This window comes from Erinaceus europaeus, chromosome 16 (assembly GCF_950295315.1).
Source record: "Erinaceus europaeus chromosome 16, mEriEur2.1, whole genome shotgun sequence".
Classification (NCBI taxonomy): domain Eukaryota; kingdom Metazoa; phylum Chordata; class Mammalia; order Eulipotyphla; family Erinaceidae; genus Erinaceus; species Erinaceus europaeus.
In genome coordinates, this window is record NC_080177.1 from 77,238,585 (window position 1) to 77,379,862 (window position 141,278).

Consider the following 141,278-nt stretch of genomic DNA (forward strand, 5'->3'; position numbering starts at 1 on the left):
TGTGAGGCAGACCTTGGGTTTGTCCCTCAGTGCTACATTAAAAGCAGAAACAGGGCCAGAGAACTCACTTGGACAGTGCGCTGCTTTGCCATGTGTGGGTTCAAGCCCAGGGCTATGGTCTCGTGTTTTGTTCTTTCCCTGCCTCTATCTGTACTTCAAAAAACAGAAAGGGGAGAGGCAGGGGGGCTGGGCGGTAGCGCAGCAGGTTAAGCGCTCATGGTGCAAAGCGCAAGGACAGGCGTAAGGATCCCAATTCGAGCCCCCAGCTCCCCACCTGTAGGGGGGTCGCTTCACGAGTGGTAAAGCGGGTTGGCAGGTGTCTTTCTCTCCCCCTCTGCGTCTTCCCCCGCCTCTCAATTTTTCTTTGTCCAGGCAGGAGTAGATAGCATAATGGTTATGCAAACAGACTCTCATGCCTGCCCCAGGTTCAATCCCTTGCACCACCATAAGCCAGAGATGAGCAGTGATCTGGTTAAGAAAAAAAAAAAAAATCTCTCTGTCCTATCCTACAACAGCAACAACAACAGGGCAACAATAAGGGCAACAAAATGGTAAAAATGGCCTCCAGGAGCAGTGGATTCTCAGTGCAGGCACTGAGCCCCAGCAGTAACCCTGGAGGCAAAACAAAAAGGGGAAATGTGTTAAGTCCCTATTTCCCTTTGCAACTTAATGCCCTTCACAAAAGGTGCTCATATCACCTTGTCCTAGCTTGCCACACTGGTTATTGAAACAGAAAAGGAACCCCGTAGGGGGAAGGGTGGGGTTTCTGTACAAGTGTAACCAAAAGGCTCTGTTGATCTAACCCTGTGTGTTTTTGTCATATAAGCCACTGCAGGTTTGTGAGCAGCACTGCTTCTGCAACAAAAGCCTAGATTCACCTCTTCTGGCAGGAGAATGGCCGCAGCCTGGGGGGCAGTCTTTTCCATGCTGGTGGCGTCCTGTGTCTGCACCACTGTCTTCCACAGAGAGCAGCAGACTTGGTTTGAGGGTGTCTTCCTGTCTTCCATGTGTCCCATCAATGCCAGTGACAACACATTATATGGAATTATGTTTGATGCAGGGAGTACTGGAACCCGAATCCACATTTACACCTTTGTGCAGAAAGCAGCAGGTGAGTACATCCTCTCCCCTCACCAGAGCCTTCCACTAGCATCCTCTTACAGAAACGAGTTTTCTAAGAATGTGAAATGTAAATTATATAGTCTTAAAGCCACTGTCTTCCTTCAGATAATGCTCAGGACTATACGTGAGTCCATTAAGTGTACTCAGTTCAGTGTGGGGGCGTCTGCGATGTCTATAGTTTATGACCTGTGTTCCCCAAGAAGTATAATTGTAATTTCCTTTCATCTTCTAAACATGGTTACTATTCCATTTACTGCTGCAAATGCTGGGAGAAGGTTCACCCTGTAGGGCAGCAGGTAGGGACGGGGACAAGCTCGCCTGCCTTGCTGTTTATACGCAGCTCAAGGTCCCTGCACCCTGTGGAATGCCCTGACACTGGGGACAGCTCAGGTGCTGTGGTGTCTCTCCCTTTCTTTCTTTTTTTTTTTTTACATTTTTTTAAATATTTTATTTAATTTATTTATTCCCTTTTGTTGCCCTTGTTGTTTTATTGTTGTAGTTATTATTGTTGTTGTCGTTGTTGGATAGGACAGAGAGAAATGGAGAGAGGAGGGGAAGACAGAGAGGAGGAGAGAAAGACAGACACCTGCAGACCTGCTTCACCGCCTGTGAAGCGACTCCCCTGCAGGTGGGGAGCCGGGGTTCGAACCGGGATCCTTAGACCGGTCCTTGTGCTTTGCGCCACCTGCGCTTAACCCACTGCGCTACAGCCCGACTCCCGGTGTCTCTCCCTTTCTTTCTGTCTCTTTTCTTGTTCGTTCTGTTGTTGTTTCCGGGCCTTCACCGTTCTGAGCCAACTTTTCCAGTGGGGAAGAAAGTGAGAGGAGGGAGGCTGAGCGCACTAGGGCCTGGGCTGAAACTTGGCTTATGTGTGCGGCAGGGAGCTGCACTAGCCCAGCCAGCTATCTCGTTGGCCTTTATTTTTCTACCTGAATGAAAACTCAGCATAGTGAAATTGCACCTGTGAGCCGCTCTGACTCGTCATAAAAAGGAAAAGTAGGTGGGGGCAGGCAGTGGTATACCCGGTTGAGAGCACACGCTATCAGAGCCCAGGACCCTGTCTTTCTCTCCCTCTCTGTCTTCCCACCCCTGTCAGTTTCTCTGTCCTATCAAATACAATAGGAAAAAGGAAAAAAAAAAAAAAAAGAATGGCCTCTGGGAGCTGTAGATTCATAGTGCTGGCACCAAGCCCCGGCGATAACCCTGGTGGCAAATAAAAACAGGAGGAGGAATGGAGGAGGCGGTGGCAATAGAGGGACCATAAAAATGAGCCCAGGCCTGAGCCCAGGCCTCCACTGTTCTGGGGGGGCGACTTGGTGTTGTGGTGCCTTTCTCTTTTTCCCTGCCTCTTTCTATCTGAACAGGTCAGCCTTGAGCAGTGAAGCCCTGGTAACGAGAGAGAGAGAGAGAGAGAGAGAGAGAGAGAATTCATTTAGTTACACCCCCCCCCCCAGTGTTCTTTTCCAGATTACAGAGTCTGGGGAGAGGAGGAGCAGCTGGGTGGCCACCAGAGAGATGTCTGAGCACACCTTCAGGGACTGCTTCTGCTCTTCATCCGTTTACCCAGCGCCCCACAGGCTGTTCCCGACAACTCTGGCAGGGCGGGGGGGGGGAGGGGGGAGCAGGTGGCAGGTTAATCTAGTAGGTCATGTGATGCATAGCCCATGGTATCAAAAGGAGCCTAACTTTTGGTAATCAGTCATCTCTCTTCTCTTTTGTTCCATGACAAAATAGGGCAGCTTCCAATTCTAGAAGGGGAAATTTTTGAATCTGTGAAACCAGGACTGTCTGCTTTTGCAGATCAGCCTAAGCAGGTGAGTATCTTACAATTAGACGCTTAAATCTTTAATACGTGGCAGTCTTACTAGTCTACTGTGTTAAAATCTTATGCTGTTAACTAATGATTCTGAGGGCACATGTAAGATCAGTTTTCTGTCCTCAGCTAATCTCTGGTATAACAGTAATTATACACCTAGAATCACCGGGGTTGGTGCAAGAAGAAAAGAAAACAGAGTTATTGCTGGGGCTCGGTGTCTGCATGCCTTGCTTTTATTCTCTCTCCTGTTCTCTCTTTTTAAAAGATTTATTAACATGAGAGAAAGAGAAGGGGAGGGGGGAAGAGGGAACCAGAGCATCACTCTGGCAGTGCAGTTTTGGGGACTGAACTCAGGACCTAGTGCTTTTAGGTCCAAAGCTCCAACCACTATGCCACTTCCATGGCTCCTACTTTTTCGTTCTTTCTGATGGAAGGAGGAAGGGAGAGAGGGAAGGAGATGGACAGAGAAACAAAGTAAAAGAGACGCATGTAGCAGTGTTCCTCTGCTCATGACGCTTCCCCACTGGGAAGGCTTGAGCTGGTTCCTGCTCTAGCAGCTGACCTGCCACCTGGTCCCTCTATTGAATACATTTTTATCCGCATGTAGGAATAACACCACCTTTTAAAATTTATTTATTTATTGGCTAGAGACATCCAGAAATCAAGGGGGAATGGGGATGATAGAGACGGAGAGAGACAGAGAGGCACCTGCAGCAGCCCTGCTTCACCACTTGCAAAGCTTTCCCCCTGCAGGTGGGGACTGGGGGCTCAAACCTGGGTCTTTGACACTGTAACGTGCACTCACCCAGGTGCGCCACCACCCGGCACCCTAATAACACCATCTTTTTAGAGATTGTACTGTAGGTGTTTACTGTTTAAGGTTTTGAATTGAAGCTATTAACTAGTATTAGCCATTGACTAATGTATACAGAAAATAGACATGAAATCCTGCTTATTTAGGTTTCTCCTTTATAGGTTGGAGCTCTCTCGCTACCTCACTGCTTTTACTCCTCTGAGCTTACTGAAAGAATAGGCCAGTGCCAGCAAATAAACCAATTGTTAAATGAGTGGGTTGTCTCTTTCAAAGGGTGCTGAGACCGTTCAAGGACTCTTAGATATAGCCAAAGCCTCAATTCCCCCAAGTCACTGGAAACAGACTCCTGTAGTCCTCAAGGCAACAGCGGGACTTCGCTTACTGCCAGAACAGAAAGCCCATGATCTTCTCTTTGAGGTAAAATTTAAAATCTGCTGCATACTCATTTTTTTTCCTATACAAAAATGTGGGGGCTGGGTGGTCGGGTCGGGGCACACCTGGTTGACCACGTTACAGTATGCAAGGACCCAGGTTTGAGCCCCTGGACCCCACCTGCAGGGGGAAAGCTTCACAAGTGGTGAAGCAGGGCTGCAGGTGTCTCTTTGTCTCTCTTCCTCTCTTATCACCCCCTTCCCTCTCAATTTCTGGTGGTCTCTATCCAATAAATAAATAAAGACAACAAAAATGTGTCATGACTTTTCTGACAACTCAGTATTTTTTCCTATGTGAATCAATTGTAGTTACGTTCCTTGAGTGTTACTGTTATCTTTAATATTTTACACACTGTAGTGACTTGTTCCTCTGTAGGTTCTTAGGGGAAAATAATGACTTCTGCTAAAATTTTATTTCGGGAAAATGAATAGAATTTCTTTTCTCTTTCAATCTGGAGTGCTTCATGGATTTGCATATCATCCTTAGGGCCATATCAGTCTTCTCTTTATTGCCAATTTTAGTCTGTATATTGCCAAAGCCAACAAAAAAGTAATCTACCTGCCTTCCTGCCTCTCTTCTTCCTCTCCTCCCTATTTCCCTCCTTTCTTTCCTTCCCTTCCTCTGCTCCCCTCTCTTCTTTACCTTCCTAGCCAGAGCACTGCTTAGTTCTGCACTGGCTTATGGTGATCTGTGGGACTGAACCCAGAATCTCCAAGCCTAAGGCATGGAAGTCTTTTTCAAAGGGCAGGGGAGATAGCATAATGGTTATACAGAATTCATGCCTGAGGCCCCAGGGTTCCAGGTTCAATCCCTGGCACCACCTTAAGCCAGAGCTCAGCCATGTTCTGGTCTCTATTTCTTTATCTCATTAAAATAAAATATTTTAAAAAGATAATTTTTTAAAAAAGTATTTTTCATAACCAAAAAAAGTCAGAATTTTTTGGGGGGGCTTGCTGGTGGCCCACCTAGTCGTGCACACACACTACAGTGTGCCAGGACCCAGGTTCAAGCTGCCAGTCCCCACCTGCAGAGGTAAAGCTTTACAAGTGGTGACGCAGTGCGGCAGGTGTCTCTCTGTCTCCTCCTTCCCTCTCGAGTTCTGGCTGTCTCTATCAAATAAATAAGGATAACAAAAAAGCCTTTTTATTTTTTATTTTAATTTATTTATAAAAAGGAAACACTGACAAAACCATAGGATAAGAGGGGTACAACTCCACATCCCATCCCCTCCCCTGATAGCTTTCCCATTCTCTATCCCTCTGGGAGTATGGACCCAGGGTCATTGTGGGATGCAGAAGGTAGAAGGTCTGGCTTCTGTAATTGCTTCCCCACTGAACATGGGTGTTGACTGGTCGGTCCATACTCCCAGCCTGCCTCTCTCTTTCCCTAGTGGGGCAGGGCTCTGGGGAAGCGGAGCTCCAGGACACATTGGTGGGGTTGTCTGTCCAGGGAAGTCTGGTTGGCATCATGGTAGCATCTGGAACCTGGTGGCTAAAAAGAGAGTTAACATACAAAGCCAAACAAATTGTTGACCAATCATGAACCTAAAGGCTGGAGTAGTGCAGATGAAGAGTTGGGGGTGGGGGAAGGGTGTCTCAGTTTTGTAGATAGCTAGTAGGCATATTTTAGTTCTGTTTGAAAGGGCCTGTGGCTATACTAGTGTGTGTGTGTGTGTGTTGTTTTTTTTTTTTTCCCTGAGCCTGAAATCTGGTAAGCAGGTGGATCCAAGTTATTGTCTGGGGAGATGATGTCATGGCTGGAAAAAGGACCAGAAATCTGGATCAGAGAAGAGAGTAGCTCCCAAATATGGGAAAGGTGTATAAATTGTTGACTGTAAAAAGTCTTTTTTTATAACCCCACGCTAGAATAGTTCTTAAGTCTTATAAAATACAGTCAAGATTATAAGAGAGGGAGTCAGGTGGTAGCACAGCAGGTTAAGCGCAGGTGGCACAAAGCACAAGGACCGACGCTTAAGGATCCCGGTTCAAACTCCCAGCTCCCCACCTACAGGGGAGTCGCTTCACAGGCGGTGAAGCAGGTCTGCAGGTGTCTGTCTTTCTCTCCCCCTCTCTGTCTTCCCCTCCTCTCTCCATTTCTCTGTCCTATCCAACAAGGATGACAACAATAATAACGACAACATTAAAACAACAAGGGCAACAAATGGGAATATATAATAAATAAATAAATAAATATTTTTAAAAATAGGTTATAAGAGAGCCTGGATAGCTCGGTCAGCAGAGCGTCAAGATTCTAAGATTACTTGGGCTTTAGCTCTACTTTGTGCCCTCTTGTAAGCAGTTATTAAATCACTAATAATTCTTTACAAGATTCAGCTAAGCTAGAGACATCTTTGTTTTCATGCTGGAGGAAATACAGTTTTTGTTTGTTTGTTTTCTTTTCCTCTAGGTAAAAGAGATCTTCAAGAAGTCACCTTTCCTAGTACCAGATGACAGTGTTAGCATCATGGATGGATCCTATGAAGGTGGGGTTGGAGTTGATATATATCCTAGGGGGAAAGGCCCCCCTAGAAAGATCCAGTTAGCAGTCTGGAAGGTAATTCAGTAAAGAGGGCACTGGACCTCCATGCATGAGGTCGATTCCTGGCATCTTGTGTCAGAATAAAGCTCTGATTCCTCTTTTTTTTTTTTTTTAATATATTTTTGTCTTTGTTTATTGGATAGAGACAGCCAGAAATTGAGAAAGAAGGAGGTGATAGAGAGGGAAAGAGACAGAGAGACACCTGCAGCCCTGCTTCACCACTTGTGAAGCTTTCCCCCTGCAGGTGGGGGACTGGGGGCTCGAACCTGGGTCCTTGCGCATTGTAATGTGTGCTCAACCAGATCCACCACTACCTGACTCCCCCAGTTCCTTTTTTGTCACCGATAACTAAATCTTTAAAATAAATGAAAGACCTGGATTAAAGGAATAAAGATAAGGGTACAGAAGAGAAACAAAGTAAGCAAGCGAGAAGGAAAGAGATAATGAAAGGTTAGCAAGGGGGCGGGCGGGGGCGCAGCGCGTTGAGCGCACGTGGCGCAAAGCGCAAGGACCGGCATAAGGATCCCGGGTCCGAGCCCCCGGCTCCCCACCTGCAGGGGAGTCGCTTCACAGGCGGTGCAGCAGGTCTGCAGGTGTCTGTCTTTCTCTCCCCCTCTCTGTCTTCCCCCTCCTCTCTCCATTTCTCTCTGTCCTATCCAACAACAACGACATCAACCCTGGAGACAAAAGAAAAAAAAAAAGATTAAGAAGAGAGAAATCTGTGGTTGAGATTTAAATTTAGAAAGAAAAAGAAAAAGGGAGTCGGGCAGTAGCACAGCGGGTTAAGCGCACATGGCGTGAAGTGCAAGGACTGGCATAAGGATCCTGGTTCAAGCCCCCGGCTCCCCCCCCCCCACCTGCAGAGAGATTGTTTCACAGGCGGTGAAGCAGGTCTGCAGGTGTCTATCTTTCTCTCCCCCTCTCTGTCTTCCCCTCCTCTCTCCATTTCTCTCTGTCCTATCCAACAATGATGACATCAATAACAATAATAACTGCAACAATAAAACAACAAGGGCAACAGAAGGGAATAAATAAAATATTAGAAAGGAAAAGAAAAAGATGTAACAAGGGGAAAGGAGGAAATGCTTTGGCATGTAATCCGTCTCTCTCTCTTCTAGGAATTCTAGCGTGGGTCACTGTGAACTTTCTGACAGGTAAGAAACTTTGAAGTTTATATTAACACCTCAGCTGGGCTTATACATGGTCAGAGAGCAAAACTAGCTTTCTTGTTTTCTCTATTTTCCTTTCTTTTGGGAAGTGAAAAGGAGGGAGACTAGGTGGTGGTGCAACTGGTTAAGTGTATGCATTACGGTGTGCAAGGACCCAAGTTCAAGCCCCTGGTCCCTATCTGCAGAGGGGAACTTCATGGGCAGTGAAGCAGTGCTGTTGGTGTCTGTCTCTTTCTCTGTCTCCCCATTCCCTCTCAATTTCTCAGTTGCTATCCAGTAAAAAAATAAATAGAAAAAAAGTTATCATGTTGGATAAGCCAGAAAGAGAAGGACTAATTACTGAATGTTCTCACTCAAAGGTGGAACTTAAGAAAACAAAGAGACTCTCATGCCTGAGGCTCCAAAGTCCCAGGTTCAATCCCCTGCACCACCATAAGCCAGAGCTGAACAGTGCTCTGGTAAGAAAAAAAAAAAAAAAAAAAAAAAGACAGTAAGGGAAAACACAAAGTGAAACTTGGACTGTTTGTGGTTTATTGCACCAAAGCAAAGGACTCTGGAGAAAGAGGGGAAAAGGACGGGGGGGGGGGGGAGGACTGGGGTCCTGGTGCATGATGGGGGAGAGGGTCTTAGGTTGGAGGAGGGTCTGTTTCCCAGACACCTAGACACCTGTCACAGGAAGATGAGGGAGGGTTTGTGCCCATGTGTCAGTGACTTCACTGAAAACCCTTAACTCCCCAACCAAATATTAAAAAATGAAAAGAAAAAGAAAGTTAATGTTTATCATTTGCCTTTAAGGCTTCAGCTGCAGCACAAGATGTATGTATGTATGTATTTCTGTCATAACCGGGACTTCCCTGCTCTGAGCTGACTTCTTTTTTTAAAAAAAAAAATTTTTTATTTATAAAAAGGAAACATTGACTAAACCATAAGAGAAGAGGGGTACAACTCCACACAGTTCCCACCACCAGAACTCTGTATCCCATCCCCTCCCCTGATAGCTTTCTTATTCTTTAACCCTTTGGGAGTATGGACCCAAGGTCATTGTGGGTTGCAGAAGGTGGAAGGTTTGGCTTCTGTAATAACTCGCACGCTGAAGATGGGCGTTGACTGGTCGATCTATACTTCCAGCTTATCTCTCTCTTTCCCTAGTGGGGAAGGGCTCTGGGGAAGCGGAGCTCCAGGACACATTGGTGGGGTTGTCTGTCCAGGGAAGCCTGGTTGGCATCATGGTAGCATCTGGAACCTGGTGGTTGACAAGAGAGTTAACATACAAAGCCAAACACATTGTTGACCAATCATGAACCTAAAGACTGGAATAGTGCAGATGAAGAGTTGGGGGGGGGGGGTCCTTCATTTTGTAGATAGCTAGTATGAGCTGACTTCTTTTTCCACGGAGGGAGAGAGAGAGGGAAAGAGAGAAAGAGATATAATAGCAGTGAAGTTTCCTCCAATGCAGTGGAGGCTGAACTCAAACCTGGGTTATGTGCATGGCAAAGCAAGTGCCCTAACCTAATGAGCTATCTTGCCAGTCCTGCAGTAAGAATATTTCTAGAGTAGTATCTGCTTTCATCCTATGGGGCCAGGGAGCAGTGGGGAATAGAGTCCCTCCTACATATGGCAAGAGCAAGAGAGACATTACAGCCAGAAGCCTGTTGGATTTTACAGAAAACAGATGTTTAGAGCTGCCTTTTGTTCACAGGACAGTTGCATGGTCATAGCCAGGAGACTGTGGGGACCTTGGACCTGGGGGGGGCCTCCACCCAAATCACGTTCCTACCCCAGTTTGAGGTGAGTCTATTATTTGAAAGTCTGGATAGCAGCCCACTTAGTTTTACCCACATGCCAAGAAAGTGAAATCTCATTTTCAGATCGTAGCTCTACTACACATAAGCTGAGTAGAGTTGATTAATTCCTAAAAGTGAACTCACTTTCCATTGTCCATTCACTGATAAACGTCCCTTTGATTTCTCAGACCATACAAGATTAGCAATGTAATATCGCCTTCATTTCTGACTTTTAGGGGAGGTACAGGTATGGTGATAATAACATCTTCAGAGAATTACAGATCCTGAATAATCTTTTGCTTTTTTCTGATTTGCAGAAAACCCTGGAACAAACCCCTAGGGACTACCTCACGTCCTTTGAGATGTTTAACAGCACATATAAACTCTATACACACAGGTGAGGTGGGGGGAGAACATCAGTATTTCATGTTGTATATTGCTCCAAACATTGCAAATTCAAAGTATTTTCACATCTGTCATTACATTTGACCAGCCTTACATAGTCTTTGCCAATCTCCAGAGGTGTGTTAGCTGAAACTAGGGAATTTATCAAAGCCCCAGAGACCCAAGAAATTTCTCAGTTCTTGGCCTTAAATGTATATATATATATACACATTTAAGGCCAAGAACCAAGAAATATATATATGTGTGTATATATATATATATTATAATGTATATATATATTTAAAACTTAGGACCCAGGAGGTAGCACACTGCATAAGGTGCCGGGCTCTCAAGCATGAGGTCTCAGGTCGGATCCCCCACAACTCTTGTGCCAGAGTGATGCTCTGGTTCTTTCTATATTAATAAACTATATATTTAAAGATTTAAAGAACTGAAAATTCTATAGAGGATATTTGGGGAAGGTTCAACGAAAATTAAGCCAACTCATTTGAGTTGACCTTAAGTTGTTCGAAATGCAGCCTAGAATTTGATCAGTGAGGCTGGGAGCTAAGATAATGAGAGTTGTTTGGTGGGTGGCTCCCACTGTCACTGACTCTGACCTTTAAGTCACAGCTGTCAAAGGTTCTAACTGCATGACTTTGACCTAAATGAGTAGGTCTTAGAGAACAAGGTTCTCTTTTCTCTAGAGGGCTACAGAGAAACCATCAGACTTTTAAAAGGTAATTTTAGGACCAGCACGAAATTAGTCAATCCTGTATTTTACAGTTACTTGGGATTTGGATTGAAAGCTGCAAGACTAGCAACCCTGGGAGCCCTGGAGACAGAAGGTTTGTCTGGGGAACTGTGTCGGGTGGGATATGGTGAGAGTGACACCTCTCTCTCCTTTAGCAGTGACACTGTGAAGGGAAAGATTACGTTGAATTAGGAAGCTTATGTTGTATCACAGACTTAATACAGCATATTTCTACTTTGTGGCTTCATATTTGTGTTATACACATGACTAACCATTTCTTTCTTTTTTTTTTTTTTATCTTTATTTGATAGCCACAAACCAAGAGGGGAGGGGGTGATAGAGAGGGAGATAGATAGAGAGACACCTGCCACACTGCTTCACCACTTGCAAAACTTTCCCCCTGCAGGTGGGGACCAGGGGCTCGAACCTGGGTCCTTGCACACTGTAATTTTTTTTTTAATTTATTTTTTCCCTTTTGTTGCCCTTGCTGTTTTATTGTTGTAGTTATTATTGTTGTTGTTGGATAGGACAGAGAGAAATGGAGAGAGGGAGGGGAAGACAGAGAGGAGGAGAGAAAGACAGACACCTGCAGACCTGCTTCACTGCCTGTGAAGCGACTCCCCTGCAGGTGGGGAGCCGGGGTTCAAACTGGGATCCTTAGGCTGGTCTTTGTGCTTTGCACCACCTGTGCTTAACCCGCTGTGCTACAGCCCGACTCCCGCACACTGTAATTTATGCGCTCAACCACGTGCACCACTACCCAGCCCCACTAACCATTTCTAGAATGAGGTTTACATGGGAAATAGCCTGTTTCTAGGAGGCTGGCATGTCAGCAAAAATTCAAAACTATGGGCCAGGCGGTGTGGTGTACCTGGTTAAGTGCACTCATCATACGTAAGGACCTGGGTTCAAGCCCCTGCTCCTCACCTCCAGTGGAATGCTTCATGAAGCAGGTCTGCAGGTGTCCTATCTTTTTCTCTCCCTTTTTTTTTTCTTTTTCTTTTTTCCTCCTCCAGGGTTATTGCTGGGCTCGGTGCCTGCACCATGAATCCACCGCTCCTGGAGGCCATTTTTCCCCCCTTTTGTTGCCCTTGTTGTAGCTTCGTCGTGGTTATTATTATTGCCCTTGTTGACGCAATTCGTTGTTGGATAGGACAGAGAGAAATGGAGAGAGGAGGGGAAGACAGAGGGGGAGAGAAAGACAGACACCTGCAGACCTGCTTCACCGCCTGTGAAGCGACTCCCCTGCAGGTGGGGAGCCGGGGGCTCGAACCGGGATCCTTACGCCGGTCCCTGCGCTTTGCGCCACGTGCGCTTAACCCGCTGCGCCACCGCCCGGCCCCCCCTCTCCCTTTCTGTCTCCCCTCCCTTCGTTATTTTCTCTGCCTCCCTAAATAAAATGGGGGGGGGGAGATGGCTGCCAGAAGTGGGGGTTCATAATGTTGGCACTGAGCCCCAGTGACAACCCTGGGGGCAATAAATAAACAGGAAGGAAGGAAGGGAGGGAGGAGCAAAACAAGACTCAGTGTGAATTTAGCGGGAGCTTGCTCAAACCCTTAGCTTTGGGTGGGAGACAGCAAGTATATGGATCCACTCAGATTCTAGTACAGTAGCTGAGCAATACCACCTCTTCACAGGCGAGACTCCGAGCTCAGCTTTGGGGGTCAGGTAGAACTGGGCTCAGTGCCAGTTTTGTGATTTGGGGCAATCTTCCTGCACTCTTTTATTCACCTAAAAATGAGCGTTTGCATGGAACATATTTTGTACTATCCCTGGATCACATTAAGCTATAATTGTGATGATGGTTGTATAGTATTTCTGAGTTTACAAAACATCTTCAAGTGTATTTATTCTTTCTATTCATCTTGAATTTCATTTTTCTCATGTCAGATTCAGTCTTACGCACCCACACTTCCATTGAGCCACCTCCCTGGCCCAAACTCTGTGTGTGTGTGTGGGGGGGGGGGACACGAAGTGAGAGTATCCAAGCAAAGCACTGTCACACCACCCTCGGAGTCACACTTACTTTGTCTGTGTTGCTCTCGGTGGTGCCAAGGCTCATGCTCTGCCACTGAGCCACCTCCCTGGCCCCACACACACTTTATTAACAGGGACCAGTGAGGGACGGAGAACGGTATTTTCCCATTTTTAATCCATCTTAGGTTTTGGATTTCTTTGCAATGTGATAGTCATTCCCCTTGCCACATGTGCATTTACACAAACAACCTGCCTGTATTCTTGGGATTCACCAGCTCTGCAAAGCCCATCTATTAACTAGAGTTAGGAATCCTGCCAGGACCAAGGAGGTAGTTCAGCAGATTAGAGCCAAGACTCCCATCCCAGATCCAGTCCTGGCTCTGCCATATCCCAGAGCTAAGCTGTGGTCTGATACCTATCTATCTCAGATAAGTAAATCTTTACAGAAGAATTCCCGTCATAAGATAGGGTCGTGTAGCTAATTTTGTAGGATTTTTTAAAATTAATTTATTTAAGAAAGGAGAAATTAACAAAATCATAGGATGGGTGGTACAACTCCACACCATTCCCACCACATCTCCATATCCCATCCCCTCTCCAATAGCTTTCCCATTCTCTATCCCTCTGGGAGCATGGACAGGGTCATTTTGGGATGCAGAAGGTGGAAGGTCTGGCTTCTGTAATTGCTTCCCCACTGAACATGGGCGTTGACTGGTTGATCTATACTCCCAGTCTGCCTCTCTCTTTCCCTAGAAGGGTGAGTCTCTGGGGAAGCTGAGCTCCAGGACGCATTGGTGGGGTCTTCATTTTGTAGGATTTTAAAGCACAGCCATCTCTGTGATTCCTTTCAACCCTACTGGCTGCTTGCTTGCCTTCCTCTTAATCCGTACCTCTGACTCCAGCTCTGGTTTCTTTCAGGAACTGATGGGCATACATTCCGAAGTGCTTGTCTGCCAAGGTGGTTAGAAGCAGAGTGGATATTTGGGGGTGTGAAGTACCAGTATGGTGGCAACCAAGAAGGCAAGTTACTAATTTTTCTACTGGTGGAAATTTCCAGAGCTCAAGGGAAGCTGTCATGTTGCAGTGACTCATTCTAACTATCTTGGTATGCCTCCAGGGAATAGTGTGAAAGTGACAGTAATTAAGTCAGGCATTACTCTGTATCCTACTCTCTGTCTTCGGCTGAGTATTACAGAACTGGTCTAGGGACAGGCAAAGTAGCTCACTTGGATAGTATACTGCTTTGCCATGGGTGTGACCCAGGTCCAAGCCCAGGCCCCACTTGGTTTGAAGGAAGCTTCAGTGTTCTGACTTTCTCTCTCTCTCTCTCTCTGGCCCTCTCTATGAAAAAGAAGAAAGGAAGGAAGGATGGAGAGGGAGGGGCGGGGGCCAGGTGGTAGCGCATAGTACGAAGTGCAAGGACAGGTGCAAAGATCCTGGTTCTAGTCCCTGGCTCCCCACCTACAGGGAAAAGCTTCACAAGTAGTGACACAGTGTTGCAGATATCTCTGTCTCCCCATTCTCTATTCATTTCCTCTCCGTGTTCAATAAATAAATAAAAGATTTGAAAAAATCTGATCTATGACTGGCAAGATAGTCCACCTGGATAGTACACTTGCTTTGTCAGGAACATGGTCTAGCCCTCAATGTACTGAAGTTCCGTGGGGCTTTTCTGTCTGTCTGTCTGTCTGTGTCAGAAAAAAGTCAACCTGGAGTAGTGAAGCTCAATTTAATTGGTCTAATGCATTGTAGTCACTGCCCTCAACAGGGTGAAAATGTTTCCGGTTCAGTTAACTTTTAGCTATTTCAGCTACAGTAAAGGTAAAATTGAGAGGGCGGGGGAGATAGCATAATGGTTATGCAAATAGACTCTCATGCCTGAAGCTCCAAAAGTTCCAGGTTCAATCCCCCACACCACCATAGGCCAGAGCTGAGCAGTGCTCTGGTCTCTCTCTCTCTCGCCCCCTCTCCTCCTTCTCTCTGCGTCTCTCTCAAAAATAAGTATTTTTTTAAAAGGTAAAATTGAGGTATTAGGAAGAATAATTCACCTCAGCTATGATAAAAGTCATAGAATTTAAAATACAAGAAGAAACTTAATTAGGCTGGGAGGTGCTGATAGACTGTGCACCAGACTATGTAGCTATGTAGGAGACCCCAGGCTCTTGTCTGGGCCCCGCATGGGAGCGCCATGGCGCTGGGCCGAGCTCCACAGATGGTGGCGCTGTGCTGTGGTGCTGCTCCCCTTCTCTCTTTCTATCTGAAATAGAATTGAAAAAGTTGATCCAGGAGCAGCAGAGTCACACTTCTGAGGTCCTAGCACTGGGTGAAAAAAACAATACAGAGAGCTGAATTTTTATAGTCAAGGAAGCAGGTGGTCTTTCAGATGCTTCTCATAAACATAGTGAAACACAGTGGTAGGCAGCAACTCACAGTCAGCCTGAGTGCTTTAGTAAACAGAGAGGATGACCACCACGAAGAAACCCCAGGACCCTTCCTCCAGAGTAAGGAGTCTGCAGGTGTGCTTGTGTTTTGCAAGCCCTTTGGTCATCAATCTCAGCAGTTGCTTTCCTTGCTCCTCCTGCTCTTTCTTCATTGGCTGCAGTAACTTACTCAGAGCGTGAGCCCTTCTTCCCCTGATGTTTATCTCACCTGGTGTCTGTGCGCCTTTGCTTCAGCAGGAGAGACGGGCTTTGAGCCCTGCTATGCTGAAGTGCTGAGGGTGGTCCAAGGCAAACTTCACCAGCCAGATGAGGTCCAGAGAAGCTCCTTCTATGCCTTCTCTTACTATTATGATCGAGCTGTTGATACAGACATGATTGGTGAGTCCACTCCAGGTCCCAGGGCAGGGCTGGGAGCCAGGCCAGGTAAAGGGAGGTGCCGGGCTAGTGATACTTTTTCTTTTTTTCTTTAAAGTAATTATTTTAAATATTTACTTACTCCCTTTTGTTGCCCTTTTTTTTTAATTGTTGTAATCATTATTATTATTTATGTTGTCATTGTTTGATAGGACAGAGAGAAATAGAGAGAGGAGGGGAAGACAGGAAGACAGAGAGGGGGAGAGAAAGATAGACACCTGCAGATCTGTTTCACCACTTGTGAAGTGACTCCCCTGCAGGTAGGGAGCTGGGGGCTCGAACCGGGATCCTTACACAGGTCCTTGTGCTTTGTGCCACATGCGCTTAACCCACTTCGCTACCGCCCAACTCCCGCGATACTTTCTTGAGTGTGAGAGAGAGCTCCTCTGGGAGGTCACCTGCTTTGCCATTTGCATTTGCACAACCCAGGTCCGAGCCCTCAGTACACCTGGAGAGTCCTGTGGCACTGGGAGGAGCTTCAGCGTGGGGTGTGTCTCCCTCACTTTGCCTGGAAGAGCTGGAGCAGTGAAGCAATGGCCAAATGATCAAGAAATTAAATGATAACCATAACATAATAATGCTTTGTCAGAGGTGATGCAGGCTAATTGTTCTGAGTGACAGTAGTTATTAAAGTGTAAGAGTGAGGCCAGGTGGTGGCGCACCCGCTTGAGCACACACATTATTAACGTGTTCGAGCCCCAGCCCCACCTGCAGGGGAAAAGCTTCACGAGTGGTGAAGTAGTGCTGCAGTTTTCTCTTCCCCCTCCCCTCCTCTCTCAATATCTATCTGTCTGTATGCAAAACAGAGAAAAAAAGTTAGAAAACCTGTAAAAGAGAGCTAGGGAGATAGCGTAATGGTTATGCGAAAGACTCCTACGCCCGAGGACCCAAAGTTCTAGGCTCAGTACACCCTGTGCCACCATAGGCTAGAGCTGCGCAGTGCTCTAGACTGTCTGTGTGTCTCTAAAATAAAACAAATAGAATACGTATTTTAAAAAATGAATAAGTAGGGACCAGGTGGTGGCACACCTGGCTAAGCGCTCACATTACAGTGTGCAAGGATGCAGGTTCAAACCCCTGGTCCCCACCTGCAGGGGGAAAGCTTTGCAGGTGGTGAAGCAGGGCTGCAGGTGTCGCTCTGTCTCTATCCATCTTCCCCACCCCTCTTAATTTCTTTCTGTCTCTATTCAACAATAAATAAATAAATAATTTTAAAAAATAAATAAGTAAATCCCTAAAAACAAAAACAAAAAAAACATAGTGGCCCACAGGTGGCATAGTGGACAGAGTGCTGCACTTGAAAACATAAGGTTCTGAGTTTGATCCCTGGCGTTGCATATGCCAGAGTAATACCCTGCTCTCTTTCTCCATCTTTTAAAATTATTACTATATTTTATTTATGTATTTATTTATTTCCTCCAGGGTTATTGCTGAAGCTCGGTGCCTGCAGTACGATTCCACTGCTCCTGGAGGCCATTTTTCCCATTTTATTGCCCTTGTTGTTGTCATTATTATTGTTGTCATTGCTGTTGTTTTTGCTGGATAGGACAGAGAAATCGAGAGAGGAGGGGAAGACAGACACCTGCAGACCTGCTTCACCAGTTGTGAAGCGCCCCCCCTCCCCCGCAGGTTGGGGGCCGGTCCTTGCACTTTGCGCCATGTGTGCTTAACCCACTGCGCTACTGCCCAGACTCCCCTCTTTCTCCACCTTTCATTAATAAATAAATGAATCAGGCTGGGTGGTGGTTCACCTGGTTGAGCGCATGTTACAGTGATTAAGCACCCAGGTTCAAGCCCCCAGTCCCCACCTGTGTCTAAATTATTGATAATGATCATTTTTCAAAATGATCAAGAGGGGTAGCCTCAGTAGTGATTGGGAAAGCTTTGCAAGTGGTAAAGCAGTGCTGCAGGTATCTCTCTCTCTCTCTACCTCTTTATCTTCCCTATCCTCTCAATTTCTGGCTATCTCTATCCAATATATAAAGATTTTTTAAAAAATAAGTAAATGAATCTTTAAAAAAAATTAGGATAGGGCTAGGAAAACAGCATAAATGGCTATGCAAATGACTTTTAAGCCTGAGGCTCTGAGTTCCCAGGTTCAAGCCTCAGCATCACTATAAACCAGAGCTGAGAAGGGCCATCTTGGGGGGTGGGGGGAATAGACTACATGTATTATATTTATATTGTATGACTACATCTGTTACATTAATGTTGATTAATTTCTAGTTTTCACTATTATATATCACTAAGATGCGTTTTATTGAAGGTTTTTTGACTATTCTGTTTAATTTCAGATTATGAAAAGGGGGGTGTTTTAAAAGTTGAAGATTTTGAAAGAAAAGCCAGGGAAGGTAAGTAGTCACAGCCATCCTTGAGCCAGTGAGGCAGTGGCCACAAATTCCATGACCTTAACCTAAGCTAAAACGCCCTGCTCAAAGGTGGCCTTCCTGTCTTTTCCAGGAATTAAAATAAATGGCATTAGTGTGTGTGTGTGTGTGTGTGTGTCAGTGTGTAACATATCCTCCATGAAACTTAGACATCTAGACTTTGCTTTTTAAAGTCCATATTTGAAGAAACTCACACCTCAGTTGGCTGCAAATGTGAATTCCATTCTTCACTCCTTCACTTTCAGTGTGTGACAACTTGGAAAACTTCACTTCAGGCAGTCCTTTCCTGTGCATGGATCTCAGTTACATCACAGCCTTGCTGAAGGATGGCTTCGGCTTTGCAGACAACACTGTTTTGCAGGTGAGAGAGAGGGTCCTGGAGTCATGAAACAGTCTTCTTATTTGGGAGTTGGGAAGAAGAGAGCTGTGAACCACAGCAGCTATGTAGGTAGCATGTCAGTAAAACTGGTAGAGAGTTCTGGTTGGAGGAGAGGTGGACAGTTGGAATTCCTTCCCTGTTGGTCTCCCTCTCACCTTTGAAGTATTTCCAAGGAACCGGTAGGATTCTGAAGAAAACTGTTTCAGAAGCACTGATCTCGTTATCACTGAGGAAACCTAGTATAAACTTTTGCCCAAAGTCAACCTAGAAAGTCCTCTCTAGAAGGCCTTGAGTGAGAACAGTTCCTGGATCAGAAGACTCAGAATCGCAGGCACAGGGCTGGCAAAATACCACCAGTAGCTCAAATCTGGGTATTGGACTTGCTCTGCTTTGTGCACAACCCGTTTTGAGCCTGGCCTCCACCTCATTTAAGGAAGAAGCCTGGGTGTTGTGGTATCTTTCCTTCTTTCTGTCTAAAATGTTGGTTCAGAGAAGCGATGCCCAGGGACAGGCATACAGGCAGTAGGCCATGCTGGGAAGGAAGCCGTTTCAGAGAGAGGTAGGGGAAACATCCAAATGCAAGTGACCCTTGGTTTGGCCACATGGGCGATCTCGCGTGTTCTCTGCCTATCATGCTGGCTAGTGTTGGATATAACCACTTTTTTTTTTTTTTTTTTACTCTTAGCCAGAAATTGAGAGATGGGGGAGATAGAGAGACACCTGCAGCCCTGCTTTACCACTCATGAAGCTTTCCCCCTGCAGATGGGGACTGGGGGCTTGAACCCAGGTCCTTATGCACTGTAATATGTGTTCAACCACGTGTGCCACCACCTGGCCCCAATATGACCACTTCTTTTCTCCTTCTCAACAGCTCACAAAGAAAGTGAACAACATAGAGACAGGCTGGGCCTTGGGGGCCACCTTTCACCTGCTGCAGTCTTTGGGCATCTCCCACTGAGGCCAAGCCTTCCTCTGAGGTCTGCACTTGCCAAGCCTTCTGAAGAAGAGAAGACACTCACATTCCGAGCTTGGGTGGGAGCAGCCTAGGCTGAAGCCCAGCTGCTGGCTTCCACAGAAGAATGCACTTTTGTAGAGAGGTCCTGCAATGAATCTACAGATTTGGGTTTTATTAATTTTGTCCATCTAATGTGAACTGTTACCTAATCACTCTGTGGGTACAACTGGCGCCAGAGTCTAAATCTTTGAGATTCCCTGTGTGTCACAGAGAACCAAGAGGAATAGCTTTGGAACTTAACCTTGGAAAGCCCAGGGACAAGCCCCTGGGAACCAAAGAAAATCTTTAACCTTTGAGTGCCTCATTTTTCTAAATTTTTTGTTCTTATATGCTAAATTAAGCTGAGTGAAATCCCATAAACTATCAATACTAGTATTTTCTCTCCCTACACACTACCCTGCCCAGCCCTTATCTCCAACCATCTTACCTAAATGAGAAAAGTTTTATTCATTTATAATTCAGTGAGAAAAAAAAAAAAAAAGATGCCATGTCTGAAACTGTGATCCTCCTTTGTGTTGGCTCTTAGCCTAAGTTTTAATAGGCTAGAGAGTGACTCCTAGCTGTATAGTATAGATGCCAGTCTTAGGAAGGAGACCATCTAGCCTCTAGGGGTCTACTTGGAGGGGGTGGTTGTCTCATGAGTGTCTGTGTGTGTGTGTGCGCCTTTTTTTGTCTTTTTCCCCACCCTTCTCATTTTCAGAGGGCGAGAGAGATGCACCTCGGCACCACTACACCATTCGTGAAGCTTCCCCTGGTGTAGGTGCTTCCATGTGGTGCTGGGGACCCCAGCGCAGGCATGGTAAAGGATACACTTCACTGGCCCCTAGACCACTTTCTTTTAATCACATTTTTGTCAAGCATGATTGTTAACAAATACAACCTTATAGGAGTGTATAGGTATTCAGTGCTGGTGCACCCCCACACACAGACACCCACCCATCCACCAGTATGTCTCTAGAATTTGGCATCCTAGACTTGTTTTTGTCTCTGAGTAACCTATCTCTACCTTAGCTTTTGGTCTGTGATGAGAAACTTGTGCTTGTGCTATTCAAAGATCTGAATTTTGGTCACAGTCCCTTTCAGTTTGTCCTTTTATTCTGTTCACAATAGCAGCTTTTCCTGCCCTCCTGTTCATTTATCTGGCATTCTCTGGGGGGGGGGGGTGTGATTTTTTTTTTTTTGCCTAGTTCCAAGGTTAACAGCACCCTTTTTGATGATACCTAACAACTGTTTTGTTTTGTTTTTTCTCTTTAGAGACAGAGCTTTTTTGCAATGTGGTGGTGACCAGGCTTGAACTTCAGTTCTGCACATAGCAAAACAGTGCACTACCCAATGAGCTATCAGTATTTCCCTGCTCCCCTTGGTTAGCCATTTTAGCCCACATTAGTGCGATAGGTTAATTCTCTTTGAATTTGAGTGCTGGAGCTCTTGATGTCACTTACTTCCCCTAAGATTCATTCTCTTGTTTACTTCCTATGTGACCATCATCTTCTTCACCCAGGCAAGTGCACTTGGAGCGGGAGGTTCCTTGGAGCCTTGCTCCCCTGACCTTCAGCTTCTTTCTAGCCATCTGTAGCTTCCTAAACTAGCTCTCAGAATAGACTTTATCTCTGTTGTCTCACAGAGAGTATTAATTATACCTGGGCCCCACGTGTATTCTTTGGGAAGCTTACTTTTTAAAGTTATTCCATTGGGTCAAAGACTATTATGCATCTCATATGCTCAAGTAATTAGGCAAATTTCTATATACTCACCACCCCCAACAAATTTTAGTTAGCTTCTAGACCCTTAAAACATCTTTGTCAAAAAGCTAGGATATAAGAACCAGTCCTAATATACTAAATGTTGCCCCACATGTTTAGAAAAAGACTTGTTGCCTCCAATAGAAATCAAAGTTATCCCAAGAAAAAAAATCTGTGTTGACTAAAGATTCCTCCAACTTGACAAGTATAGAGGTAAATTTCCCTAGTGATTATCAGATTGTGTCTGAAGCTTTTCTGACAAATAGGGGCCATGTGTTGTTCACCACTCCTTAGGTAATCCCAAATACCTTCAGAACTCTTGAGTATATATGCATCAACTCCAGAAATGTATTTGTATGTAGTCTGACGTCAGAACTTCTGAAGAATTAGCCAATGTATTAATTCTAGGAGAAATTTGAAGAATTTCTACTCTTCAGAAAGAAACTTTCATCTATCTTTGTTGCCCATTTGTGTCCCTATGGGGAATTATATTAAGGGGTTTACAGAGATTCTATTACCAGTTAAGTGTAACTGGAAATGTGTCCATGTATTTCAAATACTTAGGACATCACTTGGGATATGGGGAATGTTGGGTATCATTATCAGATGAAAAATGTCATCTGTGGGTCATGGAGGGCCTTGTAAGGAGTGCCTAAAATTTCTTCCTATCTTGCCTGATTTTGTTTGAAAACTTTGGAGAGCTCATGTTTCCTTTATCTGAGTTGGGTGGTTTTTTTTGAAAGATGACAATTACTTTTTTGGGGGGAGGACTCTGCTAATAATTGTACAGCTTTTCACAGCAGCTACCTTTCTTTATTCTGGGTATGTTTGGGGGGGGACTCTGCTAGTAATCGTACAGCTTTTCACAGCAGCTACCTTTCTTTATTCTGGGTATGTTTGGGGGGGGGGGACTCTGCTAGTAATCGTACAGCTTTTCACAGCAGCTACCTTTCTTTATTCTGGGTATGTTTGGGGGGGGGGACTCTGCTAGTAATCGTACAGCTTTTCACAGCAGCTACCTTTCTTTATTCTGGGTATGTTTGGGGGGGGGGACTCTGCTAGTAATCGTACAGCTTTTCACAGCAGCTACCTTTCTTTATTCTGGGTATGTTTTTTCCTGAGGTTTTAGGAAGGTTTGTGATATTTTTACTTTTTTTTTTTTTTTTATTATACTAATGAATTTTCTGTATTTACTTGAAGTGCTCCCTATGCTAACAAAACTTTGATACCTACAAAAATTATGCCCCTAAGTAGATTATTCTGATTTAAAGGCTATTTCTTCTCATCTTCAAAGCAAAGTAAATCTAACGAGTCCAAAAATCTCTTTATAAGGCATTTCTGGTAGTTTGAAGTGATTTAAGAACTCATATAAAGACACCACCACCCCCTAGTTGGCCATGAGTCTGCTATGAAAAAAAAATCTGCTGCTAATCGTATTTTCCCCTTGATCTGGATCCTTAGGCTTAAAACCTGTGCAATAGTTATTTATTGTTATATTACTGAACAGATGACGGTGTCCCAGAAAGGAGCCATAAGTAAAACCGAAATGTACTGTGAAGAGGAAGAAGTAATAATTACCATTAGTAAGATTTAGTTTTCTTTTGGAAAGTCCAGTCTACCTATAACATAGGTTATAGAACCATTTGTTTAAACTGCATTCTCTAGTGTTAATTCTAAAACAGTGATTATTATAACTAAAATGCATTGAGTCTTTGATTGTTGTCTTTATAAAAAAAAACCTATAATTTTATGACCAGCATTAAAAACCAACTGTCTAAATCTGTTAGAAAAGTTGTTGACAAATGAAAATGAATTAGACAGTACTTGAGTAATTTGTGTTTTAGAAATTAAAAGCTCTTTTCAACCAAATCATAATAGTCTTTCTTTGGTGTCCCCTCCTTGGGTTGACTTACCCCTTACTCAAAGCAAGTTACCACTCATTATTTGGGCTTCAAAGGCACTTTAAGCAGAAGAGAAAAGCGAGACTGGAAAAGTCTAAGGTAAAGTGAATTTATTAAATAAATCTTGAAATACACAATGGTCTTGAGGAAAGTACTCAATTTTCATCAGTAAAATCTCCAAAAGAGAGCTCACTTGCTTGCAAAGGCCATAATCTGTTCCTAGAGAAGAAAGAAAAGTGATGCTTTCTTATGTTGGACTATCAGGAAAGTCAGGATGTGTTTTTCTATGCAAAGTGTGTAATGACTTTTTCCACTAATGCAATAGTAAGGTGTGAGGACAGGTAAAGAAAATACTTAAAAATAAAGTGTCCAAAGAGATTAAAGCACAAGCTTGGGAAAGGTCCCAACTACATACTCTTCCTAGGAATTCCTCCAAAGTGTCTTTAAATAGAAAGTCTCAGGAAAGAAGCTGGACAATCAGTAAACAGAGCTTAAGCATCTTTTATCTCTAAAGGTACTTACTATTCCAAGCCCTTCTTTACATAAAGTCAGTTTAGATGTGGGCTTTATAATCAACTGGGGAAGGTAGATAAAGATAGTAATCTTATAGCCAAGAGAAGTATTTCAGAGAAATTAAAAGCAATTGATAAAGTTACTCCCCAGTGAGCAAGACTTGAGAAGCTACTGGTCAGCTCTTACTTTGAGTGGAGATACCGCATTTGTGGCCTGCAAGCCCCATGTCCGGAGCAGCACAAGTGGAGTCACACTGGTGGAGTAGAGCCTTTTCAGAAGATCTGTAGCAACCAGAAGAGCAGTATTGTGACGCTGTCTGTCTGTCTCATAACCTGTGAGGTGGCTCATAGAACCTAGAGGAAAGAAATGGTGAAATTCCTAGCCTAAGAGTGAAGTTTTCTAGCAAGCCAGTCATGTTTATGTCGACCACATCTGACTGAGGCCCATTCTGTTTGTTTTTTTCGGCTTTTGTTTTTTAAGGTTTATTTATTTGCCACCAGGGTTATTGCTGAGGCTCAGCGCCTACATAAAACTCAGCCAATTCTTTTTCTGATAGAGACAGATTGAGGGGAGGAGAAGAGAAACAGAGATACCTGCAGTCCTGCTCCACTACTTATTCCGCTGCAGGTGAGGACTAGGTGTTTGAACCCAGGTCCTCTTGCATGGTACCATGTGTGTTCTACCAGGTGTGCCAACACATGAACTTAATTACTAATGGGGCACATGGGGGGAGGCAAGAGCCAGAGCATTACCGGGTACACATAGTGCTGGGGATGAAACTCAGGACCTCGTGCTTGAGAGCTCAGTGCTTTATCCGCTGTACCACCCCCTGGCCACCACCTCTAGGACCTTCTCGCAGGTACCTGAATCCTTACCTAAGTCTTTCCCATTGAAGGCTGCAGCACTGAGATGATGAACCAAACTGGAAATATCCCCAAAGCCCATGTTGACACCTTGTCCTGCAAGTGGATGGACTCTGTGGGCCGCATCCCTAAGAACAAAGAGGAATTCAGTCTGGCCTCTGGCAGCAGAGTGAGAAAGGAGTGGGCCTGTTCTGTCACAGCCTTACCCAATGAGTGCCACTCGGGGCCGCACGTACTCAGCAGCATGTCCCAACCCAAGGGGAAACAGCGCTCTGCTCTGGGCATCCACCCTGGCCACACTAGGGGGCAGCTGGCGAGCTGAGATCTTAGTTGGCTTCAGAAGGGCAACAGCATAATGCAGTATGGTGCCAGCCGAGTCGATGAAGTCCGAGTGGTTAACATCACTCCACTACGTAGCAGCAGCCACAAAACACAACATGTTTTTCATTAATGACTAGCAAGGGGTCAGAAGGTCAACAGGGAAATCGGTTTACAACCAAAGTAATGAGTAATGCTACCTTGGGTGCCTAAGTGACGTCCTTTAAACAAATGCAAAACACAATTCGCAACAGGTTAGGACCAAGCCAAAGGGCCTGACCACCTACCAGAGTCTCACCTTTCACTGATCCCCACCCCTAACACTCGTGCACCACCCATAATGCAGTTCACGCAACATCCTCTTGCCCTCAGGAATGTCCTCCCACCTCTGGTTTACCAGAGGAACAGCTTAGAGTAGTCAGAAACTGTCACCTCTTTTTGTGACTCTCCTTCCACTGTGCTAAAACCATCACTGCAGGCTGGCTCCCTCAGCTGACTCCTAGCTCTGTGAAACCAGTGACTGGCTAGCTCCAAGGCCTTCTACATAGAAGACACTTGTGAACGGTTGCTGAATGACTGTGACACAAAGGACTGTGTCACTGACAGATGTCAGACGACCTAGGCAGGACTGTCACTCACTGTTCTTGAAGCTACTTTCAGTTCCTTTTATTCTTGTTGCACCTGCAGTGCAAAGGTGCTTAGAGCTTACGTTCTTCAGTGTACACTGGTGTGAAGTCACCACTGAGAAAACAGGATCGGGGCATTAGCACTTCCTGAGTGTCCTCTTTGATGTCATCCAGATTAGGTGTCATAGTAACAGAGGTGGCTGGCTGGCTACCATAGCTGAGCTGCTTTTCACTGTCTCTCCTACAACACATGACCAGCAACATAAGTTGATACTCACAAAGGCAGAGTTAATGGCATCGACAAACTTTTCCTCGTCCATGCTGACAAGCTCTGCAGCATGTTCATGGGATGTGGACCAAACCAAGGAACTGAAGGTGTCTGAGAGCTGCATCAGAAACAGATCAGTAGTAAAGATGAGGCTGAGATAGCTTGCCAGGTGCAGCACCTGCACCGCCATGCGTCTGAAGCAGGTTCCAGCCCAGGAACCACATGGGAGGTACTATGACCAGGGAGGAAACTGCAGTACTCTGGTATCTCTCCTTCTATGGACAAAAGAGTAGCGCAGAGCAGTGAGACTGCACACAGGGAGGCCTCCGTCTCACCAAATACATATACAAAAGACTAAAACATAGCTTCTTTGGAGTTGCCAAACATACAGAAAGATAAAAAGGGGAATCAAAGCAACCCTGGGCATATTTCCCTGAAATCAGAAATAAGCTGAAAGAAAAAGTCCTAAAAAGAGGAAGGCTAGCAGTCAGAGAAATGGCTCAATGGGCAAAGCATAGGATTTAGTTGCCTAAGGCCTTGGGTTTGATCTGTGACACTGCATAAGCTACAGCAGTGCTCTGGTCTCTCTCGTGAAATGAGTAAATCTTAAAAATAAAGGAGGAAGAGGCCGGGTAGCGGTGGCCCCGGTCGAGCACACACACACTGCAGCGCACAAGGACTCAAGTTTGAGCCTGAGTGCCCACCTGCAGGGGGGAAGCTTCCTAAGTGGTGAAGCAGGGTGGCAGGTGTCCCCTCCACCTTCCCTTCCTTCCCCATCCTTTCAATTGCCCCGTCTCTATCCAAAGTAAATTAAAAAGATAAAGAGGAAGGCTACAATTATTTTTTACTTATTTAGGATAGAGTGAGAAATTGAGGGAAGGGGGAGAGAGAGAGAGACACCTGCAGCATCGCTTCACCGCTCATGAAGCTTCCTCTTCTGTCTACAGCCACACCACCCTGAACACGCCCGATCTCATCTGATCTCGGAAGCTTCCCTGTTGCTGAGGAATTATTCTGATGCAGTCTCCGCCCCCAGGTTTTACTATGCCCCGCAAAATCCTAGCAGTGCCCCCTTCAACCAATCCTGGCCCCACACGTCACCCCTGGTTGTCGCTCAATAAAAAGCCCCCTCACCCCCCCCCTGGGCTCTCACCTCCCCCTCTGTCAGATCTCACCCCCTTCTCTTCCCCCATGGTCACGTAGTGGGGACGGCCATTGCCGGCTGGCTCCACGTGGTCTGAACCAACCCCCCCCCCATCCTATAATAAAGATTTGTGTACCCCTTTGCTCTGGACGTCCACTCTCTTCTCCACGGTGCAGCCCGACACCAGACCGCCACAACAACATCTGGCGCCCAACGTGGGGCCACAGAGGTGGGCGGATGCCACTTACCTGTGTCTGGGCGGTTTCGGGGACCTCAGGCCGGGCCACCCAGCAGGGTGTGGGCACGGAACACGATGGGCGCCAGATATTGTTGTGGCGGTCTGGTGTCGGGCTGCACCGCGGAGAAGAGAGTGGGCGTCTGATCTCAGAAGCTTCCCCTTGTGTGTGTGTGTGTGTGGGGTCCTTGCACACAGTAATAAGTGCACTCAACCAGGTGCGCCAGCACCAGGCTACAATTATTCTCATAAATTTATTCACTAATGAGAGAACCCAAGCATCCCTCTAGCACATTCAAGACTGTATGCTTACAAGTCAGGTGTTCTATCTACTGCACCACCCCCTGGGGCCACAGAGAAGGACATATTTAAACCAGACTAGCCACAAAGATATCTTACCGGGAGCAGAGCAATGGGCCCAGAGGGAAGAAATCTCTGCCAAGCCACATTGTTTTCTGTGGCCTAGAAGAGAAGGATTCTTGTAAGAAGTGCCTTCTGCCGATCAAGCAAAAGTAGGGTCGTAAGTGGTGGGTTCGGGACGTTACCTCTGATAAGTGCAGAGTAGCTACAACAGCAGACTGGTCATAGTTCCAGCTAACATTCTGGATGCCAGCAGCCTGCCGCACACCCGAGTTGTGACCATCTGCGCCAATCTGCACAGAGACAAGAACCTGTAAGTCTGACAGCCTCTCATTAAACGGAGCTCTTCCCAAAGCATGTCTTCGTTTCCTACTTTTCTCTGGTTTTGCCCATTAGCAAGCCCATTTGTGGCAGGGAAGTGTTTATGGTGCCTGCCTCGCTGCTACTACCCAGAGGCATAACCCTTAGCCTCAGCTAATGACCAAAGCCAGACATCTGGCTGTCCTTGTGTGTCAGCATAGGATACACTCGGTCTTTTGTGGCACAGGAGGTGGGGCAGTAATAAAGAATTGGGCCCTGGCACTGCATGCACCAGAGTAACCACCTAGTACTGACTAAGGAAAGTTCCAGAATGGGGCAAGCAGAATAGCCCTCGTGCAAGGTTAGGAGTGGCCGCCACATACAGGAAGGCTGATGAGCTGAGGGGGAAATGACAGGTGCAAGGACACGAGGTGCCACAGGACCCCTAAGAGGGAAAGGCCAGCTGGAGTTTCCGGCACCCTGGCTCCTGTCTGCAGGAGGCCTGCTCCTCCTGACTTTGTGCACTATGATGACTCAGGAAGCCACTTCCTGCACAAGGTTACAAGACCACCGTCAAGTGATCTTACTTGAGGGTACTGCTTTTTCTTTAATATTAAAAAAAATATATTGAGTAGGCAGAAATTGAGAGGGAAGGGGGAGATGAGAGAAAGAGAGACACCTGCAGCATTGCTCACCACCGTGAAGCAGCTCCTCCCCGCCCCTACTGCCACCTTGTGCATTGTCACGTGTGCTCCTATCATGTGCATCGCCACCCGGCCCTCCAGGGTCCTGGTTCTTATAACTAAAAACCCTGCTAACAGTTCAACTATTATCTTACATCTCAAATTGGAGGTCCTAGGATCTAGAATAAGATGTGACTACGCAAGACCCCTGGCAAAACAAGAATCTTCAACTACCAACAATTTGGTCTGGAGGGTGCTGCCATCACCTAGGGTAATATGAACCCACGGGCTGGAGTCTGCCATGGAAAATGAGTAGGGCCAGGTATAGCTGACTGCTTTGCTCCTGTAGAGAACTGTTACACGATCTAGAGAGTTCAGAAGAGAGAAGAGCAAAACATTAGACAGGCAGCACATGCAAGGCAAGAAAAAAAGCCATAAATAAACTTACAGCAAGGCCAAGACTCTCGTTACTTACTATTTATTTATTTATTTATTTATTTATTTATTTATTTATCTTTAGTGGTGCCAGGGAATAAGTCTGAGATCTCTCACTGAGCTACTTCCCAGTCCAATTTTCATTCTCCATTTTCAAAGAGAGAGGGAGAGACTCTAACGTGCCAATCTGCCACCCATGAAGTTCTGTTGGTGATGCCCTTGGTGCTCTCATGTGCTGTAGGGACTGAAGCCGGAGCCTAACTTACCTATCTGGGTAAGGCGTGTGCTCTTATCTGCTGAGCCCAGGACTACCTGACATTTACTCTTAAACAAGAAAAAAAAGATGTAAAGAGTAATTCATGGACCAGCTCACCAGGTAGGGTGCCAGCATTGCTGTGTGTACGGCCCAGGTTCGAGACAGAACCAACTCATGTTTAAAAGCCAAACGCCTTAGCCACTGTGCCACCTCCTGGACTACCTTTTCGTGTGAAACAGTGGCCCAGAGCAGTGAAGCAGTGCATGTGTGAAGCACATCTGTAGGTGTCTTGCTCTCTCCTTCTCCATCGCCCCTTCCCCTACTCAATCTCCCTCTGGTCTCTCAAAAAAAAAAAAAAAAAAAAAGAAAGAATAAAAAAAAAAAAGACCACTGGGACCAGTAGATTAGTAGTGAGAGTACCAAGCCCTAAAGATGTGTGTTTAACCAGGTGCACCACTACCCAGCCCCACCAAGTTATAACCCTGGTAGAAATAAAAGAAAAAGACAAATCAAACAAACAAACAAAAACAACAGTTTCACCTAAAACTATTATATGACTCAGCAATTCCAACCTAAATATCCACCCAGGAGAAACGAAAACATGGTCACACAAAAACATACACATGTGGCCTGGGAGGCAGTGAGTAAGGTGTATAAGGTGTTGGACTTTCAGGCATGAGGTCCTGTGTTTGGTCCCCAGCGTCATGTACTAGAGTGATGTTCTGGTTATTAGAGGGTTTTTTTTTCTCTCTTCCTCTTCTTTCTCTCATAAATATATAAACAACTCTTTTTTTACAACCGCTAGATAGGGAAGACAACCCAAGTTGCCATCGCCTAACAGATGGATAAACAGGGGTATACTCACACACTACAACATTATTTGGCAATAACAAAAAACGGAGTGCTAATACCTGCCACAGTACAGCAAGCCTCAAAAATACGTCTAGTGAGAAATCAGACACAACACAACACGTACCATATGACACTGTCTCGAGAAAATATCCACAATACGCCTCAAAAATACATCTAGTGAGAAATCAGACACAACACAACACACACCATATGACACTCTCGAGAAAATATCCACAACACGCCTCAAAAATACATCTAGTGAGAAATCAGACACAACACAACACATACCATATGACACTGTCTCGAGAAAATATCCACAACACGCCTCAAAAATACATCTAGTGAGAAATCAGACACAACACAACACACACCATATGACACTGTCTCGAGAAAATATCTACAACACGCAGATCCCAAAGGACAAAACACAGCAGTGGTGGCAGGCATTTGGGGCGTGAATGGAGAATGATTATATTTTTATATATTTTATTTTTATTATTATTTTCTTTAACCAGAGCACTGTTCAGCTCTGGCTTATGGTGGTGTGGGGGATTGAACCTGGGATGTTGGAGCCTCAGGCATGAGTCTGTTTGCATAATCATTATGCTATCTACCCTCCACTGGAGAATGATTATAAATGGAAATAAGACTTTCTTTTGAGGTGATTGGGGGTGTTCTAAAGTGATACTGTGATTGTGACACGACTCTAAAAACTCTGGGGGGGAAGGGAAACACTTGTTATATAATAGTATATATTGTTTATACAGATACTTTCCATGGTATGTCAATTATACCTGGGTAAAGCCACCCCAACCCACCAAAAAAAAAAAAAAAAAAAAAAAATCACTGTGATAAAACCATCACAAGATTTAGCTGTAGACATTCAGAATTTGTAAAAGGACCCCCCCACCCCACTTCTTCCATAACAGTAGTCCTAGAATTACTCTAAAGCACTTCACCTCCAGAGTGTGAAGATGGAAGACACGAGCCTCACCTGACACAGCTTCCAGCTGCTTAGTGAGAGCATGCATGATGACATCATTCTCCACGATGTAGCCCATGGCATCTAAATTATCCTTATCGAACATTATCAGGGCCTCTGAGCAAGCATCCCACACCTGGAAACACAAAGGAAGTTTGTGTGACCCAAGGAACAGGAAACATTACTCTAATTAGAGACCTGAATATTGCTTTCCCATGTAACAGAACAAGAAAAAAAAAAATCAAACATTGTCAGGCCTTCCGACAGGAGACAGAAGGTGAGAAGAAAATTCTTTCAGAAACACTTTCTTTCATTCCTTAGACTGAATGTGAATTTTGTGCCTGAGTCTTTCTACATTCACAGAAAAATCTGGAGTGGAGACTCCAATATATTAGCACAAGACAAACCAACATATCTTGCCAAAAGGTATGATAAGAAATCACCTGCATTCGCCGAAAAGCTCTGATTCTCATGTTGCAGATGTGGTCCCAGGCACCAAAGCCTAGAAAAGAAATGATCAAAAGGCCAGTGAGTGGCCTCATGGGAATACACAATTTCTCCTGGGTTCCCATCCCTCCATCTTGTTAAGAGGTTGTTTTCTGGGGGCCGGGTGGTAGCACAGTGGACCAGCAAGGACCAGCAACGACCAGCATAAGGACCCAGTTCCAGTGTCTGGCTCCCCACCTGCAGGGAGGTTGCTTCCCCCTCTCTGTCTTCCCATCCTTTCTCAATGTCTCTCTGCCCTATCCAACAACAACAGCAGCAATGACAACAATAATGACAACAAGGGTAACAACAAGGGCAACAAAATGAGAAAAATGGCCTCCAGGAGCAGTGGATTTGTAGTGCAGGCACTGAGCCCCAGCGATAACCCTGGAGGCGAAGAAAAATAATAATAAATAAAAATAAGGAAAAAAAGAGGTTGCTTTCAGTTTCCTCCAACAGAAGAGCTTTTCGTTTCTATCCTGTCTGGTAGCAGGAGATGAATCACTCTTTCTCCAAGTATAGATTATATAGCATGAAAAAGAAAAAAACTTTCATGATAAAAAGGTCAAATTAGGGGGCCAGGTGGTGGCGCACCTGGTTAAGCGCACACATTACAGTGCACAAGGACCCAAGTTCAAGCCCCTGGTTCCCACCTGCAGGGGAAAGCTTCAGGAGTGGTGAAGCAGGGCTGCAGGTGTCTCTGTCTCTTTCCCTCTCAATTTCTCACTGTCTCTATCCAATAATAAATCATTAATTTTTTAAAACGTCAAATTAGGAAGAGACAGTTAACCAGGTAGAGTGTCTCCATCACCACACAAGGCCCAGGTTTAAGCCCCGGCTCCTCATGGAAAGTGGTATGGCACAAAAGGGCCAGTGCTGTAGTGTCTCTGTATCTGAATGAAAAAGCGACCAGAGCAGTCAAACTATGTATGCATGAGGACTTGGCTCCAAAAGAGAAAAACTTAATGGATACGGCTAGGGAGACAGTATAGAGGTTATGCAAAAGACTTTCATGCTTGAGGCTCCAAGGAGGTCACAGGTTCAATCCCTGGCACCTCCACAAGTCAGACCTTAGTAGTGCTCTTGTAAAAATAAATAAGTAAATAAATGGTATAAGCTAGTTTTTGAAAAGGTCAAATCACATTAAAGTAGGGGAAACAAAAAAGGAAAATACATAATCTTGAGCACCCATGAAATTACAAACTCTATAGATAAAGATTCTTTTTTGTTTTTCAGCTCTTCCTACTATTACATACTGAGAAAATACTTACTGAGCTCTCACTAGGTGCCGAATATCATACTGAACATAAAGTAGGAAATGAAAGCCCTGCCCTTCTGCTGCTGATATGTGTGCTACATGGAGACACTGACAATTAAAAACATAAATGAATAAATAAACAACAAAAATCAAGTGGTAGTAGTAGTAGTAGTAGTAAAAATAAATAAATAAATAAATAACTGTAAAGGTGGGGGGTCGGGCAATAGCGCAGCAGGGTAAGCGCACATGGCGCAAAGCACAAGGACCAGCATGAGGATCCTGGTTCGAGCCCCCGGCTCCCCACCTGCAGGGGAGTCGCTTCACAGGCAGTGAAGCAGGTCTGCAGATGTCTATCTTTCTCTCCCCCTCTGTCTTCCCCTCCTCTCTCCATTTCTCTCTGTCCTATCCAACAATGAATGACATCAACAACAATAATAACCACAACAAGGCTACAACAACAAGGGCAACAAAAGGGGGCAAAAATGGCCTCCAGGAGCAGTAGAGTAGTAAAGGGTTAGAAAATGACAGTATTTAAATTTTAAATGAAGTATTTTTTTTAGTAGGTGGCCTGAGGGAGTAGCCTTTAGCTAACTGGTTCGGTGTGTAGACCTTCATCTCCACTCCTGCACGGAGCACGCAGGTTCCCTGGAGACCTGAGTCTGGGAATGAAGAGGACGTCTCTGCAGGAAGTCAGTGGTGGCAATGAATTCACCTAGTCTCCATTCCACCAATTCAAAATGACCTCATTTCACAGATAAAAATCTCTATGTGGCTCTACATCTCCCAACCTTACCTGTCCTTTGACAGGAAGGTGCTACATACACTTCAGGAGGCCTCGTCCTCAAGTAAGGATCATGCCACCACTAATTTCTCCCCTACTCCACACTCTCTTCAGTGAACCTCTTCCTCACCAGATACTGCAGTGACTCTGCCCTGTGGCACTCACTGGGAAGCCCCGTGACAGGAAGATTAGTTTGATGAAAGAGGATCTTGTACTCACTGCTGAGAAGGGTTGCCGAGCCAGGGGAAATGGAGCTGACCCGGTTGCTGTATGTTTCTGGCAACTTCTCCAATATTTTCTTTGGACCTGCTTCTAGTAGCAGGATTTTCTTGTCACTAAAGTGAATATTATGCCCTGAAAAGGAAAAAAAAAAAAAAGCAATTACTTTCTATCATTTTAGGAAAATCAGAATGTATTCCGCTAGTCATTTCTAAGAGAAGTAACATAATACCATAATACCTAATTTTTTTTTTTTTTACCCCTTAGGGTCCAAATTTCTTACAGAAAAAAAAAAAGTCTTAAGCAGGAACATATACCACAATTTTAGCCAAACACACCACTTTGTACATTAGTGTGGCTTCTCCAGAGAGTTCAACACTGACACAGAACCAAATAGTGATACAACTTATGAGGAATTAGAACGCTGCCCTGCAAAAAGAAGTTTAAAGCCCAGGATATAGAGGATACCAGACTTTTTCAATCTTCAAAGAATTAAACTACTGAAAGTTGCACATCTTGTTCAACAGAAACATGAAAGTTAATTCATCCAGACTTCAAGGTTAAATTAAAGATAAAAACTCTTTTGAAAAGTAGCCTTGTAAAAACCAATCTGCCACCTGGAAACTGGTTCCAGAACTGTGACGAATATTAATGTTCAAGCCTCTTAGATGTAACAACATGGCATCAGCACATAACTCTTACATATTCTCTCAAAAATTGTAAACCATCTCTTGATCACTTGTAATACTGACACAATAAAAATGCTTTGAAAATAGTTCTTATTATTGTATGGTTTAGGTAATAATGACAAGAAAAAAAAAGTCTTTGCATGTTCAGTAAAAAGGCATCATCATCGGCCTAACTATATAATACAGACTATATATATGTACATATATGTGTGTGTGTGTGTATATATATATATGTTACATAATTTCAACCTGAACTTGGTTGAATAGGAAGATGTGTAGACAGGAAGGGTCAACTGTATTAACTTCCCTGATCCCTTCTCCAAATAAAACACAAAGTGAAACTAGGACTGAGTGGAGTGTACTGCACCAAAGCAAAAGTCTCTGGGGAAGTTGGGTAAGAGAAAGGGTGAAGAGGGCCTTGGGGTTTTGGGATATGATGATGCAGAAGGACCTACGATGGGGGTGAGAATGTTCAGCAGATACCTACCCCAGGGACATGAGAGACTATACCCAGGTGTCAACAAGTGTACTTCTTCTTCTAGCGTTTGCCCTTCTTCTGTAGCCAGTCAACAGCGTCAGGTTGAAAGCTGGCAGGAGCTGCTTGTTGCTGGCTTTGAAAGTGACTGGGATCCACGTGGATTCAGTCGGCTAGGAAGGATCGTCAGTTTCCCCAATGAATGGGTACTCACGGGATGCACCACGAGAAGGTCGATCCAATGCTGTAAACCATTAACACCCGGAGGGGGTGTGTGTGTCTTTCGGTTCATATAGCACCTTGGACCTCCTTTCTATCTGCTAAATTGGATGCTGTCATACTTCATGCAAATTTTTGCTGAAGCAAAATTTTAGTATGCCTCATCCTCTTCTTTAATGAAGGAGAATGGGCAATGCTGGCTAGTAGGTTAAGGCTTCTCGTGGAGGCGATCTAAATATTTTAAAATACATTGTGGTGGTTGCAGCATGATGAATACACTAAGGAACAGTACACTTTATGACTTAAAGGGGCAAATTATATCACAAGGTAACTTCTTCTTTCCGTTTTAATGCCGGAGAAAGCAGAACAGTTTACACAACAGACTTTCATGCCAGACAGAGATTCCGAGGTCCCCAATTCAAGCCCTGGCACCACCATATGCCAGAACTGAGCAGTGCTCTGGTCAGAAAGGAAACAAACACATCACCTACACAAATGCGACAAAGCCTGCAAACTGGGTCATTGCCAAGTAACTGCGTCTCCCCACCACGTGAAGGAACGACTTCTAAGGCTCCTCCTACTTTCGACCTTTCCGAGCCCCAAAGGGCCAAACCTGCAGGGCTCCCAGAGAGCTGGTCACGGACTCTGCGCGCAGTCAGTGCGGGGAGCACCACCGTATTCCTAGCTCAGCAACCCAGCTCCCCGTCACTACTGCCCTGGAGACGCGCTTACCCAAGGCACAGGCCATGGCGGCTCCAACCAGGCCTCCGCCCGACACCACCACATCGTACACAGTGTCAGCCGAGGCGCCCGAGCACCTCCGGCTGGAGACCAGCGGGCTTCTGCGGGAAGCCACCGCTGCAGCGCCCCAACCACTCTTAGCCAAACGGGCCGCCATAACGCGAACCTGCGCAGCAGCCCGAGGTCGAGGTAACACTTCCGGAGCAGAGCCCTCCAATCACTGGCTACAACAGTCCTGGAAGCCTAGGATGGGCCAATCGGAACACGACTCTGCCTCCTTGGGCGGGATAGATTGCGGAGTGCCCGCGGAGGACAGTGGTTAATGCAACAGTCTGGAAGCCAATCAGAGGCCAAAGCTAGAAAGGGGCGTGGCCAGAACCGGTCAACACGGGCTTCCAGCGCCTCTGCAGCCGTCATGGCTGTCTGTCTCTTTTAACTGAGAAGATGACCGTGGCGAGACCTACGGGGTCCAGTGGCAGCTCTCCGTACAGTATTCAGGTGAGAAGAGAAAGGAGGGGAGAATTCCGGACTGCATCCTGGAAAGGAAAGCCTAAAATAGGAAAATGTTAGACGTTGCCGTGGAGACAGACAGCAGAGGCGTGTCTCAGAGGGGCGTGTAATTAGAGCCCTTAGTTACGAGGGACCAGGGGGCAGCTCTGGGGACCGACTGAGTTTTACGTCAGATTCTTCTAGAACCATAGCAGCGGTCTTTCTTTCTTTCTTTTTTTTTTTTTCTCACATCTGTCGTACAACCCGCGTCTCCGTTTTTGACGAAGGGAAAAAAAAAAAAAGCACAGAGATTGGAATTTGTCTCAAAAATTCACGAAAATAAAAAGTAGATTGGTGGGGGGGTCGGGTGATAGCGCAGCGGGTTAAGCGCACGTGGCACAAAGCGCAGGGACCGGCATAAGGATCCCGGTTCGAGCCCCCGGCTCCCCACCTGCAGGGGAGTCGCTTCACAGGCGGTGAAGCAGGTCTGCAGGTGTCTGTCTTTCTCTCCCCCTCTCTGTCTTCCCCTCCCCTCTCCATTTCTCTCTGTCCTATCCAACAACGACAACAGCAGTGACAACAACAAGGGCAACGAAATGGGAAAAATGGCCTCCAAGAGCAGTGGATTCGTAGTGCAGACACCGAGCCCCAGCGATAACCCTGGAGGCAAAAAAAAAAAAAAAAAAGTAGATTGGTAGTTGCTTTGGACAGATGGGATGAGAGGTGTGACAAGGGGGATCCATTGAGAGGGTTAGGGGTATAATAAGGAGTGACTGCTAAATTAAAAAAAAGAAAAAGAAAGAAAAGAAAAGCTGAAGTGTAGACAGGGAAAGTCAGATAGGGAGAATTGGCAGTACATAGCTAAAACTCAAGTAGAATAGGTCCCAGAATGTGGTCCAGGTCCAGCATAGGAGTTTTGGAGAGCCTCGGGCAGAAGGCATGGCACAGACAGATCCCCTGTAAAAGCTCACTGAACCAGTGTTAACTCTGCTTCTCTTTCGTGTCCTAAATCCTAGTGTGCTTCATCTACCAAGTTGTGAAATTTCCTTAGACTAAGGAACACATCTTAATTTTCTTTGTTTCTTCCCAGTCGCTAATATGCAGAGACTTATTCAAAGTGAAATTACTAGTTATGTTTCGGCTACCTTTGAAATTATATTTTAATCTATTGTTTCATTCTAGATCTTTCCCCCCAAGTCCTCCTCAGACACCGAGGCAGAAGAGGAACTGTCTGGAGATAGACTGGTGTTGCCCAGGGCTGGCAAACTCCACGACTTCCTCAGCCTGGATGAGGAGACAGATTCTACTTCTGACTCAATTGGAAGCTTTTTCGAGACCCTCCAGGTGCTAAAGCAGAAAGACAGGTGGTGCCTATTGGAATCCCTTGGTCAGTCAGACCTAGACAGTGAGGAGGACCTCTCTGAAGATGATGAGGACCTGGAAAGCTTCTTCAAAGATAAAGGCCGGGGGAAACCACAGGTCCAGTACCCCCAGTCTCCAAGGTAAGGCACTGCAGCTCAGTGGCTGCCTCACTGCACATCTCTGGCCAAATCATGGCATGACTCTGAGCCTAATAGTCCTACTCTAGAGCAAAGACCATTTCTGCGAGTTGTCACTGAGCCAAGTTACGGCTCAGAACCACACATGTGTTCTGATTTTTACCTAGGAGACTTACATCACTTTGGATACTCCTTAGTCGCTTAAAGCGTTGAAATTGAAGAAAGGGGAGGAGTGGGTGGTTGAGATACAGCCGGTTGAGAACACGTGTTAGAATACACAAGGACCTGGGTTCAAACCCCCAGTCCTCACCTGCAGGAGGGAAGCTTCACAGGCCATGAAGCAGTGCTACAGGTGTCTTACTTTCTTTCTCCCTATCTACCCCTACCCTCTCAATTTCTCTCTGTCCTATCAAAGCAAAAAAAGGGAGGAAAGAGTAAGAAAAGAAAAGCATGAAAGAAAGGAATAAATAGCCACTGGGAGTAGTGGGTTTGTTTTTGCAGGCACCAAGGAAATCCCTTCCCAGAACTGATCCAAAAACTGCCACTACACCATATAATCTTTGCTTTTGAGACAGAGTGCAAGGCGCAAAGTATTAGAGTAAGATAGCCCCAAGTTCAAATCTTGCTTCAAACAGTAGCAGTTTTGGGATCAATTCTGGGAAGGGATTTCATACCAGGGCTGCCCCATGGGAATCAGGGAGTCTTTGTGAGAAATGTGTGGCTGTGACATCAGACTAGCTGCAGCCTGCTGAAGGGTGGACTGGGGGACAGCAGGAGGGTGAGCTGGAATGTGCTTTCCTCCTGCCTGTTCTCTCCCCTCCAGGCGTGACTCCACAAGGCGCTGCAGCTCCCTCAACAGCCTTCCCTCCAACAGTCTCAAGATTCAGCCCCAGCCACACTCTGGCTCCAGGTCTCCCTCCCAGCACAGAAGTGTCAGCTCCTGGGCATCCTCCATCACCGTGCCTCAGCCATTCCACATGATGCTGCGCGAGGCCCGGAAGAAGGCCCAGTGGCTGGCCTCCCCTGCCGCCTTTGAGTGTGAGAGGCAGCAGGCCCAGAAGCAGGGGCAGGAGGAGGCTGAGTGCCACCGGCAGTTCCGGGCACAGCCTGTACCTGCCCACGTCTACCTGCCCCTCTACCAGGAGATCATGGAGCACAAGGAGGCCCGCAGGAGGGCAGGAATTCAGAAAAGGAAAGAGCTGCTTCTCTCTTCCTTGAAGCCCTTCAGCTTCTCAGAGAAGGAGGAGCAACGAAAGGAAGCCAATCAGCAGAGGGTGTTGACTGCCACCACCAAGGCCAAGATTCCTAAGCAGAAGACCACCAGAAAGATCCCTAAGTCCATTTTGGAGCCAGCCCTTGGGGATAAACTGCAGGGTAAAGATGCCCTTGTCATCTCACTGCCTTCTTCCTGGGGGTACCTGTAGGTGCTGTGGGGGGTTACGTCCAGGTCAGCCTGACTTGGAAATGAGCTGTTCAGGCAAACCTGCAAAAGGCCATGCTCAGTGCAGGCCATAAGGTAGTGTTGACCTGTGTCTGCAGTGGGCAAGTCTGGTAGGGAGAGAGGAGGGAGAAATCCTCGGCATCCCCAACTCTGTCCGGTTTACTTCTCTTGAAACAAGTGAATGGAATGCCTCTGAGGTAGCACAGAAAAAGCAGAGGTTCAGCTACCATTGGGAAAGCTTCATGAATGGTGAAGCAGTATTGTGGGGCTCTCTCTCTCTCTCTTCTTTTTATTAGAACACTCACTGTTCAACTCTGACTGGTGGTGGTGGTGGTGGTGGTGCGGGGGATGGAACCTGGGACTTTGGAGCTTCAGGCATGAGAGTCTGTTTGCATAACCATCATGCTGTCTCCCTTCCACCCTGGATGTTTCTCTCTTTCTCTCTCTCTAACTCACCCTACCTTCTCAGTTTCTCTGTCTCTATCAAAGAAAAGAGAAAGAAGAAACGGAGGCAGGGAGGGAGGGAGGGAGGAAGGAGAAAAAGGAAAGAAAAAAATGGTCCCTGGAAGTGGTGGAGTTGTTGACCAGGTACCAAGCTCAAGTGATCGCTCTGATATCAATTAAACAAATAAAATAAAAACATTTAAAAAGAGAACCAAAGAAACATCAGGGACCAGCTTAGACCACCTGGCTACCACTAGCCACCTGCTCTTGAGAATGCTCCCACCCTGACTCCCTCTGCTCCATGAAGGGACTCAGGCTCAGTCAGTGATAGGAGCTAGGCCATGAGTACTCGTTTATGGTAAATAAAAAGACCCGGAGTGTGTGAACAAGTGAGGAAGAGAGATGTAGGCAGGTTAATTATAAATGTGATGAGTCATTTGCAAAGATTAAAGGGAGGAAGCCTGAGTTCCTAGCACCTACCTAATCGAGAGACCCAACTCGTGATGCAATGAGGAGTGGAAACAGAGGTTTCCAGAGAAAGTGAGCGCTGAGGAAGACCTTCAAGAATGAGCCATGCTGGGAGTCGGGAGGTAGCGCAGCGGGTTAAGAGCACATGGCGCAAAGCACAAGGACCAACGTAAGGATCCCAGTTCAGGCCCCCGGCTCCCCACCTGCAGGGGAGTCGCTTCACAGGCAGTGAAGCAGGTCTGCAGGTGTCTGTCTTTCTCTCCCCCTCTCTGTCTTCCCCTCCTCTCTCCATTTCTCTCTGTCCTATCCAACAATGATGACATCAGTAACAATAACTTAAACTACAACAAGGGCAACAAAAGGGAAAATAAATATTTTTAAAAATTTTAAAAAATGAGCCATGCTTAATTTGAAGAGGAAGGAAGAGTCTGCCAGCAGAGAGAGAGAGAGAGAGAGAGAGAGAGAGAGAGAGAGAGAGAATGGAGATAAGAGGGAAAAAGCATGCTCAAGGAATTAAAACATAGTAAAAGGTAGGATGTGGGGGAGAGCTTTCTGTAGGAGGGCATGAGGGGCCATGCCACTGAAGATTAGATATGCAGAAAACTTCAGGAAGATCACTGATGGCTACGCAGATAACTAAAGGGGACAGGCAAGATCTGGAGGGTTGATATGACAGGAGGCTATTTCAGAAAGTTTATTGAGGAATTGTGAACCAGAGGCTGGATAGGAGAGACTTTAGAGCTCGAACCTGGGACTTCTGAGCCTCAGATATGAAAGTCTCTTGCAGAACCACTATGCTATCGATAGCCCATGTTTTTCATGGTATAAGTAGTCCTATTGTGACCAATTTAAGGCTTTCACATGGTTTCAGCTGACTCATAAAATTCTGAAAAGTTGACAATTGGCTCCATTCTACTGCTAGATTTGAAAGCAGCAAAGTTCTCCAAATGTCGTTGGAGGAAGCTTGGTCCCTTTTCATTTACCGCCACCCTGACTTTCTCCACAGAAGCTGAGCTCTTGAGGAAAATTCGCATTCAGATGAGAGCCCTAGACACGCTCCAGATGGCCTCCTCCCCCATCACCCCCTCTGGTCACCGGGCTGACCCACAACTCCGTACAGCCACTCGGACCCGGGAGGAGAAGCTCGGCTTTCTGCACACTAACTTTGAATTCCAGCCACGAGTGAACCCGATCGTTCCTGACTACGAGGGCCTCTACAAGGCCTTTCAGAAGAGAGCTGCCAAGCGGAGGGACACCCGAGAGGCGACTCACAACAAGCCCTTCTTGCTGAGAACCGCTAGGCTGCATCACACTCAACGGCCCTGCGATGCCACCACCTCTGGAGGGAAGCAGGTGAGAGCCCAGCAGATGAGGGAGGACTGGCATGCCAGGTCTCAATGGAAGGCCCTTCTTATGCCTTTTATTATTACTATTATTTTTTATAGATGTACTTGAAGCCAGGCAGTGGTGCACCAAGTAGAGTGTACACATTATTGTGGTGAGGCCCTGGGCATATGCAGTACTGGGACTCAGACTTAAGACCTCACACTTGAAAACCTAACAATTCATCTATTTCTACTGCACTCCCCCGCCCAGTATACTATGACATTTTTTATTCCCAATTTATTTTATTTTTAAAATTATTTATTGGATATAGACAGAGAGAAATTGAGAGGGAAAGAAGAGATAGAGGTAGAGAAAGAGAGAAACATACAGCACTGTTTCACTGCTTGTGAAGCTTCCCCTTTCCACAGGTGGGGACCAGGGGCTTCAACCTTGGTCCTCGCTCATGGTAATGTGTGCACTCAACCGGTTTTGCCACTGCCTGGTTTCCAGTCTTTATTTATTTCCAGTCTTTATTTATTTCCAATCTTTATTTATTTCCAGTCTTTATTTTAAAGCCCCCCCCCCACTTTTTTTTTTTTTTTTTTTTTTACCAGAACACTGCATAGCTCTGGTTTATAGTGGTGCTAGGGACTGAACCTGTGATTTCAGAGCTTTGGTGTACTTCCCTATCCCTTAATTTATTTTAAATACTAGCTCAGTTTTAAGTAGGTCTATGAGTCCTTTAAACTCAAGACCACAAGAATGCTTCCTTACCTCTCTAATAGGATTTCCTAGAAATTCTTCCAAGGTGGCCTGGGAAAGAGTGCAGTAGTGCTTCAGACTTGAAAGTATGAGGTTCCTGGAACCACATGTGTCAGAGTTAAATGCACTGGTTCTCTGTCTCTTGTGGTAATAAATAATTTCATTTATTTATCTATTTATTTATTGGTTACCAGGGTTATCACTTAGTGCCTACATGACAAATCTACCCCTCCTAATGGAATTTTTTTTTCTTCTTTCTCTCTTCCTTTCTTTTTTTAATTTGATGGGACAGATAGAAATTGGGGGGATAGAGAATGTGAGAGGAAGAGAGAGAGAAGCCTATAGACCTACTTAACTGCTCATGAAACACCCCCTGAAGATGGGGGGTGTGAAGATGGGTCCTCATGCATGGTAAGGTGTGCACTCAACTAGGTACACCACTGCCTGGATCCATAAATAAATGTTGTTGTTGTTGTTTAATTTTTATTTAAAAAAATTTTCCCCTTTTGTTGCCCTTATTGTTTATCATAATTGTTGTTGTTGTTGTTATTCATGTTGTCGTTGGATAGGACAGAGAAAAATGGAGAGAGGAGGGGAAGACAGAGAGGGGGAGAGAAAGACGGACACCTGCAGACCTGCTTCACTGCCTGTGAAGCGACTCCTCTACAGGTGGGAAGCCAAGAGCTCAAACTGGGATCCTGATACCAGTCCTTGCGCTTTCCACCATGTGCGCTTAACCTGCTGCACCACCACCCGGCTCCCATAAATTTTTTTAAAATCATATTTATTTATCAGATAGAGACAGCCAGAAAATCAAGAGGGAAGGGGTGGGATGAAACAGAGAGGAAGAGAGACAGAGAGACGCCTGCAGCCCTGCTTCACCATTTATGAAGCTTTCCCCCTGCAGGTAGGGACCAGGGGCTAGAATCTAGGCCCTTGCGCGGTGTAACATGTGCTCAACCAGATGTGCCACCACCCAGCTCCAGTAAATACTGTTTTAAAGCCTGAAGAGAGAGAAATACTCGCTGGCTGACATCAACCAATGTCTGTTTCTTCTAGGACTCTCCACAGCCATCTAGCACACACCTGCCGAGGAGTCGCTCTCTGAGTGGCCTTGCTTCACTCTCTGCCAATACCCTGCCTGTGCATATCACAGATGCCACCAGAAAGAGAGGATCTGCAGTCAGGTGAGCAGACAGGCCGCACAAGACCCGGGATGCTCAGATCTTGACCAGATGATGGAAACCACTGTTCCTGGGCCTCCCGCTCCCATTATCAGAGAGAACTAAGGCAATGTGGTAGATTCTCTAGCCAGAACAGGAGGGCACGTGGCCCTCCACACTTAGTGCCGGAGAATACCTAGTAATCCCTGAACAAATACTCATGGGGTACTTACTCTGTGTCAGAGTTAAAGTGGGAGAGACTTTGTGGAACCCACAGTTTAATACCTAGTTTGGAAAACAGAAAACCAATGAAGCAGTTACTGTATGTTGTGAATGGTACAATGGAGGAGTGGAGAGGGCCAGCACTGTGCCGCCTGGAACAATGATCTCTGGTAATAGGTGTCTAATACGAAGAAAGAGGGGTTAGTGGTCCAGGAGGTGGTGCAGTGGATAAAGCATTGGCCTCTCAAGCGTGAGGTCCTGAGTTCAATCCCTGGTGTGAGCACATGCACCAGATTGATATCTCAGGCACTAGAGTCTCTGCGTAACCACTATACTATCTAGCCACACTCTGTAGAATAATATTCAAATAAACTCAAGTGCTGCAAGTTGACCCCAAATTGTCTGTGTATTGAAAGCAGCTCATTTGCAGTCCTCTGTAGAAATGGGCACCTCCCAGTCCACCACACGTAGCACAGTGGTGCAGGGCAAGAGTTTCTGTGTGAGATCCTGGCTTTGATCTGGGCCTTTTCAGAGAAAAACAAGAGCCTTCTCAGCTCTGGCTTATGGTGGTGCTGGGGATTGAACCCGGGACCTTGGAACTTCAGTTTTGAACAAGGTGTTTATCCTCCTTAAGACTCATGCTCCTTTCCTATAAAAGCAGTGCTGAGGCCAGGTAGGCCTCTCGGTGGGTAGAGTGCAAGCCTTGAATGCCTGATGTCCTGGGTCCAATCTCGGGCAACCGCGTATGCCAGAGCAGAGTGGTGATGTGGTCTTCCTCATAAATAAGTGCTCAGGAGAAAGCACAGAAGTTGTGTACTAGACTTTCATGTCTGGGACCCAGAAGCTCCAGGTTTGATCCCTGATACCATCATAACCAGAACTTAACAGCGCTTGGGCCTATTTTTCTCTCATGGGGATATATATAAAACTTTAAGATAAATCAATCTATCTTTTGTTAAAGGGGAGGAGCATAATTCACACTTCACAGGAGAGTTGTGAGAATCAGACAGAAAATTACCAACAAGCACTTACTGTTTGCACTTAATTCAGTAGAGTTAGCTCAGCAAATGGCAATTGAGAATACAATTTTGTTTCCACATAGACAAAAAGCCATTAATAAGGGGATGGGTGGCGGCACCTCCAGTAGAGTGCACAGTAGAGTTACAACAGGCAGAGACCCAGGTCAAGCCCCCATTCCCCACCTGCAGGGGAGAAGCTTCATGAATTCAGGTCTCTCTCTCCTTATTGCCCCCTTCCCTCTCAATTTCTTTCTGTCTCTATCCAAAATAACTAAAACTTTTTTTTAAAGGTTTTTTTTTTTAATTTTTTAAAATTTTATTTATTCCCTTTTGTTGCCCTTGTTGTTTTATTGTTGTAGTTATTATTGTTGTTGTCATCGTTGTTGGATAGGACAGAGAGAAATGGAGAGAGGAGGGGAAGACAGAGAGGAGGAGAGAAAGACAGACACCTGCAGACCTGCTTCACCACCTGTGAAGTGACTCCCCTGCAGGTGGGGAGCCGGGGCTCGAACCGGGATCCTTATGCTGGTCCTTGTGCTTTGCGCCACCTGCGCTTAACCCGCTGCGCTACAGTCCGACTCCCCTAACTAAAACTTTTTAAAAAATATTTTATTTGGGGCCGGGTGGTGCCGCACCTGGTTGAGCGCACATGTTACAGTGCACAAGGACCCAGGTTTGATCCCACAGTCCCCACCTGCAGGAGGAAAGCTTCACAAGTGGTGAAGCAATGCTGCAGGTGTGTCTCTCTGTCTCTCACCCTCTCTATCCTTCCCTTCCCTCTCAATTTCTGACTGTCTCTACCCAATAAATAAATAAAAAAATTTTAAAGATTTTATTTATTTACTACTGAGAAATATAGGAAGAGAGAGAGAGAGAACCAGACATCATTCTGGTACATGTGCTGCCAGGGATTGAACTCAGGACCTCATGCTTGAAAGGCCAATGCTTTATCTACTGTGCCACCTCCCGGACCACAAATAAAACTTTTTTAAAAAGAAAAATCCATGAGTGTTTGGCTATATAAATAGGGGGATTTAAACATATATATATATAATTCATTTTATTTTAATGCTAGAGAGATGTAGAGAGAAAGAGAAAAAACAAGAGCACTGCTCAGCTATGGCTTATGGGGATGATGGGCATTGAACCTGGGGCCTTAGAACTTCAGGCATGAAAGAAAGCCTTTTTCAGAACCATTATGCTGTTTCCCCAGCCCATAGAAGGATATTCTAACTCACATGTTTTTCAGTTCAGTTAATGAACATATGCTAGGTAGAAAATCACCATGTCCACAGTGCCTGGGAAGGTATCATCTGTCATGCATTTAATCCCAGAATCTTCAATGTCTTTTTATTTAAAACTTTTATTATCTTTATTTATTTTTTAAAAATTTTTTATTATTTTTTATTTATTCTTTTTGTTGCCCTTGTTGTTTTTTTTTATTGTTGTAGTTATTATTGATGTCACTGTTGTTGGATAGGACAGATAGAAATGGAGAGAGGAGGGGAAGACAGAGAGGGGGAGAGAAAGACAGACACCTGCAGACCTGCTTCACTGCCTGTGAAGTGACTCCCCTGCAGGTGGGGAGCCGGGGGCTCGAACCGGGATCCTTCCGCTTGTCCTTGTGCTTAGCGCCACCTGCGCTTAACCCGCTGCGCTACCGCCCGACTCCCTATCTTTATTTATTATTGGGTAGAGACAGCCAGATATTGACAGGGTAGGGATGATAGAGAAAAAAAGAGAGATACCTGCAGCACTGCTTCACCACTTGCAAAGCTTTCCTTCTGCAGGTGGGGACTTGGGGCTTAAACCTATGTTCTTAACCACTGTAACATGTGCAATCAACCACCACCTGGCCCTGAATCTTAATTGTATTTAAATGCTAATGTGAGGCCAGCAAAACAGTTCACATGGAATAGTGTGCTGTTTTGCTGTGTGTGACCGGGTTTGAGCCTGAGCCCCCAGCATTGAAGGTAGCTTCAGTGCTGCGGCCTTCCTCTCCACCATCCCTCATCCCCATTCTTACCTAAAAAAAGATAGGAAAAAAATGTTCCTGTGGCAAATTTCCCTACTCCCACTCTAGACTACACCAACCTACTTTGTAAAGAGGATATTAAAATTGCATTTAAGTATAATCCCAAGCTGTCTTCTCTTTTTTTCCCCCTCCTTTTAGAAATTCCATTGAAAAAAAGGATAAAGCAGAGGGTACTGAGTGGTTGGAGATGCACAAAAAGAAGTGTCAAGCTATATCTAAATCTGTGACCTTGCGTGCAAAAGCCATGGATCCCCATAAAAGCTTGGAGGAGGTCTTCAAAGCAAAGTTGAAAGAGAACCGGTCAGTGTCGTCCTCCACTGGTGTGCCTGTCTTGGGGCCCAACAGATAACTTGCTTTGAAAGCAGCAAAATGGAGTTACTAGTATAGGCTCCTATAGTTGCAGCCAATTTATAATGCTAGAAATTTATAGTGTCCATGGGAGTTACTCTGCTTAAATGGAATGAAGGGTATGTTGTATTAGAAAAAGATGGAACAGGGAGTCGGGCGGTAGCGCAGTGGGTTAAGCGCAGGTGGCGCAAAGCACAAGGACCGGCCTAAGGATCCCGGTTCGAACCCCGGCTCCCCACCTGCAGGGGAGTCGCTTCACAGGCGGTGAAGCAGGTCTGCAGGTGTCTGTCTTCCTCTCCTTCTCTCTGTCTTCCCCTCCTCTCTCCATTTCTCTCTGTCCTATCCAACAACAACAACAATAATAATAACTACAACAATAAAACAACAAGGGCAACAAAAGGGAATAAATAAATAAAATAAATATTTTTTAAAAAAAGAAAGAAAAAGATGGAACAGCACCAGGTGGTGGCATACCTGGCCAAGTGCACGTATTACAGTGTGCGTATTACAGTGTTCAAGCCCCTGGTCCCCTCACCTGCAGGGGAAGCTCCACAAGTAGTGAAGCAGGGCTGCCAGTGTCTCTGTGCTTCTCTCCTCCTCTGTCTCCTCTCGATTTCTGTATCCAATAAATAAAAGAAAAAGATGGAATTCATTTTTTAAAATCTTATTAATTCCAGGAACAATGACCGTAAAAGAACAAAAGAATATAAGAAAGAACTAGAGGAAATGAAGAAGAGAATACAAACAAGGCCCTATCTCTTTGAACAAGTGACCAAGGTAAAACTAAATTATCCTTTGTCTCATTTCTAGCTTGGTTGAAAGGCTCTTAGAAGTTATTGATCAGCTCCACCATAAACCAGAGCTGAGAAATGCTGTAGTGAAAAAAAAGAAAATTAGGGGGCCAGGTGGTTGCACATCTAGTTAAGAACACATATTAGGGGCCGAGCAGTAGTGCAGCAGGTTAAGTGCACGTGGCGCAAAGCACAAGGACTGGAGTAAGGATCCCGGTTCGAGCCCCAGCTCCTCACTTCCAGGGGAGTCCTTCACAAGAAGTGAAGCAGGTCTTGCAGGTGTCTGTCTTTCTCTCTCCCTCTGTCTTCCCCTCCTCTCTCGATTTCTCTCTGTCCTATCCAACAACAATGGCAGCAATGACAATAATAACAACAACAACAATAATAAATAGCATGGGCAACAGAAAGAAAAAAAAAATCTCCTCCAGGAGCAGTGGATTTGTAATGCAGGCACTGAGCCCTGGAGGCAAGAAAAAAAAAAACATTACCAAGTTCAAGGACCAAGGTTCGAACTCTGCAGGGGGAAAGCCTCAGGAGTGGTGAAGCAGGTGTTTCTCTGTCTCTCTCCCTCTGTCTCCCCCTCTCAATTATCTGTATCCTATCCAATAAAATTAAAAAAAAAAAAAAAAAAGGGCCTCCAGGAGCAGTGGATTTACAGTGTAGGCACCAAGCCCCAGCATAACCCTGGAGGTCAAATAAACAAACAAATTAAAAGAGCGACTTGCCACTTTGCCTGAAGCCTCTAATCTTGTCTTCAGTTGCTAGTGCTCTTCTGGAGAGTGGACGCCCTGAGCATCCTCAGCCTCCCACACTGCGCACAGTCTCACGTCTCCAAGAGCTAGGCTGCTGCTCACCACGACCCCATAAGCCCCCTTCCAGACTCGGCGGCTTTCAGGCTGGAAGAAAATGCTAATAAGATATTCTTGGGGAAGTTGGACTTAGTTGAACTCTCCTTAAGGAAGCTCTGGAGCTATTTGAACAGCCTTAGCGAGGCTGCTGTCCCAGGCAACTCTGGGATATACTTGGCTTTACAGATCCCCTTCCAGAGTTTCAGACAAAACTTGAGATTCTCTGTAACCAGGTTCCTATTCTGGGCACTATTTCTGTCTTATTATCAATACATTATCTACACATTTCCTGAGTGTACTTTTCCCCACACATGACACACATTTATACACACACTGAATTCTCACGAATATATACAGCAACCTCCATTGTTTAAAATCGGCTGGTACAGCACATGCTTTACAACACAGGAGACCCTGGGTGTAGGCCCCAGCACCCTGTGAGTACAGCACTGCACCCTGCAGGTGGGGAGCCTCAGGCTCTAACCGGGGTCCTTACGCCGGTCCTTGCGCTTTGCACCACGTGCGTTTAACCCTCTGCACTACTGCCCGGCCCCTATTATTGTTATTTTAACCAAAGCCTGATCACCTCTGGTCTGTGGAGGTGCTGGGGAATGAACCTGAGACTTGTGGCACCTCAGGCATAAAGATCTGACATATAAACAACTATGTTATTTCCCTGTCCCATCTTCCTTAATATGTATATATATATTTTTTCAAGAAAGATCACTGTTGGGTTGGATACAGCTTAATGGTTAAGCAAAAGGACTTTGATGCCGCAGGCTCTGAGGTCCCAGGTTTAATCCCTAGCACCACTGTAAACCAGAGCTGAGCAGTACTCTGGCTGCTGCTCTCTCTCTCTCTTCTGTTCCCTTCATCCTTCCCTGTATCTCTTATTAAAATAAATAAAAATATTTTAGGGAGTCGGGAGATAGTGCAATGGGTTAAGCGTAAAGATCCTGGTTTGAGCCCCTGGCTCCCCACCTGCAGGGGAGTCGCTTCACAGGTGGTGAAAGCAGGTCTGCAGGTGTCTGTCTCCCTGTTTGTCTTCCCCTCCTCTCTCCATTTCTCTCTGTCCTATCCAACAATGATGACATCAATAACAACAACAGTAACAACAACAATAGAACAATAAGGGCAACAAAAGGGAATAAATATTAAAAAGTCTTTTAAAAAAGTTATTCTTAGTCTACATGCTGACATCTATATACTCTGACAGGGTTAAGACTGCAGGTTATTTTCTATTATTTTAGAAATCTCATAGAATGAAGCTTTGGTTGTGTGCTTGTTTTGCTACCAGCGTTATTTCTGGGGTTTGGAGCTTGCTTGAGAACATCACTGTTACTGGAGGTCATTTAAGAAAAATTGGATAGGGAGTCAGGCGGTAGCACAGCGGGTTAAACACAGGTGGCGCAAAGCACAAGGACCAGCCTAGGGATCCCAGTTCGAGCCCCCGCTTCCCACCTGCAGGGGAGTCGCTTCACAGGCGGTGAAGCAGGTCTGCAGGTGTCTGTCTTTCTTTCCCCCTCTCTGTCTTCCCCTCCTCTCTCCATTTCTCAGTATCCTATCTAACAGCAACGACATCAGTAACAACAACAGTAATAACTACAACAATAAAACAACAAGGGCAACAAAAAGGGAATAAATAAAGTTTAAAAAAATGGATAGAGGGTGAGAGGCAGAGAGTGATAGAGAAGGACAGTGAAGTCACTTGCAGCCCCATCTTGGTGACTGTGAAGCTTCACCGAGCATGCAGGTGAGAGATGGGGATTGGAACCCACATCCTTGTGCATTCTAATGTGTGCACTCTGCCAGGTGAGCCACCACCTGCCCCCTCCCCTCTATTATTATTTTTTGGTAAACTTTATTTAATTATTATAGAGACAGAAGTACAGAGGGGGAAGAAACTTCTCCAACCCTTATGAAAATTTCCCCCTGCAGGTGGGGACCAGGGGCTTGAACCCAGGGGTCCTCATCCATAGTAACTTACATGCTTTACCAGTTGTGCCACTGCCTGGATCCCACCTGGCCCCTTTTAAAAATATTTATTTATGGGGAGTTGGGCGGTAGTGCAGCGGGTTAAGCGCACGTGGCACGAAGCGCAAAGAACGGCAGAGGGATACCAGTTCGAACCTCTGGCTCCCCACCTGCAGGGGAGTCACCTCACAAACGGTGAAGCAGGTCTGCAGGTGTCTGTCTTTCTCTCCCCCCTCCGTCTTCCCCTCCTCTCTCTGGTTCTCTCTGTCCTATCCAACAACAATGACATCAGTAACAACAACAATAATAACTACAACAATACAACAAGGGCAACAAAAGGGAATAAATAAAAAAAATACTTATTTATTGGCTGACTCTTCCAGTTAGAGATAAAAATAAAAAAAATAGGGACAGAGAGAGAGGAAAAGAAACCACAAGACTAATGCTTCAAATAACGTGGTTGGGGCCAGGCTTCTACCTGGGTCCCACACAGCAAAGCAGCACACCATTCAAGTGAACTCTGTTTTCTGGGTGCTTTAAATTTATTTATTTATTCTTGTTTTCATCTTTTAACAGAACCATTCATTATCAGCTAGTGGATGATTAAGTCAGAGGACAAGAATATGAAAATAATTTCTTCCTTTTAAAAAATTTTTAAAATTTATTTATAAAAAGGAGACTAACAAAAACATAGGATAAGAGGGGTATGTCTCCACACAGTTCCCACCACCACATCTCCATATCTCACCCCCTCCCCTGATAGCTTTCCCATTCTCTAGCCCTCTGGGAGCATGGACCCAGGGTCATTGAGGGTTGCAGAAGGTGGAAGGTCTGGCTTCTGTAATTGCTTCCCCGCTGAACATGGGTGTTGACTGGTCAGTCCATACTCCCAGTCTGCCTCTCTCTTTCCCTAGTGGGGTGGGTCTCTGGGGAAGCAGAGCTCCAGGACACATTGGTGGGGTCATCTGTCCAGGGAAGTCTGGTCGGCATCATGCTGGCATCTGGAACCTGGTGGCTAAAAAGAGAGTTAACATACAAAGCCAATCAAATTGTTGAGCAGCCATGGACATAAGGGCTGGAATAGTGCAGATGAAGTGTTGGGGGGGGGGGTCTTCCATTTTGTAGATAGCTAGTAGGCATATTTTATATTCCAAAGGGCCTGTGGCTATACTAGTTTTTTTTTTTTAAATTTATCTTTTAAAAATTTTATTTATTTTCCCTTTTGTTGCCCTTGTTTTATTGTTGTTGTAGTTATTATTGTTGTTGTTATTGATGTTGTCATTGTTGGATAGGACTGAGAGAAATGAAGAGAGGAGGGGAAACGGGGAGAGAAAGATAGATACCAGCAGACCTGCTTCACCGCCTGTGAAGTGATTCCCCTGCAGGTGGGGAGCTGGGGGCTCAAACCAGGATTCTTATTCTGGTCCTTGTGCTTTGCGCAGTTTTTTTTTTCCCCCTGAGCTTGAAATCTGATATGCAGGTGGATCCAAGTTATTGTCTGGGGAGATGATGTCATGGCTGGAAAAGGGACAGAAAGCTGGATCAGGGAAGAGTAGCTCCCTAATTTGGGGAAGGGGTGTAAATATTGTTGACTGTAAACCCCACCTATTTAATTTGGTCTGGGGCCCATATTCAGCTTAGAAGCCTATGTGACCTCTGCATCCCTGTAAATCTGAGCACATATTCTGTGGTCATGCGTAGGAACATTCCAAGCTGCCCCAATATCAACCCATTTTCCTCATGTGTAGCATAGAGTATGTTGCCCAGCCTCCCTTAGGAGGATGGAACATTCTCTACCATTGTTGATCCAAGTTGAGGCTGTGGTATATATACACAATGGAATACTATGCAGCTATTAAGAACAATGAACCCACCTTCTCTGACCCATCTTGGACAGATCTAGAAGGAATTATGTTAAGTGAGCTAAGTCAGAAAGATAAAGATGAGTATGGGATGATCCCACTCATCAACAGAAGTTGAAAAAGAATAGCAAGGGAACCTAAAAGCAGGATTTGACTATAAATCTGGAGTAAGGCACCAAAGTAAAAACCCTGGGGTGAGGCGGAGGGTGGATATTCAGCTTCCCGGGGCAGCAGGGGTGGGTAGATGGGTGGAATGGGACACAGTCTTTTGGTGGTGGGAATGGTGTTTATGTACACTCCTATTAAAGTGTAGTCATATAAATCACTATTTAATTAATATGAGGGGGAAAATTGATTGTATGTCTCAAACTTTTTAAAGCACAGACTTGAGTCTTTTTAAGCACTGGACTTTTAAGTACAAGATTCCGAGTTTGATCCCTTACATCTCATGTGACAGAGATTTTCTGGTTTGCTTTCTCCTTAACACATGAATAAATAAAAATACTGATTAAACAACTAATTCTCAAGACAGCTGCAGCAGATTAATTTCCTTTCCACAGGACCTTGCCAGGAAGGAAGCAGAACAACGGTATCGAGATACCCTGAAGCAGGCAGGGCTTGATGAAGACTTTGTGAGAGACAAGGGTCTGAGTGCTCGGACTGCACAGCAGAAGCATCAGCTGCCAGTGGGTGATTGTCCCAGGTAATGAGATGCCGCCATTACCCTGCAGACAGTCCTCTGAACTGTCATCTCTAATAATGCTACTGGGAGAACACTTTTGACCAGCCAGTGATGCTTGGAGATCACAATCCTAAATTTATGGAACACTAATCAAGAGGTCACCAAGTAATACACTGGGAAATAGAGTTGTGAATAAAATGTAACCATAGTTTGTTTAGCTTCTAGATTTAATTTAAAATATTTTTCCAGTTCCCAAGGCATCAATCAAAAGTATTTCAATTACTTCTTTTTTAAAAAAATATTTATTTATTCCCTTTTGTTGCCCTTGTTGTTTTTTATTGTTGTTGTTATTGATGTCATTGTTGTTGGATAGGACATAAGAGAAATGGAGAGAGGAGGGGAAGACAGAGATAGGGAGAGAGAGACACCTGCAGACCTGCTTCACTGCTTGTGAAGCAAGTCCCCTGCAGGTGGGAGCCTGGGGGCTCGAACCGGGATCCTTACACAGGTCCTTGGGCTTTGCGCCACATGCGCTTAACCCACTGTGCTACCGCCCGACTCCCTCAATTACTTCTGAAGAAAAAAAGTCAAGCCTATTTTTACTTCCTGTAAAATGGTAAAACTTTTTCTAGCACTCTTTAATTCATGAGCACACTTCCTCCACTGATAAAGTCAAAGGACAAGAAGCACACCTCCATTAACTCGATTCTTTCTTCTTGCCACCAGGGTTATTGCTGTGGCATGGTGCCTACATGACAGATGTTTTTAAATTATTTCTTAATTTCATTTATTTTGAAGACAGAGAACTGAAAAGGAAGTGGGAAGACAGGGAGCGAGACACCTGCAGTAATGCTTCACCACTTACGAAGCTTCTCTGTTGTAGGTAGAGACCTGTGGTTTGAACCCAGGTCCTTGTGGATGGTAATGTCTGAACTCAACTGGGAGTACTGTCAGGTCTCTCTCTCTCTCTTTTTTTTTTTTTTTATATTTTATTCCCTTTTGTTGCCCTTGTTTTTTATTGTTGTCATTATTATTGTCATCATTGTTGGATAAGACAGAGAAAAATGGAGAGAGGAGGGGAAGACAGAGAGAGGGAAAGATAAGACACCTGCAGACCTGCTTCACTGCTTTTGAAGCAACTCCCCTGCAGGTGGGAAGCCAGGGGCTTGAACCAGGATCCTTGAGCTGGTCCTTGCGTTTTGTGCCACCTGCGCTTAACCCGCTGCACTACCGCCTGACTCCTGTCAGGTCTCTTTCATTATGCAACAGAGAGAAACTGAGAGGGGAGGGGAGCTGAGAGGGGCTAAAGAGACACCTGCAGCAATGGTGCACCACCAGATGTACCAGTGGTTTCAGATGGGACCAGGGGTTTGAACCTGAGACCTTGCACATGGTAACATGTACCCTCTACCAGATGTGACACCCCTTGGCCGATGCCCTGGAAATTTTCCATTACATCCATATTAAATAAAATGAAAATGCAGAGATCATCCTTAAGACAAGAGTGCTTTAGTCTGGCAAAATAGCTCACTTGGCTAGTGTCCTGTTGGAGGGGGCTTCAGTGCTATGGTTTCTTTCTTTCTCTCCCTGCCCCTTTCTGACAAAGTCAGTTTGGAGCAGTGAAGCCCCAGTAACAAGACAAAAAAAATTTAATTAATTAAATGTTATAATGCTTTCATTTACTCTACAGCGACCATGAAACTACAGAACAAAGCACCAGAAATCTACAGGAAGATTTAGAAGACTCTTTCGAATGTCCTGCAAGCCCACCAAAAGAACTGGAGGAGTTGCCATGTGAATCAGAAGATAGTCTCAAATCACTGCCTTAATGAGTACACCTAAAATTACTGCTTTTCAGTCATAGTAAGTAGCCGACTTGGGGTTGAGTGAAGTCAGGCCATATAGGTTATCTTTTGCAGGAGGAGGAAAAGGAGCAGGTGAGAGGTATCATTCAAATCAATTAAATTGGAGAGTTCTGGGTGAAGGGGGCAAAGCTATTAAGGATTCTGTGTGGCTCACGTATAAAGCTGTAGGTTCAGGGGAGATGCGACAGCAGTAGCACCCGGGACTTGCATGTGAGAGGACCAAGGTTCAGTCCCTGATACTGTATTATGCCAGGGCTGCAGTGTTCTGGTCTTTCTCTCATGAAAATAACCCTATTTAGTTATTGGACAGAGACAGGAAAAATGAGAGGGAATGGGGAGATGAGATGGGAGATAACTGTAGCCCTGTGTCACCACTCAGAAAGCCCCCCCCCCCAGCACGTGGTGACCAGGGGCTTAAACCTGGGCCTTTGTGCACTGTAATACGTGTGCTCTACCAGGTGTACCACCACCCAGTCCTAAAATTAAATCTTTAATATAAATCCTGCTGGAATTTAGGCCCATTACCAGATAAACTGCTTTTTCAACGTTAAGTCAAATTCTGCAGATTAACAACTAAATTTAAGACTACTTGGGAATATGTGAGCAAAACAAAATAGCCGGGGATGACAAGTTTGCAGCTTCCAGTACAGTTTTCGTTAGCCTCAGCACCATTACCATTTTGGGTCAGAGGAATCATTGTTGATTGCTGGGAGAGGAAGTGATCCTGTGCACTGTAAGATGTTTAAGAGCACCGCTGACTTCTACTCATAGATGACAGTAACACCCCTCTCCCCAGATGTGACAAACCCCAAATGTCTCTAGACATTGCCAAATGTCCTGCAGAGAGGGGGAGGTCCCAGGTTGAAAGCCACTGCTCTAGAAAAAACTGCTACAAGCAAGTAAAAAATTGTCATTTTAAGAATCTAAGTAATTGACACAAGCTCAGCCTGCATAGCACAAGATGATTATGTGTGGCATTAAACTAAGAACTATAATTACTTTATTTAAAATAGCTGTTGGGGCTGGGTGGTGGCACACCTGGCTGAGTGCATGTTGCAGTGCACAAGGACCCATGTTTGAGACCCCTATTCATCCCCACCTGCAAGTGGAAAGCTTCACAAGTGGTGAAACAGTGCTATAGACGTCTCTGTCTCTCCCTCTCTGTCACCCTCTTCCCTCTTGATTTCTAGCTGTCTCTATCCAATAAATAAGTAAATAAAGATAATTAAAAATAAAATAGCAGTTAACTATTTTCTGTGTAGAGTGTACCACTCTGTGTGTTGGCATGAAGTTCATTTTAAATAAATTTAAAACAACTTAGCAGGATTTTCTACTTGTAATTGATCCTTGGAGTACTTCTCATTAGTAACGAGATATTCTCTTGGTTTTATAAGCCTACTCTAACAGAAGCAACATCCTTGTTGTGTTTTTTTCTTTAATCTTTCTAGAAAAATTTAAAAATATGTGCTATCATCACCCTTTTCCCAGACTTAGATGAAGTCTTTTCTGGTGATAAGATGATAATCAGACAACTACCAGTTGAGTCAGCTAGTCAGCTAGAGAAAAAGATGAACTCTAATAGCGTCCCTGCACTGTTCTGCCTGCATGGAATTCTAAGGGTACATCAGTATCCTTATTATCTGAAAGTTGCCTGAACTATTATTTCTTCTCTCTTTCTCTTTCTTTTTAACCAGAGCACTGCTCAGTTCTGGTTTATGGTGGTGTGGGAGATTGAACCTGGGACTATGGAGCCTCAGGCATGAGAGTCTCTTTGCCCAACCATTATGCTGTCTGTCTATCCCAACTCCCTGCCCCCTTCTTCTCTCTTCTTTAAGGAAATAATTTTTGTCTAAAACAAGGAGTCAGAGAAGTGACTGGGCTGTTTTGTTTATTTAAAGGGAAAACAATTGATGCTGAGTCATGTAATTTGGCCTAAAACAAAACAAAACAAAACAAAAACCCCACCCTTTCAACATGCTACTGTATGTTCCATAAACAAAGAAGGCAATGTGACCAAATAAGAGGTGCATAGAAGACAGTGCTTCAGCCGTGGCCAAGTAGGGGTTCAAGTAATTTATTTATTTTGCAGCCCAGCGGCAGAGTCTCTTACTCAGGTTGCTAAAGGGAGGATGTGACAAGGTAATTGACATTGCTCCCTTCTCTAAAGCAACAAGGCATCTTGAAAGCTCAACTTCTTTGTGAAGTTTTACAGTTGGTGGCAGGACTTTGTCCATCCATGTGAAAAGATAGCTGAGTCTGGAATGAAAGCTCTTCCAAGGAAAACCTCCTCTCAATAGTCATACTGAGGAACTTCAGTCAATACATAGTCCAATTTACTTCGGGGGAAGTCCATCCCCAAATGTTGCAGTGGGAAGAGAGGTAGGTACAGTTACCCAGCCTGTATTCACTGCTTTCCTCCTCCTCTGGGTGAGGTGGGAGACTGAAGAGAAGTCTGGCATTCATCTTCTGCGCCGCAAATATGAACAGAGGTGAAAGTGGGTCTTGTCCTTCGGAGGCTCATTTTGGTTCTGGCAGGTCATTAGGGAAAAGCATCCTGGATCCCGCAATATGCACCCTGGGATCAGACAGCCACTCTTCTAGGAGTTAGCACCCATATTCATGTCCTCCTCTCAGTTAAACCTCCTTGGTTTAGTAACTGTAAAAGATTAAAAAAAAAAATGGGAGTAGGCTGCCAAGTAATAGAAAAATAATTCACACTAAATTAATGACTTATATGTAGGGGCTGGGATGCACTTAAGAGGTGAGTCAAAGATATCTAGTGTCTGCTATATCGGGTGAACCACCACCCAGCCCCTAGCTTTCAATGATAGTGGTTCTTGAGCTCAAGAATGTGAATTCAGTGTGACTGTGGAATCCCACTTAATAGACTTTGACAGGAGGTCCAAAAGCCTTGGCGTCCCAGTGATCATCATGGGGGCAAAAGATAAAAGTAGTATACCAGTATATTCCTGGGTCTGAGTCTACAAAGAATTCTGAGAAAGTATGACTGGCTTTCACATTGCATTTTAGATCACTGCCAAGATCAGAGAGTTGGGACTGCTTAAGTCAACATGAAACTCCTTTTAGATTTAGATGATCGTTCTAATTCAACAAGTGAACAATATATTACTAGATGTCCAGCTGTTTCAACCTAGGCATATCAGCCTTCCAAATGAAAAACGATTATTTTGAATGATTTTGTCATTACCTTGTATTGCTCAAGGACCAGTATGTCCCAGGATATTATTTGTACAATTAAAAAAAAAAAAAGAAAGAAAGAAAGAAAGAAAGAAAGAAAGAAAGAAAGAAAGAAAGAAAGAAAAGGAAGGGAGGGAGGAAGGAAGGAAGGAAAAGAAGAGAGAGCTTAAGTTAGTTTTACCTCCTGTGGATTTACAGCAGTCAAGACAGAAACCTCATATGACTGCCTCCCTGACTGCATGGTCACCAAGAGATGTGTCACATCAGGCACTGAAGACAGGGTACGGGGGGATCCTTCTGCAAGCACCTCTGTTAGACAGCAGGAAAACGATTCAATGAAAAGTGAATCCACAGAGGCACATTCTTGCATTATTATCAAGTATCTCATGAACTCTAAAAACTGTTCTCTCAAACACTCCCACATTCCTGATTTTTTTTTCACATTTAATTCCTGCCTGACCATCATTATGACTGAATTTGAAAATTAATATAAATTGGGGATAGAAAGAAAACAGTCTATGTAAAATAAAAGATCACATTTTCAACCTATTAATTTAGAATGAGATGGTTTGAACAGTATTAGTTGGGTTAAAAATTGTGTATAACACAAAAGCTGCTCAGAAGACAAATCAGGAAACTAGGATGAAATTTTAAAGCAGGAGCCTATGATACAAATATTCACAAGGCAAGGTAAACCTGGCTCCGAAGGTCCTACTCAGTGTCCCTTCCTCCCTTGAGGCTTTCTTTCTTCCTTAAAGCAGGCAAGCTTGCGAAGTGCAAGGACCGGCGTAAGGATCCTGGTTTGAGCCTCTGGCTCCCCACCTGCAGGGAGGTTGCTTCATAGGTGGTGAAGCAGGTCTGCAGGTGTCTATCTTTGTCTCCCCCTCTGTCTTTCCCTCCTCTCTCCGTTTCTCTCTGTCCTATCTAACAACGACAACATCACTAACAGCAACAATAATAACTACTATAACAATAAAAAACAAGAGCAACAAAAGAATATTAAAAAAAAATTTTAAATGAAAAGAAAGGCAAGCTAACTTCATACAATTTCTGTGTTCATCCTTTCAGTTATCTACTGGTATCATTCAGGAAACAGAGAAAGTGGAGTGTGGAAAGACTAAGTCTTGTAGATTCTCTATGTATGTTAAACAAATAGGATTACTTATACCCCAAAATAACAGAGTAGGACATAAGTAACTAAAACAGATCTCAGACTTACTAAATGTTTGTCATTGGGATCACTGAAAATCTTCTAGAAATAGTTTTTACACAAACCACTTAGCCCTCAAACTAAGTTTCTTAAAGGGGTTTTCTAGCATATGCTGCTCTTTCAGACTTCATTGTATACTTTAACATTCGCTGATATTTACAGTTGTTTCCCATATAGAAATTCTGACTTGGCAACTAGATCTTAAGGTCCTTGTCTTCTACTTTTATCTTTCCCACGGTGCCAGGCACGCGGTAGGCACTGAATAAATGCATGCTGACCTCACCTGTTAAGTTTTTCAGAGAAGAGGGCCTGGCCTGTGTAACTTGGGTGAAATTTCTATACGAGAGAGGAGCAACTGTGTCCTAGAGAGCCCTTTCTTTTCTCCAGAAGATATGGCTTTTGAAGGTATAGAGAAATTGCTTTATATCTCCTCTGTAAAACCTGGTTATGTTCTGTTTAAATGTTTAAAAGTTAAGTTCTTCCATAACTGCAATAGGAAAGATAGAAATAGTTGGGCTAGGAAGCTAGATTATGGATAACCCTTAATTTTTTTTCTTTTGTTACATCTTTGTAAGGAGAAAAAAATATCTGTATAGAGTCAAATATCCATCCCATAGACAACACAAATATTACTCAATTGTGTCACAGCTACATGTAAGAAATGAATTAATTTTTTAACTTCTACTTTGGAGACAACCCCACCTAGTCCCTAGTGACATTTTCCCCCAAATAAAGGAGAGCTGAAAGTCTTACCATCATCTACTCCTAGGATAGAATTGGTATTTGCTAGATTCAGAGACTCTCCACCAAGGCTGGGCTGGGAATTCATAGACACCAGGTTTTTACTGGTTACTGAAGCTTCTTCCAGCAAACTACTGCCCATTAGTGGCTCAGCTGCACAGGGAATAGGATGTGAGAGACATACAACAATCAAGGCTGTGCCTGGTGCTTATTTTACTTCACTGGAATTTTTTTTTCAGAGCTAGAAGTTAATCTTTATCTCGGATACTATCTCCCATTTCACTTACTTTTGGGAAGTAAAAAATAAGCATAGAAAGGGTTAACCTCACAGATAAATATCCTTGTTTATGATAAACATCTGAGTAATTAGCATATAAAATACGGTGGATGGATTTATAGGAATCTTTATTATAGAATGAAATAATTAAGGAAAGACATGGAAAAGGAATAACAGAAGTTATTAATTTAAGTTAGAGTAAAAAAAAAAAAAAGGGAGTCATGACTAATATTATCTTATAAAATCTTCATTATAGTGGATCAGCAACAAGTTACTATTAGACTCCCTTACTGGAGCTTCTCTCTCTTTTTTTCTCCTTCTTACCCCCCACAATAAGAGCACTGCTTAGCTCTCCTTTGTGGTAATGCTGGTGATTCAACCTAGGATCTCAGCCTGAGGCATACGGGTCTTTTTACAAAACCACTATGCTATCTCCTTAGCTCTTTTTCTTCCCCTGAGTGTCAAGGATTAAACCCTAGGCCTCATACATGCATAATTATGGGAGCTTTTAAAGCAACAAATTCTGGGGAGTCGGGCTATGGTACACTTGGTTAAGCACACACCTTAACATATTTGAGCCTCTGTTCCCCACCCACAGAGGCGAAACTTCACGAGTTGTTAAGCAAGTACTGCAGATGTCTATCTTTCCCTCTGCTCTCAATTTTTCTCTATCCTACCAAATAAAGGGGGTGGGGTGGGGGAATGGCTGCCCCTAGTGGCAATCAAAATAATACAAAACCCAAAACCTACAGATTCTGGAATTTTATTTTCAAATAATCTCAAAGTCTTTTGTTTAGAGGGAGATATGGACAAGTAATAAAAATATATGCTTTAGACACTTGCAGATCTCAAAGCTATACAAGGAAAATAAAATTGGGAAGTTTCCAGATAAACAGGCCCGTTAGCTGGTTTTTTGAACCCAGAAGAGATCTAGCCAGCCCTTCACTACCCCCTCTTCTTACCAGTCTGTTCCTGCTTTTGATTCCCGGCTGCTCCCATCTGCAAATGATGCTTTCTCACATGCACGTTCCTACTTCCACTCTGAGAGAAGGTCTTCCCACAGACTTGACACTGGTGAGGCTTCTCTCCTAAAACAGAATCCACGTCAAGACAGGGAAACCAAGAAGACAAAGTACATTTCTCATAGCAACAGAATGAATCCAACACCTAGATGGTGGTGGAGGGGATGGCTTGAACCCAGTCCTGATGCACTAATGTGTGTGCTTAACTGGGCACACCACCACCCACACCCTCAATGGGTGGCTTTTAAGGTATATACTTGTGTGGAAAAAAAAAAGATTAAAATAACTAACAAATCCAGAACATGAAATACTCCTTATGACTCCACTAACTCTGCTGTGCAACAGGTCTGTGACATTAAAAAAAATTAAGTGTAGATATAGGTAGATACAAAAAGATTCAATGTAATACTGGGGGGGGCTGGGGAAAAAGCTTCATAGCTATGCAAAAACACTTTCCATGCTTGAGGCACCAACATTCCCAGGTTCAGTCCCCAATACCACCAGAAGCCAGAGCTGAGCAGTGCTCTGGTGGGGGGAAAAATGAATAAAGATCAGTGGCTTAGCCGGAAATATTAGGTTCCCTTACGACATATGGCAGTGTCATGAGGAGAAGGGACAGTCTTTTAGATTTTTTTTTTTTTAATTTTTGCAAAGCCAAGGACGTGTGTATGGTTGATTTTTTTCACTTAGAAACAGAAAGAGGAAGAGCTACCACAACACCAGAGCTTTCCCCAGCACCATGGCACTCCTGTGTGGTGCCAGGGCTTGACCCTGGCCATGTGTATGGCAAGGCACACATCCTACATTGTGAATTGTCTTTTGGGACTCTTTTTTATTTATTTTTTGCCTTCAGAGTTATTGCCAGGGCTCAGTGCCTGCACCGGGCAAACGCTAGAAGAAGTGCCTGCACCACAAATCCATTGCTCCTAAAGGCCATTTTTTCCCCTTTTGTTATCCTGGTTGTTTTACCACTGTTGTGGTTATTATCATTATTGTTGATGTCATTTTTGTTGGATAGGACAGAGAGAAATGGAGACAGGAGGGGAAGACAGAGAGGGGGAGAGAAAGACAGACACCTGCAGACCTGCTTCACTGCTTGTGAAGCGACTCCCCTGCAGGTGGGGAGCCAGGAGCTTGAACCGGGATCCTTCCGCCGGTCCTTGCGCTTTGCGCCATGTGCGCTTAACCCACTGTGCCACCACCCAACCCCCTGGACTCTTTTTTATGAATGGCATAGGGGCCAGTACCTGAGTGAACCACCAAATGTTTTCGGAGACTTGAATACTCAGCAAAGGAACGGCCACATCCTTGGGTTTCACAAAGAAAAGGTTTTTCTCCTGGAAGACAGATAATGAGATCAAGACTCAGTCTTCTGATTTGTTGACTCAATTATTATCTTTTCTCACTTAACCTTATTTTGCTTCTATTGACTTAATCTGATTTCTTGAATATGCAATATAATTCCAGCTGGGCTATCTAGCAGGTGTCACCTCTCATGTGCAAGGACTAGGCTCAGCCCTAGGTCCCCATTTGCAGAGGGGAAGCTTGACAAGCAATGAAGTAGTGCTGTGTGTTCCTTCTCTATCTCCCCTTCCCTTACTGGTTTTTCTTGGTCTCTACAGAAATAAAAGGGGGGGGGGATAAAAACCAGGAGTGGTAGATTTGTTATGTTGGTGGAATTAAAAAAAAAAAAAAAAAGGAACTCTGGAAATACTGCTATCTTAGTGATTATGCAGAGAGACTTTCCTGATTGATGCTCTGAGGTCCCAGACTCAGTCTCCAGCACCAGAACCGAGCAGCGCTCTGCTTGGTCGAGGCCTCTCTCTCCTCTCCTCTTCTTCTCTTCTCCCTCTCCCTCTCCCCCTCAGTATTTCCTCTCATTAAAATAAAATAAAAAATATTTTTAAAAAAAGCTGTGCGCTGCTATCAAATATCATAAGGTAACAAGCAACACAAGGATTTAGAGGTTATTTAACTTCAACAATAAGACAAGGTGAACTCTATTACTTTTTTCCTTACTAGTCCATGAGACTGATTTTTTTTGTTCTTTCATTCATGATGCTCTCTTAGTCATAGGGACATGCCTGGCACAAATGTGGCTTGTACTTGGGGTTCACTTTTTAGTTACCCTTTACTCATACTTGCTACTACTTTGGCAATGCAAAAAGGAACAAAGAAGAGATAAAGAAAGTGGGGAAGAAGAGTCGCACCTGGCTAAGCATGTCACAGTGCACAAGGACCCAGGTTCGAGCCCCCAACCCCCACCTGCAGGGAAAGCTTCACGAGTGGTGAAGCAGTGCTGTGCGTGTCTCTCTCCCTATCACCCCCTTCCCTCTCAATTTCTGGCTGTCTCTATCAGATAAATAAAAATAATTAAAATATTTGAAAAAAAAAAAGATACTGATCTGAGTTGAGTGATTAAGCTCTAACAAGAGACCTGCTGAATGCTGGGCCAGTGGACGTGGGATGTGACTCACTCACTTTTATACTAAGAGTCAATAATTTCTTTATTTTGCTCCTTTAATAAAAACACACTTATGGGAGCTGGGCGGTGGCTCAGTGGGTTAAGCGCACGTGACGCAAAGCACAAGGACCAGCATCAGGATCCCGGTTTGAGCCCCTGGCTCCCCACCTGCGGGGGGAGGGGGGTAACTTCACAGGCAGTGACGCAGGTCTGCAGGTGTCTTTCTCTCCCCCTCTCTATCTTCCCCTCCTCTCTCCATTTCTCTCTGTCCAATCCAACAACAACAATAGCAGTAACAACAATAATGACGATTAACAAGAGCAACAAAAGGGAAAAAAAATGAATAAAGTTTAAAAAAATAAATAAAAACACATTTTTGACACAGAGTAATTTCTCCATGCTGTTACTCATGTTTTGAGGTCTTAAAAGAGACCAGTCAGAGCACCACTCTGGTACACACAGTGCCCGGGTCAAAGTATCTAGTTTGCTCTAACAGTTGAGTTACTTCCCCACCCACTGTTCTTACCACAACAGCATTCAGCTCTGGGTTCTGCTGTGCTGCTGGGGCCTCAACCTGCACCTCTGCCGCCTCAGGCTTTCACCAAAGTACTTCTGCATAGCCATGATGCTGTCTTCCCACACCCTCTATTTTTCTATTTTAAGGATTTATTCATTTATTTACTTATTGCCAGGACCTCAGACAAGGAACAGAGGGGTTTATTTTTTAAGAGCGACAGACACCAGGAGGCTGCTCAATCCCGGCACGGGGCACTGGTGGGTACTGACGGGGTCGAGGCATGCCGACCCTGTGCGCAAACGCAGCCACTCAGCTCCCCGGCTCACAAAGCTTGGCTTTTGGACTCCCTTCCCTACCACAGTTTAGTGCCGACTACATGCTTTGTACGGTTTGACTTAATGTAACGTGCTCATTTTGACAGCACATATATTAAAATAATAATAACAATCATATTAATAGTAGGGCTGGTGAACTAGTTCATTTGGACAGTATGTTGCTTTGCCACGCGCACCACCCAGGTTTGAGCCCAGCCGCCTGGGCACTGCAGAAAGCTTCAGTGCTGTCATCTTTTTCACTCTTTTATCTGAAAATAATAATCATAGATGATAAACATAACTCTTCCAAACTGCAGCTGTGTAATTTTCAAAGATAATTCAAAAGATTTATTTTGTACCTACATAATCCTATGATTAGTATCCAAGGTCTTTTTTCTTTCTGATACAGGTAAGCAGCAGAGAGGAGAGAGATTCAGCCCCGCTCCACTGCTTGTGAATCGCCCTACCCTCCACCCTACACACACACACAGGAAGGGACCGGGGGTTGAGCCCAGGTAACGTGTGTTCTACTGGATGATGTACCAGCCACCCCTTCGCCACCTCAGGTCAAAGCCTTTCCCACAATTTAGGTTCCTAGAGGCAGAAGTCAAACTGGGTGTTCTTTACACACAGGTGAAAGCTCAATAAATTTAACTAACTGAAAAGTGTCATGTAGCATGAAAAAAATTTTTTTTTGCCATCTTAGCAACGGTCCTAAACTTTCATTTTGATTTCTACCTGATAAGCCTTCCTGCGAGGAGGAAAGCAAGCACCGAGCCGGACAGATTGCTGGGGGGCAGGGGGTGTTGGGGTCACACACACCTGTGTGGATGCGCAGGTGATTCTTTAGGTTTCCAGCTGTGGTGAACTGCTTTCCACAGCTGGGCTCAGGGCACATAAAGGGCTTCTCCCCATTGTGGGTCCTCATGTGCACCTTCAGCCTCTGGAGCACATAGAAGCTTTTCCCACAACCTTCTGTAGGGCAGATGAAAGAGCGGTCATTTCTACAAAAAAATAAAAGTAAATAAAAATCAAATAAACAATAATGCCTGAAAATACTCTTTGCTAAAGAGAACAGTTATCAAAGTTCCCACAGATTGTCAAAGCAGATGGTATACACACACATGGACACAGCAGTCGCCTGAAGCTGTTGAAACTACAGCTGTTCTGATTCTACATCTCAAATCCTAAACATATATATATGGGGGGGGGGAGAGGGAGAGGGAGAGAGAGAGGTTTTAAAAAATTCGTGTGGAACTAAAAGAAAGTGGAGTGGAGGAGGCAGCATAATGGTCATGCAAAGAGACTCCTGCCTGAGGCTTCAAAGTCCCAGCTTCAGTCCCCTGCACCACCGTAAGCCAGAGCTGAGCAGTGCTCTGGTAATAAAATCACAAATAGCAGAATTCCTGAGGAGAAATGGAGGCATCACAGTTCCTAACCAGTTTATATTAAAACAATAGCAATTAAAACAGTGTGGTATTGGAACAAAAATGGACATATGGACCCATGGAACTGGATAGAGAGCCCAGAACTAAACCCACACATGTATAGGCACATTATACATGATAAAGGGCCCCATACTGCCCAACAGAGGAAAGAAAGTCTCTAACAAATGGTGTTGGAGGGGCCGGGTGGTGGCGCACCTGGATGAGCGCATGTATTACAATGCGCAAGGACCTGGGTTCAAGCCCCCGGTCCCCACTTGCAAGGGGAAAGCTTTACGAGTGGTGAAGCAGGGCTGCAGGTGTCTCTCTGTCTCTCTCCTTCTATCACCCCCTCCCTCTTTATTTCTGGCTGTCTCTATCCAACAAATAAAGAAATAAAAAAATTTTTAAAAAGTGTACCCATGTACCAACAACTATGGTATAAACCATTAACTTCTCAATAAAAAATAAAACATAAAAAAAAAAATGGTGTTGGGTGAATTGGACAGCACATGTAGAAAAATGAAACTAGACCACTACCTAACACCATGCACCAAAATTAACTCAAAATGAATCAAAGGTCTGGATATTAGACCCGAAACTACAAAATACACAGAAGAATACATGGTGAAACATTTCAAGACCTTAACATTAAAGATGTATTTGAAGACTCCATCCCATGAACAAGGGCAACAAAATTAAGAATGAACAAATGGAGCTATATCAAATTGAAAAGCTTCTACACATCAAAAGAAAATTCCATTAAGGGTAAACAGGAAACCCAGCAAATGGGAGAAGACATTTGCACACTACACTTTAGACAAGCAGCTGATATCAAACATCTATAAAGAACGCATCCAGTTTAACAAAAAGAAAAAGAACAGCCTAATAAAAAAGTGGGCAGATATAAGTGGACCTTTCTCTAAAGAAGAGATACACATGGGGAGTCGGGCAATAGCACAGCGGGTTAAGTGCAGGTGGCGTGAAGCCTAAGGACCAGTGTAAGGATCCCGGTTCGAGCCCCCAGCTCCCCACCTGCAGGGGAGTCGCTTCACAGGTGGTGAAGCAGGTCTGCAGGTGATGAAACAGGTCTGCAAGTGTCTAGCTTTCTCTCCCCGTCTTCCCCTCCTCTGTCCATTTCTCTCTGTCCTAACAACAACAATCAATCAATAACAATAACAACTACAACAACAATAAAAAACAAGGACAACAAAAAGGGAAATAAATAAATCTAAAAAAAAATCATAAAAAAAGAAGAGATGCACATGGCCTACAGACATATGCAAAAAATGCTCCAATTCACATCATTAGAGAAATGCAAATTAAAACCACATAGAAACTGCACCCCACACCTGTGAGAATGGGCTCCATCAATTAAACAAGGGAAGGTAAGTGTTAGAGAGGAGGTGAAGAGAAAAGAACTCTGCTACACTGCTGGTGGGCGTGCAAACCGGCGCAGCCACTATGGAGAGCAGTGTGGAGCGTCCTTAAACAAATACAAATGGAGACACCTTATGCTCCAGCAATTCCACTGCTAAGCATAAGAACACTGACTGCAAGGGATATGTGCACCCCCATGTTCATAGTGGCTTTATTCACAATAGCAAAATCTTGGAAACTAAAAAGAAAGATGACATTGTGTCCTTTGGGACAAAGTGGGTGCAACTGGAGATGATGCTTAGTAAAGTCAGGAGATAAAGGACAAGTACAGAGTGGATTTACTCATGTGGAATAAAAAGAAGTGAACATATGAATGTGGAAAAGAAAAAAAAAAAAGCCAACCTGTCTCTAAGACTGGAGAAAACTATAGTGGTTATCTACAGCGGTGGAGATGGGGACACAGACTTTTGGTGACAGGAGTGGTGAGGAGAAAAAAGACTAGTGTAAACGACTAACCCCTCAGTAAAATAAAAGTATATGCATTTTTAAGGGGGGGGTTAAGGGAAGAGAGTATGAGAACTCACGGCTTCCAACATGCATAACACCACTAAGTGGCTTCCCTGGCCTTTAATTTTCTATCTTTCACTTTTTTTTTCTTTGAGAAGGTGGGAAAAGACACGGACAGAGAACAAAGATGCCATGCACTGCACTACCACTCGTGACTTCCCATGTGGGGAAGACCAAAGCGAGGGTGAGCATACTACCAGGAGGGCTATCTCCCGGGGTGCAGACCCAGGTGAGGAAGACCAAAGCGAGAGTGAGCATACTACCAGGAGGGCTATCTCCCGGGGTGTAGACCCAGGTGGGGAAGACCAAAGCGAGGGTGAGCATACTACCAGGAGGGCTATCTCCCGGGGTGTAGACCCAGGTGGGGAAGACCAAAGCGAGGGTGAGCATACTACCAGGAGGGCTATCTCCCGGGGTGCAGACCCAGGTGAGGAAGACCAAAGCGAGGGTGAGCATACTACCAGGAGGGCTATCTCCCGGGGTGCAGACCCAGGTGAGGAAGACCAAAGCGAGGGTGAGCATACGACCAGGAGGGCTATCTCCCGGGGTGCAGACCCAGGTGAGGAAGACCAAAGCGAGAGTGAGCATACGACCAGGAGGGCTATCTCCGGGGTGCAGACCCAGGTGAGGAAGACCAAAGCGAGGGTGAGCATACTACCAGGAGGGCTATCTCCCGGGGTGCAGACCCAGGTGAGGAAGACCAAAGCGAGGGTGAGCATACTACCAGGAGGGCTATCTCCCGGGGTGCAGACCCAGGTGAGGAAGACCAAAGCGAGGGTGAGCATACTACCAGGAGGGCTATCTCCCGGGGTGCAGACCAGGTGAGGAAGACCAAAGCGAGGGTGAGCATACTACCAGGAGGGCTATCTCCCGGGGTGTAGACCCAGGTGAGGAAGACCAAAGCGAGGGTGAGCATACTACCAGGAGGGCTATCTCCCGGGGTGCAGACCCAGGTGAGGAAGACCAAAGCGAGGGTGAGCATACTACCAGGAGGGCTATCTCCCGGGGTGCAGACCAGGTGAGGAAGACCAAAGCGAGGGTGAGTATACTACCAGGAGGGTTATCTCCCGGGGTGTAGACCCAGGTGAGGAAGACCAAAGCGAGGGTGAGCATACTACCAGGAGGGCTATCTCCCGGGGTGCAGACCCAGGTGAGGAAGACCAAAGCGAGGGTGAGCATACTACCAGGAAGGCTATCTCCTGGGGTGCAGACCAGGTGAGGAAGACCAAAGCGAGGGTGAGCATACTACCAGGAGGGCTATCTCCCGGGGTGTAGACCCAGGTGAGGAAGACCAAAGCGAGGGTGAGCATACTACCAGGAGGGCTATCTCCCGGGGTGTAGACCCAGGTGAGGAAGACCAAAGCGAGGGTGAGCATACTACCAGGAGGGCTATCTCCCAGGGTGTAGACTCAGGTGAGGAAGACCAAAGCGAGGGTGAGCATACTACCAGGAGGGCTATCTCCTGGGGTGTAGACCAGGTGAGGAAGACCAAAGCGAGGGTGAGCATACTACCAGGAGGGCTATCTCCCGGGGTGTAGACCAGGTGAGGAAGACCAAAGCGAGGGTGAGCATACTACCAGGAGGGCTATCTCCCGGGGTGTAGACCAGGTGAGGAAGACCAAAGCGAGGGTGAGCATACTACCAGGAGGGCTATCTCCCGGGGTGTAGACTCAGGTGAGGAAGACCAAAGCGAGGGTGAGCATACTACCAGGAGGGCTATCTCCCGGGGTGTAGACCAGGTGAGGAAGACCAAAGCAAGAGTGAGCATACTACCAGGAGGGTTATCTCCTGGCCCAGGAATAATGTTTCATGACAAAACTTCAGAACTCAAAGTTTTGACTCTAAGACATTTGGTATGTTCGACAAAGCATCTGTCGAGCAGCCTGGGTGGTGGTGCAGTGGATAAAACACTGGGACCGTCTGGTGTGTTGCACCAAAGTAAAAGACTCTGTGGTGGGTGTGTGGGGGAGAGTACAGGTCCTGGAACAGGATGACAGAGGACCTAGTGGGGGTTGTATTGTTATGTGGAAAACAGAAATGTTATGCATGTACAAACTATTGTATTCACTGTCAAAGGTAAAACATTAATCTCCCAATAAAGGAAATATAATTAAAAAAAAATTGGGACCCTCAATTTGGGTCCTAAGTTCTATTCTCCAGCATATGTGCAAGAATGATGCTTTGGTTCTCTCATTAATAAACAAATCTTAAACAGAAAATTATCAAGAGTGAGGTATTATATTAAAGAATGAAAATTTTAAGACCTAATAATAAGTGAGCTGGAAACGCTGGTTCCCTTGCAATTTGCCAGGGACGGAGGAGAGGACAAGTCCCTCCACAATGTGGATACTCTTGAGGTCTGAATGCAGAACTTCAGATTTGCTCACCGATGAGTTTTGAGGTGGTACTTGAAGTGAGCTCGCCTCACAAAGGTCCGGTCACATCCTTCAACTGTACACTTGAGCTGCTTTTCCACTTGAGGGAGGGGCCCCGAGTCTTTGGGCTGCCCATCACCAGAGCCAAGGTGGACATTTTCTGCTGTAACAGAGACACATGTGAAATCTACTGAAGGGCTGGCTCCATTCGGACACACTGGTTCAAACAATAAAGTCCCTATATCTTATGCCTCGCTACCATTAATCAATAATCTACTTCATCTGTCTAATTTTTATCCATTTTTAACAATGGATAGTGTTCCTACATCCCACCACCTTATTTCAGAGAACCACCAAATACCACCATGTGGTTTCACAATACCAGGTCCTTTTGGCATATGTAAGAAATGTCCAAAATGGTTTTAAATCTAAAAGCAGAGTTAAGCTTTTTTTTTTTTTTTTTTTTGTATTGCAGGTTTATAGGAAGCAGAGTGGTACTACAGAAGATGAATTAAAATTCTAGGTTTAAGAACATGTATTTTGAGAAACAGCAGCCACTGTGGTCTAGCTGTGGGCCTGCAGTAATCACTTCGTCTGCGGGTAGCCATTATTAGATTCCTATCTTCTGCAGTCAATTTGGCAATTTATTTCAACCTAGAGAATGAGTCATCTTCCAGTTTCCTGTACCACCCCCATCGGTTATAAAATACTTTAGAATGTAAAAAAGAAAAGAAAAAATTAGTGGTTACATTTAAAAAGTAAGAGAAACACAATTCTACTTCTATATGCCTACTTGAAGAAAAGATACGTGCATGCTTATATTCATTGCAGGGCCACTGAAAATGGTCAGTGGCCACATAATGATTCTGCAAAACACTTCTATGCCAGAGGCTCTGAGATTCCAGCTTTAATCCCCACCTCCAACCACAAACAGGGGCTGAGCAGTGCTCTGGTAAAAATAGACTGAGGGGAAAAAATAGATTGAGGTAAATGGTAAGTAAGCCAGGAATGGAATTGGATAGAATGCCTAACAGACGAGTGAACTAAGAAGTTCGCTGTGAGTGTATCTCTCTCTCCTCTCTCTCTCCGTCTCTCTGTCCCTCCCTCCCTCTCTCTCTCTCTCTAAGTCTAATATAACTAGATATCAGAATACTACTCATTTCTGAGAAAAGATGAGATCTTGCCCCTTGCCACAACATGAATGGATCATGCTAAGTGAAATAATCAGAAGGAGGACAAATACTGGATAATCTCACAAATGCGATACAGAGAAGCAAAGCAGGGAACAAACCCTTACTTTTTAACTATAAAACCAAGGTCACCAGGAGTTGGGCGGTAGCGCAATGGGTGAAGCGTAGGTGGCGCAGAGCACAAGAACATAAGGATCCCAGTTCGAGCCCCCGGCTCCCCACCTGTAGGGAAGTCGTTTCACAGGTGGTGAAGCATGCCTGGAGGTGTCTGTCTTTCTCTCCCCCCTCTGTCTTCCCCTCCTCTTTCCATTTCTCTCTGTTCTATCCAACCAACAAAGATGACATCAATAATGACTACAACAATAAGAAAACAAGGTCAACAAAAGGGAAAATAATTATTAAAAAAAAAAAAACAAGGTCACCAAACTTGGGGTAATAAAGTACTCAGCTAATTAAAAATTTATACAAATTTGAGTAAATAGTGGTGGTCTTTTCATTTTCTTCAAGATATAACTGGAATATCAACAGAGAAAACATCATGTTATTCTGTTATACAGAATTTATATTTCATTATTTATACACATACCTTAGGAACAGACAATGTATTTCCAAGCTAAGAATAAGACATATAAATAAGATATAGTTCCATTTATCCATATCCCATAATACACCCTGGAGTATTTTCCTGGAGTATCACCTGGCAGGTGATAAAAGGCAGTTTCTATCCCTTCTATTAGTATTTATTTATTCTAACATATGTATGTATATATGTATGTTAAGGATCACATCCACAATGAAGACACACAATCTATCCCCAAACTACTGCCTAATCTCATTCTATTAATCATATTCTCTTCCTGCCCTATATCCTTGCTTTACTTCGCCAAACGCTAGTCATAAACTAACTGTTCAAGGGTCAGAATAAAACCCAAGAGACCTTCTGCTAGTTCATATTAATAACCTTTTTAAAACATTCAATTAAAAATAAAAACAGGTTTATTTTTAAAGAAAGTAACATCTGCACATAGGTTGAAATAAAAACAGTGTGAAAATGCATAAAATATAAGGGAAATTTCCCACCAACTCCAAAGTTAATTAGTAAGAAGTCTACAGACATCCCACGGGAGTCCAGAGATTTAAACCTGTGACTGCAGTAGCAGTGTGCTTTTAACTGTGTAGAAGGAGAACATTGATAAAATTGCCAGAGTTGTATTGTAGTTCTTACACAATTACTAACATAATGGAATGTTCCATCAATTTTTTTTCTTTTTTTTAGTTTTGTTAAAGCAGTGTTTGTAGAAGCAAGATTAGATTACAATGACCTCAACCAATGACAGTTTTGGCTATGTACAGATCATTTGATAAATTAGTTCCAAAAAGACAAAGAAATTCAAGACCTCTTACCATAGTTACTACAGAACACTGTAACACTTTAGCCTTATAGTTATGTAAGTAGGCCTTTGATTCTGGGAGAAAATCACCAATGAGTAGCATATGTAGCAGTTGTAAAGGGGAAGACAAACATTTTTGGCTTTGAGGGCCAAAGTCTTTGTCACAACTCCTTGACTTTACACAGGAGCAGCTACAGACAATATGTAATTACTAGGAAAATAGGTGTTTCTTTAATTTTTTTTTTTTGTGTGTGTATGTGTGAAATCCTGAGTTTGATCCCCAATACTGCATGCCAGTTATGTTCTGGTTCTCTTTTTAAATCCTCATAGTAGTGTTTTCTTTATTGTTAATTAAAAAAAAAATTTTAAACATTTATTTGCTTATTTTCCCTTTTGTTGCCCTTGTTATTTATTGTTGTAGTTGTAATTGCTGTTGTTGTTGGATAGGACAGAGAGAAATGGAGAGAGGAGGGGAAGACAGAGAGGGGGAGAGAAAGATAGACACCTGTAGACCTGCTTCACTGCCTGTGAAGCGACTCCCCTGCAGGTGGGGAGCTGGGGCTCGAACCCGGATCCTTATGCTGGTCCTTGTGCTTTGTGCCATGTGCGCTTAACCCACTGCGCTACCGCCCAACTCCCTCTTTATTGTTAATTTAAGATATTTGTTTTCTTCCACATGAGGGGGGATTCAATTGAGTCACAGAAGTCAGAAGTCTTTAAAAACTAGCTTACAAATATATTTTATTTATTTATTTTAATGAGAGACAGAGTTAGAGAGAGAAGCAGAGACTAGAGCACTGCTCAGCTATGACTTACGGTATTGTAGAAGATTGAACCTGGGACTTTGGAGCCTTAGATATGAAAATCTTTTTGTATAACCATTATGATATCTCCCCCACCATATACATGTTGGTTTCAATAAAACTTTATTTACAGGGCTGGAAGGTAGTGCACCCAGTAGAGCACATATGTTATAATGTGCACTGACTTAGGTTCAAGCACCTAGCTCCCACCTGTGGGGGGAAAGCTTCACGACTGGTGAAGCAATACTGCAGGTCCCTATCTGTCTATCTACTATCTATCTCTCCATCTCTATCTCCCCCCTCTCAATTTCTCTTGTCTCTATCCAAAATAAATAAATACAATATTAAAAAAAAAACCTGGGGGTTGGGCGGTAGCGCAGTGGGTTAAGTGCACATGGCACAAAGCGCAAGGACTGGCGTAAGGACCCCGGCTGGAGGCCCCAGCTCCCCACCAGCAGGGGAATCGCTTCACAGGTGGTAAAGCAGGTCTGCAGGTGTCTTTCGCTCCCCTTCTCTGTCTTCCCCTCCTCTCTCCATTTTTCTCTGTTCTAGCCAACAACAATGGCATCAATAACAACGATAATAATAACCACAACAACAATAAAACAACCAGGATAACAAAAGGGAAAAATGGCCTCCAGGAGCAGTGGATTCATGGTGCAGGCACCAAGCCCCAGCAATAACCCTGGAGGCAAAAAAAAAAAAAAAAAAACTTTATTTACAAAAGTAGGCAAACATTTTGACATGGTCTTTACTGTTCCGATATATATCTGTAGCATTATGTACAAACTAAATATTTCTACATCTTCATCAATTTAGCTTGAAGTGAAGCTGATGTGAAATAGGTCCTCAGGCAGCCTCTCATTATAATTTCTTTTCTTTTCTTTTATTTTATTTATTTATTCCCTTTTGTTGCCCTTGTTGTTTTATTGTTGTAGTTATTATTATTGTTGTTGTCATTGTTGTTGGATAGGACAGAGAGAAATGGAGAGAGGAGGGGAAGACAGAGAGGAGGAGAGAAAGATAGACACCTGCAGACCTGCTTCACCGCCTGTGAAGCGACTCCCCTGCAGGTGGGAAGCCGGGGTTTGAACCGGGAACCTTATGCCGGTCCTTGTGCTTTGCGCCACCTGCGCTTAACCCGCTGCGCTACATCCCGACTCCCTCATTATAATTTCTTTTTAATTAATTTGATAGAGATAACTTGAGAGGGGAATGGGAGAGAGAGAGGATACCTGCAGCATTGATTCACTACTCATGAAGCTTCTCTTTGCAGATGGGGATTAGTGGCCTGAACCTTGGTCCCTGTGACGGGCAATATTATTATCTTAACCAGGTGTGCCACCACCTGGCACCTGTTACAATACTGATGAGGATGGGCAGGGGGTAGATATAGCATAATGGTTATGCAAACAGACTGTCATGCCTGAGGCTTCGGAGTCCCAGGTTCAATCCCCTGCACCACCATAAACCAGAACTGATCAGTGCTCTGGTAAAAAACAAACAACCAAAAAAAAAAAAACAGTACTGATGAGGGAAAAAAAAAAAAAAAAAAATCACTGATTCCCAGCCAGGCCACTATCTGCACTGCAGAGGGATGTTCTCCCAGATATACATGAGTTTTTATTGGGCACTCTGTTTCCTCCCAGATCCCAAACATGTCAAGTTCACTGTGTGTCTGTTGCCTTGGTGTGTGTATGGGTATGCATTTAAGTGAGCCAACTTAAAAAAAAAAAAAAAGTCAGCATAGAATACTGGAAAAGGGTAGGGGTAGATAGCATAATGGTTATGCAAAGAGGGGCTGAGGCTCTGAAGTCCCAGGCTCAACCCTCCGCACCACCATAAGCTAGAACTGAGCAGGGCTCTGGTTAAAACCAAAACCAAAGACAGAATACTGGAGAACACCACAGGAATCTCACCATTGCTGTTGGTTTTTGCATTCTTTGCAAGCTGTGCGCGAGTAGCAGCTATCAAACTGTCATGAGCCAACTCCTGAACCCGGACGAACCATGGAATGCCACTGTCTGTGCACTCACTGGAGAGGAAATCATTCCCTGAATCTTCTGCCTCATCTTGGACAAACAGTAAGTGCTCAGCTGAAGAGCCCAGACCTGGATGAAACAAGAGGATATATGAAAGTTAGCCATCAAATAATCCTTTCATTGGTCCAAGCTCAGGAACTCTGCACTGAGTCAACTACTTCAGATTTTATCTCTCACCTCAAAACTTCTTTTTTCATACAAGACTGGGCTGTTACCTTTCCACAGCCAGTCTACAAGCTTGTTTTACTTCCTGTTTCCAAGGCAAAGTTGTTTTTCTAACCTCTCGGAAAAGCCTCACCAAGCAAGTATCCTATGTTTGATATCTCCACTCACTCCTGAAATCACTGAAAATCTGAAATCACTCCTCTCTTGGTCAGCTTATAGCCTGCCTTACAACCTTTAAATCTGTACAAAATCAAGTCTCTTCCACTTCAAATTTTAAACAGTTTAAAAATATATATATTTATGGGGGCTGGGCGGTGGCACAGCAGATTAAGCTCACATGGCACCAAGTGCAAGGACCGGTGTGAGGATCCCAGTTTGAGCCCCCACCTCCCCACCTGCGGGGGGGGGGGGGTATCCCTTCACAGGCAGTAAAGCAGGTCTGCAGGTGTCTGTCTTTCTGTTGCCCTGTCTTCCCCTCCTCTCTCGATTTCTATCCAACAGTGATGGCAATGACAACAACAATAATAACAAAGATAAACAAGGGCAACAAAAGGAAAAATAAAGCTTAAAATATATATTTATGGGAGTTGGGCGGTAGCACAGTGGGTTAAGCGCAGGTGGCGCAAAGCACAAGGACCGGCATAAGGATCCCGGTTGGAGCCCCTGGCTCCCCACCTGCAGGGGAGTCGCTTCACAAAAGGTGAAGCAAGTCTGCAGGTGTCTGTCTTTCTCTCCCCCTGTCTTCCCCTCCTCTCTCCATTTCTCTCTGTTCTATCCAACAACGATGACATCAATAACAACAATAATAACTATAACAATAAAAACAAGGGCAACAAAAAGGGAAAACAAATAAATAAATATATATTTTTTAAAATATATATTTAAGAAAGAGAAAGAGACTAGAGCATCACCCTAGCACGTGTGATGCTGGGGACTGAACGCAGGACTTCATGTTCGTTAAGTCCAAAGCTCTTGCTACTGCACCACCTCCAAGGCTTCATTCTCATATGTATTTAAAAAAAAAAAAATACAAAATCCCTAGTACTTCCCTCGCTATCATTTTCTCATTTTTTCTTCTTCTCAAGTTGAGTTTTAAAAATAAGTGTAACATCTAACTTCTAGATCCATCTTCTCATCTGCCATCCACTCTATCAATACTTAGAAAGTAATTCTCTTTCTAAGGTAATCAGTCCTTATGATGCCAGCCCAGCCTCTAAGACACAGCATGATTTAATACCTATCATTCTTTAAAGTGCTGTCCTCTCTTGATTGCCCACACTTAGTTCCTATCCCTCCCTAGCTGATCCTTCCTGTTCCTGTGTTACTCTCTTAACTGGCCTTTTCTACCCTTAGAGTCCCAGAATTACCTTTTCTGTTTATGTTTCAAGTTACTCCTAACTCAAGGAATCTATGTTCAATTTTTCACACATTTCCTGAATGCTTATAATCACCAAAACCACTTATTTCCTAGCAGAACTCCCTGGATAAGTCCATTTGTCTAATATTTTCAAGGACAGCTTCTTAAGAATGCCCCTCTAAAATATCAACATAAAAACAAATTAAAATAAAAATATCAATAGGCATACCTAAAAAGAGTCATCCCCACATAAAAAAATATCAACAGGAATATCTGAAATTAACTATTCAACTGAAACCCTGCTATTCCTACACTATGCTGATAAAGGGCACTATCATAATTTTCCAAATAAAAAATTTCAGTCACCCTAAAATTCATCCTCTCCCCGTATACACTCAACTGACCACCACCCCATGCTAATTTTCTGCAATAATAATAATAATAAAACTTTTTTCCATTTTAAAATGTGGCTGAGTTAAATATACTTCACCCCTCTTTTTTTTTTTTTTTCTTTTTTCTTAGTATTAGCAGAGTTCAGAAAAGGATAAAGAATACCTGCTCTTGTTAGGTTAAGAAGAATAAAAGAAGTGCTATCACTTGGCTGTAGATCTTGCAACAAGCTAGGAGACTCTGGAGTGGACAAAAACTCTGGGGACTTCTGTACAGTCTGAGCCCTTGTCTCCTCTCCTTCTGGTCCCACATTCACCTGGAGACTTCTCAACACAGCCGAGGAAGGGACCTCCTTGGAGGAGTTAGTATGATTTGGAGTTTCATCTAATAAATGGACAAATACCACATTTTCAGGTAACACCAATCTCCAGTGAGTTTATCATTTTGATATGTAGTATCCCTTGGTTTCTAACACCTTTTTAGGACTAGACAGCAGCTCCATCTTACAGATACAGATTTTTACCTCAGAAAGAGAGATGACTACAAGTTCTAATAGGAGTCAATCAACAAATGACTTGGTAATAACTAATAACCAACCATCACATTTAAACATTACAGGTCTTTGCCCTTTAGAGGCTAGAAATCACTATCTTTTAATTTCTGTACCCTGGATAATGAATCTAGGGCTTTGCATGTACACGAGGTCGCTAAAAAGCTGACCTAAACCGAAGTTTTTTTCTTTCCTTTACTTCTCTCTCTTTCTCTCTTCCTCCCTCCCTCCCTTTCCTTCTCACTACCTTTTTCTTTTTGAGAGGAGAGACAGGAGAAATAAGAGACACCATAGCACTGCTCCACTATCCATGGTGACCACGGCTTCCATGTGGAATTGGGGCTCAAACCAGGGCCTCACGCATAATAAGGAGTAAGAAATTCCAAGTACTTCCCTCAATATCATTGTCTCATCTTTTCTTTCGAAGTTTTTTGAATGACTACAGCTTCTAACATCTATATCCATTTCTTCACCTGCCACCCTCTCTTCTACAGTCTCTTCACCAACTACATACTGTTTGCAGCTTAAGTAACTTGTTTCCCCCCCCCCTTAGCATAAAACTAACCCAAATGTTTAATTAAAAACAAAAAAAAAGGAAAAGGAAAAAAAAAAAAAAAAGAAAGGAAGGAAGGAAGAAAAACCTTCCATGTTACCATATGTCCTTTTCTTTCTTGTAGGAGAGACTGAAAATGTGGTTATGGGGAGGGGCCAGGCTGTGGGACACGTAGGTTACGTGTCACCAAGCTCAAGGGCCCCGGTTTAAGCCCCTGGTTCTCACCAGCAGGAGGCAGGGCTCACAAGTGTTGAAGCAGGGGTGCAAGTCTTTATTTCTCTCCCTGTACCTTCTTCCCCTCTCAGTTTCTCTTTGTCCTATCAAATTAATTTTTTTTTTTTTAAATCAAAGACTGCTCAGCTCTGGCTTAATGGTGGTGCCGAGGACTGAACCTGGGACTTCGGAGCCTCAGGCTCAAGAGTCTCTTTGCATAACCATTAGGCTATCTAGCCCCGCCCTAAATAATTTTTTAAAATGTAGCTATGGGCACTGTTATAATCTTATAAAGCACCATCAATTTCTTAATAATGCAAACCTATAAATAAATAAATAAATAAATAAATAAATAACCATAGTGTCCAAAACATTAAGAAAAAAAGTCACAGGGCAGTAAGATAACTCACCCAGTGTGCCAGTTTTTCCTGGTCATGACCAAGCTCTAAGTCTCACTGAAAGGAGTCTTAGTCCTGTGGTAGTTTTCCCTCTCTCCCTCTTTCTGTCTTGTTCTATCTGAAAAAGGTTTGCTTGAAGTCGTGAAGCTGCAGTGAAGATCAAAATATAGTTACTTCCTCAACTAAGCTTGCCTTGAGACCTCGACCACTCGCAGCCTGGATTTCCATACTACCACCACCACCACACCCCATGCAACAGATTCTGCCAAGGTCAACAAGGGTCTCATTGACCCAATTATCAATGGGAAAATTCCTACCTCACTGGGCTTCCTAAGAGCACACAACACACTGATTCTTTCCTTAGATTCTATGCCTGAGCTATATACCAATATTCCCCCTACTACTCTAGCTTCTTCTACAGAAGCAGTCACATTGAATTAACCTTGAATTTCTTTTCACCCTCACTTTCTACAAGTGAACACTGGGTCCTATGGCTGAAATTACTGAAGTGCGTATGACTCCCATGGTGCTTTCTCTTTATGATTCCTAATTTTCAGTTTTCACCTGCCAGTACTAAAATCGTTACCCCATTTCGCCAGTATGATAGAACAGTACACTCTTAGATAGGGTTCATCTATGGAGACTTTTTTCCCTCCCAGGCAAAGAAAACTGTTTTAGAAGAGTTACAGTTCATGCACTGGGTCTTTCTGAGATGTGGGTTTCCCTCTGGGAGCTCTGTTGCTTTGCCCTCAGGTGTTTCACTTCCCTCCCACATTGGTTGCAGGTGGGTAACCAGAAACCAGCCTGGAATGTCCAGAGGTAAATTTTAATTTTACCTGGTAACATTAACCGACTGCATTCTGTGGCCTCAGTCACTGGAAGGAGAGACAAGCAAGTAATGTCTTTAGCTTCTGATTCTCCTAGTCCCTGTCCCAGTGGGATGGACGTGTTCTGAACAAATTGTACCAGGAGCTGGGAAGAGAGAGAAGGGAAAAATTTAAAAACTGCACCCATGTGTCAACAACTATATTGTAAATCATTACGCTTCCCAACTCCCAGAAAATGGTCTACAAAAACAAACAAACAAACAAAAAAAAAACAGGTTGCTAGGAATAGATCTAAACCACTGAATTTACTAAAAGTGATGACAGGATTAAGTCTTGATTGCTTATTATTTTCATCTATATTCACAGAAAAACTAGATTAGCTATAAAGTCATAAACTTATTTTATCAAGCTCTCTAGAGAAAATCTGAATTATACATTTAAATTAATTTCTATCACTGTACACCAAACAGATCTAATAAAAATAAATAAAGCAATCACTAAAAATGCAGTTGCCGAGGTCAATAAAGTGTGTGCTTTGCAAACCTGAGGGCCAAATGGTCACAGTGATGCTCTGAGCTTCTTTCTCATAAACAACTTTTAAAATGCAACTGCTTTTTTAAAGCACATTTTATTGACTTAATTTTTTTATATATTTTTACTTTTTAGGACAGAGAGAAATTGAGTGGGGTAGGGATGATAGAGAGGGAGAGAGACAGACACCTGCAGACCTGCTTCATCACTTGTGAAGTGACTGCCCCATTCAGGCAGGGAAACCGGGGGCTTGAACCAGGATCCTTGCACTTCATACTATGTGCGCTTAACCTGGTGTGCCACCACCCCACCCTCTTAAAGCACATTTTACAATGCACTTTTCTGTGTGCTGACTATAATTCAGCATGACTGAATTGGTATGTTAAAGAATCAAACTGAAGATATTAAGTATTTATCTAAGGTCACCTAACTGGTAGCAACAGTGTCAGCTTCAAACTCAGTCTCATTCCAATTCAATTACCTTTCCATTAAACAGTTAAACTAAAAGCAAACAAAGAACCACAAGTTTTAAATTCCCAAATGACATTTAGAAAGAAAATATTTTCATGACTATATAAAAGTGATAAAAAATGGTTTGTGGTAATAAATACTTACACATTATATACACATATATGTAAATACTACATATATATCCAAAATCAAATTTTGTCATCTTAATTATCTAGATGTACAATATACAATAATTTTACACTAACTAAATAGCTTGTTAGTTCCAAAATATTGACTACATGGACCATTAGAGAAAAAGTTCTCTAATGCCTGAACTAAAGATTAACTTTAAAATATAGCCCATCAAAAAGAAAAACTAGGGGGTTGGGCAGTAGCGCAACAGGTTAAACACATGTGGCGCAAAGCACAAGCAGCAGTGTGAGGATCCCGGTTTGAGCCCCCGGCTCCCCACCTGCAGGGTTGCTTCAAAGTAGGTGAAGCAGGTCTGTAGGCGTCTATCTTTCTTTTCCCCTCTCTGTCTTCCTATCTTCTCTTCATTTCTCTGTCCTATTCAACAACGACAACATCAATAACAACAACAATAATAACTACAACAATAAAACAAGGGCAAAAAAGGGGAAAATAAATAAATATATTTAAAAAAAAAACAAAACTGACCAAACTCACCTCTGGTTTGGATTCTAACTCATCTGATAACATTGATTCAGCTTCCAAATTCTGTAGCTGTTCAGGGGAAAGATCAAATTTTAATTCAGAGTCAATGACTTCTTCCTGCTATGTTCATATTACTCTAGGAAATGCTAAGATTTTCCTGTAAGGTGCTATGCTGGATGGTAACCAAGACAGTCTAAAATAGGGAGAAAAAAAAGAAAGAAAAATTAAGAGGAAAATATAGTTAAGTAAACAAAAGTATTTCTTTACATACACAAAAATCATAAGGAAATAAAAGAATTCAACCCAAAACACATGTTCTGAAACAGAACAATTCCACCAGAGTAAAAAAATAAAATAAAATACAGTTATAATTTGGGGTCAGGTGGTTGTGCACCTGGTTAAGCGCACACATTATAGTGCACAAGGACCCAGGTTGAAGCCCCTGGTCACCACCTGCAGAGAGAAAGCTTCAGCAAGGCTGCAGGTATCTCTGTCTCTTTCCCTCTCTATCTCCCCTCTCAAAAAAATAAAATTTTTTTTTTTTACAAAGTTAAACTTTTGGGGCTGGGGAGATAGTATAACTGTTATGCAAAAAGACCTGAGGCAGCAAAGGTCCCACGTTCAACCCCCCAAATCACCATAAGCCAGAGCTGAGCAGTGCTCTGGTGAAAATATTGGGGCTAGGGAGATACAGCATAATGGTTATACAAAAAGACTTTCATGCCTAAGACACCAAAGGTTTCAGGTTTAATCCCCAGCACCACCATAAGCCAGAGCTGGAAAAGTTAAACTCTGAAAATTTTCTACTTTTAATAATCTATTCTAAGAAAAAGGAATGAAGGAGGCTGGGTCAGTGGCACCTAGTAGAGGGCACATGTTAGTGTACAAGGATTAGAGTTCAAGCCCTTGGTCCCCACCTGCAGTAGGAGAGCTTCCCAGGTACTGATGCAGGTATCTTCCTCTCTTCCTATCTCCTCCACCTCTCTCAAATTCTCTGTCTCTATCCAATAAATAAGTAACTTTTTTTAAATATGAAGAAAATAGCTTGAATATGGAAAAGGCTATATGCTCAAAGCTTTTGTGATACTATTAACAGCAAGCAACATATAAATTCACATGTCTACTCATTAGGCGATTGTTGATTAAACTGTAGTAATGTACAGGGTTATATAGTTGCTAACATTCTTGTGTTAAGATATACATAAGAAAAAGTAAAAGGAAACATATATATGATAGTAGTATATAGCTTATTTTCTCAATTCTTCTATAAAATTGGGGGAGTCGGGCAGTAGCACAGCTGGTTAAGCGTACGTGGCACAAAGTGCAAGAACTGGAGTAAGGATCCCGGTTCAAGTCCTGTTGGTATGCATGAGACCCCTTCTGTTTCATTTGGTTTAAATCCCCCCTGCTTAACACTATTCTATTTACATAACCACTGCATTCTATTTACATAACCGCTGTTAATAAGCACCACCCTCCCTCCAGGGCATTGGTGGTTCAGTGATAGGATTCTCGCCTGCTCCGCCCCCTCCTTGTCACACTCTGATTGTCACCAGTCACTTTTCTCTCCACCCTCTCTATGTCACATCCTGTTTCCACCCTACTTGGCAAGTATACATAAAGACAGCATTGTGAGTTTTAGGGTACCTTGAGTTTAGCTTAGCTCGGTTTAGATTGTGCTGCGTCCTGCATGAATAAAGAGATACTGCCTACAGCTCAGCCATGAGTCCCTGGTCGTCTGTTACTCGCCCGTGAAGCCAGCCCGGCGAAAACAACACCCCACCCGCAGGGGAGTCCCTTCACAGGCGGCGAAGCAGGTCTGCAGGTCTCTGTCTTTCTCTCCCCTTGTCTTCCCCATCTCTCTCCATTTCTCTCTGTCCTAGCCAACAATAATGACATCAATAACAACAACAACAATAAAACAAGGCCAACGAAAGGGAATAAATAAATATTTAAAAAAAAAAGAAACAAAACTCTTTGGTTCTCTTTAAAAATAAAATTAAATAAATAAATTAATTTTTTAAAAATTGGTCAAAAGTTGAATCATGTTTCCCCAAGTAGTGTTCTCAAAGCCTGATGCAGCTTGTTTACCCATTTACTTTAAATTCTTAATTATCCCCCTAAGAATTTTGACTTACAAATCCATTACATTTTGGACATTTGCTGCTAAAACCGGGAACACTATTAAATACAAAATAATCACAGCATAAAATGTACCTACCTAGGATAGTTTTCAATGGGTGTCAAGGCAGAGTAGAAAGTTAAGAGTAGGTATATTGCACCAAAGTAAAAGACTTTGGGGAGGGTGGGTGGGAGAGAGAATACAGGTCCTGAAAAAGGATGACAGAGGACCTAGTAGGGGTTGTATCGTTGTGTGGAAAACTGAGAAATGTTATGCATGTACAAACTATTGTATTTACTGTCAAAGAGAAAACATTAATCACCCAATAAAGGAAAAAAAATTAAAAAAAAAAAAGAAAGTTAAAGAGTACAGCCATGGCGTACGTCTCAGCAGTTTAAAGACTACTAGAATACTATGTCCTCAGGACAGTGGATGGAACTGGCAGTGATTATGCTTAGTCAAGTAAGGAAGTTAGGAACAACTACCAGATTTCACTCATATATGGAATATAGAGAATTGAAAACATATGAACGTGGAAAAAAAAAGGATCTGTGGTCCTGGGAGAACTGGGTGGTTACCACTGGAGGCGGGCAGGACACAGAACTTGATGGTGGCAGTGGCTTTAGAATTGTACTCCTATCCCCTATTATCTTAAAAATCATTAAAATTTCAGAGATAATTTACATGTCATTCAATTCACTCATTTCAAGAGATTAACTGAAATATTTCTGGTATATTCTAAGCGTGCAGCCTTAACCACAATCTATTTTTCAATATTTTCAATACCTCCAGAACCTTAGGCCCACTAACAGTCACTCTCTACTTCTTCCTAAACTCTCTCAACTAGGTCTAGGCAACTACAAATCTCCTTGATCTCTATGGACTTGCCTATTCTGGACATTTCATATGAAAGGAGGTATATCTGTGGTTTTTTTGTGTTCATCTGCTCTCACTAGATGTTTCCAAGCTTCATCCATGCCATAGTGTATTATCAGTAATACATTTCTTCTTTCTGTCAAATATATTCTGTTGTATGGCTATGCATGGTATCTACCCATTTACCAGCTGATGAACACTTGGGCTGCTTCTGGAATATTCATTCTCAAATAGTGTATGAATATCTTGTACAAGTTTTTATGTGAAGTTCTAAAGTCTGAGTCCCCGCAGTGCACATGCCAGAATGGTGGCTCTGGTTCTCTCTCTTTCCATGATAAATCTTTCAATAAACAAATCTTTAAAACCACAATGTTCAGAGGGCAGTGGGACATTGCTCAGACTTCTTTAATGTGGATGGTTGGTAGTCTTTATTACATTTTGTAACTTCAGCTGGTGGGCAGGTGAGATAAGTAAGGACCCTTACTTCTTTTAAACTCAGAAAAAAAATCACTCTTTGAACTCCATAAAAATGAAAGTGGTGGCCCCACACCTATGGACATCTAATCTTTGACAAAGGGGCCCAGACTATTACATGGGGAAAGCAGAGTCTCTTCAACAAATGGTGTTGGAAACAATGGGTTGAAACATGCAGAAGAATGAAACTGAATCACTGTATTTCACCAAATACAAAAGTAAATTCCAAGTGGATCAAGGATTTGGATGTTAGACCACAAACTATCAGATACTTAGAGGAAAATATTGGCAGAACTCTTTTCCGCATAAATTTTAAAGACATTTTCAATGAAACGAATCCAATTACAAAGAAGACTAAGGCAAGTATAAACCTATGGGACTACATCAAATTAAAAAGCTTCTTCACAGCAAAAAAAAACATTACCCAAACCAAGAGACCCCTCACAGAATGGGAGAAGATCTTTACATGCCATACATCAGATAAGAGTTTAATAACCAACATATATAAAGAGCTTACCAGACTCAACAACAAGACAACAAATAACCCCATCCAAAAATGGGGGGAGGACTTGGACAGAATATTCACCACAGAAGATATCCAAAAGGCTGAGAAACACATGAAAAAATACTCCAAGTCTCTGATTGTCAGAGAAATGCAAATAAAGACAACAATGAGATATCACTTCACTCCTGTGAGAATGTCATACATCAGAAAAGGTAACAGCAGCAAATACTGGAGAGGGTGAGGGGTCAAAGGAACCCTCCTGCACTGCTGGTGGGAATGTCAATTGGTCCAACCTCTATGGAGAACAGTCTGGAGAACTCTCAGAAGGCTAGAAATGGACCTACCCTCTGACCCTGCAATTCCCCTCCTGGGGATATAACCTAAGGAACCCAACATATCCATCCAAAAAGATCTGTGTACACATATGTTCTTGGCAGCACAATTTGTAATAGCCAAAACCTGGAAGCAACCCAGGTGTCCAACAACAGATGAGTGGCTGAGCAGGTTGTGGTCTATATACACAATGGAATACTACTCAGCTGTAAAAAATGGTGACTTCACCGTTTTCAGCCGATCTTGGATGGACCTTGAAAAAATCATGTTGAGTGAAATAAGTCAGAAACAGAAGGATGAATATGAGATGATCTCACTCTCAGGCTGAAGTTGAAAAACAAGATTAGAAAAGAAAACACAAGTCGAACCTGAAATGGAATTGGAGTATTACACCAAAGTAAGACTCTGGGGTGGGTGGGTGGGTGGGTAGAATACAGGTCCATGAAAGATGATGAATGACATAGTGGGGGTTGTATTGTTAAATGGGAATCTGGGGAATGTTATGCATGTACAAACTATTGTATTTACTGTTGAATGTAAAGCATTAATTCCCCAATAAAGAAATAAATTATTTAAAAAAAAATGAAAGCGGTGGTGATATTTAACTATTAAACAGCAAGATCAGGTCCATCAAATAAAATTTTCCACAAACCATAAGTAAGGAATCTTGGTTATTGGATAAGGTCTTCACAGCAGAACAAACTAATCTCAGAAACCTGGGAAACCATCTAATTAGTCCAGTTCAGCCCCTCTAGTCTGTCTACCCTTGGCAACAGCTAAATTTTACTGTGTACATGGGTTCCATATGGCTACCAAAGCATATGTCAGAATACCTGGAGAAAATAATCTTGGGATGACATACATACATACTTTCTAGAAATCCACTGACCCTGCCACTGGAATTATTGAATGTTATTACTCAGCCTAGAGACTAAAAACAAAGTGGACAATACAAACCTTTGCAATGCACCAAAGCGAAGAACACAACAAACCCCTCTAAGTTCCGACGGGGCTGACGAAGCAGCTCCTCTGAACAGCGCGCCTACACTGCCGTGGGCATGACATCGAGCCTGGTCCCCATCACACAGGAGGAAGCTTTAGTGCTACGGTGTCTTTCCCACCTTCCTCTCCGTTTCTCTTTATATCTGCAAAAGTCAGCCCAGATTGATAAAGCCCCAATGATGCCCACTCCCTTAAAGTTTTGAAAGATTAATCAAGCCCACTCTGAGAAGTACCACACTTCTGTTTTTAGGAAAATAAATAAATCCAGTGTTGTTAGGAAACTCCTTATAGAAGGGTTCCTTCTGAGGCCTTGAGACACACCCACTGCTGGGCTGTTCTGGACAAGGAGATACTTGATATTCTTAGTTGCAAGCTTAGGCACAAAGGCAGATAGTAACCAATCCATCTATAACCAAAAGGACTTTCCCAGGCACTTTTATCTTGCTCTTCTCCACCCTAATGCTGAACACTAGCCATATTATTAGTCTTCCTGAGTACATGAATCCTGAAAGTAAAGAGATTAAAAACTGCTACAGCAGTTCATTCAATTCACTGTGGTATTCAGAAGCTCCCCCATGGGACAGCTCTGGTCCCAGTACCTTTGATCCTGTGGGCTGCCCAATCATTGCTAAATACCTTTCTCAAGTAACTGTTCCCTAAGCCCCCCAAAAACCGTAACTGGCATCATCTCTCAAAAAAAAAAAAAACACTACTGCTTTTTGCTTCAAACCTTTTATTCACTTTATTTCCAAGATACGTATTTCTTTGACTTCACTGGTCATTCCTCTATTTATCTTTTTTTAATTACTACTTATATTAAAGAAAGCAAGTTTCCCCCAACTCTGGTCGCTTTGGTTTGTTTCCTCCACCTTGGGTATAGAAGCTTTCTTGGTTGATTAACTATAACCCCTTTTTAATTTTTTTTTTTTTTGCTTCCAGGGTTATCGCTGGGGCTCGGTGCCTGTATCACGAATCCACTGCTCCTGGAGGCCCATTTTTTTTCCATTTTGTTGTTGTTGTTTTGTTATTGTTGTTAGATAGGACAGAGAGAAATCGAGAGAGGAGGGGAAGATAGAGAGGGGGAGAGAAAGACAACTGCAGACCTGCTTCACCAATTGTGAAGTGACCCCCCCCCATGCAGATGGGGGGCAGGGGCTCGAACTGGGATTCTTGCACCAGTCTTTGTGCTTTGCCCATGTGTGCTTAACCTGATGCACTACTGCCTGACCCCTTATTTCTGATTGATAGAGTTTTACAGGGTAAGATTACATGATACAATTCTTTTTTTTTCTTTTGCCTCCAGGGTTATCACTGGGGCTCAGTGCCTACACTACAAATCCACAGCTCCTGATGGCCATTTTTTCCATGTTATAGGACAGGACAGAGAGAAATTGAGAGAGGTAGGGAGATAGAAAGGGAGAGAGAAAAGTAGACACCTGCAAACCTGCTTCACCGCTGGGGAAGTGCCCCCCCACGCCGCTGCCTTGCAAGTGGGGAACCCAGGGCTTAAGCCAGGATCCTTGTGCAGGTCCTTGTGCTTTGTACTATGTGCACTTAACCTAGTAAGATGGGTCCCCCCTCCCATCTCCTTAATTCCTCTATTCTGTCTCTAAAAGTTTCTCAGGATAGTATTCATGTCCTTTTCTCTTGTTACATAAGTATGAACTCATGGCTTTCAATTATATGTTCTTCTAAATCTTTACCTTGTAGTGGACACACATATCTCTTACAAGTCTGAACTGCAGACATGTATGTCCACACCTGTTTGGCTCCTCTAACATTTTCACTTGATATTTCAAATTTAACACGGTTAAAATGAATTATTTCCTAAAGCTCTTTCCATTCAGCTCTACCAGCTCTTTCCTCTCCTTCCTTCTCTCTCTCCCCCCCCCTCTTTCTTTCTTCCTTCCTCTCTTTCTTTCTTTTCCTCCATGAGCACTGCTCAGCTTTGGTTTACCGTGGTGCTGGGAGACTGGCCCTAGATTCTTCAGCGCCTCGGGCATGAATATCCCTCTGGCATAACTAGGATGCCATCTCTGCAGCCCAGGAGTCACTTCTGTTACTATCTTTGCCCCCAAAACCCAAACCAGGGGCAAGTCCTATTGATCCCACGAGAGAAGGCGACTCCAACTAGTTCTGCCGCCACTCCATTGCAGATCATCGCCAACTCCTGCTCTAAATTCAGTCACTGCTTCCTAACCGGTCTCCCTATGTCCGCCCTTTCCTCCCTTCATCCTCTTTACAGTGGTCATATCATCTTAAATGGGAATCCTACTATACCCCCTCCCAATGCATCCAGACAAAATCCAAACGTTTTCTTTTGGCATTGAAGAACCTGTCTCATCAACCTTTTCTCCAACAACACTCTCCCATTGTTCTCCCTTGATAAGCTTGATAAGCTCTAACCAGGTGACTCTCCCTCAGTTCTTTACTATGTTAAAGAGACTTGCTCTACCGGAGGAATGTTTTCAGCTGTTTCTTCCATTGGTTAGCTCCTTTTCTTTCTTCAGGGTTCAGTTTAACATTTATAATATTTCCCCATTCTTCCAACTTTTTTTTTCTTTTCTTTCTTTTCTTTTATTGCCACTAGGGTTATGGCTTTGGCTTGGTGTCCAAAGAGAAGGGGGAAACAACAGAAAAAAGGATACCTGCATCACTGCTTCACCTGAAGGTGGGGGTTGACCCAGGGTCCGTGTACATGGGCATGTGGGCTCTACTGGGTGCCACCACCTGGACTCCCAACTTACTTTTTCTTTTTTGCCTCCAGGGTTATTGCTGGGGATTGGTGCCTACACCACGAATCCACTGCTCCTGGAAGCTTTTTTTTTCCCTTCTGTTGCCCTTGTTGTTTTACTGTTGTAGTTTGTTGGTATGCATGAGACCCCTTCTGTTTCATTTGGTTTACATCCCCCCTGCTTAACACTATTTTATTTACATAACCACTGTTAACAAGTTCCACCCTCCCTCCAGGGCATTTGTGGTTCAGTGATAGGATTCTTGCCTAATCTGCCCCCTCTTTGACACACTCTGATTTTCACCAGTCACTTTTCTCTCCACCCTCTCTATGTCACATCCTGTTTCCACCCTACTTGGGAAGTATATATAAAGACAGCATTGTGAGTTTTAGAGTACTTTACCTTTGAGTTTAACTTAGCTCGGCTTAGATTGTGCTGCATCCTGCATGAATAAAGAGATACTGCGTACAACCCAGCCATGAGTCCCTGGTCGTCTGTTACCTGCCCGTGAAGCTAGCCCGGTGAAAACAACCTAACCCGTTGAAAACGACAGTAGTTATTATTGATGTCGTTGTTGGATAGGACAGAGAGAAATGGAGAGAGGAAGGGAAGGCAGAGAGGGGGAGAGAAAGACAGACACCTGCAGACCTGCTTCACCGCTTGTGAAACGACCCCCCTGCAGGTGAGCAGCCAGGTCTCAAACCGGGATCCTTACTCTGGTCCTTGAGCTTTGCGCCATGTGTGCTTAACTCGCTGCACAACCGCCTGCCCCCCCCCCAACTTAATTTTCTATCTCTGCTATCTCCATTATAGAATGTACCATAATTTATAGCGTTTAAAATATGTATATAGGGGCCTGGTGATGCACCCAGTTGAGTGCACACTACAGAACGCCTGGCTCAAGCCTCCAGCACCTACCTATAGGGGAAAGCTTCAAGTGGGGAGGCAGCGCTGCCTGTCTCCTTTCTCTCTCCCCTCCCCTCTCAATTTCTCCCTGTCCTACCAAATGAAAGAACAAAGAGGAAAAAAAAGTTTGTATAGCAGCCCTGGGGACGAGGGAGGAGGCAGTGGATAAAAGCACTGGCCTCTAAAACACGAGGTCCTGAGTTTGACCCCCAGCACTGCATGTGCCAGAGTGATGCTCTGGTCCACCCTTTGCCACCCCCATTAACTAATAAAGCTTTAAACATGAACCGAGTTCATTCATTGTCTAATTATCCCCTACATGTTAAGTTCTACATGCAGGGTAGGAAGAGCCTATGTTATTCACGACTATGTTTCCTAGAACATAATACAGTGCCTAGCAAAGTACCACAGATAATTTCATAAGGAGCCTGGGTCTCCACGAGACTATTCTAATACTGTGAAACCCTAAGACTGCTTTTACAATGAGCTCAAACGGTCTCCATCCAAGCTTCTTTCAAAGCATGTCACAGATACGGAATGCAGATACAGTGTATGAGTGACACCGCAAAGGAGACCCAAATATTTGGTCTCTATTCTTTTTATTTATTTGACAGAGACAACCAGAAATGGAAAGGAAAGAGAGACAGAGATATCTGCAGACCTGCTTCACCTCTTAGGAAGCTCTTCCTCCTGCAGCTAGGGACCGGGGGCTTGAACTCAGGTTCTTGTGCCTTTTAGCATGTGTACTTTACCAGGTGCGCCACCACCTGGCCCCTTGTCTCTATTCTGGACCTTTCCTCTGAACTCCAGATTTTCATTCTAAAGGCTTGCTGTGTGTATCTCCACATGGACATCTATCAGCATCTCAAACTCAACAACGTTCAAAATCCAAAGTATCATACCCCCCCATCAAACCTGTTCCTCCTGTATCATCCATTTCAATTATTGCCCAATCTCCTATCACTCAACTACAAATTCTAGCTCTTTAACAATCTCTCTCATAAGCCATATTTAAGTAGTTCCAGTGGTTCTGATTTCTTCAAAACTATTCCTAATGTAATACCCTATTTAGGTCAATTTACTACTTCATATTAAGAAAGTTTCCTGGGCTGGGGAGATAGCATAGTGGTTATGCAAAAAGATTTTCTTGTCTGAGGCACCAATGGTCCCAGGTTTAATCTCCAACACCACCATAAACCAGAGCTGAGGGTTCGGGAGATAGGGTGATAGTTCTGCCAAAGACTTTTGTGCCGGAGGCTCTGAGGTTCAATCCGTTGTATCACCATAAACCAGAGCTGAGCAGTGCTCTGGCTTTTCTGTTTCCTCCTCTCTGTGTTTCTCACTAAAATAATTAAATAAATAGATAAGTGATAAACTATTAAGAAAAAAAAGAGCTGAGCAGTGCTCTAAAAAAATTAATTTCCTGCCTTGCCCTGTCCTGCCCTTAAATATCCAATCACTCCAGTTATCTTTCCAAACCCAGAATTTTTTTTTTAATTCACTTTATTTATTAGATAGAGACAGCCAGAAATCGAGAGGGAAAGGGGTGATAGAGAGGAAGAGAGACAGAGAGACACCTGCATCGCTGCTTCACCACTCAAGAAGCTTTCCCCCTGCAGCTGGGGGCCAGGGGGCTCCAGCCCAGGTCCTTACCCATTGTAACCTGTGCGCTCAGCCAGGTGCGCCACCACCTGGCCACAACCAGAAATGCTTATGTCACTCCCCTTATACAAAGATTAGCGCTTCTGATTAAGTCAAATCCCTCCGCCTGGCATTTCAAGTAGTCTGTGATATGCTCTCAAATTTCATTCCCTTTACATTCCTCGACGTTTCCCTTACTCCAGCCTACACTGGGCTAGCTGTTAAACCAATAACTAGCTTGTTTCTTCAATAAGAAACACCCCAGTCTTTTAGATTCCAACTCAAATCTCTCTCCTCGGTTAAAAGTCTGATTCTTTCCCTCCAGTCAGAAAGCATCTGTCTGTCCTTTGCTACTGGCAGGACAGAACGTTCACCCTCTACAGCACTCACTTCACCCTGCCTTGGCTGTTAGTAGTAGTCTATATTTATATTTTTCTCACGATTTTTTTTTGAATATGCTCACTCTTCTCCCATTAACTTATACTTCTCCCTTTGCAAAAACTAAGCATTCAATTAAATATTTCACTAAATAAATAAGTGAACCCTTATTTATCCCCATTCACCTACAAAAAGGGGAAATCAAAAGCTACAAATTACCCAAAATTAACCAGCTACTTCGATATAAACATTTATTTATTTTCCAGAGCACAGCTCATTTCTAGCTGCGGGGGGGGGGGGTGTTGGGGAAGGGGAATGAACCTGAGACCTCTGGTGTGAAAGTCTTTCGCATCAACATCGCGCCATTTCCCCCACCCTGATTTGTAAAAACCTGAACTGGAATCTTACTGACGATGAGTTTAGTTGACTTTACTCGAACCCACACTGGAATCTCTCTCTCTCTCTCTCTCTCACACACACACACACACACACACACACACACACACACACACACACGGGGAATATGCAAACTGCCTCCCACTTCGTCTCAAGCTTGCATGCATTCCTGCATGCATTCAGACGCGCTGCGCTGATCCTTGTGTCCAAGGCGAGGCAGAAACACAAAGATCCTGGGTCCGAACTGCAGACTAGATGCCTACCAGAGTCTTCTCGCGAGTCCCACTCTCAAGGGCGAATGGAATCCTTCGGGGAAACTTCCAGCCGTCTGTGGAATGCAGGTTGTCAAACTCCAGGCTACAGCTCGGTGGAGACGTGACAGGGGGCCCGGAGCCCAACCCCTCGGGCCCCAAAGTGAGCGAGGGCGCCGAGGGGCGGCCGCGGGTGTAGACGCCGGCGAGGCCCCCGCCCCGGCCCCCAGCGCAGCGCCCAGAGGCCCCGCGCTCCGCCCGCAGGCCCCCGCCCCGGGGCTCGGGGACTCGGCCTGTCTCAGGAGCGGCTCGCGCCCGGGCCCCCGGCCGGAAGCCCAAGCCGCCGCGTTCCCACCCGCCAGATTCGGGAGGCGGCAGCGCTGTGCTCTCCGCGCGCCATCAAGACCCGAACCACCACCCCGCTCCCGCCGAGGAGCCGGTACTGACTGTGTCCCTTTCGGGGATCCACCCGCTGGAGCTACGTAGTCGGCCCCCGACCCCCAACCCCGACCTGGAGCTCACCTTCCACCCCCGGGCAGCCCAGCAGTCCCGGCGGTCGGTGCCGAATTCCGTCCACACACAGCGTCTTCCGGCTCCCGCCGGAAGCAGCTCGAGCGCGGGACAGGAAGTTTGGCTGCTCCCCCCCGCGCCCCGCACACACCCACTCGCGTTCCTCCTGGCGGCTGCCGGGGGAGGAGGAGGGGCTGTCTCCCGCGTCCCATTCATTCTCTGGGCCTTCGGGTGGTCTCCGAAGCCGGAGAGACGGGGGCCGCGGAGGGTGGACTAAGTTACGATGGAGGCTCCCGGCTCAGCTTCCCCGGAGTCCTTACTGAAGCTTCACTAGCAGCGAGGGCAACGTACCTGCAGGAGCCGGTTGCTAATGGGACGCGAGCTTTAAGAATCGATACCTTGGGGGGGGGGGGGAGTTTCCCTAAAGTATAAACTAGGTTCGCTATAAATCGTCCTTGGGTGTCCAGACTTGGGGGTGGGGGGAGAGTGGGGATAGGATACTTGAATTTTGAGATCCAGGTTGATGTCACCATTTTTAGGGCTTTATAAGTTTGACATTTTAAATGATTAAGAATTGCTGTGTACAGAAGGATGAGGGACTTGACCAAGTGGCAGTGGGAAAGTTCTCTAAGGAAGGCATTTGCAATGTTGAAGACCGGCTTTGATGATAAGCACACAAGTGAGAGAGTAGAGGGTACAAATAGAGGATAGTGATTTCAAAAAAAAACAAACAACTTTATTTATTTGATAGAGACAGCGAGAAACTGAGAGGTGAGGGGAGACAGACACCTGCAGCCCTACTTCACCACTCGTGAAGTCCTCCGCCCTGCAGGTGGGGACTGGGGGCTCAAACCCGGGTCCTTGCGCACTGTAATGTGCACTCAACCAGATGTGCCACAACCCAGCACCCGAGGATAGTGATTTTTCAAAAAGAATGAGAAAAGTTTCTGGAGAAGGTGAAGGTAATTCCTTCAATAAGCAGTTTAAGGTTCCTATGAGATTTTTACATGGAGGTAAAGGTCCTGAGTTCATATTAAAAGGTGTAGATTTGGAAGTTATTAAAATATAAACAAGGGATAAACTCTAGAGATGAAATCATCCAGGGAAAATGTGTAAAACACTAAGACCACTAAACTCAGGAGTAGCCAGATTAAAAACACAATTTGATTAAAAAAATTTTTTTTGATAGAAAAGAGATAAATTGAGAGGGAGAAAGACACCTGCAGCAAGGCTTCACTGCTTGTGAAGTTTTCCTGATGCAGGTGGGGGCCAGGGGTGGAACTCAGGTCCTTGTGCATGGTAATGTATGCATTCTACTGTGTAGGTCACAGGCCCACTGGTTTCAGGATTTAAATTTACTTTTTTAAAAGACATTCTTTTTTTAAATACTATTTTCCCTTTTGTTGCCCTTGTTATTTTTCATTGTTGTTGTAGTTATTATTGTTGTTATTAATGTCATTGTTGCTGGATAGGACAGAGAGAAATGGAGAGGGGAGGGGAAGACAGAGAGGGGGAGAGAAAGACACCTGCAGACCTGTGAAGCTACTCTCCTACAGGTGGGGAGCTGGGGCCTCCAACTAGGATCCTTACGCCAGTCCTTGGGCTTTGCACCATGTGCACTTAACCCGCTGCGCTACCACCCAACTCCCTAAATTTACTTTCTGAGAAAAAAGTCTGGGGGTATGGACCCACCTGCCAATGTCCATGTCCAGTGGAGAAGCAATTACAGAAGCCAGACCTTCTACCTTCTGCATCCCATAAAGAATTTTGGTCCATACTCCCAGAGGGATAATGAATAGGTAAGCTCCCAGTGGACAGTATGAGACACGGAACTCAACTCTGGTGGTGGGAACTGTATGGAATTGTACCCCCTGTTATCTTACATTATTTTAATCATTATTAAATTACTAATTTTTTATTTTACTTTGACAAATATTGGAGTATATTGCAGTGTGTAAACAGGTGACCAGAAACAAATACAAAACTCAGAAAGATACGATCAACTGTATGGTAAAGAATGAATTACATAGTTGGTGTGTTGCACTAAAGTAAAAGACTCTGGGCTGAGTCGGGGGGCAGAGTCCAGGTCCTGGAAAAGGATGACAGAGGACCTAGTGGGGGCTGCATTGTTATGTGGAAAACAGAAATGTTATGCATGTACAAACTACTGTACTGGGAGTCGGGTGCAGCAGGTTAAGCACAGGTGGCGCAAAGCGCAAGGACCGGCATAAGGATCCCAGCTCCCCACCTGCAGGGGAGTCTCTTCACAGGTGGTGAAGCAAGTCTGCAGGTGTCTATCTTTCTCTCCCCCTCTCTGTCTTCCCCTCCTGTCTCCATTTCTCTTTGTCTTATCCAACAATAACAACATTAATAACTACAACAAAAAGGAATAAATATTTTTTAAAAAACTATTGTATTTACTGTTGACTGTAAAACATTAATCCCCCAATAAAGAAATGTTTTTAAAAAGAATAAACTACATTTAATAAAGCAAACTCTTATCTAGAGGTACATTGGTGATCTTGAACATTCATGCTTACAACTATTTGCTAATGTGCAGTCAGTCCTGTCATTTTTAATGAAATATTTTATTTAATTATTGTTTAATGAAAGAGAGATACAGATAGAAAGAGACCCCAGAGCACTAATCAACTTATGATGGTGCTGGGGAGTAAACCTGGGACCGCAGAGCCTTAGGCATGTCAGTCTTAACATTTTCTTCAGCTGTCTTTACTGTCTAAAGCATATTCATCACCTCAAACTACAAGCAATGTTCACATCTCCTTGCCTTTGAAATCTTTACAACCATTTGACAGTGTGTGTCTACTGATATAGAATAAGCATATGCAGAGGGCCGGGAGAAAGCCAATAGGCAAAAGCCAATAGTGCACTTTCCTATGTGGTTCAGTTTGGAGCCTCCTGGCCACTCCATGGGAGGCCCATGCACTGTGGAGCAGTGAAGCAGTGCTTTTGTAGCTCTCCTCTCTGTGTCTCTCACTATCTAAAAAAAGAATGTCCAGTGGTTTCATAGTATCTAACAAAATATATGTAGTATTAGTTTTAGCAAAAGAATGTTGACTTCTATCACTGTAAGTCATGTTCAGTGTAGGAAAGAATTAGGTTGTGCAGTTAAAAAAATATCACCTGTGATCACATTTTAGTTAAAAACTATCTGCATACTGAGGTTTACTAAATGTATCTTGCAAAGTGGAAATATGTATTTCCTTTAATGAAGATTTTTATGGAGATTGCAAAGAGGTGTCTTCTGAAATGCAGACTATTTGCTTTCCAGTGTTACCGCCTGTCATCATAGACTGGAATGCAACTAGAAAGAAAAAAAGAAAGAAGCTTGGTTATCTGAAAAAAAAAAAAGTCACTATCAAACATATTTCTTAGTATGCCAGACATGTACAATTAATTTGAATAATTTCAATACTGTATATAGAATACTGCAATGAAAATAAACTTCAAGTAAAACACTAGCAAAACTATAGTCAATATCATTTATTTATTTATTTATTTACTTACTTATTTAATAGAGACAGAGAAACTGAGAGGGAAGGGGAGATAGAAAGGGAGAGAGACAGAGAGACACCTGCAGCCCTGCTTCATCACTCATGAAGCTTCCCCCTGGGTCCTTGCGCACTGTAATGTATGGGCTTAACCAGGTGCACCACTGTCTGACCCCAATAGTCAATATCTTAAAAAGTTGTTTTTTGAGGCTAGCTGGTAGCTCTCTTTCCATCTCTCTCTCACACACCTCTCGATTTCAGTCTCTAGACAATAAATAAAATTTTAAAAGATCTTTTTATCCAAACTAGAAACATCTCACTGATTTTTAAAAATATTTTATTTATTTATATAGGAGAGGGAGACAGAAAGAAGCAGACATCACTCTGGTACATGTGCTTCAGAGACTGAACTCAGGGCCTCATTAAAAGACCAGGGTTTTATCCATTGTGCCACCTCCTGGACCACCATCTCACTGATTTTTTTAAAAGAATTTTTATTAAATTTATTTATTAGATAGAGAAAGAAATCAAGAGGGAAGGGGGAAATAAAATGACAGACAGACACTTGCAGCCCTGCTTCCCCTTGCAGATGGGGACCAGGGACTAAAGCCCGGGTTCTTGCACATTGTCACGTGTGTTCAAGCAGGTGCACCACCACCCGGCACCATTGTGTCACTGACTTTTCAGCTTGTTCCTATTGTCTTGTTTGTTGGTTGGTAAGCTCTGTCAGAGCCCCACTCAGCACTGGCATATGGTGATGCTGGCCATCAGAGCCTGGAACTTTCTTATGGAATTCCTGTGTGCTACTGCTGCACCATCTCCCCACCTCTCACTAGTTTCTAAGTAATTAGTTATTGTTTACAGCCTGAAGATTAGGCAGGTGAGTAAGGATGAAGATAAAGTGTCAGCAATTTTTTAAATTACTTAAAAATATTACACATTGAAATTGCTTAGTTTAAACAATATTAGAAATCTAGCCATAAATATTTTACTGAGTATGTGAAATATAGATGTTATGCTAGAAAAATAAGAAATATTTATTGCTGATTTTTTTTTTTTTTTTTTTTTTTTTACCAGAGCACTACTCAGCTCTGGCTTATGGTGGTGCAGGGGATTGAACCTGGGACTTCAGAACCTCAGGCATGAAAGTCTCTTTGCATAACCACTATGCTATCTACCCTCACCCTTTCTTTCTTTTTAATATGAATGTCAATCAAACAGACTATTTTTTTCTGTAAAAGGAAAAATAATTTCTTTTATCTTTTTATTTGAAAGAGTGTTGAAATATGTGTGTTAACATAAAACAAAAAAAGAGTCCAAGCCTAAACCTTGAAAATTTGCTTGATTTAATTTTATGATGCCTAGATCCCTTTAATCTAAGAGTTATATGGAGGCTAAATGATTTGTGCAATTCTCACATTTTTTTCACATTGTTATGAATCTAAAGAAACACTTTGTGATCTGAAACAGAATATAATATCTCTTAAATACCACTAACTTTCATAGAGTTTGATTACAATATTTAAAGAAAACTGTAGAGTGGTTTTAAAAGACAGAAATTTAAGTGATACCAAAAGAAAAAAAAAAAAGCAGATGTAGATTTTTTTTTTTTTTAACCAGAGCACTGCTCAGCTCTGATATATGGTGGTGCAGGGGATTGAACCTGGGACTTTGGAGCCTCTGGCTGGAAAGTCTCTTTGCATAACCATTATGCTATCTACCCCTGCCCTGTAGAATTTTTAAAACAGGAAAAAAAAATAAATCAAGCAAAAGGGCTATTTGTTCTGCTACATGTGTATAATACATAATGGATAGATTTATAGCCATCTTACCTCCCATGTTTTCCAATCCATTTATCACAGATTCTTTGATCTATAAGTCAAAAAAGCTATATTTAATATTCTTCTTTAGACTTTAATATTCTCTTTTAAGACTTTATTTTTATTATCTTTATTTATTTATTGAGTAGAGACTATCAGAAATTGAGAAGGGAGTGGGAGATAGAGAGGGAGAGACAGACAGACCTGTAGCCCTCTTTCACCACTCATGAAGCTTGCCCCACACACACACAAGTGGGGACTAGGGGCTTGAACCCAGGTCCTTGCACAATGTAATTGTGGGCTTAACCAAGTGTACCACCACTTGGCCTCTTCTTTTTTAATGCTTTTATTAGTGATTCACAAAATTATAAGGTAACAGTGATACAGTTCCACATCACACGCACCACCTAAGTTCTGTGCCCCACCCTCCCAATAGACCTTAATGTTTCCTTTCTAGTTAATATTTCATTTCTGCAAAAGGCAGCAGATATTCATTTCATATATTCAATAAATAGCACAGGAAAGTTTCTCATGATTTAATGTTAATTAAATGAATAAAAATTTCCCATAGTCTCATATTCAATTGGTAACACCCTCTTTTCAAAATGTTTTAAGAACATCTTAGTCAATGTCCTTGGGTGCCTGATTAATAAACAGCTCCTAGTTTCCTCCCTTCCTTCCTTCCTTCCTTCCTTCCTCTCTCTCTTTCTTTAATACAACACCAGGAAATGGACTGAGGACCTCATGTATGTGCAATATAGCAGAGCAGCCTCCCAAGCTCTATTTTACGTTCACTTTTTTTTTGAAAGAAGGGACCACAGAGAGGAGAGACACCACAATACCATTCCGCTATCCATGGAACTTCCACTGCTATGTTCATGGTCCTCCCATATGGGATTCAAAGCCAGGACCACACACAAGCCAAGTATGTGTTCCACAGGTGAGCACCCAATTCCAATAACTCTAAAATTTTAACCAATAGTCGAGAGATTTATCAGAGGGCAGGAAAGAATTAGGCTGGTGAAGTAAGACTACTAGAATATGTTTATAAGATTTTTTTTAAAGCACATCTTCTAATATATAGTAGCATTCTGTAAGTACCAGTTAATTTAATGAATACTACAATTTAGGGAATAACCCATTAATCTTGTAATCTAAGAAAGATAAGGCTTAATACATTTCTTTTTTAATTTTTCTTTATTTATTAATGGATAGAGACTGAGAGAAATTGAGAGGGTAGGGGGAGATAAGGAGAGAGACAGAGAGACACCTGCAGTACTGCTTCACCACTCATGAAGTTTTCTTCCAGCAGGTGGGAGGGGACCAGGGGCTTGAACTGGGTCCTTGGACTGTAATGTGTACACTTAACCAGATATGGCACTGCCTGGCTCCTGCCATTTCTGTTTTTTTAAACATTTATTTATTCATTTATTTATTTATTTTAATGAGAGATGCAGAACTCTGCTCAGCTCTAGCTTGCGGAGGTGCTGGGAATTAAACTTGGGACCTTGGAGCCGCAGGCAAAGAAAGTCTCTTTGCATAACCATTATGTTAACTTCCCAGCCCGCTTAATACATTTCTATATGAAGGAGATAATAAAAGTTTCTCCACCAGGAGGTTATGTTCACTTGGGAGGTAGTTAATTTATTCTTAGTACACTTTAGTAGGAATTTTTATTATAAATGGTGCTTGCTATACTAAATTCAAATAATACAAAAGTATATCCAGAAGCAGAAAGAATGCTATTGAAGCAAGTTTTACCTTTAGCTTTCCTTCTTTAAACCACTGACTCAGCTGCAGAGTGCTAGATGCAAATTTGTCCTTATAATTCAACACCATAAATCTTTCTCTGTGGTGGGGAAGAAAAGATGATGACAAGAGACTAGAGAGGAAGTGAAAGCATCCAAAATTAAATTATCCAATATTCTAGTATCGGTTAATAATTCAAATCTACTTTTAGAACTTATTTTTATTTTTCATTTAAAATTAGCAATTTAACATTATATTACAGAATTATCAGATTTCAGGAGTTTTTTTTTTAATATTTATTTTATTTATTGATTCCCTTTTGTTGCCCTTGTTGTTTTATTGTTGTAGTTATTATTGTTGTTGTCGTTGCTGGATAGGACAGAGAGAATTGGAGAGAGGGAGGGGAAGACAGAGAGGAGGAGAGAAAGATAGACACCTGCAGACCTGCTTCACTGCCTGTGAAGCGACTCCCCTGCAGGTGGGGAGCCGGGGTTCGAACAGGGATCCTTATGCCGGTCCTTGTGCTTTGCGCCACCTACACTTAGCCTGCTGCACTACAGCCCGACTCCCCTTCAGGAGTATTTTCATACTTACATTTGGTGCATGCAAATCCCCACACTGCTCACCAAAGTCCTGTGCTCTTAAAGCCTTCCAATCTTAGCACTCAATCACTTAGAGTCTAGTAGGCCGTCGCTGCAGCTATACTTACAGGTGTATGGGTAGCAGACTTCTACAATTTTTCTGTGCAACATCTACAACCCTGTTTAATACTAGCACTATGATTTAATTCTGGCTAAAAGACTTTACTTACATTCATGTGACATAGCCAGGGCCAGTCGGAGTCAGTGTCAATTTTGAAATTTGATAAAACCACAAAGAGAGAGCAAATGTATTCTGGCGTGGATTTCTAACATGGTGTGATGTGAGATTTTGAGATAACGGCTATCCTCTTGCTAAGGAGAGGTTACATGGTGGTAATCAAACCAGAAGAAAGCACAACCTTATACATCCTAAATTCAGACATAAGAAAAAGTAAAATTTCCATGTGCTTAAATCAATATGAGTTGTTTCTTAAAAAAATTGTCAATTTGTTTATTTAGTGCCAGAACTTTGTCCATCAGCAATTTCACTGCTCTGGGCTTTTTTTTTCCCCCAAAGCACTGTAAACTCTAGTTTATTATGATGGTGGTGCTGGGGATTGAACCTGGGATGTTTGGTACATCAGGCATGAAAGTCTTTGCATAACCACCATGCTATCCCCCCAGCCCTTATTTTTATGATTATTTATTTATGAGAAAGAGGCAAAAAGAAACAAGAGCATCACTTTGGCATATGCGTTGCCAAAACCGAACTCAGGACCTCATGCCTACAGGCCCAACACTTTATCCGCTGAGTTAAGAGTCTATCACCTGGGAGTCAGGCAGTAGTACAGTGGGTTAAGCACACACAGGGCACAAAGCACAAGGACTGGTGTAAGGATCCCAGTTCGAGCCCCCTGGCTCCCCACCTACAAGGGAGTTGCTTCACTAAGAGTGAAGCAGGTCTACAGGTGTCTATCTTTCTCTCCCCCTATAACAACAACAATAATAACTACACCAATAAAACAACAAGGGCAACAAAAGGGAATAAATAAATATTATTTTATTTTATTATTTTATTTTTATATTTATTTATTTATTCCCTTTTGTTGCCCTTGTTGTTTTTATTGTTGTAGTTATTGTTGATGTCATTGTTGGATAGGACAGAGAGAAATGGAGAGAGGAGGGGAAGACAGAGAAGAGGAGAGAAAGACACCTGCAGACCTGCTTCGCCGCCTGTGAAGCAACTCCCCTGCAGGTGGGGAGCCGGGGGCTCAAACTGGGAACCTTTCGCAGGTCCTTGCGTTTGGCGCCACCTGCGCTTAACCCGCTGCGCTACCACCCGACTCCCTGTAAATATTTTTTTTAAAAAAAGACTATCACCTGCAAAAGACTGGCGAAGCAAGGGCAGGTGGGGGGTGCATCTGGTTGAGCCCACGTGTTACCACGTACAAGAATAATGGTTCAAGTCCCCACCTTCAGGGAGGAAGCTTCACAAGCGATAAAGCAGTGCTACAGATATTCCTCTTTCTCCCTCTCCATCTCCCCTAAACTTCTCTCTTATCGCTATCCAAAATAAATAAAAACAAAATATTTTTAAAAGACTGGAAAATATGTACATTTAAAAATAATTACTTGGGGGTCGGGCGGTGGCGCAGTGGGTTAAGCGCATGTGGCGCAAAGTACAGGGACCGGCGTAGGGATCCCGGTTCGAGCCCCCGGCTCCCCACCTGCAGGGGAGTCGCTTCACAGGCGGTGAAGCAGGTCTGCAGGTGTCTGTCTCTCCCCTCTCTGTCTTCCCCTCCTCTCTCCATTTCTCTCTGTCCTATCCAACAACGAACAACATCAACAATGGCAATAATAATAACCACAGCGAGGCTACAACAACAAGGGCAACAAAAAGGGAGAAAAAAATGGCCTCCAGGAGCAGTGGATTCATGGTGTGGGCACCGAGCCCAGCAATAACCCTGGAGGGAAAAAAAAATTAAAAATAAAATAAATTAAAATAATTACTTATTAATTTTTATGAAAGAGAAAACCAGTATCACCCTGTCAAATGTGATGCTAGGGATCAAACTCTAGACCTCGTGCTTGAGAATCACGTCTTACCCCTTGTGTTACCTCCTGGTTTGCAAATTTTACATTTCTGGGGAGATTCTGGGTATGAACTCCAGGACCTCATACATGAAAAAAAAAAAAAAAACCCCACTGAACTACATTACCCTGGCCACAAAACAAATGCATTTTAATTTTTTACTTTTTTTTTTTTTGGGGGGGAAGGGGTTATATGTCTGAACTAGGATTTGTACCTTGGCAATTCTACCACTGTCTATGGACTGTCTTCCCTTTTTCCTTTTAATTTTAGATAGAGATGGAAGGAGGGGACAGAAAGAGAGAGGGAGGAGAAAGAAGAGAACGAGGAGAAGAACCAGACAGAGAGGGAAAGAGAGAAAGAAGGAGAGACATCACAGCACCCCTCCACTGTTTATGAAGCTTCCGCTGGCGCCATGTGTGACATTCCCTGTGGTGTTGGAAACTCAAACCCAGGTACATGCTAACATGTAGCAGGTAAGCAACCTCTTGAACTCCAGGTACATCTTTAAAAAGGAAGTTAGCTAACCAAAATCTAAATATCGAATCGACTTGAAATGTATATTTTCAAGTTTTATTTAGTAAAAACATGTTATAAGAAGAACAGTACAGTTCTTACGCATTTATATATTTTTTTCGCATTTATAATGTTTAACCCTCCGTAAATCTGGGAACAAGAGCAAAGGTGTGAGCACATACCTTGTGATGTTTCTTTCTTTCCTGATTGCTTCGATATCAGGGGGTAGTGGAGGAGGGTAAGGCACATCTTTGTTGTACTGAGAAATTTGACCACAGAGGATAATATGACTGTTCTGATTCATCTGAAGAGAGAAAAGTAATTCTTATTCCCTAAGATGTATATTTTCCTGGGTTTACTTTTACAGCTGCTTCAATAAAAGTCTCCTTGACGGGAGCCATGTGGTAACACAGCGGGTTAAACACAGGTGGGGCAAAGCGCAAGGACCAGAGGAAGGATCCTGGTTCGAGCCCCTGGATTCCCACCTGCAGGGGAGTCGCTTCACAGGCGGTGAAGCAGGTCTGCAGGTGTCTGTCTTTCTCTCCCCCTCTCTGTCTTCCTCTCCTCTCTCCATTTCTCTCTGTCCTATCCAACAACAATGACATCAATAACAACAATAATAACTACAACAACAGTGAAAAACAAAGGCAACAAAAGGGAAAATAAATATTAAAAAATTTTTAAAGTAAAAAAAAAGTCTCCTTGACTCTTGTATTTAATCCATTAGTATCAACTAGCTGATTTAGTTTTGTAGATGTACACATCTGTATTTGAGTTTTAAATGGATAAAAATTAACCCATTCCAAAGAAACAGAGGCAAATGGGAGCTTGATGCTCAGCAAAAGGATGAAGTCAGCTCTCATCACTGTCATTGCTATTTTAGTAGCAGTAGAAGCAGCAGCTGTGCATTTTAAATTTAAATAATTCAACTGCAAATACTTTCACATACAGGAAAACACAGTGTTAATAGCCATGCTGATGCTGTATAACATTACCAACAAAAATGGGTCAATACACATCAGCTGTGAAAACCCAGTCCTTGCCCCAAGTCAGGGCCCGTGACTATGAACTGACTGATGGTTAACGGCAAGTTAATGGTGTGAACTTCAATATTTGAACAATAAGACTTCTCACAAAAATAAGTTTTTAGACAAAAGATACACTATTATAGCAAAGACATGAAATTGACACAGTGCAAATCTGCATCCTCTTCTGTATTACTTACCAGTAATACTGACTCTTATTTTTCACAAGAAACCCTACAATTTATGACATCTGCTCTTTCTCTTGCACTATCAGGTAAAAAGATATCATACTAGAGAAAATGTAATGCTCAAATGTATACCAAGCAGCCACCAACCTGCCTTATGACTGTATTACTGATGTCCCCACCAACATTGTCAAAGTAAACATCCACTCCAGCTGGGCACACGTCATGGAGCTGTTCTGCCACAGGCCCTTTTTTATAATTAACCGCAGCATCAAAGCCCAGTTCTGAGGTCAAAAACAGGCACTTCTCATGTGTTCCACAAATTCCCACCACTCTGGAACAACCTAGCAAGTGGCCAATCTGTGGGGGAGAATTTCTGACAATTAAACAACTTTCTGATGTCACATTTAAATGTAAAAGTAGACAAGATATTACAAGGATATGAGAATATTGACTGCAATTCAGGTTAGATTATAGGGTTTCAAAAAAAAGAACAGATGCTCTGTCATCTTTTTTTCCTCCCAAAAAATCGATTGAAGAAAACTCGACAAAATTTGAGTGTTAAAAATCTCACAATTTAATTTCATAAAAAGATTATCCGGGGAGTAGGGTGGTAGCGCAGCGGGTTAAGCGCAGGTGGCGCAAAGCGCAAAGACCGGCGTAAGGATCCCGGTTCGAGCCCCTGGCTCCCCACCTGCAGGGGGGTCACTTCACAGGCGGTGAAGCAGGTCTGCAGGTGTCTCTCTTTCTCTCCCCCTCTGTCTTCCCCTCCTCTCTCCATTTCTCTCTGTCCTATCCAATAACAATGACATCAGTAACAACAATAATAATAACTACAACAATAAAACAAGGGCAACAAAAGGGAATAAATAAATATTAAAAAATAAAGATTATCTGATTTTGTTGTTTTATCAGGTGTCTTTCTCTCCCCCTCTGCCTTCCCCTCCTCTCTCCTTTTCTCTCTGTCTTATCCAACAACAACGACATCAACAACAACAACAATAATAATAACTACAATAAAACAAGGGCAACAAAAGGAAATAAATAAATTTTTTTAAAAAGGGGGTCAGGTTGTTGGTTTTTTCCAGAAAATCAAATGCTTCTTAGAAATTTTACCTGTCCAGCCAAGGATCCACAAGCACCAGCAGCTCCACTAACAACCATTGTCTGATTAGCTCCAGCAACGATATGACCTTTTTCCTGTATCCCAACCAAGGAAGTCACACCAGGCATACCTATAGCTCCAAGAAAGTAAGAAAGGTGTCCATCCACAAGGTTTGGGTCCACCTAAAATAAAATGCATGCCATTTAAAAATAGTACTAGGTGAAGGAAATATGCTGAGTCCTGACCCGTACCCTCCCAGAAAGAAATTATCTAGCTAAAATTGGCTGAAGGGGACATGCTGGGAACAAGCAGATCCTCACCCACACAGAGAGACTTACTCCTACCTGCACGGGGCACATCTGACCAGATATATCTCTAAATGGATCATAAGTCTAAGCCCTGAGGTAAGACCTTATATGATAAGGTACACCAGCCTCCTCCAGGGTGGGCTCCTCAGCTCCCCCTGCTCCTTTAGCTGGGTTCTCAAGCTCTCCCCTGGCTGCTACATTAAAACGTTCTTCAGTCTACACCGCTGACTCTACTTGCCTCATTTAGTGCAGCATATTTCTTAACACTGGTGCTGAAAACTGAGAGGGGTTATGGAGCTAGCTCCTCTATTCTCATTTGTGTCGCATTTATCTAACACTAGGAAGTCCTGTTTTAACACTATGTAGAGATAAGCTACTATATATACATGGAATTGTGACCTCTCCCCATTTGTAAGTTGAAAGCCTAACCTACAATGTGTTGCTAAGAGTCTTCAACGAGATACTTGGGACTTAGGAGGCCATAGGGTGGGGCCCTAACTGGAAAGACTTGTGTTCTTTTTTTTTATTTTATTTATTTAATGAGAGATACAGAGAGAGGGGAGAGAGACCAGAGCACTGCTCAGTTCTGGCTTATGCTGGGGATTGAACCCGGAACTTTGGAGCCTCAGGCATGAAAGTCTCTTTGCATAACCACTGTGCTGTCTCCCCAGCCCCCAAGAGTTGCTTTCTTATAAGAGAATGAGACATTTGCTATCTCTTTCTCTCCATCTCTCTCTTCACCAATCTCTCTCCCTCTCCCCCCCCCCCCCCCGTGCACACATGCACAGAAAGTCAAAAGCTGTGTGACAAAACAGGGAGACAAAAGCCCTCTGCATACTAGGAAGAAAATTTCACCAGAAACTAATGTTTTCAGAATGATCTCAGACTTCTAGCCTCCAGGACTGTAAGATAAATTTCGGTTGCTTCAGCTACCCACTCTATGATATTTTATTATAATAGCAGTTCAAGAAGACTACTAGTTTTTGTTTTTTTTTAAAGTCATAGGGTTATTATTGGTGTTTGCACAATAACTCCACCATTCCTGGTGGCTTTTTTTTTTCCTTTCTCTTCTGATAGAGACAAACACGGAGAAACAAAGAGAGGTACCTATAGCACTACTCCATAGCTCATAAAACCTTCTCCCTGCAGGTGGAAGCCAGGGTCTTGAACACAGATCCTTACACATGATAATGTGTGTTCTGGGTACACCACTGTCTGGGCCCTCAAGAAAAGTATTAAACTACCTAAGATTGTCTGGGTCAGTAAACTCTTCTTTAAACTTGTTAAAATTCTCTAATGTGCTCCTACAAAGTAGAAAACAATTACTATTTTTTAGATTCTTTTTAAAAAAGTTTTTAAATTATCTTTACTTATTTATTGGATAGAGATAGCCAGAAATTGAGAGGAGAGGGGAGATAGAGAGGAAAAGAAACAGAGAGACACCTGCAGCCTTGCTTCACCACTTGCGAAGCTTTCCCACTGCAGGTGGGGACTGGGGCTTGAATCTGGGCCCTTGCGCATTGTAACATATGCACTCAACCAGGTGTGCCACCACCCAGCCCCCGAAACAATCACTATTTTATGTATTTATTTTTACCAGAGCGTTGCTCAGCTCTTGCTTGTGGTGGTGCTGGGGATTGAACCTGGAACCTCAAGCATGAGAGTCTCTTTTTATAACCATTATGCTATCTACCACCACCCAATATTATTTATTTTTAGAGTAAAAAACACTTGAAAAAAACTCCACATAGAAAAAACAAAGTACTTCCCCCCTCAGTCTCAGTATATTGAAGGGAAATGTTTAAAAGGCAAACTAAAAGCAGAGCTGGAAGATTTTTGAAGTCTCTTGAGCAGGGTCCAGAAGATAACATAGTGGTTATGCAAACAGTTTTCATGCCTAAGGCTCTGAGATCCCAGCTTCAATCTCCAGTACCATCAGAGGTCGGTACTGAGCAGTGCTCCCGTTAAAACTAAAAAAGAAGTTTCTGGGTCTGGGCAGTGTCAAATCTGAGTAAGCATGCATGAGAGAGAGATCACACACCACTCCATTATCCATGAAGCTTCCCTGGTACTATCCACAGTGTCCTCATATTGTGCTGGGGCTTGAACCCAGGGTCTTGCCATGGTAATGTGTGTGTGCTACCAAGCAAGCTATCTCCCAGTCCCTTGTATTCACAAAGGTTTTAGAAATTTTTTTTTTGTCTCCAGGGTTATTGCTGGGGCTTGGTGCCTGCACTATGAATCCATTGCTCCTGGAGGCTATTTTTCCCATTTTGTTGCCCTTAATGTTGTTATAAGTGCTTTTTTAAGGAACTGAGGAATTTAAGCAATAATGTAAGAAATGACCAAAAGTAATGAAAATTTAGATTAGTTTGATTTGTAGCAAAGCTGCCACAAATAAGTAAAATGTCAGCTTGTTTTCAGGAGTTTTAGTTCCTTTTTAAAAATATATTTATTTTACTGATTTCATGAAAGAGAAAGAAGCCAGCGCACCAGCTGGGGTCTAAGGCAATTAACTCTGGTGCCCTATGTGCTAAGCTATTTCTCCAGCTGCCCTACAGTTTGAAATGGCTATGAGTTAAATCTGCTATGTGAATAAAATAATATTGTTATTAAAGTCTACAGTACACAAAAAGGGTAAGAACACACAAAACTCTTTCTTTTTTTTCCTTCAGGGTTATTGCTGGGGCTTGGTACCTGCATTACGAATCCACTGCTCCTGGAGGCTTTCCCCCCCCCCTTTTATTTTTAATCGTTGCTGTGGTTACTACCATTCTTGTCATTGATGTTATTGTTGGACAGGACAGAGAGAAATAGAGAGAGGAGGGGAAGACAGATGGGGGAGAGAAAGACAGACACCTGCAGACCTGCCTCACCGCCCATGAAGCAACTCCCCCCACTTCATCCCCCCCCCCGCCCCCCACAAGTGGGGAGCTGGGGGCCCGAGCTGGATCCCTCTGCCGGGTCCCTGCACCTAGTGCCATGTGCGATCAATATACAACGCTACCGCCTGGCCCCCACAAAACTATTTCATGTAGGTAAGAGCTGTTATTAGCAAAGTCAGGGAAAACACATTGTGAGGCTGTTTATGTTTAGCAAATACTTATCCATCTCTTCTGTATCCCTTTCCCTCATTTCAAATACCTATCTCAAAAGCATTTTAAATTCTCAACTGCTCAGTTTCTCATTAAGCACAGTGATAAGCAGAATTGAAAACTGCTGACTATTTATTTTGCACTTCCTAAGAAATTGCTAGATGTATATATTACTAGAATCATTAAGTTGATAAATGACTGTGTAAGTCTCCTGCATATCATTTGTATCTAAATAAACTTTAATTGGTTCTAAGAATTTGTAATAAAATAGTAAACATTGGGGAGTCGGGCGGTAGCGCAGCGGGTTAAGCGCACGTGATGCGAAGCCAAAGGACCCGTGTAAGGATCCCGGTTCGAGCTCTGGCTCCCCACCTTCTGGGGAGTTACTTCACAGGCGGTGAAGCAGGTCTGCAGGTATCTATCTTTCTCTCTCCGTCTTCCCCTCCTCTCTCCATTTCTCTGTCCTATCCAACAACAACAACATCTATAATAACTACAACAATAAAACAACAAGGGCAACAAAAGGGAATAAATAAATAAATACTAAAAAAAAGTTGCACCAAAGCAAAGGACTTTGGAGAAGGAGAACAACAACAACAACAAAAAGTAAACATTATAGCACTTTTTACAAAGCCTTAGTCACATCTGTCATAGTAATTCAGTTTTCACATTCACTTATAACTCTTATTTTGCACATGAAGAAACTGAAGTTCAGGGGGCTGGACCCGAGCACACTGGGTTAAGTGCACATAGTACAAAGTGCAAGAACTAGCGCAAGGATCCTGGTTCAAGCCCCTGGCTCCCCACCTGCGGGCAGGTCACTTCACAAGCGGTGATGCAGGCCTGCAGGTGTTTATATTTCTCTCCTTCTCTCTATCTACCCCTCTCCTCTCAACTTCTCTCTGTCATATCAAAAAAAAAAATTGAAGTTCAAATACATAAAGTATCTTCTCCTTGATGACACAAATAATATTAGCTCCACGTGGAGTTGCCAGGTTTTGTAAGTCAAAACACAAATACCGGTAATTTTGGAAGGCTCAGCCTTAGAGACTGTGATGTTGATTTCTGGCATGATATGGAATCTCCATCATAAACCGATAAATGTAAGTAGCAACTTCCTTGAGAAATTTAAAGAACACAACTACAAGGGACTTATGGTTCTTAGTATAAAATATTTTTTAGTTGTGTTTATTAACTAGAGTAGTGGTCTGGCACATGCAATGCCAGGGATCAATTGTAGAGTTTTCTTTTTTAATTTTTAAAATGTTTTTATCTATTTATTTATGGTGTTGTGTGGAGAGGGAGAGAGAAACAGAGATAGACAGAGACAGAGAGAATCATCCTGGCATGCACAGTGTTTAGGATCTCACACTTCTAAGTCCTGGGCTCTGCTACTGGGTTACTGGTCTAGCCACTCTACTTTCAAAAATTATATATTTTATTTATCTATTTGTTCATTTATTGATTGGATAGAGACAGAGAGAAATCAAGAGGGAATGGAGAGATAGAGATGAAGAGAGAAAGACATATCTGCAACACTGCTTCACTGCTCTCCAAGCTCTCCCCCACCCCTGAAGCTGGGCACACACTGTAAGATGTATGCTCAGCAGAGCGTACCATTGCCCAGCCCTACTCCACTTTCTCTAATGTAATGCAAGGAATTAACAGGCCCCCCCAGTCTAATGTTTATTCTATATTTTAAGAGAGTGGGATGGAGGGACATCAAAGCACTAATCTACCATCCCTGGAGTATCCTGGTTGTTGTCCCATGCGGTGCTGAGACTCAAACGTAGGATATAATGGATGGTAAGCCAAGTGCTTTATTTGCTGAGCAATCTTCTGGATCAGGTTCAGATTTCCACATTTTAACAGTTATAGAAAATAAAATGTATACTCTTTATTTTTTCCCCTAGTAATAAAAAGAATTAAATGCCAGCTGCACAAAGTAATCATGGGGAAAGGGAGAGACCAAATACTTTATATTACACCTTACCTTTTCAAGAATATTTCCATCCAGAATTGCCTTGGTTTGCCAGGGCCAATAGAAAGAAGTCACAAAATTGCCTTTAGTAAAATTTGCATGTTTGCTCTCTTCCACCAGCCCAATACCTCCACCATCAGTCACTTGAGACAGCTGCCAGGGTGTTAGATAATCACTCCCAGTGTCTTCATTCATCCTACAACGCTAGAAAAGAAAATATTCCTTAGGATCACCTGTCTGCTAAATCTTTTAATATTTGTTCAAGATGGTGGGGAGACAGAGAGGGAGAACCAGAGCATTGCTTTGACACGTGTCGGGGTCAAATTAGGGACCTCATGCTTGAGAATCCAATGCTTTATTGACTGTACCACCTGCCAGGTCATACTAAATCTTTTTTAAAAGATTTATTTATGATAGAGGGAGAAAGAGAGAGCAGAAGGAAGGGGGAAGGGAGAAAACTAGAGCATGACTTTGGTGCTGGAGAATAAGACCTCATGCTTAAGAGGTCAAGATTTTATCCATTGTGTTACCTCCCAGACCTCTGTCTGCTAAATCTTAATCCATTTACTTTTCGTATTAACTTTAAGTTACTGAGTAGTAACCAAAGTTAACTAAATAAAGTATTAGTCAGACAAGTAAATTATACCTTAATTTCTTCCTTCCAGGTATTTAAAAATATTTAATTTATTTACTTATTGGATAGAGACAGAGAGAAATCAAGAGAAGAGAGGGGGTGATAAAGTGAGAGAAAGTCACCTGCAGCACTGCTTCATCACTTTTGAACTTTCCCACCTCAGCTGGGGACCAGGGACTTAAACTTGAGTCCTTGTACACTGAAATATATGCACTCAACCTGATGCCACCACCTGGCCCTCTATGTTCTGAAAAAGATACATGCTTTCTCTATATCAAGTAAATAACTACACTAAAAAAAAAAAAAAAATCAAACAAATGTTGAGCCAGCGACCGGGTGGTGATATGTCTGGCAAAATTCATATATTACCATAAGCAAAGACCCAGGTTCAAGCCTCCAGTCCTCCCTTGCAGGCAGGGAGCTTCTTGAGTGGTGAAACAGTGCTACAGGGGTTTCTCTTTCTCTCTCCCTTTCTACCTCCCCACTCTCTCTCAATTACTCTCCTATCAAATAAAATAAAATAAATTGGAGTCAGGCGGTAGCGCAGCAAAGCACAAGGACTGGCGTAAGGATCCTGGTTCGAGCTCCCGGGTCCCTACCTGCAGGGGAGTCGCTTCACAGGTGGTGAAGCAGATCTGCAGGTGTCTGTCTTTCTCTCCTCCTCTCTGTCTTCCCCTCCTCTCTCCATTTCTCTCTGTCCTATCCAACAAAGAAAACAATAAAAACAACAAGGACAACAAAAGGGAATAAATAAATAAATAAATATTTAAAATAGTAATAATAAAAGAAATTTTAAAAAAATGGGACAGCAAAATAGTTCATCTGGATAGTGCATCTGTTTTGTCATGTACTAGACTCCGGTTGGAGTCTAGGAGATAGCATAGCACCAGGAGAGAAGCTTGCCCCGTCTCCCTCCGCAGGCACTGCTATGTGGTGGCCTGGTACTTGAACCTGGGTCCTTACATGGTATTATGTGTACTCTACCAGGTAAATCATCTGCAGGCTCCTGAGTATTTATCTTTCAAAAGGAGACCATTTCGAAAACAGGTCTCAGGAGCTGGGTGGTGGCACACCTGGTGGTGGCGCACCTGGTTGAGCGCACTGGTTACAATGCGCAAGGATCTGGGTTCGAGCCCGCAGTCCCCACCTGCAGGGGGAAAGCTTCACACGTGGTGAAGCAGTGCTGCAGGTGTCTCTCTGTCTCTCACACTCTCTATCCCTCCCTTCCCTCTCGATTTCTGACAGTCTCTATCCAATCAATAAATAAAGACAATTTAAAAAATGTAAAAAGAAAGCAGGTCTCACACAGAATCTGCTGTATGATTTGAATCACCTGGGAGAATTTCCAAGCCTAACTACTACTTTCAAGTTTCACTTACTAGATAGAATCAATCTAGACATTTGGAAGAAACTGAATAATGATGTTTTAATATTGTTTTGAAAACATTCCCACTAAAACATTCCTTACCAACACTATTAAATAAAAACTAAGATTATCTGAAGCTCACAGGTATAAATGATATCTGAATTTCACAGATATAAATGATGTTCAAAAATTTATTGATCATGAGGGCTCCACAATCAAATTTGTTTGCAACATGAGAAATAAGAAAATAAAATAATTTTTCACCAAATCACAAAATCCTATTTCTTACCATGTACGGATCCACGGAAAGATACAGAGTTCTGACTTTAACTTGTCCTTCATTGATAGCATCCGGTAAACTTACTTCTTCCACTCGAAAATTTTCTGCTACTGGATTACCATTTTTTCCTATTTTATGAGGCAAAAATGCAAAATAGAAAAAGTCATTGTCTATATACAACTATTTATTTTGCTTGAAGAAGTCACTGCAGAAGTGCTTATAGGCTCTTGAGGGCCCAGAAACCAGAGCTGAGAAGTACTCTGGTTTAAAAAGAAAAATAAAATAAACAAATTCAGATACTCACTTTTACTTCAGGCAAGATAAATCTAGATCGTTTTATATTTTATCATTGTAGAAATGAGTAAGGATTCTTTAAATAGTTTCAAATTGCTCTAAGTGTTTTCTCCAAGAAGTTCCTTTGTAATATTGCTGTCATTTTTTAAAAATTTCTTTTTAAAAGAGATTATAAGGGGGTTAGATTGTTATGTGGAAAACTGAGAGATGTTACACATGTACAAACTGTATTTTACTGTTGGCTGTAAACCATTAATCCCCCCAATAAAAAAAAAGAGATTACAGTTATATATTATCTTTTTAAAAAATTTTATTATCTTTATTTATTAACTAGAGACAGCCAGAAATCAAGAGGGTAGGGGGTGACAGAGAGGAAGAAAGAGAGATACCTGCAACAGTGCTTCACCACTTGCAAAGCTTTCCCCTTGCAAGTGGGGACCAGGGGCTCGAACCAGGGTCCTTGTGCATTGTATCTATCATGTGCACTCAGCCAGATGTGCTACCACCCAGCCCCTAACAGTTATATTATCTTATGTGCTTTAATTCTTTTTTAATTTCCTTATTGGGGAATTAATGTTTTACATTCGACAGTAAATACAATAGTTTGTACATGCATTAACATTTCCCAGTTTTCCATATAACAATGCAACCCACACTAGGTCCTCTGTCATCCTTTTTGGACCTGTATTCTCATCTGCTTTAAATTTATAGTAGGATTTCTTTCTTGTATTGCCACCACGGTTATTGCTGGGTCTCAGTGCCTATACAACCAATCCACCACTCCTGTGGCCATTTCTTTCTTTCTTTTTCTTTTTTCTTCCTTTTATTTGATAGTACAGAGAGAAGCTGAGAGGAAAAGGGAGATAAAGAGGGAGGGAGGTGGGGAGGGGAGACTCGTAGATCTGCTTCACTGTTCATGAAGCTGCCTTTCCCTCCCCTCAGGTTGGGACTGGCGGCTTGAATCCTGGTCCTTGTGCACGGTACCCTATGTGCTCAACTGGCTATGCCACAGCCCAGCCCCTATAATTGAATTTCAAGAAGTGAAAAATCACTGCCAGGCTCTTTGTCTGTCTTTCCCTCCCTCCTCTCTCTCAACTTCTGTCTCTATCCAAAAGAATAAACAAACACCTGCAGGGGGAAGTTCTGCATGTGTCTCTCTTTCTCTCTCCCCTCCTCTCGCAATTTCTCTGTTCTATCAAATACAATGGAGGGAGTCGGGTGGTAGTGCAGCGGGTTAAGCGCACATGGCACAAAGCCCGAGGGCTGGCATAAGAATCCCAGTTTGAGCCCCCGGCTCCCCACCTGCAGAGAAGTCGCTTCACAGGCGGTGAAGCAGGTCTGCAGGTGTCTGTCTTTCTCTCCCCCTCTCTGTCTTCCCCTCCTCTCTCCATTTCTCTGTGTCCTATCCAACAACGACGACATCAATAACAACAATAATAATAACCACAACGATAAAAACAACAAGAGTAACAAAAAGGAAAATAAATATTAAAAAATAAATAAAATAGAAAAAAGAAATTAAAAAAATGTCCGCCATGCCAGAGCAGTGTATTTGTAGTGGTGGCACTAATCTCCAGTGATAATCCTGGAGACAAAAAAAAAAAAAAAAGAATAAAATGTTTAAAAACAAAACATCTTAATAAAAATGGTATGTTCTTGTTTTGTTGTTATTGGTTTTTTTTTAATTTTTTAAAATATTTATTTGCTTATTCCCTTTTTTGTCCTTGTTGTAGTTATTATTGTTGTTATCGATGTCGTTGTTGTTGGATAGGACAGAGAGAAATGGAGAGAGGAAGGGAAGACAGAGAGGGGGAGAGAAAGACAGACACCTGCAGACCTGCATCACCGCCTGTGAAGCGACCCCCCTGCAGGTGGGGAGCCGGGGGCTCGAACTGGGATTCTTAGGACAGTCTTTGGGCTTTGCGCCACGTGCACTTAACCTGCGCTACCGCCCCACTCCCGTTGTTATTGTTTTTTAAGATTAATTTACTTATGAGAAACAAAGAGAGAGAGAACCAGAGCCTAACTCTGGCACATGTGCTCTGGAGAATCAAATTCTGCATATCTGCTCAAGAATTCAGAACTTTATCTACTGTTCCACCTTCTGTGTTAAGAGCCCGCATTTTCCATTCAGACAGAGGGCGAGTCCTCACATCATAAAAGCTTCTCCCATTGGTGTCAGGGTTCAAGCTTGGGCCACAAGCACGGCAAGGCATTCATCCTACCCAATAAACATCTCTCTGGCTAGTTCTTTCCTCATCTTCGGAAGAAAATGGGGCTGTCTGGGAGGTGGTGCAGTGGCTAAGGCACTAGACTCTCAAGCATGAGGTCCTGAGTTCGATCCCCGGCAGCACATGTACCAGAGTGATGGCTAGTTCTTTCTCTCCTCATTTCTCATAAATAAATAAGTAAATTCTTAAAAAAAAAAAGGGGGGGTGGTAGTGCAGCGGGTTGAGCACACGTGGCGCAAAGCGCAAGGACCCGTGTAATGGATCTTGGTTCAAGCCCCCGGCTCCCCACCTGCAGGGGAGTCGCTTCACAGGCGGTGAAGCAGGTCTGCAGGTGTCTATCTTTCTCTCCCCCTCTCTGTCTTCCCCTCCCCTCTCAATTTCTCTCTGTCCTATCCAACAACAATGACAACAATAATAGTAACAACACCACCAATAAACAAGGGCAACAAAAGGGGAAAAAATGGCCTCCAGGAGCAGTGGATTCGTGGTGCAGACACCGAGCCCCAGCGATAACCCTGGAGGCAAAAAAAAAAAGAAGAAAACAGGGAGCCAGGTGGTGGCACATCTGGTTGAGCACATACATCACAGTGTGAAGGAGGGAAGCTTCATAAGTGATCAAGCAGTACTGAAGGCGTCTGTCTTTTATTCACCGTCTCTATCTCCCCTCCCCTCTCAACGTCTCTTTGTCTATCCAAAAATAAATAAATATCAAAAAAAGAAAACAGAATCTTGAATGTAATTTAAAATATATAGTTTTCATAGAATTAGGAAATTAGAGGGAGCCAAGAGATAGCTCACCCTGTAGCAAGCACATACTAATTATTTCTTCCCTCCAGCGTTATCGCTAGAGCTCAGGGCCAGCACTATGCATCCACTGCTCCTGGCGGCCATTTTTTCCCTTTTTATTGGATAGGGCAGAGAGAAATTGAGAGAGGAGGGTTAAATAAAAAGGGGAAGAGACAGTGAGACACCTGCAGACCTGCTTCACCGCTTGTGAAGTGACCCCCCTACAGGTGGAGAACTGAGGGCTCAAACCCTGATCCTTGAGCGGTCCTCGCGCTTAGTACTATGTGTGCCACCGCACGTACTAATTTACCGTACATGAGGACCTGGTTTCAAGTCCCAGCCATCAGATGGGAGCACTCAGAGAGACATAAGGATAAAGCAGTGCTGTGGTGTCTCTCCTTTTCTTTTTGTCTCTCACACAGAGGAAAAAAAAGTCTGCGGGGATCAGCAGAATCACAGAGGTATGAAGCCCTTGCAGAAAAAATAAATCCACAAAATAAAATTAGGAAATTAGAAAGCTAGAGTATGTGGCCTGGAAGAAGGCACAGTGGATTAAGCTTTGGACTCTAAAGAATGAGGTCCAGAGTTCTATCCTCAGCATTGAATATGCCATGGTGATGCTCTGGTTCTGTCTCTCTGTCTCTCTCTATCTCTACCATTAATAAATAAATAAATCAGGCTGAGGAGATACCATAATGATTATTCAAAACAGATTTTCATGTCTGTGGCTTCAAGGTCCCAGGATCAATCTCTAGCTCCTCCATAAGTCAGAGCTGAGCAGTACTCTAGTAAAACAAATAAACAAAGGCTTATTATACCTTCATATAAATACATATGTATGTCCATATATAATAATCTCTGTAAACTATTCCTTCAACAAAAGGTCTTAATAAGTTATCACTTGAAAGAGAATCACTTTTTAGGTAACTGTTTAAAGACTTTTTAAATTTTATTATTATATTTATTTATTCCCTTTTATTGCCCTTGTTTTATTGTTGTAGTTATTATTGATGTCACTGTTGTTGGATAGGACAGAGAGAAATGGAGAGAGGAGGGGAAGACAGAGGGAAGGAGATAAAGGAGAGACACCTGCAGACCTGCTTCACCGCCTGTGAAGGGACTCCCCTGCAGGTGGGGAGCCAGGGGAAGAGTTTTTTTTAAAGATTTTTATTTATTTATTCATGAGAAAAGAGAGAAAGAACCAGACAAACATCACTCTGGTTCATGTGCTGCCAGGGATCGAACTCAGGACCTCATGATTATGCTTTAGTCACTGCACTACTTCCTGGACCACAAAAGACATTTTTTAAAGGACTCCGTTTATGTAGTACAAAGATTGTTTAAACACTTTCCTCTAATAATATCTCAACTGCTGTTAATATCTTCCTTCCTTAACCTACTACACTGACCTCATATTGCTTTTTGTTTCCCGTTTGATTTGTAACTGCCAAAGACCACAGTTGTTCATTCACCACTGATAAATACATACCAGGTCGGGAATTTAACACCACTCTGTGTATAATCATTGCCTTGTTTGCGTAGTAGGCTCACAGTGAATTCTGTATAAGGTAACTCCTATAAATAGAAAATGCTTCAGTCACAAGAAAGTTTGGAAGCACACAATCACTTAAAAAATTAAAGAAAACACATTTATGTTTATGGAGAGGGAAAAAAAATCATAGGATGCAGTTAAAAGAAGTCTATCAGAATTTGCCTCATAAAGCAAATATCTGAAGAAAGACTAAATCTAATTAGAATGTTTGGATAATAGGAAAAATTGTACTGGAGACCAAGCAGAGCAAATTGCTCTTAGCCTCAGATAATTGAAACACATTCATCTTCATGCCATCATGATTAAGCCTACTGCTGTGGCTTGATTAAAAGAAAACAAGATGATATACTCCTCCAGAGCTAGTCCATTAATCTAACAACAACATAAAAACTCTAGCTGCTTCACTGAGATGTTACCAAATTTTAAAAATTTTCTTCATTTATCAAAATGGAAATTTCTTCATAGCTTTGATGATTACAAATGTTAATACATCTCATGCTAAAGGAAATAATTCAGAAGGAGAAGGAGAAACAGGCCTGAACCCGGGTCCTTGTGCATGGCAACATACACATTCAGCCAGGTGTGCACAGCAAGTTCAAGATCTGAAAGGGGGCACATTTTTTCCAAGTTGGGGGAAAGGAGGAAGTCTTTATTTGTTACTGACATTAAGCAAATCTTTATTTGCCTAGAATGGTATCAAGTGAAATCCTAACTGGTGTTTAGTAATATTCACAAATAACACTAAGTCAACTTAAAAATTCACTCTAGTGCATGTCACATGAACTATGCTGAGTGTCAGCTGTGCAGCCTAATGTAAGGGAAAGGTCACCTAAGAAGAGATAGCAGAGGGCAAGCCCTACTTCTAGTCTCCTTGGATTTGGAAAATAACTCTCCTCTCAGGTTTGTTTTCTAAAAAATTGTCCCTAAGTGCCAGGTACCATGCTGAAGACCATGTACCATCTTAGTCAGATGTCAAAGAGACAGCACAGTGGTTATGCAAAAGATTCATGCCTGAGGCTTTGAGGTTGCGGGCCTAATCCCCAAGACCAGAAATCAGAGCGAACAGTGGCCTGGTGAAATAAATAAACAAATCAATAAATACCATAGCTATTGTCCCAATGCCTCCACCCAGTAACCCTCTGATCTTGTTACTGTCTTCACCTACATTTCATAGAGCAGGAAAGGGAGGCCCAGAAATGTTGACAAACTTGCTCAAGGTCACACAACAGTGACACTAGAACCTAAAACATCCGGTACTTAACACGTTTTAATAAAACATTTCTGATTGTGTTCAATTACTGGTCTGAGGACCATGACCTTGTTATTCCGAGTGGAAATGTGTGGGATTCCTTCCACTCCTGCTGGTTGGTCGCTCAGTCCCATGTTCTTTCTTCTGCCCAGGTCTAATTCGTGAGAGTCCCTGCACAGCTCTCTGCTAAGTTCAGCAACCTCACCTTTCTTCTTCTTCTTCTTCTTCTCTCTCTCTCTCTTTTTTTTTTTTTAATATTTATGTATTTATTTCCTTTTGTTGCCCTTGTTGAACCTCACCTTTCTTTAAGGCTCCCACTACCACTCCTTTGGTCAGTCCAGACATTCAAACTGACTTCCCCATGCCTGGAGCCCAGAGGTTAGGTGGGGTTTGTGTCTCCTGTGCTTAGTGATTCATTCCCACCCTCTAGCAATAAACTGGTGGCGCAGACGTCACCGGGGCACCTAGCACACAACTGAGGCTGCTCGCCCTCCTCGACGCCCCACACCCTAAGCCACTCCTGCTGCTCCCGCACTCCCAGACCTGCTGTGCTCTTCAAGCTAAAGAGCAGGGAGCTCCGGAGGAAGGCCCCCAGCTTCCTAGAGCCCCCCTGCCCTCCAGGCCCAGACACAGCAGCAGCTGGGCCCCCTGCAACAGGCTGACCGCGGCAGCGGGCCCTCGCACGTCACTCACCCTGAGCCACGGAGCTCGGACGAAGTCTCGCGCGAATTCAGGCGCCGCGAGGGGGGCTCCCGGCGCAGGTGGAGACTTCAGACCGCAGCACTGCGCAGGCGCAGGCTGGGCAGAGTCCCAGACCCCTCCCAAGGGCCGGCTTTGGAAGTGGAGGCCCCAGTCCGGGCTGTGTCGTCTCCATGGCGGAACCTGCAAAGGCGGGTAGTTGTAATAGGCCGGCTCTCTCTTGAAACAAGTGTAGTAATGAATTGCCCAGGAACGGTGTCCAAGCTCCACCCGCCTTGTCTAGACCCAAAGAGCAAAGTATTTAACTTTGGTCAGGATGTTCACTTGTAGCAATCCTTCAAGGGATTCTCTTGAGGAGAGAGGAATCTGCAAACTTACTCCTGGTTTTATGGATGGGAAAAGTGCTAGGGCCTGACCTTGTCTACTGGTTGGGGCCATTGCTAAAATGAAATTTGTCTCTGCAGATTTTGCTTCGTGCAGTGTCCTTTCCCAAATCTTAACAGCAAACTGGATTTTCTTTTTTCTATTATTATTATTTTACCAGAACACTGCTCAACTCTGGTTTATGGTGGTGTGGGGGATTGAATTCCGGACTGTGGAGCCTCAGGCTTGAGTCTCTTTGCATAACCATTATGCTATCTACCTCCATCCAGCAAACTGGCTCTTCTTTCATAAGAATTTTAAATTCTTTGGATTACCCAGTGTGAGCTGATTTCTCCACTTCATTATTTACTTTTACAGCTCAGCTCTGGTTTATAGTGGTGTTGGGAATTGAACCTGGGACCTCAGAGCCTCACCTGAGAGTCTTTTGCAGAACTATTATGCTGTCTCTTCAGCAAACACATTCCCCCCCCCCTGCAGTTCTGTGATCTTGTACATGTGTATTGTCACTACTCCCAAGTCGGTCAGCCATTTCACTCTTTTTATTTCAAATAGGAGAGACACCATAGCGCCACTCTGTCATCCATGGAGGACCTCCCTGCCCACTCCCCCTCATCTGTGGTGCTGGAACACTGGTTCTCAGACTTGGTAAGACGATTACTCTGCTGGTTGAGCTATCTCCTAGCCTAGAATAATAGCAATAATAATAATAACTACCATTATTATTATTACTGCTACCAGATTTATTGCTGGGACTTGGTGCCTCCTTGGCAAATCCATTGTTTCCAATAGTCATTTTTTTCTTTCCGATAGAAACAGAAATTGAGAGGGAAGGAGAAGATAGAAAGGGAGAGAAAAATAGAGACATCCACAGGACTAAGCTTCCCCTTACCTCCCCCCCACACACACACACTGCAGGTGGGGACTGGCCTCTCAAACCCCCACCCTTGAGCATAGTAATGTATGTGCTTTACCACAGTTTGCCACCACCTGGCCTCTCAGCCCAAAATTATTAATTGCTTGCTTTTGTGCTGAACTAGGTTAAGCAAGTTCATTCCTAGAACGGTTTCTTTTCTTTTCTTTTCTTTTCTTTCATTCATTCATTTATTCTTTCTTTCTTTCTTTAAATGGTGGGGATTGTATTGTTAAATGGGAAACTGGGGAATGTTATGCATGTACAAACTATTGTATTTACTGTTGAATGTAAAACATTCATTCCCCAATAAAGAAATAAAATTTTTTTAAAAAAGGAGACATTAACAAAACCGTAGGATAGGAGGGGTACAACTCCACACAATTCCCACCACCAGATCTCCGTATCCCATCCCCTCCCCTGATAGCTTTCCTATTCTTTATCCCTCTGGGAGTATGGACCCAAGGTCATTCTGGGATGCAGAAGGTGGAAGGTCTGGCTTCTGTAATTGCTTCCCCGCTGAACATGGGCATTAGCAGGTGGATCCATACTCCCAGCCTGTCTCTCTCTTTCCCTAGTAGGGTGGGTCTCTGGGGAAGCAGAGCTCCAGGACACATTGGTGGGGTCGTCTGTCGAGGGAAGTGTGGTCGGCATCATGCTGGCATCTGGAACCTGGTGTTTGAAAAGAGAGTTAACGTACAAAGCCAAAGGAATTGTTGAACAATTACAGACCTAAAGGCTGGAATAGTGCAGATGAAGTGTTGTGGGGTACTCACTGCAGACTATTGTGTACTTCTGTTTTCAGGTATATATTTTGCCCTAGTTTATGGACACGTGTGAACATATGCTCTATCTCCTGGAACCTAGTCTATATCTAGGTTTTGGGACTTTGTTAGGAAGTGAACCACCTGGAATGGAATTAGAGAATCCTATGAAAGGAATGGTCTGACCCGAGTAATGAAGCTGAAGGGTTGTCATTCCACACGTGAAGTCTCTGGACACAGTCTGAAGTGAAGCGTGCTGGGGTGGCACTCGTTGCGTTGATTATGTTGTGATTGGCGGATGCAATATTATTTGATATGAATTGAGAGAAGCATGCAGGAAAGTGTGCCCCACCCTAAGGTTCCAGGACTGGGGGAAATATAGGCTCTGTAGTGGAAATGTGAGGTTCCTGCTGTCTTAGGGTTCAAGAAGACAATGGATAGTTATTGTTATCATCACATTATTTGGTAATTGGGTTATTTTGAAAAGTCCCTTTGTTAGGGTTTGCTGTATAATACCCAGCATCTTGTATATAGCTGTGCTACCAGTTGCTTCTGTTCTTCCTGGTCCAGGCTTTTGAAAGAGTCAACATATCAAAGACTCAGCCTATGTGCTCAGTCTGTGCTTTAAAAAGTTCGAGACATACAATCTATTTCCCCCTCATATTAATTAAATAGTGATTTATATGACTGCAATGTAATAGGGGTGTACATAAACACCATTCCCACCACCAAAAGACTGTGTCTCATACCACCCACCCCCCTACCCCACCCCCCTGCCCTGGGAAGCCAAATGTCCACCTTCCCCCTCCTGATCCCCAGGGACTTCAAACCCTAAAAGAGGGAAGGGGGGGACGCAGAAGTGAAGGAAGGAGAGGGGGAAGGGAAGGACACTTGTAGCATTGCTACACACACACACACACACACACACACACACACACACCTGCAAGTGGGGACCAGGGGGTTGAACCTGGGTTCTGAATGACTGTAATGTATGTATTCAATCAGATGCACCACTACCTGGCCCTGCCAAATACATTTTATTAAGAAAGTAATATATAAGAGGGTAGGTGGGTGGTGGTACACTTAGTTGAGTGCACATGTTACAATGCACAAGGATCCAGGTTCAAGTTCCCAATCCCTACCTGCAGGGGTAAAGCTTTGCGAGTGGTGAGGTAGTGCTGCAGGTGTCTCTCTGTCTCTCTCCCTATCAGCCTCTTCCCTCTCGATCTCTGGCTGTCTCTATCCAATCTCTAAATAAAAATAATACATATAATAATATATTGGGCACGGGTGATAGTATAATGGTTATGCAAAGAGACTGTCATGCCTGAAGCTCCAAGGTCCCAGGTTCAATCCTCCATACCACTATAAGCGAGAGTTAAGCAGTGCTCGGATAATAATAATAATAATAATAATAATAATAATAATAATAGTGTTTTCTTTGTGATTAGGGCCATAGCCGCATTTACTACCTAATATGAAATAATGAAGTAGGTAGGGGCTCATGTCAGTCTATTTCCCTCTGCAGCCTCCCTCTCCCCACACTCCACTTTTGCTTCCCATGCTGCACATGTACTGGATAAACTCAGATTAAGAGACAAATGAATAGATGGCTGTCTTGTGCTTAATGTCATAGTGACACTTAGTAGCACAGCATTAAATGTAAGTTGGGATCTTTGACACTTGAAAGTTCTTGGAGGACAAGAAAGTAGTATGAGTACCAGAAGGAGAGAGGTTGGCTCCAAGTGTTCTGTTCATGCATACACTAAGCAAATAAGCGTTTCCTGTCCTCTACATGCTGGTGTTACAGTCGGTAGTGAGCAGGACCTTCAGAGAATCAACCTTCTTCATCAAGCTTAGCCTAGAAGGTGCTAGGATAAGTAATCAGACAGTTACAGCACTGTGTTGACAGTTAGGGGAGCACTGGTTCCCCTTGCCCCACCGTTTTGTTATTTAATTTAAATAAAGGAAAGTTTAAAAAAATTTTTTTCTTAATATTCGTTTATTTATTTATTTATTTATTTATTCCCTTTTGTTGCCCTTGTTGTTTTATTGTTGTTGTAGTTGTTGTTATTGATGTCATTGTTGTTATATAGGACAGAGAGAAACGGAGAGAGAAGGGGAAGACAGAGAAAGAAGGGGAGAGAAAGACAGACACCTGCAGACCTGCTTTACTGCCTGCGAATCGACTCCCCTGCAGGTGGGGAGCCGGGGGCTCGAACCGGGATCCTTACACCAGTCCTTGCGCTTCGGCACCATGTGCACTTAACATGTTGTACTACTGCCTGACTCCCTAAAAGAAATGTTTTACAGAACTTGATATTTCAAAGGAACAATTTCACACCCCCCTCCAAAGATGATCTGCTCACTGTGAAGTGCCAGTCTCCCTCCGTCATGTGCCCCTTCCCACCCTCAGCCTTCTCCTCTCCTCTCAAGTCTGCAGATATTGTGTGTTCGTGTTTCACCTTCTGTTATTTTGCTTTGTTTCTTATATCCCACATATGAATGAGAAAATCTGGCATTTGTTTTTTTCCTTCTAGATCATTTCACTTAGCATGAGCACCCTCCAGTCCCATCCATGTTGTAATGAAAGGTAAGACGTTCCTCTGTTTTTAAAATAGTTGAGTAGTGCTCGACCGCATACATAAGCTACAACTTCCTGATCAACTCATCTCTCATTGGCACTTGGGTTCTCAAATCTTGGTTATTGTAAGTGATGCTGCAATGAATATAGGTGGTTAAGTGCTGGCTGTGAACAAGAAGTGAATTGCTTTTTTGAGGAAATGCATTTTGTTGGTAAGTTAACTTTTTTGTCTGAGGTCAGTGGTATCCTATAGAAGTGTTTTGTTGTGTCATTTAACAGTTATTTGTTTCTCTCACTGCCAGAGTTGAGCTTCTTGAATCTAAGGGTTGTACTTTTTTTTTTTAACCACCAAGTTTATTACTGGAGCTTAGTGTTTGCGTCATGATTCCACCACTTCTTGTGGCCATTTTTTTCCTCTTCCTTCCTTCCTTCCTTCCTTCCTTCCTTTTTTTTATTTCTTTCTTTCTTTCCTTCTTTCTAGATATGACAAAGGGAAATTGAGAATGAAGGGGGAGAAAGGGTGAGAGAGGGGAAGGAGGGTGGGAAAGGGAGAAAAATTGGGGGGCCGGATACCTAATGAAAGTGTATGCTTGTGTCAGTGAACATACTGTCAAGTCTTAACCTCCTCAATAAAAAAGAAAGGAAGGGAGGAAGGAAGGGTGAGAGAAAAAGACACCTGCAGACCTGCCTTACCGCTCATGAAGATTCCCCACTATAGGTAAGGAGCGGGCTTTGAACCCACTCAACTGGTCGACCCAACCCCCTTTGTTCTCTCTCTCTCTCTGCGTGTCTCTCTAACCAGAGCTCTGCTCAGCCTGGGATTGAACTTGGGACTTTGCAACCTCAGGCATGAGAATTTCTTTACATGGGCATTATGCTATATACTCTCACCCTCTCTTATAGAGACAGATAAATGGGGGGGGGGAGAAAGAGAAGCACCTTCAGCATTGCTCCAGCATTTGAGAAGCTTTCTCCTTGCAGGTGAGGACTTGAACCTGGGTCCTTGCACATGGTAACATATGTACTCTACCAGGTATGCCACTATCTGGTGCTATTTCTAATATTTTTTATATTTATTTATTTATTTATTTATTTTCCCTTTTGTTGTAGTTATTATTTTCCCTTGTTGTAGTTATTATTGTTGTTGTTATTGATGTCGTCGTTGTTGGATAGAATAGAGAGAAATGGAGAGAGGAGGGGAAGACAGAGGGGGAGGGAAAGATAGACACCTGCAGACCTGCTTCACCACCTGTGAAGCGACCCCCTGCAGGTGGGGCTGGTGCTATTTCTTATCCTTTTCTTTACAGCACCATTAGCTAGCACAGTTTTTGACATATATTAGGAGTGTAGCCTATATTTAAGAGTTATTGAAAAATCCAAGGATTATTTTTTATATTTTTATTAGTGATTTAATAGTGATTAACAAGATTGTAAGATAACAGGGGTACAATTCCACACAGTTTCCCCCACCAGAGTTCCGTGTCCCATCCCCTCCATTGAAAGCCTCCCTATTCTTTATCCCTCTGGGAGGATGGGCCAAAATTCTTTTTGGGGAGCAGAAAGTGGAAGTTCTGGCTTCTATAATTGCTTCTCCACTGGGCATGGGTGTTGGCCAGATGGATCCATACCGCCAGCCTGTTTCTATCTTTCTCTAGTGGGTTAGAGCTTTGGAGAGATGAGGTTCCAAGGCACCTTGGTGAGGTCATCTGCCCAGAGAAGTCAAGATGGTGCCAAGGACTCTTTCTAATTGGATTTGTTTACAGTATCTTCAGTCCCCAAGCTTTGTGATTATTGTTTGAATATTATATAAATACTTGAGGATAGAAGCTGAAAACAAATTCCATATCAGCACCCTCTCTGTGACTAACTTCTCACTCATCTCTGGGCCACTGACAAATACTATTTTAATTTTTTAATTTTTATTTATAAAAAGGAAAAACTGGGGAGTCAGGCGGTAGCGCAGCAGGTTAAGCGCACGTGGCACAAAGCGCAAGGACCAGCATAAGGATCCCGGTTCGAAACCCCCGGCTCCCCACCTGCAGGGGAGTCACTTCACAAGCAGTGAAGCAGGTCTGCAGGTGTCTATCTTTCTCTCCCCCTCTCTGTCTTCCCCTCCTCTCTCCATTTCTCTCTGTCCTATCCAACAACGACGACATCAATAACAACAATAATAACTACAACAATAAAACAACAAGGGCAACAAAAGGGAATAAATAAATATTTTTTAAAAAAGGAAAAACTGACAAAAACCATAGGATAAAAGGGGTACAACTCCACACAATTCCCACCACCAGAATTCTGTGTCCCATCCCCTCCCCTGATAGCTTTCCTATTCTTTATCCCTCTGGGAGTATGGACCCAGGGTCATAGTGGGATGCAGAAGGTGGAAGGTCTGGCTTCTGTAATTGCTTCCCCACTGAACATGAGCAATGACAGGTCGATCCATACTCCCAGCCCATCTCTCTCTGTCTGTCTTTTTTTATCTTTATTTATTTATTCCCTGTTGTAGCCCTTGTTGTTTTATTGTTGTAGTTGTTATTGTTGTTGCTATTGATGTCGTTGTTGGATAGGACAGAGAGAAATGGAGAGAGGAGGGGAAGACAGAGAGGGGGAGAGAAAGATAGACACCTGCAGACCTGCTTCACCGCCTGTGAAGCGACTCCCCTGCAGGTGGGGAGCCGGGGGCTCAAGTTGGTATCCTTATGCCGGTCCTTGCGCTTCGCGCCATGTGTACTCACTGCGCTACCGCCCGATTCCCTACTGGTTTTAAATTGAGTGTTGAATTTTACACCCCAGAGAATTTTCTCTTTCAGTAATGGAATATCGAAGCATACATTATTACAGTAATAACATCCTCACTTGTGATCTTGTCATTTCACAAGAGTCTTGAAACAGGATGTCTGATGAGTTATTGCTAGAGAGCCCTTCAGAGAAAAGGCATGTGCTGTGGGAACAACCTGAAATGCTGCTGTGTTTTTATTTTCATTTTCTACTTCCACATTTAATTTATGAAAATGCAAAAGATGAGGAGACCTAGCATCATAAAACCTTGAAAGATTCTTTCGAATAGTTTTCATTTCTCTCCCAAATGTTCTATCAATGCTATGAAACTCCTCTCACAGACCTTATGATGTTCCTGAGTGTACTTCAAAAATATTTATTTGGAAGAGAAAGGATGAGAAAGAGAACCAGACATTACCTTGACATATGCAGTGCTAGGGATCAAACTCAGGACCTCTTGCCTGAGAGTCTAGTGCTTATCCACTGTGCCATCTCCCAGGTCATCCCACTTTCTCCCACTCTTCCTCCTCTTTCCCCCCTTTTCCCCTCCCCCTACATCTCCTCCTCCTTCTTCTTTGCCTTCTCTTCCTCTTCCTTTTTGTTTTTCCTAAGATAAAAAAATACAACTTTATTTAATGAGAGAGAGAGAGAGAGACAAACAATCAGAGTGACACTCTGGCACATGCAGGAAAGAACTAAAAACCTCCTATTTCCAGAGGAGATTCTAATACCTGGCTCATACACTACTCCTTGCTTTGTTGGCTACAAAACACTAATGGACAAGAACTTGAGGTTTAAAAGTTGCTAGTCAACATCATGGCATGTATTTTCATGAGAACCAGGAGCCATGGTGATGCTGTTAACAACTCACTTCACTGTTTTTCCTGGCAAGAGATGATTTTGTAAAAGATGTGGAGGTTACATAGAAGTCAAAATAACAGAAAACTGCATGTGAATTATCATGTCTTTCTCTTCCAAATGAGTCCCCTACAGAAAAGTAGCTGAACGGCATGGAAGGTAGCATAATGGTTATTGAAAGAGACTCTCATGCCTGAGGCTTCCGAGCTCTGGGTTCATTCTCTCGCACCCCTTAAGTCAGAGCTTTGCAATGGTCTGGAGAGAGAGAGAGAGAGGTGGAACTAGGGGACAGGCGCTCACCGATGTACCCTTGAACAGCACCTTTTCTTTTTTTTCTTTTTATAATTTATTTCTTTATTGGGGAATTAATGTTTTACATTCAACAGCAAATACAATAGTTTGTACATGCATAACATTCCCCAGATCCCATTTAACAATACAACCCCCACTATGTCATTCATCATCTTTCATGGACCTGTATTCCAGAATCTTTTACTTTAGTGCAATACGCCAATTCCATTTCAGGTTCTACTTGTGTTTTCTTTTCTAATCTTGTTTTTCAACTTCGGTCTGAGAGTGAGATCATCCCATATTCATCCTTCTGTTTCTGACTTATTTCACTCAACATGATTTTTTCAAGGTCCATCCAAGATCGGCTGAAAACGGTGAAGTCACCATTTTTTACAGCTGAGTAGTATTCCATTGTGTATCTAGACCACAACTTGCTCAGCCACTCATCTGTTGTTGGACACCTGGGTTGCTTCCAGGTTTTGGCTATTACAAATTGTGAACAGCACCTTTTCATCTGTCATGTTGGCATTCAACCTGTGGTTCTGATCAACTAGCCATTCCCAACTGCAGCCCACCCTCCATTATTTCTTTCTGATACCATTAACAAGCATTGTTATAAACAGACTTCCTTTCATTGATTTCACCATTTCGTCAACCTGAACACAGTCATTAAGGCCTCATTACCAAGACACCATTTGACAAGGCGAGCCTACCGAGTAGGTGCGCTGGGGGTATAGCGAGGGAGAGGATGTACCCAGGGGAGGGAGTGGTGTGTGTAATCCAACCAGGAGTGAAAAATCAATGGAAAGGGGTGCCAGCGCGAGTCTAAAACACAGGTACAACCAAGTCTTGGGCAACGGGATGAAAATACTCTGAAAAAGAACTTTTGGTTGAGTCCCCTTTTTAGGAAACTGCTTGGGAAAGGATTACTCATTGGCAGACTGCTCTATGTCATCCTGAGAAACAGCCAGATGACAGACCGCAGGAACAGTGGCTGAATGAACATGTGGACAAAGAGGTCAGCATTTTTGGATGTTGGAAGTGAAGTTGTTCTGAGCAAGTTATCAGATGATTTACACTTTCTAAGCTATGCTAGTGGAGACTCATCAGATAACTCTGGACGTGAGAGAAGGTTTCAGTGTGTCAAGTCTTGGAACCATCCAATATTCTTCTCTACTTGGGCGTTTGCACAACTACAGCTGCCAGGAGGCCTCTGTCTTAGATGCCCGTGCACAGTCTTCACTAATCAAACGTGTGTGTGACTGCAGTTTGCCGACCCTTACTGTAAAGAATAGATTCATGGGGGCCGGTTAGTGGCTCACCCAGTTACATTACCATGAGCAAGGACTCATTCCCACCTGCAGGGAGGAAGCTTCATAAGTAGTTGGTGTCACTCCTCTCTCTCTCTAAGATTCTTTCTCTTTGAAATGTTTTAATTATCTTTATGAATTTATTGGATAGAAACAGAAATTGAGATGGAAGGGGGAAATAGAGAAGAAAAGACACAGAAAGACACCGATAGCCCTGCTTCACCACTGGCTAAGCTTTCCTCGGCAGATGGGGGTTGGGGGCTTGAACTGGGTCCTTGTGCTCTGTAACATGCTCAACCAAGTGCAGCACCACCTGACCCCTGTCTCTTCTCCTTTCTTCCTGTGTGTGACTCTCACCTCCATAAAATGAAAAACAAAAAAAAAACGGCTGCCTGGAACAGTGGAGTCAACACAAACAAACCAGGACATCTGTGGCAGAGTCCACCTCTGGCTTGGAATGGAGTAAGATCTCGGGCTCTTTACCTGATCCCAAAGTGGGGAACTCTAGGAGCAGCCAGCATTATTTTGCATGTCTGTCACAGTGGAGCTTAGAGGCAGAAGCTCAATTGATACAGAAAACAAAGAAAATGCTGTTCTGTGAGGCAGACTCTGTGAACCGAGGATCCTATTCTCTGTACATTCATCAGGAGAACTGTGGAGGGTTTTGTACTGTGTCGACAGAGCTCAGCTGGGACTACATTTTCCAGAAGTCACTCCCCTGTATTGGACACATTAGGCTTGGCCACAAGAGAAAAATGAAGTGAGATTTGGAAAGCAGAAGAGAAGCAGCCATTGCTGATGTTCCAGAGGTCAGTTTAGCACTCTGGGTGGCATTGTGATAACCGCTGTCACTATGGACCGGACGGACCCACCTGCTCTCCTGCTGGATGTGAGAACTACAGTTTCTCCAGCTCCCACTGAGATTTCCCAGAGAAACCACTTGTACTCAAAGTCAACCGAATCTAAAACAGACCTCATTTGCTCCAGATTTAGGAGATTCCATGTGAAGATCAACACTAAGGTTTCACAAACCATCCAGTGGCTCAGCAAATAGAGTACAGGACTTCTGAGTATGAGGACCTGGGTACCAATCTAGCCATTATATTTTTCCAGAGATGAACAGTACTGTAGTGTCTGTCTAACTGTCCGTCAGTCAGTCTGTCTGTCTGTCTGTCTGTCTGTCTTTCTCTCTCTCTCTCTCACACACACACACACACAAGGGCAGTGATAATTCAGTCTAGTCGTTAGTAATGCTACTTGGAAAGTCTAGGAGATGCAAGTGATCCAGATTTTCAATAATTTCATGTTCTGTGCAGCCTAATGTTTGAGAGGGAGAGAGGGTGAAAAGTCTTTCCCTCATGCTCTCTGGCTTTTCATACTAAGCTCAACAGAGAACTGGAGAGAAGAGTATGGTTTTAGGCATTTGTAAACTTTTATTCAGGAAAAATGAAAACGTGCACAGAGAGACATGTGGGCAAAAAAGTGAAATGGTGGCAAAGTAGGGTTTGCTGGTGCGCTTCTAAGGCCCTGCCTTCACTTCCTTTCTAGCTCACACCCACACCCATCACCACTTCCGGTATTTTGTTTTTCTGTTTTCTTCCACTTCCCTCTTAGGTAAGGGAAACAAAGCTTGACTCCCTCAGGTATTCTCCAGATTCTCCTCCCTCTCAGTAGCAGGTGCAAAAATAAGTGTTTCTAGTTACAAAAGTTCTGGGTCCCACTGGAAGAGGGATTCAGGGTTAGGGGTTCCTAACATTCCCCTGACAGGACCAGTAGAATGCATGTTGGTTATGTCTAGGATGCTTCCATGCAGATACAGAGAAGCCCAGAGATATGACCCAGATACAGACAAGCCCCTGCTCCAAGAAGCACAAATCTGACTTCCTACAACTTTGAAAGTAGCAAAATCTTTTTTTAGTGGTTTTTTTTTAAATGTTTTTTTAATACTTATTTTATTTATTTATTCCCTTTTGTTGCCCTTGTTATTTTATTGTTGTAGTTATTATTGTTGTTGTCGTTGTTGGATAGGACAGAGAGAAATGGAGAGAGGAGGGGAAGACAGAGAGGAGGAGAGAAAGATAGACACCTGCAGACCTGCTTCACTGCCTGTGAAGCGACTCCCCTGCAGGTGGGGAGCTGGGTTTTGAACCGGGATCCTTATGCCGGTCCTTGTGCTTTGCGCCACCTGCGCTTAACCCACTGTGCTACAGCCCGACTCCCTTTTTAGTGGTTTAATATTGATTTACAAAGCTATATGATAACAGAGTTATAATATCACACCATTCCCACCACCAGAGTTCTTTGTCCTCACTTCCTCTATTGGAAACTGCAGTGATTCCCCAAAGTCACAGATATGGGTTGACTATTATTTAATACCTAAATATATATATATATATATATATATATATATATATATATATATATATATATACACACACACACACACACATATATATATATATCCCATTTTCTCTATGGTCCTGCCTTCTTCTAAGTCACACCTACAGTTATCACTACATCCAAGTGGTGTTCAGAGCCCTAACATCTTCCCCTAACATTCCCTCTGGGAGTATGGACCAAAATTCTTTTTTGGGTGCAGAAGGTGGTAGGTATAGCTTCTGTAACTGCTTCTCCTCTGGATATAGGTGTTGGCGGGTGGATCTATACTCCTAGCCTGTCTCTATCTTTCCCTACTTGGATAGGGCTCTGGAGAGGTGAAGTTCCAGAAAACATTGGTGAAGTTGTCTGCCCAGGGAGTTCAGGATGGAATCTTAGTAGCATCTACAGTTTGGTGGCTGAAAGGCAGTAAGATATAAAGCAAGACAAAATATTTAATAAACATGAACCATAAAGTAGGAATAGAGAAACTGAGAATAGGGATTTGAGAGTAGAAAGAAGCTGGGAAGTCTATTTTAGATGTGTTCCTCGGGGCCCATGACTTTAGGAATTTTTGCTTGAGCTTTTGATAGCTAATATGGAGGTGGAATAAGAATATTGTCTGGGGACCGGGCGGTGGCGCACCTGGTTGAGCACACACATTACAGTGCACAAGGACCCGGGTTCGAGCCCCCGGTCCCCACCTGCAGGGGGAAAGCTTCATGAGTGGTGAAGCAGGGCTGCAGGTGTCTCTCTGTCTCTCTCCCTCTCTATCACCCCATTCCTTCTAGATTTCTGGCTGTCTCTATCCAATAAATAAAGATAAAAAAAAACTTAAAAAAAAGAATATTGTCTGGGGGGGTCTGGTGGTGGTGCAGTGGGTTAAGCACATGTGGCACAAAGCGCAAGGACCAGCATAAGGATCCCGGTTCGAGCCCCCAGCTCGCCACCTGCAGGGGAATCGCTTCACAGGCAGTGAAGCAGGTCTGCAGGTGTCTATCTTTCTCTCCCCCTCTCTGTCTTCCCCTCCTCTCTCCATTTCTCTCTGTCCTATCCAACAATGAACAACATCAACAATGGTAATAATAATAACCACAACAAGGCTACAACAACAAGGGCAACAAAAGGAGCAGTGGATTCATGGTGCAGGCACCAAGCCCAGCAATAACCCTGGAGGAAAAAAAAAAAAAAAAAAGAAAGAAAAAAAAGAATATTGTCTGGGAAGATGGTGTCAGAGTTGACAATAGAGCTAGGAAGCTGGATTAGGGCAGAGAGGAGCTCCCAAATTTGAAGAGAATATTAAATAAAATTAACCGTCTACCACATCAGTCTGACCCAGGGCCCAGGTATATTCCTATCTAGCACAGGAACCTGCATAGTGCTGAGTCCCTGTCAGTCTGAGCTCGCAGTCCATGGTCGCAGCTGGGAACGTTCTAGGCTGCACTCATTTCAGGAGCAGCCTTCTTCGAGTGGCAGAGTAGGCTGAAAGTGGGGCAGTCGCTACCATCGCTACTTCATAGTGAGGGCAAGGTCCTGGAGAGGCCCTCAGCAGGGCTTGTGATGATGGTGCTCCTGATGGAAGTGACCAGCGATGGTGGAGAGAAGAGGGGTCTATCAGACATCTAGGGCCATCAGATCTATGGGGGAGCACAAGGATTCCCTGACTAGGGCCCCAGGTGATGGGGTGGCTGGTAGTGACCAAAAGGGCCATCATTAAATGTCTCTTGCCATTTCCCAGCTTTTGCAATCCCTTCTCTTTTTTTTTAATATTTATTTTATTTATTTATTCCCTTTAGTTGCCCTTGTTGTTTTATTTGTTTTATTGTTGTAGTTATTATTGTTGTTGTCGTTGTTGGATAGGACAGAGAGAAATGGAGAGAGGAGGGGAAGACAGAGAGGAGGAGAGAAAGATAGACACCTGCAGACCTGCTTCACCACCTGTGAAGTGACTCCCCTGCAGGTGGGGAGCCGGGGTTCGAACCAGGATCGTTATGCCAGTCCTTGTGCTTTGCGCCACCTGCGCTTAACCCACGGTGCTACAGCCCGACTCCCTGCAATCCCTTCTTGATCTGATGAGATATTTATTGGACTTTCTCCCAGCTGTTAAAGCATTGAGTGTCATTTGTGATAGCAAAATCTTTCTTTACCAACTTTCCTGTCAGTCAAGGAAGGAATTATATTATCCAACAGACAATACAGTCTCTAGTCCCTTAAATCAAGTTCCACCCTTATAAATAGCCTCACCTTGAAGGTAGCTGGTTAAATCTGTTCGTTAAAGGCTCCAACCTGCAAAGGTTTCTCTCAGTAGCCCTCACCTGTACTGGCCCACAAACTGTGGGGGTTCCATGGTATCTTCCAAGAGTTATCTTCAAGAGACTGGGACTTAAAAAGAGGAAAGACAGAGAGGAGAGATTGACCAACTATACAGCAAATCTCTTTTTGTCTCTGTCACCTGTGAAAATGAACTATTTCTTCTTTAAGAGCTGAAGAGAGAACTCACCTGGAAGAGTGCATACCTCGCCATATATGTGGCCTGGGTTCAAGCTCCAGTTCCATATGGGTGTGCCACAGCTCCAAGGGATGCTCCAGTGCTCTACACCTCTCCTTCTGTCTATATCTGAATTAGAAAAAAAGAAAGTTGGTCAATGAGCAGTGAAACTATACATGTATGAGACTCGGACTCCATAAAGAAAAACATTAACTATGTGTTTCTTGTGAGAGAAAGAGAGAGGATGAGAGGGGACTAGAGTACTGCTCAGCTCTGGCATAAGATGGTATCAAGTTGAATCTGTGTCTCCTGGCATGCAAATTGCGACTCTAATCGGCTGAACAAGCTCACTTGCCATATGTGGTGAGGAAGTTAATGAATTATTTCAGTTGATTATAAATTCAGAATCCACCACACCCTCTTGAACAGGGGATCAAGCTTCTCTTCCGAGAAAATTAGCCTAGAATAGCAGCACATCTACAACTCAGTCACCTCTGCCTAGCCAGTCTCACGGTCAGATGGGTATTGTGGAAAGGGTTGCCAGTGGATCCACCAAGCCCGTTAGTAACTTGGCATTAGCCTCAGGTAAACTGCTCTGTGTTCCTTTTGTGGTTGTTCTCACTGTGCTTAGCAGCAGCTTCTGTTTTTTTTTCAGACAGTAAAACCCAGGCTGGCACAAAATGCTTCAGAAATTAGCCAACCTCTTTTTTTTTTTTAATTTATTTACTTATTCCCTTTTGTTGCCTTTGTTGTTTTATTATTATTGTTGTTATTGCTGTTGTTGTGGTTGGATAAGACAGAGAGAAATGGAGAGAGGAGGAGAAGACAGAGGGAGGAGAGAAAGACAGACACCTGAAAACCTGTTTTACACCTGTGAAGCAACACCCCTGCAGGTGGGGAGCCGGGGGCTTGAACCAGGATCCTTATGCTGGTTCTTGCGCTTTGTGCCACGTGCACTTAATCTGCTGTGCTACGACTCCCATTAACCAACCTCTTATGTCCTTTCTTGTTTTGTTCTTTTTGACACTGGTGTCTGAGGCCAAAGTTTACACAGTTGACACAGAGCCCACATTGCATTTTCTTTACTAGGAGAAGAGACGAGAAGGGAAGAACACAAAATGGGCACGAACTGGACAGGGAGCACACACTTTTATCTTCACAGGAGGCTGACTGTCATGGCACCAGAAAGCACAGCCATTGTCTGTGATGTCTGAGCAAGTCCCTCTCAGTACCCAAGCAGACAAAGGAATCCAGAGAAAACCCTTCCTGCCTGACTCACCTCAAAAAAACATAGGCAGGGAGTTGGGAGGTAGCACAGTGGGTTAAGTGCACGTGGCGCGAAGCGCAAGGGGCAGAAGAATGCCCGTTCAAGCCCCCGGCTCCCTACCTGCAGGGGGGGGGTCGCTTCACAGGCAGTGAAGCAGGTCTGCAGGTGTCTTATCTTTCTCTCCCCCTCGATGTCTTCCCCTCCTCTCTCTGTCCTATCCAATAACAATGACATCAATAACAACAACTACTACAACAATAAAACAAGGGCAACAAAAGGGAAATAAATAAATAAATAGATATAAAAAACGCATAGGCAATGGGAGAAAATATTTTCAGCTAGCAAATCCCTGATATATGCATACTCCAATAAATCAGTCAGGAAAGTAAAAGCAGCCCAACAGGAAACGTGGGCAGAAGACCTGACTAGGTGTTTCAGGACAGGAGATGAGGCTCGGGAGAGCACGTGTTCTGCATGTGTGAGGTCTTAGAGTCTGTCTCTATCATCCTTTTCCTGCCCCCAACCCCAAAGACTCGAATGAACATGTTACAGAAGGCATAAATTCACCAGAAAGATGCCCAGTTTCATTAATGACCACAGCAGTGCCACTTTCTCTCACTAAAACAATAATGAGATGCCTATACAGAGCTCACAGAAGAAGTAGCATGTTAAACATCTGGCAACATCAAATGATCGTGAAGATAGGAAACAATGAGAACTCATACTGGGTGGCAAGAGGACAAATCGTTTCAACTACTTTGGGAAATTCTGTGGCAGTGCTGGTGCAGCTGAGACCCACAGACGTCATGAGCGTTTGCCACGTGCCTCCAACCTAAACACTTCTTTTCCAGGTCTCTTAGAATTTTCAGAGAAATGGTTTCTTTCCCCTTTTTGCCTTCCTTCCTCTCCTTCCTTCCTGCTCTTCTTTTAAATAATACACATACGATTGTGATATGTATATACTATATAGATTGCAAAGAGCATATTTGAATAGATTAACAAATAATTGCTAAGCAACTCTGTATGACAAACTCCTGCATCAAGAAATAGTAATTGCCTTCATCTGAGAAGCCCCTGTGTGTCCCTCAAGTGATCACAACATCCTTCTCCATCAGTATTAACTATTATCATCCTGACTTTTGTGATTACTTTCCTTTTTACTCTTTTTTTTTTATCATTTTCCCACCTATATTTGAGCTTTCCATGTATTAATTTCTGCTGAATAATTTAATCATTGTTAACATTTTCCCTTTAACATTATAGCTCTCAAGAAACGTCATAAATGTATTCATACAAATATAGAAATAGCTAAGAAGGATCAGTGGATATTTTTTACCATATAATTGTGAGGTGATATCAAATAAGTGTGTGTGTGTGTGTGTGTGGCCTTTTTACCGGTTTTGTTTTTACCAGCATATTTCTGAGTTTTGGTTTATGGTGGTGCTGGAAATTGAACCTGGAGTCTCTGCACCTCAATCACAAAAGTCTTTTGCATAACTACTGTGTTATGTTTCCACCTGAATATATTTCTTTTGAAATAATTTAATTGATTTATAACTAAAATTTCAGGTTTCTGGAGGCTGGGTTGGCCTTGGGCAGGAGAGGTTAAGACCTATTTGATAACACTATGAACAAAGAAAACTAAAAAGATCAAACCAAAATAACAAGGAGAAATATTCAAGAGATTATTTCAGACTTTCAGTGACCTCATGAGGAAATTAGAAGAATGATAGTTCTATTTGAAAAGTCAGAAACCAGCCACCATAAGAAGTGAAGTCCTTTATCCCAGCAATTGACTGTTAATGGTTAAGCTAACTGGAGGGGTTAAAAAATCCTTAAAGTCTCTTGAAGAGAGACAAGCTTCATCAAAATTATTTCTGAATCTAAATTATTATTTGCGACTTTGTTGTTACATTTGTGTTAGGTTTTTTTTTTTAATAAGGTGTATCAACTCATTTTTATTCTAATATATTGTCTATAAACATATAAAAAAAGTCCTTAAAGTCAAAGTCATTGAGGTTAAACCCAGTAGATTATGCACTTAGCCATTTGTGGACCCTGGGTCCAAACTCCAGCACTACATGGGAGCACCATGGATAACACTGATGGAACTCTCTGGATGGTGGAGTACTGTGGTCAGTCTCTCTCTCTCTCTTTCTCTCAGTGAAGAATTTGGCCTGGGAAGATTGTTCACAGGTGGCCTCATGCTTGTACAAGGTCCTGGCCTCATTCCCTAGTGCCACATTTAAAACAAAAGGAATCCCTAGGGCTAGACACCTGTGAGTGTCTTCATTGTCTAGAATAAAGTGTCTTTCCCAAGCTGGTTTCCTCATCAGTGAAACTGGCATGACTGTAACTGACTTCAGGAGGTCCTTGTGAAGATACAGTAAGGTATTGACAGAATCATAGTTCACACAGTACCTGCCACTTAGCTCAAACAATTTTGGGTATCCTTCTGCTAGTTTTTATTTAAAACTGATGGTGGTTTTTGTTTTTTTTTTTTTCCTCAAGAAGCTACTCAGATGATCTTAGTGGTGTTCACTGATGCTATTGGGACTGGCTGAATGGCTTAGAGTGTAACTGGGGAGAAAAAGGAAAGAAAGGAAAACTAGAGGGAGAGAGAGAAATGAAAGGGACATGAGTGTTGAGAAGAAATGTTACATTTCCAACAGTGGCACTGGGGAATCAACCAAGGATCTTGCACTTACAGAATGTCACTGAGTGACCTCCCACCTTATGTGATCTGTTCTAGCTGTCATGCTGTCTGTGTCAGACCCTCACTCCTCTCCTGGGTCATGTTCCTGGAGAAAATCTTGGGTTCTTGCATGCTCTTTTCAGAGCTATCCAGCAGGGGGCAGAATCACCATGAGCCGAGCTACTCTGGCAACGTGCCCCATGACCTGGAATTTCGGGCTGGGCCCTGCCTGCTGGGGCCTTACTCCATTAAAGGCTGATTATTCTTAAGTTTTCTGCAGAGTAACAATTTAAATATGTACTCTTTCAGTTTATATTTTTAAAACAGTGAACATGCATTTGGGATCAGGATAAGACCTAATTTTTTTTTTTCAAAATGGAAATTGCGCGTGGGGGAGACAGCATAATGATTATGCAAAACACTTTTGTGCCTGAGACTCTGAAGTCTCAGCACCACCATAAGCCAGACCTCTGCACTGCTCTAATGAAAAAAAAAAGTGGGAAAAGGGAATTTGCTCAATCAATACTTTCACGCCGTGTACACTTAGCCTGCTGCACCACCGCCTTGCTCTCAATCAATATTTTCATTATGGAAGTAAAATACACTCATTATGAAAAAAATTAAAGGGAGAAAGTATATAGTTTTATCACTCATAGAAAGCACTTTAGGGAGTCGGGCAGTAGCGCAGCGGGTTAAGCGCAGGTGGCGCAAAGCACAAGGACCGGCATAAGGATCCACCTGCAGGGGAGTCGCTTCACAGGCGGTGAAGCAGGTCTGCAGGTGTCTGTCTTTCTCTCCCCCTCTCTGTCTTCCCCTCCTCTCTCCATTTCTCTCTGTCCTATCCAACAACAACAATAACATCAATAACAACAATAATAACTACAACAATAAAAAGGGCAACCGAAGGGAATAAATAAATAAGTATATTTTTTAAAAAAGAAAACACTTTAAGGGAGTTGGGTGGTAGTGTAGCAGATTAAGCACACGTGACACAAAGCGCAAGGACCAGCGGAAGGGTCCGGGTTTGAGCCCCTGGCTCCCCACCTGCAGGGGAGTCGCTTCACAGGCGGTGAAGCAGGTTTGCAAGTGTCTGTCTTTCTCTCCTGCTTTCCGTCTTCCCCTCCCCTCTACATTTTTCTCTGTCTTATCCAACAACGACGACAACAATAAAACAACAAGGATAACAAAAGGAAATAAATAAAAAGAAATCACTTTAATGTATCTATTTTCTTTTTTTAATTATTTGTTATCTTTATTTACTGAAGAGAGACAGCCAGAAATCGAGAAGGAAGGGGGGGGCAAAGAGGGAGGGAGAGAGACAGACACCTGCAGCCCTGCTTTACCACTCAT

General features: G+C 43.4%; 5 protein-coding genes and 1 long non-coding RNA gene across 24 annotated transcripts in view; 3 read left to right on the forward strand and 3 right to left on the reverse strand.

Moving 5' to 3' along the window:
- The first annotated feature begins 894 nt into the window (after positions 1 to 894).
- On the forward strand, positions 895 to 23,037 carry ENTPD5 (ectonucleoside triphosphate diphosphohydrolase 5 (inactive)). 4 transcript variants are annotated; one of them, XM_060175477.1, is made up of 13 exons: positions 895 to 1,111; positions 2,857 to 2,936; positions 4,026 to 4,169; positions 6,591 to 6,666; positions 7,841 to 7,876; positions 9,591 to 9,679; positions 9,993 to 10,072; positions 10,846 to 10,907; positions 13,709 to 13,810; positions 15,466 to 15,609; positions 17,940 to 17,996; positions 18,278 to 18,393; positions 19,283 to 23,037. In XM_060175477.1, the coding sequence occupies exons 1-13, from the start codon at positions 895 to 897 to the stop codon at positions 19,367 to 19,369; spliced, it is 1,290 nt and encodes a 429-aa protein (XP_060031460.1). In that variant the 3' UTR covers positions 19,370 to 23,037. The 4 variants fall into 4 exon arrangements, with proteins under 4 accessions (XP_060031460.1, XP_060031461.1, XP_060031463.1 ...); XM_060175478.1 differs by having other exon boundaries at positions 15,469 to 15,609; XM_060175480.1 differs by having other exon boundaries at positions 15,469 to 15,609; positions 18,278 to 18,389; positions 19,278 to 23,037.
- Positions 23,038 to 23,162: 125 nt separating this feature from the next.
- COQ6 (coenzyme Q6, monooxygenase) lies at positions 23,163 to 35,969 on the reverse strand. 3 transcript variants are annotated; one of them, XM_060175476.1, is made up of 12 exons: positions 35,764 to 35,969; positions 33,649 to 33,783; positions 31,348 to 31,406; positions 30,917 to 31,040; positions 28,614 to 28,744; positions 27,582 to 27,689; positions 27,436 to 27,498; positions 25,668 to 25,775; positions 24,652 to 24,854; positions 24,458 to 24,573; positions 23,769 to 23,863; positions 23,163 to 23,288 (listed from the first exon to the last, which is right to left on the reverse strand). In XM_060175476.1, exons 1-12 carry the CDS (start codon positions 35,927 to 35,929, stop codon positions 23,259 to 23,261), a joined length of 1,338 nt encoding a protein of 445 aa, XP_060031459.1. In that variant the 5' UTR covers positions 35,930 to 35,969; the 3' UTR covers positions 23,163 to 23,258. The 3 variants fall into 3 exon arrangements, with proteins under 3 accessions (XP_060031459.1, XP_007521794.2, XP_060031458.1); XM_007521732.3 differs by having other exon boundaries at positions 23,769 to 23,935; XM_060175475.1 differs by lacking the exon at positions 27,436 to 27,498 and having other exon boundaries at positions 23,769 to 23,935.
- Positions 35,970 to 36,095: 126 nt separating this feature from the next.
- FAM161B (FAM161 centrosomal protein B) lies at positions 36,096 to 65,549 on the forward strand. Of its 2 annotated transcripts, XM_060175487.1 has the most exons (10): positions 36,096 to 36,270; positions 37,444 to 37,763; positions 38,584 to 39,134; positions 41,120 to 41,466; positions 43,261 to 43,388; positions 46,779 to 46,940; positions 47,666 to 47,765; positions 53,024 to 53,166; positions 54,836 to 55,008; positions 65,163 to 65,549. In XM_060175487.1, the coding sequence occupies exons 1-9, from the start codon at positions 36,217 to 36,219 to the stop codon at positions 54,972 to 54,974; spliced, it is 1,944 nt and encodes a 647-aa protein (XP_060031470.1). In that variant the 5' UTR covers positions 36,096 to 36,216; the 3' UTR covers positions 54,975 to 55,008; positions 65,163 to 65,549. The 2 variants fall into 2 exon arrangements, with proteins under 2 accessions (XP_060031470.1, XP_060031469.1); XM_060175486.1 differs by lacking the exon at positions 65,163 to 65,549 and having other exon boundaries at positions 54,836 to 56,260.
- On the reverse strand, positions 57,069 to 94,273 carry ZNF410 (zinc finger protein 410). Of its 6 annotated transcripts, none has more exons than XM_016187537.2 (13): positions 94,176 to 94,271; positions 93,666 to 93,730; positions 82,047 to 82,103; positions 80,388 to 80,523; positions 78,003 to 78,221; positions 75,803 to 75,994; positions 70,512 to 70,659; positions 65,576 to 65,757; positions 62,706 to 62,795; positions 61,399 to 61,524; positions 60,172 to 60,312; positions 58,390 to 58,517; positions 57,069 to 57,666 (listed from the first exon to the last, which is right to left on the reverse strand). In XM_016187537.2, exons 3-13 carry the CDS (start codon positions 82,077 to 82,079, stop codon positions 57,628 to 57,630), a joined length of 1,434 nt encoding a protein of 477 aa, XP_016043023.1. In that variant the 5' UTR covers positions 82,080 to 82,103; positions 93,666 to 93,730; positions 94,176 to 94,271; the 3' UTR covers positions 57,069 to 57,627. The 6 variants fall into 6 exon arrangements, 5 of the variants coding, with proteins under 5 accessions (XP_016043023.1, XP_016043022.1, XP_007521795.1 ...); XM_016187536.2 differs by having other exon boundaries at positions 70,512 to 70,662; positions 94,176 to 94,269; XR_009545387.1 differs by lacking the exon at positions 57,069 to 57,666 and adding an exon at positions 59,702 to 59,905 and having other exon boundaries at positions 58,399 to 58,515; positions 70,512 to 70,662; positions 94,176 to 94,273.
- Positions 94,274 to 96,735: 2,462 nt separating this feature from the next.
- On the reverse strand, positions 96,736 to 121,302 carry PTGR2 (prostaglandin reductase 2). 8 transcript variants are annotated; one of them, XM_060175518.1, is made up of 11 exons: positions 121,215 to 121,299; positions 120,284 to 120,342; positions 119,210 to 119,295; positions 114,419 to 114,537; positions 112,142 to 112,333; positions 106,757 to 106,927; positions 105,791 to 106,000; positions 104,613 to 104,734; positions 101,257 to 101,344; positions 99,508 to 99,547; positions 96,736 to 97,488 (listed from the first exon to the last, which is right to left on the reverse strand). In XM_060175518.1, the coding sequence occupies exons 3-11, from the start codon at positions 119,244 to 119,246 to the stop codon at positions 97,403 to 97,405; spliced, it is 1,065 nt and encodes a 354-aa protein (XP_060031501.1). In that variant the 5' UTR covers positions 119,247 to 119,295; positions 120,284 to 120,342; positions 121,215 to 121,299; the 3' UTR covers positions 96,736 to 97,402. The 8 variants fall into 8 exon arrangements, with proteins under 8 accessions (XP_060031501.1, XP_060031505.1, XP_060031502.1 ...); XM_060175522.1 differs by having other exon boundaries at positions 120,230 to 120,342; positions 121,215 to 121,231; XM_060175519.1 differs by lacking the exon at positions 121,215 to 121,299 and adding an exon at positions 120,821 to 121,067.
- An 853-nt stretch (positions 121,303 to 122,155) lies between these two features.
- The window catches only part of LOC132533499 (uncharacterized), a 38,342-nt gene continuing 19,219 nt past the window's right edge, over positions 122,156 to 141,278 (forward strand). Inside the window, exons 1-2 of the long non-coding RNA XR_009545388.1 lie at positions 122,156 to 122,249; positions 125,819 to 125,871. This is a non-coding gene — a long non-coding RNA (uncharacterized LOC132533499). The remainder of the gene's footprint in view (positions 122,250 to 125,818; positions 125,872 to 141,278) is intronic.

Coding starts and splice junctions, on each gene's coding strand:
- ENTPD5 (XM_060175480.1), top strand. CDS start 895: ATGGCCGCAGCCTGGGGGGCAGTCTTTTCCATGCTGGTGGCGTCCTGT. Junction 1,112..2,856: donor CTTTGTGCAGAAAGCAGCAG/GTGAGTACATCC, acceptor ATGACAAAATAG/GGCAGCTTCCAATTCTAGAA. Junction 4,170..6,590: donor CCCATGATCTTCTCTTTGAG/GTAAAATTTAAA, acceptor CTTTTCCTCTAG/GTAAAAGAGATCTTCAAGAA.
- COQ6 (XM_007521732.3), bottom strand. CDS start 35,929: ATGGCGGCCCGTTTGGCTAAGAGTGGTTGGGGCGCTGCAGCGGTGGCT. Junction 28,745..30,916: donor GCAGCTGGAAGCTGTGTCAG/GTGAGGCTCGTG, acceptor TGAACTCTCTAG/ATCGTGTAACAGTTCTCTAC. Junction 27,499..27,581: donor CTACTCTGCACTTATCAGAG/GTAACGTCCCGA, acceptor CTTCTCTTCTAG/GCCACAGAAAACAATGTGGC.
- FAM161B (XM_060175487.1), top strand. CDS start 36,217: ATGACCGTGGCGAGACCTACGGGGTCCAGTGGCAGCTCTCCGTACAGT. Junction 41,467..43,260: donor CCACCTCTGGAGGGAAGCAG/GTGAGAGCCCAG, acceptor TGTTTCTTCTAG/GACTCTCCACAGCCATCTAG. Junction 53,167..54,835: donor CCAGTGGGTGATTGTCCCAG/GTAATGAGATGC, acceptor TTTACTCTACAG/CGACCATGAAACTACAGAAC.
- ZNF410 (XM_007521733.3), bottom strand. CDS start 82,079: ATGTTATCAGATGAGTTAGAATCCAAACCAGAG. Junction 78,222..80,387: donor CAGTCGGTTAATGTTACCAG/GTAAAATTAAAA, acceptor TCCATTTATTAG/ATGAAACTCCAAATCATACT. Junction 60,313..61,398: donor TCAAAAGCAGGAACAGACTG/GTAAGAAGAGGG, acceptor TTCCCTGTGCAG/CTGAGCCACTAATGGGCAGT.
- PTGR2 (XM_060175518.1), bottom strand. CDS start 119,246: ATGATTATACACAGAGTGGTGTTAAATTCCCGACCTG. Junction 101,345..104,612: donor AAAGAAAGAAACATCACAAG/GTATGTGCTCAC, acceptor TCCCCACCACAG/AGAAAGATTTATGGTGTTGA. Junction 97,489..99,507: donor TGGATTGGAAAACATGGGAG/GTAAGATGGCTA, acceptor TTTTCTTTCTAG/TTGCATTCCAGTCTATGATG.